Below are 123716 nucleotides of genomic sequence, written 5' to 3'. Positions count from 1 at the left end.
AACTTATTTCATTGGCTGTAGATGAATTTGCTCATGGGGTCTTGATTTACAGTGGGTTGTATTTTGAGAATTATGAAATATTTCTTTCATTTCCCACCATTGCTCACCTGCTGTCATATCTTTTAATCTTTTGTAATTGTTTTCTGTCACTTGGACTGTAACACATCGGCAGGCACTGAGTTTTAGTTTAAAGTAAAAATGGAGAAAAGTAGAGCCAGACAGGGAAGCAAAAACTAGCATTTCAAAAGTACAGGGGCTCCCCAGTTACAGGTGACCTGATGTACAGAAATCCCACTTTACACAAATTCTCGCATACATTTTTAAAGCATTTTTCAAGATAATAAAATATTTTGTGGTATTCATTAATGACAGGATACAGTATATATTCCATTATTTTAATTATGAGTAGTGTTAGGATGAATATTCAATGAAATGAAAGAATTATAGCAAGTATGTTTAGAGCAATACCATATGGATAGCAATAGAAAATGGACGTTGCTGACTTGCGGAGAAATTGGCGTACAGACAGCTTCCATAATCCAGGGCTGCCTGTGCCCATGTTTTCTGCCTCACTTTCCACCATCCAGGACCCAAACCACTCAAGTGAACAGCAACTTATATGTCTTCCAATGGTCTACTGTATTCCATTGTTGCAGCTGAGAGAACTAATGGGTGAATGTTTACTGAATATTTATATTCGGTCCACAAGCATGACCCCAAATTTCAGCTTGCTTATTGTGTTAATTCTTCTTCCACTGGTGTGGCCTGCATTGCTCTAGTGAAACTCAAGCAACAGCTTCTCGTGTTTCTAGAAAACACTTCAGTGTTCTTAATTTAACATTGTTTAATTATCTGATCCATATTCCCTCAAACATTCTGCAACCAGTTACACCTAGACTGAATTCGTTGTCTAGCCCCCCCCCCCCCCCCATGCCCTTCACTATTGTCCTTCCTGTATTTTTAATCTGTCCACTATTTCACATCTTTTGTACTTTCCTCCTTCTCTCCTCTTATTTGTATTGTACATTCAAGCTGTCAAATCTCCTAACATCTTCAAGTTCTAGTGAGATATCATCAACCTAAAACAGGACCATTTCTCTTCAGGTAACCTATTAGTTTTACCAATTTTTAAAAATTTATTACAGACTGCCTTTATTCAGTTTATATGTAAATTTATTTTTTCCCAGAAAAATGGAGTAGTTTCTGTGTCTTCCACAATATTTCAGTCTGTGTGCTTTCAAAATGATTTAAATGCAAATTGGACAATGAATCTGGCATTCAACCAAAAACTTGAATAATTGATATGTTTCTGTATATATTTTGAATGCCAAAGAGAAGAAACTGTCTCCTTAAAATCAATGCACCACTTGACTGATTAAGGAGTCCTAGTAATACTGAAGTGACTGAAGGTCGAGGGGGAAACTCTCAGCTGGCTGAGTCTACCTAGCACAAAGAAAGATAGTTATTGCCAGTGGTCAACCACCTTAGCCCAAGAATAATGCTGCAAAAATTCCACAGGACAGGGTCTCTAACTGCTTCATTCATGACCTTCCCTCCCTTATGTGGTTTGGAGAGAGTATATTTGCTTAGGATGCATGATGTTTAATTCCATTCACAACTCCATGACAAACAAGGCTGTCACCCCGTGTGCAGCACTTGGACAACATTCAGGCAGGACCTGACAAGTGGTAAGTAACATGGCACTTGCATCACATAAATTCAGGGCAATGACCATGTCCAGCAAGAGCAACCAGCTCTCCTTGACGTTCAATAGCTTTCGCATTGCCACGTTTCCCATCATCAGCATGGGGTCACCATAGATCAGGAACATAACAATCAGCTATATAAATACAGTGACTACAAGAGAAGGTCAGAAGCTGGGTATCCTACAGAGTCACAGCATGGAAACAGGCCCTTCAGCCCAACTCATCCATGCAGACCGAGATGCCTACCCGAGCTAGTCTCATTTGCCTGTGTTTGGCCCACATCCATCTAAACCTTTCTTATCCATGTAACCTGTCTCAATGTCCTTCAAACAATGAAATTGTACCTGCCTCTACCACTTCCTCTGGCAGCTTGTTCCATATACCCACCTTGTGAAAAAAAAACTTCCCCTCTCACCTTAAACCTATACACTCTTGTTTTAGACTCCCCTACCCCTGGGGAAAGACTGTGACCATCCATCTTATCTATGCCCCTCATGATTTTATAAACCTCTGCAATGGTCACCCCTCAGCCTCCTATGTTTCAGGTGAAACAGCTCCAGCCTATCCAGTCTCTCCTTGTAAATTAAGCCATCCAAACCCAGCAACATTCTTGTGAATCTTTTCTGCATCCTTTCCAGCTTAATTACATCCTTCCTATACCTAGGCAATCAGAACTGCATGCATTACTCCAAGTGCAGTCTTCCCAATATTTTGTACAGCTGGAACATGATTTCCCAACTCTTGTATACAATGCCCTGACCAATGAAGGCAAGCATGCCAAATGCCTACTTCATCACCCTGTCACCACTTTCAGGAAACTATGTACCTGTACCCCTAGGTCTCTCTGTTTTACAACACTTTTCAGGGTCTGTAGTAAGATGAAAAGCAATCAATGATTTCCCTGTTGCAACAGCTACCAATGGCTGGATGTAACCAAAGGATTAAAAGAGACATCTTTCTCTGTTAAGACTATCATTTTTTTTCCCCCAGGAGTTACTGAAACTGTGTGAACCAGCAAGACATCAATTTGAAGGTAGCCCCAAGCATTAATCGCGTACAGTTAAACGGGCAGCTTTGCAAAACAATCAGGGTATGTTTCAGCCAAGCGAGACAATGGGGCGTGTTAATTTGCCCCATCAGACATGATCCCAGGGCTTTGTTTGAGTTCCTCACAAACCTTTCTCGGCTGCACACTCATAGAGCCACCCGCCCTATAGAAGATCGGAATTTTTATCTGTTCATTAACAGTACAATTTTTCTGCACTAATGACTGATGAGACTCTTGAAAACAACGGGAAGGTTTAGCAAAGGTGTGGAATCCTTTGTTATGCTAGGACCAAACTGAACACAAAGCCCTCCTTGTCTATAAAGATTCACCCCACAAGAGGGTCCTTTAGTGCTTCTCCACAGGTTGGTTCACAGCCAGCACCTGGTGACTGTCAAGCCCCTTCACATCTTGCTGAAGTACCCTGGGCCTCCCCTTCGGCGATAGACGAACGCACCGCTGCTAAGTACTGGATGTCGATAAGCATCACTGAGAACTGCAATGCAAACATGAGCTTGATTTTACCATGGATATGTTAAAGTGAGAGTTTGGGTTTTTGGTCTTGTTTCTTTTAATTTGGGTTAGATTTGTGGTTAGAGCTGTAGTTTCCTTTGTGTTTAGTTGTGTTAAATAAGGGCGACACGGTAGCGTAGCGGTTAGCGCGACGCTATTACAGCGCCAGCGATAGGGGGTCGATTCCCGTCGCTGTCTGTAAGGAGTTTGTACATTCTCCCATGTCTGCGTGGGTTTCCTCCAGGTGCTCTGGTTTCCTCCCATATTTCAAAAAGACGTACGGGTAGGTTAATTTGGGTTTAAAATGGGCAGCACGGACTCGTTGGGCCGGAAGGGCCTGTTACCACGCTGTAAATAAAATTTTTAAAAAAAGTTACTCAAACTTTTCGTGAAATTGTGGTGTCTTTCATTACCGATTCTGTCGTTCAAAAGGAACCCAAAAGAACCCGAGTCCTGTTTTAATACAGGGCCCTGCCATTTACTGTATAAATCCTGACCTGGTTTAACTTCCCAAAATACAACACTTTGCACCTGTCCAAGTTAAATTCCATCTGCCATTCCTTGGCCCTCTTGCTCAGTTGATCTAGATAACCTTCTTCATTGTCCACTATACCACCAATTTTGGAGTCATCTGCAAACTTACTAACTATGCCAACTACATTTTCATTCAAATTGTTCATATAGATGACAAACGACAGGGGATCCAGCACCGATCCCTGCAGCACCACAATGGTCACAGGCCTCCAATCTGAAAAACGACCCTCCACTACCACCCTCCAACTCCTATCCCTAATTAATCCTTGCCTTTCCAAATGCAGGTAGATCCCATCTCTCAGAATCCCTACCTGTAACCTCCCCACCACTGATGTTAGGCTCACCGACTTGTAGTTCCCTGGCTTGTCCTTGAGACAACCACACTGATCCTTATTTATGGTGGAACATGTACACCCAAGTCCCTCTGTTCCTCTACAACTATTAGATCTCTGCCAGAAAGTCTATCCTGTGTCTCCTCACTTGGTGTGTTTTTATAGCCCTTTCTAGTAAATGCATCACATTTACCATTCTCCAGTCCTCTGGCAACTCCCCTATATCTAAGAAGGATTGGCAGATTATGTCAAACCTTTACCATCTCCACTTCCTTCAGCAGCCTTGGATACATCTCATCCAGATTCGATAACTTAAACTCAACCAATATTTTTCAAATACCAGTTATCACCTCATCCATTACCACTACTTCCATCATATGCTGAGGTCCACCAGCAATCTCTATCATCAAAGATGCTCACCATCTGGGCATGTCATCTTTTTACAGCTACCTGAAGTCCCACACCACCAGGATCCCTTCAATCATTTGGTTCTTGAACCAACTGGCAAAACGCTAATCACTACAGTTTAGCAACACTATGGTCATTTTGCACTCAAATGGATTTTGTTTTTTTTGTTCTAATTGTGTTCTCTCTCATAAAAATAGTGTATCATTTATGTTTAGATTTATGTTTTTCTTGTGAATGCTGCTTATATGATGTCATGTGCCTGTGATGCTGCTGCAAGTAAGTTTTTCATTGCACCTGTGAATACATGTACTTGAGCATGTGACAATAAACTCAACTTTGAACCTCTTTCATGGGAAAGACTAGCTACCAATTACTTCATCAGGTCCTCCACCTCGAGATTACCCCATTGGCCCCTAATTACCCGCACATCTCCTCTTACAACCCGCTCACTATTTAAATACCTAAAGAAAGCTCCTGGGTTTTCCTTTTATGTTGACTGTCATTTGATTTCTCATATCCTGTCTTTGTCCATCTTATTTTCCTTTTCAGCTCCTTTTCTCAGCAGGTTAGAACAGAGAAGCAGTGTTTTGTTCTCCTTGGACCAAGGAAAGTCAAGAGGATATTTGATTGAATGCACAAGATTGTGATTGGTTTGGATTGGGTAAATAGAGGGAAGCAGATCCCATTAGTTCAAGGACAATCAACAAGCGATCTGAGAAACACAAATTATTGAGAATAGTTATGATCTGAAATTCACTGTCCCTTCACTGCCTTTCTCAAGGCACTTGAGAGAGAATTATTTGCAGGGGGAAGGGCTGATAGGATTAGGCCACTAGAAGCTGTACAGATTCGAATGGCTTCCTCCGTGACCTGGCAGTTCTGGAATTCAGTACTGACAAAGCCTCCACTACCAATGTGTGGGGTACAGAACACTTCACAAGTTTGAACAGCAAAAGCATTTCTTCATCTTGGATTCCATAGTCAAGAGGCATTACAATTGGCAGATTGGATAACGACAGTCATTTCCATTTTGCACCGATGTGGAAATACAAAGAAGTTCTTAGTTCTTGATGGTAACAGTCTCACAGAGCTACCAGCATCCAAGCTAGCTCTACATGTTGTAGATGTAGCTTCAAGTTCAAATAATCTCTTAAGGATTCCTGGCAATCAATGCATCAGTTTTCCTCGTGCATCTCTTTCTTCCTCTTGCCAGTGCTTAAACTACGAGCACAATTCTCAGAAACTGCAAGAGGTGAAAAGAAAAGCTATAGACAAAGTCTAAGGTTCGTAGCAACCACCAGTTTTGAGGGGTATCTGTTTCCTGGCAGCACTGCCTCAGGCTGACTTCTGTTCTGACAAGTATAAAAGCTTCAAGCCACATGGCAGGAGAATCTCCCAAGTAATTCAAGCCTTTATTTTTAATAATAAAGTAAGCAACACAATATCTGCTATTATTATGGCATAATGTATTCCTGGGACTGATTCCAATGCATTAATCTAATGGCATTCGGAAACATCATCAATCATATGTATGAAGAGGCAGCAGGTCAACTCGCTCATAGCTGAAACATAAGATCATAGCCTTGAAAACACTTAGCTGTAAAGTTTTAATTAGGCTGGCCCTGTCAGTTGCTATCCCATATTCTTAATGTGAAACATTCACAAGTTTCCACATTACTCTAGTGTGGCCTCAAAGAGATAGCCAGGAAATTGTATGAATATTATGATGGATTAAAGAATCATCTCTGCTCTTAGATTTCTTCAAAATAATTGAGGCTCCAACTCTTGGGATTCAGTTAGTTCATAAAAATTTCTTAAAAGTAACCAATCTTTTTTGGTGAAACTCCTGAACGGGACAACCCTCAAGTGGACAACTGCAGCTCCTCCTGACAATAGTGAGTGGTTTCATGGATGCTACCTCACTAGTGTACTTTTTACATCATTGCGATTTTAGTTAAGATCACAAATTTTAATTGTCCAGTAAGTTACCCTCTATGTTTTGGGTAGCTGGGTGGCATAGCAAGTAGAGCTGTTGTCTGATAACTCCGAAGACCCAGGTCTAATCCTGACCTTAGGTGCTGTGGAGTTTGCATGTTCTCTGTGACCTCGTGGGTTTCACCTGGATGCTATGGTTTCCTCTCACATTCCAAAAGTCATGCAGGTTAGTAGGTTAATTGGCTGCTGTAAATTACCCCCAGTGTGTAGGTGAGTGGTAGAAACTGTCGGGAGTTGATGGGAACGAGGAGAGAATTAAAAAAATGTGATTAATGTAGGATTAGTGTAAGTGGGCAGTTGATGCTTGGCATGAACTTGGTGGGTCAAAGAGCCTGCTTCTGTGCTGTCTCTCTGACTATGGTATTCAGAAGGAAAAGCCATTCCTCAAGTACGAACCTGAATGGGAAATATTAGCAGGCTGAAAACGTTTAAAATTTTTGCAGGTTTGCCTGGGGTAGATGATGGATGATATTTTCCATGGCTGAGTTGTCTTGAACTAGGGTTAGGATCTCAAAATCAATCTTTCAGGACAGGAATAAAGAATTTCTGCATTCAGAGGGTAGTGAATCTCTAACTAAGAGGGCTGTGGAGGCTTAGTGGCTGAGTACATTCAAGACAGAGAATGAGAGGTTCTTAGATAAAGGGAATCAAAGGCTATGGGGTAAGTGCAGGAAAATTACATTGAGCTAAAAGACCAGCCATGGTCATATAGAAAGGCAGAGCGGCTCTAAGGGACCAGCCATGGTCATATCGAAAGGCAGAGCGGCTCTAAGGGACCAGCCACGGTCATATCGAAAGGCAGAGCAGCTCTGAGGGACCTAGTTGGCTACTCCTGCTTCTATTTCTTCTAAAGAAAATCAAATTGTAAACCATTCCACCATTTTGGCTCACAGTCTGCCTCTGAACTCCAGCTCCCCACCTTGAGTTGTATAACTTTCTCCCCTTACCTGCCAAGATTTTTCAATTTGAGTTTTGTTATTTTTAATTGTCCCACCCACTACAGTTTTAAAGATTGTTGCCACCCCCTGTGTGGCAAAGTGCTTCCTGATTTCATCCTTGAACACAAAGTTTTAATGTTATGGTTCTTCCTATCCATTGGGGGAGATTGTTTCTCTCCATCTTCCATAATAACTCCTTTGAATGTCTTTCGGACCTGGACTAGACCAACATTTAATATTCTACACTGAGGGAATCCAAGGTTAGTCTATACAATCTACACTCATATTCAGCATTATTCTAGTGAATCTGCACCACACCCCCTTTGGAGGTGTGGGGCCCAGAAATGGAATGACATAGGTTTGCAATAAAGAGTCACAATAGAAAGGGTAAAACAAAGAAAACTTAACTGAGGAGGTATGAAATGACAACATACAAAAAACACCAGGGATTTCCTCAGTGACACCAGAGATATATCAAACATATCTTACCTGGAGGAACAGTGGTCTTGAAGGAAAACTAGGGACAGAGTAGCCATGATTGAGTGCGAGGAGATGCTTGAGGGGCCAAGTGAACTACTCCTGTTTTCTTGTGTTAAAACCATTTGTCTTTTCACCGTTCATGCTATTAGATGTTCTTGCATTCAGCTTCAAAAAACAACCAAAAATCAATCTATTCCAACCACACAGGCAGTCAGAAACACTGTACTGCTCAATAAAGGATTGAGAACAGATGGTCTTTTGAAAAAAAATCTACATTTTAAAAAGAACCCAGTCCGATGAAAGAGTGATCTGTTGTTGGGACTGCAGGTCAAGAAGGGCTCTATTCGTTGAAATAAGGAATCCCTTGATAAGCAAAAGATTCACATTTCTCCACAAAATTAACCAGCGCTTCAGTTGATGTTAACCCAGCAGATTATAAAAATTCCAGAGTGCATGCCTCACAGAGAGGGGACCAGCCAGCGCAGGAGCTGTGAATGGGCAAAACCTCACAAATATACTTGAAAAAAAAATTCTGAATGCAGTTCTTGGAAAATATTTTCTTCAGATATAAACAAGTATCTTGAGGCCTAGAGCTGACTCTACCTCCCAGTGACCTGAATTCACAATTGATCAACACTTACTGATCAACTGAGAATAACGACGCAAGAGAACAGGAGGAGTAGGCCATTCAGCCCCTCATGCCTGCCCTACTATCCAATATGATCAGGGATGATCTGCCCCAAGCCTCATCTCCTTTTCTGTGCGAGTTCCCCATAGCCCTCAATTCCCTTAACTTTCCATAATTTATCTACCCCATCTTCAAATGCTCGTGCCTCCAAAACCCTCCAGGGTAGAGAAATCCAAAAATTCACCATCCTCTGCAAGTTCAGTACACACTTCAGTATTAAACAGCTGCCCCGTAATCTTGTAACCATGTTTCTGTTCAAGGTCTCCCACTGGTGGAAACATGTCGACATCTACCCTGTTGTGCCTCCCCAAGGATGTTGTGTATTCTTTTCCACTCTGAAGAACACAGATCTGATTTCTTTAGCCACTTTGTGATAGGGCAACCTTCTCACTCCAGGAATTAGCCTCATGAATCTCTTCTGCACTGTTAAATCACCACCTGCAGGATGAATTAAAACTTCATTCAACTCGATGGCTGCACGTCCAAGATATCTGGATTCCAGCCTCCTCTGTGGCCACAACCCTCTCAACAACTTAAATGAAGTAGTGCACGAAATTGGGAATCTCTCACTCCCAAGCTGAACTTTCAGTCTAGTTTGGTATTAAGATAATTTTTTCTTTCCACCAGAGACACCACCTATTTATGTCCTCTCCTAAATGTGTGCTGTCACATCATTTTCCTCACAGACCTCTGTCTTCATCCTTCACAAAATCCACAGCCCGTCTTATCAGCCACATTGGCTGCCTTTCTCAAACTCCCCAGCTCCTCACTGCAGTAAACACAGCTACACCCAGCCTGGAATAGTGCAACTCACCTCACCCAAAGGATGTCAGTCAACCTGCTCTTAAACAGTTAAAATCTGAAGAGTTATGACCCCATCATCAGTTTTAATAAAGTTGCACATCCTCCATGAACAATTAAACTTCAGGAACCACTTTGAGCAACTCAGGACCAACATGTGGAGATACTCCTTTGCTCATTGTATAATAACTCAGATGCACATCTATAACTTCCTTGGCTTCTAAAGCAATAACATTTAAAAAATTTGTTCTATTTCAGCTTTCATTTTAATAGTACACTTTTCAATTTGTGCACTCTGTAAAAGTGTTTAATCTATTGGTTAAAATCTGGACATTTTTCTTCCAGGTTTGCTTGTATGGATGTGATTGCTTGCCTAGTTTGTTGACATCACTTGATAGATGCTGCAAATCCCTTTGAATTGACATCTGACAGCAACAGATTTTGGAAATGTATTTCCATTGGCAACACTGCATCAGCCAATAATTTGGAGGTGAAGCAGGGCAAAGATTCAAGGTCACGGCAAACTGTCAATTGTGCAAAGTCAATTTATTCTAAAAAAAACAATTGATTTAAGGAGTGGAGAAAACTAAATTAGGAAACTATAGCAATTTCTCCCGATAAAGTCAGGGTACTTCTGCTAGAAACCTACAATTGTAGAGGATACTTATGCATAAATTAATTTCCTCAATCTAGTCAATTATAACAGTTTCTACATTTGATTGGCAGTGGAGTTATCCAATTACCTCCACGCAGTCTTGGAATAGCAAGGGCACAATGTGTGGTGCATCAGTAAAGGGGGAATCCACCCTCCAGAATCCAGACCGTTGTAGGCATCTTTCTTCAAGGCAAGTAGCAAGTGTTGTCATTTTGCTGCTGACTGCTGTGTGATCAATGGAAACTTTTTAAATTTTAAATTTTATTTACAGCGTGGTAACAGGCTCTTCCGGCCCAACGAGTCCACGCCGCCCATTTTAAACCCCAAATTCACCTACCTGTACGTCTTTAGCATGTGGGAGGAAACCCACGCAGACACAGGAGAATGTACAAACTCTTTACAGACAGCGACGGGAATCGAACCCCGATCGCTGGCACTGTAATAGCGTCGCGCTAACTACTACGCTACCATGCCGCCCTAACTCACGAAGACACCTTCCTGAAATAAGACAAAAAAAAACTTGGACTCCCAGAATCATCCCTAGTAAGGTCAAGCCCTTGAACAAGGGCCAATCTTCTAGTAAGGATCTGGGGTGAAGAGTAGAATTTTACCTGAGTACCAAAGGGATAGTGTTTGATGCAACTATTTATGTCTAGCTGTCTGTATGTGTCACAAGTATGGAAGTTCTGGAACAATTTCAGCCCATGCTTCAACCTCAATAGGGCCTCCAAACCCTGCTCTGGTGAAAAAGTAACATAGAAACCATGCTCTGGTCATTTCCAGAGGCAGCTACTCACAAATGTTCGGCTGGATTCACTCCTTGAATAGAGACACACCACTGACAACTGGTGAAAGGTACACTTTGCAATTAAGTGTCTGAATAAAGACAAGACAACATGCACACACTCACACCTTGCACACCATACTACCTGTCAAGTCAGGTGTGGCTTCCCCTTCTTTGAATCCCAGACTCAGGGTCTCCCTGCAATCCCGGCTTCTCATGCTGTTCCAGGATTTGGGAAGGACCTTCTCCCACCTGTTCTCCAATGAGACTGTACCACACTGATAGGCCAATCCAGGTTTGACCTATTTCATCCATCTTCCTCCTACGGCAGCTGGACTACTGGCTGCCACAGTATTACATCCCTTTTCCACTTTAGCTGTGTAGTATCCTTGCAATTGGTACTAAGCTGATCAGGTACAGAGGAGCCTGGGATTGCTTGCTCCTGAAAGTTCATAAAAGGACCAAGTGGGTCTCATGACCAAGTCTCATCACTTGGGTGTTTTACTGTCTTAACCTAGACCCCTAAATTATCTTTTATTACCACAGTAACAGGAATCTCTTCTGTCTGCTGTTGAGGCCTTGACTGCCATTGGAGACATCTTAAAATGGGCCCATTGTTTCTTATCTCACTACCATCAGATGGCTTGTTGCGTTGCTTCCAATTTAAGGGCTCCGAGACCTCGGGTCTCAGTAATGTGGGCTAACTTCCTTTTTTTATTGCTGCTTGAAGCTGAGAGATTGTTTCATTAGGCTAATACCTCATGCCAGACTAGTTTATCCTGTAATTAATCACTCCTTCAATTGTCATTATCAAATGCTTACATTTTCAGAAAAATTCACAGACCATTAACTATCCTTGTAACCTCCACGTTATGGTTCAAACTGAAAATGCTGTCCATTCTCCTGTGATGGAGGTTTTTAACCCTCTGACTACCACACAAAGTATAAAGGTATATCATCTTGGTTTACCTTCCTCTCCTGCACAGGTTAAGGCTATGGATTTAAGCCAGTACATTCTGTCTCTTGTTAACAACAGAGCAAAACTCTGTATCAGATGTGCAATCCTTAACAAGAGATTTTAATCTCAACCCATGTATTTCTGAACTTTAAAGATCCTATTGCACTAAATTTTAAAAAGTAGGAATAACTTGGCTCAGTCAAAAATCCTTCATTCAGAAGCAAAACCAAATGGATTGGTGCTTAATCAAACAGTATACAAACAACTCCCAGATCTGTCTCCAACACAGAAGCTCCATTTCAAAACAATTCATTATACATGAAGTATTTGAGAAGTTTGAGAGACCTATAAGTTGGCACAAAAGTACAGGTTTCCAGCACAAGATAGGCTTTGTTCAATGATTCTACTTTGAGGGTGGGAGCTCAACTCAAGCCATTCAGTGAGACACAGAACTGACAGATCTTGCATTTCTAATCTAGAAAAATGTCTCAACCCACTTCAAAGGCATAAAAAAAACTTGACACCAAGGAGTGGCAAACAAAATGTTTGGCAAGGTATAAGATTTGGTTAAGAGTCAAAGAAGAAATGAGAGGATGGAAGATCTGTGACTGGAGTTTACAAAACGCAAAGCACAGTTGCCAATAGTGAATTGAAGGATAGAGTATGCACAAGAATGCAAGGCAGATTGTAAGGGGAGCTTTGTGGTTCAAAGGTACAAGGTTTTGAATACATGTTTCTATGCCGTACAACTCTGTAAATGAATAACCAGGGCTCCACAAGTAGATCAGCAAGAAATGGGGTGAAATCAGCAAGAAATGTTACATATGGCTGAAGTTAAAAGGACACAAGATTGCAAGGTCAGTTGAGAGAATACTGGAGACAAGGCAGGGATGGGGCTGAACTGGGAGCAGAAATTCATGTTAGTCCAATGCAATTCATTTTACATATTAACTGCCATTATGTTTTGCTGGGAGTTAACGAACTAGTCAATGGCGCAGGTCCTGGAACCTATGTGATGCATTGGAGCATTTGGTGTATATCAAGCAGCAAGGCAGACAAGGTGGTGGGGAGGCAAGGCTGTGGGTTAATTTAATTTGTATCTTTAGAAGGCATTTGTTAATATGCCATACAAGGGGCTGTTTAAAATTGGAGCTCATGGGATTGAAGATAATTAGGGCTTGAATTTTTCCATTTTTATTTTGGGTTCTTTGTTCAGAAGTAGTTATTAATTAGTTGCAGAAGTCAATATTTGTTTTTTTCCCCCAAAAAGTCAACTTTCAGCCTCTATGGTGCAGCTAAACTGAATCTGGTAGTAAGAACATGTACACATGCAAAATATTAACTTATTAAAATCTACCAATGTCTCCCAGGTCAACATGGTCACATCACTGGCCAGTGCAACCCATATATGAATGAAATTGGTCAATGGTATGTTTGCTTTGTAAAGCTGAGGAACTCAAAGCAAAATGAATGAAAATGCAAATTCTGCCTGGTTGGTTTATTGTCTACACAGTTTTATCTGCTTAAAAATGATCTTCCCAATGTTTTGGCATGTTTTAAGACCCGTATCCAAGGAAAGATGTGCTGGCCCAAGAGAGGTCCAGAGGAGGTTCACAAGAATGATCCCAAGAACAAAAAGCTTAACACATGAGGAATGTTTGATGGCTCTGGGCCTGTACTCGATGGAATTCAGAAAGATGGAGGGGAAATCTTTTTTTAAATTTTATTTATAGCAAGGTAACAGGCCCTTCCGGCCCAACAAGTCCGCGCCGCCCATTTTAAACCCAAATTAACCTACCCGTACATCTTTGCAATGTGGGAGGAAACCGGAGCACCCGGAGGAAACCCACGCAGACATGGGACAACGTACAAACTCCTTACAGACAGCGATGGGAATCGAACCCCGATCACTGGTGCTGTAATAGCATCGTGCTAACCACTACGCTACCATGCCGCCCCTTTATTGAAACCTACCGGATACTGAAAGGCCTGGATAGGGTGGATGTTTCTGTTAGTGGGAGAGTCTAGGATCTGAGGGCACAGCCTCAGAATAAAAGGACATCCCTTTAGAAATGAAAGGAGGAAGAATTTCTTCAGCCAGAGGGTGGTGAATCTGTGGAATTTGTTGCCACAGAGGGCTGTGGAGGCCAAGTCATTGGGTACATTTAAGGCAGAAATTGATAGGTTCTTGATTGGTAAAGGGGTTAAGGGTTACCAGGAGAATGGGGTTGAGAGAGAAAAAAAAATCAGTCATGACTAAATGGCAGAGTAGACTCAATGGGCCAAATGGCTCAATTCTGCTCCTATATCTTATGGTCAAGCTTTTAAATTGGTTAAAACCAAGAAATTCAAATCCTAAATATATTTTCTCAAGGCAGCAATTAGTTAATAACATGGCAGAAAAGAGTGGATTATTTTCAGTGAGGCACCACGTAGATCACAATTTGAATGTCAAGTATGGTCAAACTGTGATCAATTCAAAATTCTGGAGAGTTAAGAACTAACAAGGCATGTGACATGTTCCCCATTTTGTCACAGTACAGCTTTGGAAAATAAACACACATGTAAGGAGATGCAAATTAACTCAGAGCTTGTTGTTTTCCAGTCAAGTTTGTGTAATTGGTATAAAAGCTTGCACTGTTTATTAATGGATTTTCAAGTGTGTATGTACAAGAAACTGCATCACAAACTACAAACATCTCACACAAGATCACCACACACAAGAAAAGCAGCCCAGGCTTAAATACCTTCTCGGTTACAGACACTGCTGGTCCAAACACCAAACACATAATATGTGGAAAGAAGTGATGGAGGAGCAAAAGAAAAATACTGCCATGTCTTACAGAGACTCTGACCAAGTATCGTGCGAGCTTCCTTTTAAATATAAAAAAACTAATTATTCCACTTTTTTTTTTAATAATTTCTGATAGAAAGATTATCACATGGTTAGAATCTTAACCAATATAGTAACCTGGAGTGGAAGGATACTACAACTGCACTGTAACAGGACCGTGCTTAGTCAATTCACTGTGGCCAGGAGCAGGCTTCCTCTGCAGAGAACAAGGCCATGCTGCAACAAATTTACAATTCTTTTACACTCCTTCTGGAAACTCATGATACAGAGAGGCCCACAAGTATGTGGTTTTGATTAGCATACACCCCATTTATTCCCAAGATGAAGAATTAAATTTTTTTTTAGGGATTTTCTTTTTCTCATTGAGAAAATATTCAAACAGCTCGAGTCACCCGTGTCAGCCACTGCAGGGACAAACCTTTAAGGTCATGAGTCATGTTTTGCAAGCACCAGAAATCACCTTCTCAAAAATGCATGCCTCATGTAATTGTAAAGGAAAACACATCCTTTAATACAAAATCAGATTGGCTGCTCTCACAGAGGAACTCCTTCCTCTGGCAGTAGACAGACAACTCTGGCTGCTGGACTTGGATTGTTCTTCTGTTCTAAACTACAGCCACCCCTCTAACAACTGCAGCCAGCTGGGGTTGCTAATCATGAACACCTAGATTTCTTGTACTGTCTCACCAGTGTAAACCAACAGAAGTGATGAGATGCTGCTAAATAGAAATAATGGATCATCACTACCCCAAATTCACTGCCCCAAAGATTAAAAGAAAATGAACGGGAGAAATGCCTGCCAATCTTTTGTTTCAGAACAGTGTGGAACACCAAAAGTGAAGGAGGTGGAAGCCATGCTTTTTAACTTGATGGGCAAGTTAAAATAACAGTTTGTAGTCAGGTCCAAGAGAAATCTAACTCGTTTTTTGCAGGTTGTCACCATTTTACTGGGATATTCTGACAATTCAACTGATCAACAATGGAAACGCTGTTGGGATGGTGGGTACTTCCATTCACTGCGATCCACACCGCAGCAGTGTTCACGTTCTGTGGAACCTATCCATCACCTGCAAACATTGGCTTTATTAAAATACCAAACTAAACATCTATACAGTGGCTTTAAAATACAGTTACTACCCAACTTTGAGACCTTAGGACTTTTCTTTTCTCTTTAATTTGGACACCTTCTTGACGGTGCCGTTTTTGTTGAGGAGTTTTAGAACTCGATCCTTATGATCCAGAACCTTCATCATGGTATCTTTGGCCTCAGTGATCTGGTCTATAACCAGTTTGCAGCGCTGCATGTTGCCCTGCGAACAGAACAACACAGAACAGTGTTACAATAAGTGAGAAATTAGTTGTTTCACCGACACCAAAAGGCTCACAGCTGACTCGGGACTCGCCAAACCAGCCTGCTCTCACTCATTGGCTGCTTTGTGCGCTGTGCTTCTGTAGGGTCCTAATGCTAGTCGGGTTAATGTTCCCACGTTGATTGGTCAGGGGGAAACAGTTTTATTTGAATAGTCCAATCGGGAAGAGGCTCCGGTACCGTGACACTGCGGCACACATGGTCTGCTCTGTGGGCTCCACAAAGGTCCTAGTGCCCCGCTCTCTCATTAATTTTAGATCATTCACTTGTTTGTTTCTTCTGACTCAAGTGCTTCAAAACAAAAAAAGAATAAGGGAGAGAGAGGTTGTCAGAAAGTTGGAAATGGTCGGTGGAGGAGGCAGCTGGGAGAGAAAGCAGCCGAGAAACAGTTGGAATTCTATTGCATAATTAAACTTCAATTTAATCTGTAAAGCTGTACATATTTAAAAATTAAGTTTCTCTTTTAACTAACCATGGTAATTGCCTCATGAATGGGCCTCTGAAGTATTTCAAATTGTCCTTCTGTCCCTCCCCACTAAAATGTTGTGCACTACCATAAATACAGCACTTAAAAACAAAATAACAATAGTAAACCATACTGCCTCAAGCTCCTTCCTCTATTTGATAAGGTCAGAACTGTTCTGATCTTTGACCTAGTCCCCTTAGCCCTCAATTCTCCTATACGTTTTGAGCTTCCATCTCAGCCATGGATATCTTTAACAACTGCATCCACATCCATCTAGGCATAGTGAACTTCAAAGATGTGTCCCACAGGAATCAGTTCTGGGACCTCTGCTTTTTATGATATTTATTAACGACTTAGATGAGGGGGTGCAAGGCTGGGTTAGCAAGTTTGCAGATGACACAAAGATCGGTGGTGTTGTGGATAGTGTGGAGGGCTGTAGAAGCTTGCAGAGGGATATTGATAGGATGCAGAGCTGGGCTGACAAGTGGCAGATGGACTTCAATCCAGAGAAGTGTGAGGTGGTACACTTTGGAAGGACAAACTCCAAGGCGGAGTACAGGGTAAATGGCAGGATTCTGGACAGTGTAAAGGAGCAGAGGGATCTGGGGGTTCATATCCACAGATCACTGAAAGTTGCCTCACAGGTGGATAGGGTAGTTAAGAAAGCTTATGGGATGTTAGCTTTCATAAGTCGGGGGATCAAGTTTAAGAGCCACGAAGTGATGATTCAGCTTTACAAAACTCTGGTTAGGTAGTTCTGGTCACCTCATTATAGGAAGGATGTGGAGGCTTTGGAAAGGGTGCAGAGGAGATTTACCAGGATGCTGCCTGGATTGGAGAGTATGGATTATGGGGAGAGATTAAAGGAGCTAGGGCTGTTCTCTTTGGAGAGAAGGAGGATGAGGGGAGACAGGAGAGGTATACAAGATACTAAGAGGAATAGGTAGAGTGGACAGCCAGCGCCTCTTTCCCAGGGCGCCAATGCTCAAAACAAGAGGACATGGCTTTAAGGTATTGGGTGGGAAGTTCAAGGGAGATATCAGAGGGAGGTTTTTCACCCAGAGAGTGGTTGGTGCATGGAATGCGCTGCCTGGAGTGGTGGTGGAGGCTGATACATTGGACAAGTTCAAGAGATTGTTAGGTACGCATATGGAGGAATTTAAGTTAGAGGGATATGTGGGAGGAAGGGGTTAGATAGTCATAGGTGTGGTCTGAAGGGCAGCACAACATGGTGGGCCGAAGGGCCTGTATTGTGCCGTATTGTTCTATGGTTCAAATGTAAGAAATTCGTCCTCAGCAATATTTTTATCCCAAGATACTGCTACCTAATTTTATAGTATCCTACTGTGAAACATCTTCACAGTATCCCCTCTGATGAGCCTTCTCAAAATTTTAAACCATCTCAATGGGACTCTCATTCTTCTAAATTCTCAACCTGTTCTTCATAAAACAATTCTCAGGAATCAAGTTCCCTGAATATGATATCTCAAGTTCTGCATGGCTGTAGTAAAGTTCATGCCCCATCACTTTGCATCAAAAGTCAACATTTTTCTTCTAGCATGTCTCTTTAATTACTTGCATCCCATCTTTGTGTGTTCCTTCACGCGTTTCTGAACACTATTATGTAATTTAAATAACATTGTTTTCTATTCTTCCCGAAGTACATACATTTCCCCACTACTCGATCTGCTGTATTTTTGCCCATGTCTATATTCAACCTTACTGTTTACTTTTCCACTTCTCTTTGAATCATTAGTATACTTGGACACACTACACTTGGTCCCGCAATTCAAATCATTAGAGTGTAAGTAGTGAGGCCCCAGCTATGATGCCTCAGGCACCAACCAGTACAGCTGGCTAAATCCTCTCTCCTTGCCAATGTGCTGCCCTCAATGACATCTTGTGCCACCTTTTATGTAGCACCTCACTGAATGCCTTTTGATTCGATCCTCAAACATTAACTGTTTCTCCTTCTGCAGATGCTGCCTGACCTGCTGAGCATTTCCATCATTTTTTTTAATTTCAGATTTCCCAATATTTGCTTTTTTAAAACAAAATTCAAAGGATAATCAATGTTTGGCACAATGGCCTGTGGCTCCCAAATTTTTCTCTCTGTAATCCAATGGAACCTTTCCAGAATACACACCATTTACACTATTAGTACACAGAAGATGCAAAAATGATTAATGCACACTTTGATTTTGCCTTTTCTTAAAGCAAAACATTGGAAGCATTATCTGTTGTCAAATTTGGGACCATGGGGCATCCAGTTCACAGTGCAAGACTATCTTATTAAAGTTACAGGCTTTTACCCCAACTGGAATGAATGCACATATACCCATCCACCGACCACAACGTCCTTGCTCCGGGATACATTCTATCCAACTACCTGACACAACCCCCTCAATATTTTTTCATCCTGGTGCCCAAAATGTAATGTTCATTTTGAAGTTGGAGATGGGTCTCCTTTAGTGGTCTGACATATCAGAGAGTCGCACGAGGCTATGGCTGAGGATAGGCGATAAACACCGATAGGCCGGATGGGGTAAAGGCAGCCACTTTCTTTCCCTAAAGGATATCAGTGAACTGGTTTAGTTTTGACAAAAAAATCTGATGTCAAGGTCTTTTTAAAAAAGCTAGCTGTAGCAATTTCCCCTTTCTCCCCCCAAATAATTTTAATTCAGATTCAATACTTGCCATCATGACATTGAAATAGTTGCCACACTCATCCACTACATTCTGTTTTACACATTTCTGGGATGTAAGCAACACCAGCAAGGACAGTAAATCATTGTCTTGGTTTGCTTGGCCACTTCAGAGGGTGGTTAAGAATCAATCACATTGTCACGGGCCAAAGACAGACCAGGCCAAGTAAGGACAGCAGATTTCCTTCCCTAAAGGATGTTAGTGAACCAGTTGGATTTTCAAACAACCATGCAATGCTTTTTTTGTGTGTTTACCACTAGCAATTCTAACTAATTAATTCTAGAATTAATTAACTGCATTTAAATTTTCCAGCTGCCACGACAGGATTTGAACATCTGCCCATGGACCATCAATTCAAACCAATGGATTGCAAGCCAAAGTATTTGATCATTGTGCTAACATAATCTGTTAGCAAGCTGGGATGGAGCCGTGGGCTGCGGCAGTATTATAGAATTCCCTATGTATTCGCTTGGACAGGAAGCAATCACAGTGAAATACAATTCTCATTCACTTCTAGGAGGTCCCAGATGTAGGGTTCCTTGCTGGGGTCCATTATCCTACTTTGGAGATGCTTTACCACAGGGAGATCAACCAATTCATCCCAGATCTGGAGACTTTGTTGTCTACAATTAGTCAGTTCCAATAAAATACATTTGGCTCTCCAGTCAGTTGCAATAACATATTAAAATCTTTCCTCGCCAGCAACTTGCAACATTCTAGTCCTAATTCTCGCTCACCAACTGGAGAGAAACTGGAAAGTGACGTGGCCTTGTACTTAGCTTGTTCCCAGCAATACATAGCTGAGATGCCACCTCCACTGTCTGCTTATACAAGACATTCACCTACCTGGATCAGCTCATTGATTCGATGCATGTCATCATCTGCAGCTGCTTTCTTCTTTGGAATCAGCCCTTCCTGTAATGAAGCCAATCTGTTGTACACGTCATGTTCCAAGCTAGTCTGTAGAGTTCAGTTAAGGTTTTAGGGAAAGAAACAGAAAAGTGTGAAGGACTGAGCTCAAATTTCAAAATTTTCCTAGTAATCTGCAATGAGTAAATACTTGAACATTAATATACCCAGTTAGCAAACAAATGAACAGAATGTGTTTTGGTTTCAATTTCCTGCCTCTCCCCACCCTACTTCCTAAGTGCTGTGGATTCTAGGAAACCTCTGGTATAACTAGAGGCATAATTTTAAGGAGGAAGGTATAAGGGGTTGTCAGAGGTAAGTTTTTATTTCTATTTATTTTTTTTTTTTACAGAGTGATGGGTGCATAGAACGCACTACTGGCAGAGGTTGTGGGGGCAGATATATTAGGGACATTTAAGAGACTCTTAGATAGACACATGAATGATAGAAAAATGGAGAGCTATGTAGGAGGCAAGGGTTAAATAGATCTTAGAGCAGGATAAAATGTTGGCACAACGTTGTGGGCCAAAGGTCCTGTACTGTGCTGTAGTGTTCTATGTTCTATAACTCTTAAATCCATTATTGAGACACAAGCCTTGAAAGTAAATCAACAGATAATTCTGTAGTGCCTTTAATGTGGAAAGAAACATCCCACTGATTTTTCTTCTGTTAAATGGGGACATACACTGACCAGATAACATTCAATTGCATTCACATCTCCTCAGGAAATGAAGGAGCCCATGCCTGCATGACCAAGACCTTGTCAAAATTCAATCAAAGGCTTGAAGTGGCAAGTAGCATTCAACCAACACACGCTAAGCACTTTCCCAAAAAGCCTTTGGTATTTAACAGCATAAAACTGCCATTTTATGAATCACCACCAAGCAGAAACTCAGCTGGACCAGTTATGCAAGGGTCTCCCTTCTCACCATCTAAGCAGGCATGTCAGGAGTGCGACGGAATATTTTTCACATGTCTGAATTAATGCAGCTTCAACATTGCAAAAGTCAAACAGTAATCAGGATGAAGTATCTTGCTCAATCCACCACTCTAAATGTTCACACCTTAACCACTGCGGATGCAGTGAGCACCATCTACAAACTGCACTGCAGTTATTTCAGAGACCACAGTACCTCCCAAAGCCACAGCCTCCATCACCAAGGACAAGCATAGCCAATACATGGGGACACCCCCATTAACAGTCTTCCCTCTCCTTTGCCAAAAATTATCATTTACTTCAGGATCATAGAAAGCAAAGGTACCAGCATCTGTGACCTTCCTCTGTCACCTTTGATCATGACACTAAGATTGAAACTGTCCATTCCATTGCTCTTGAATCACCCTCTGTTTCCAGCCCATGGGCTCGAGGTTACTCCTGCCATTGCTCTGAACCTTTGTCTTTCTCTAGTGTCTCTCTTATCCCATATTGATTGATTTAAGTAAACTTTGTTTGTGAGTATTACATAATGGTTCCTTTTGTGCTACTGCTCTCTTTGCTATCTGGAAATCAGTACAGTACACTTTCCTTTCCAAACTTCCATCATCACTATAAATGACTTGGATGAAGGCACCAAAGTTATGGTTGCTAGATTTCCCAATGAGAAAGGAAGTGGGAAAGTTAGTTGTGAAGAGGGCATGAGGCTGCAAAGGGATAATAGATAGGTTAAGTGAGTGGGCAATGATCTGGCCAGTGGAATATCATGTGAGAAAATGTGAAATTGTCTATTTTTTTTCCTATTAAGACACGAGGTGGACATTCAATCCATTGGTCCCATGACAACTCCCAGCATGGCAATCCCATCAGTTCCATTTCCCTTCTCATCGGTTCCCTGTGGTCCTGCAACTTATTTTTCCCTCCTCTACCCATCAACTCCCAATTGATTCTTGCCCTTAATGTAGGTAAGTGGCAAAATTTATAACAGCTGATTAACCTACCAGCCAACATTGTGATGTGGGTGGACACTGGAGCAAAGGAAGCTGGGGTAGTGGGGTCTAATAGAGAGAAGGGGCAGATAGGAAAGATAGTGGAAACTTTTCCTCATAGCAGTGCTGTCCAAAACTAGAGGGCAAAGGTTTAAGGAGTAGTAAGTTTAGAGGGGATCTGAGGAAGAATTTTCACCCCCCACCCAGAGGGTGGTTGGGATCTGGAACACACTGGCCAAAAAGGTGGTGGAAGCAGAGACTCTCACAACAAATGTCGATGAACATTTGAGTCACCAAGATATAGAAAGCTGGAAAGTGGGGTTAGGATACTTGGTCACAGACGGTGGGCTGAAAGGACTGCTTCTATGCAGTACGACTCTGTGACACTGTAATGTGCAAACTCCACACAGGCAGCATCCAAGGTTAGCATCAAACCCAAGTCGTTGTGAGGCAGCAGCACTAACCGCTGCACCACAGTTCCACCCCCAACAGGTGGCAGGGAAAATAAAGTACATCTAAAGGATGAGAAATTACAAAGCACCAAGATAGAGGGACCTTGGTGTGTTTGTAAAAGTAATCATATTGCAAAGGGGAAATTAATACAAATGTAGACAGGGTGTTATAAAGGGCACTGGTAAGAACACACCTGGAGTACTGTTAAATAACGATCCACACACACAAAATGCTGGACGAACTCAGCAGGCAGCATCTATGGAGGGAAATAAAGAGTCAACGTTTCGGGTCGGAACCCTTCATCAGGACCTTCTGCCCTCTTCCTTTCCAGTGCTGATGAAGGGCCTCGACCCGAAACGTTGACTGTCTATTTCCCTCCATAAATGCTGACTAACCCACTGAGTTCCTCCAGCATTTTATGTATGTTGCTCCAGATTCCAGCATCTGCAGAATCTCGTGTCTCTGTTCAATAATGATACTTTTCACAAAGGATGTTAATACATTGGAAGTCACTCAGAGAAGGTTTACTGGACTAATATCACAAACGGGCGGGTTGTCTTAAGCAGAAAGGTTGGACAGACCAGGCCAATATCTGCTGGAGCGCAAGAGTGAGAGACAACTTGATTGAAACTTACTACATCCTGAGGGGTTTTGACAGGATGAATTGGAGAGGTCATTTCATCTTGTGGGTCACTGTTTAAAAATAAGTATTAGCCAATTATCACAGAGATGAAGTGAAATTTATTTTCTTGGAGGGCAGCAAGTCTTTGGAACTCTCCCTCAAAGGGCAGTAGAATCTGTTTTTGCATATTTTGAAGGCAAAGTAGATAGATTCTTGATGAGCAAGGAGATGAAAGGTTACCAGGTACAGTCAGGAATGTGAGCTGAGGTTCAATGAGATCAGCCATGATCTAATTGAATGGCAATGCTGGTTTAAGGGGCTAAGTGGCCTAATCCTGCTCCCAATCATTTGTTAGTTTAAAATCAATTAAAAACACGTACATGTGACTCCTGCATTATGGGCTGAGGGCAGGAGTTTGGTCCATAGCTCAAAGCCATATAATCTGTGCATGCATCAAGAAATACTAGTTGAAAAAAAATTGCTGATTTACTTTTTTTTGTTCCACATAAGTACAGACAGAGCAAATTTTAGAGTAGTAGGCTACCCTCAACTTTTAGGGTAGTGATTTGTGAATTCTTTAAGAGAAAATTTCTGTTACCTGAGTGACCGTCACACGCCACCACAGATCGAGAACTTATACGCGAACTGCTGCCTCACATTTTATAGATTGGTTTGTGATCTCGACTATAAATGATTTCATGTAATCATCAGTCAGGCATCTAACATCATGAACCAAATAGAATCTGGCTTTTGCTGACACCACTCACTCAGAGATCAGCATGAACAATGCACCAGAGCTACCCAAAAATAATGATGTATAGGGTATCCAGTACCATTATAGCTATGTTCAACTAGCACTCAGTTTCGAATGTACTTCAGCATGACTTCTCCCTTTGGTATCAAGTACACTGGAATACTCAGAATGTGTTTCCAGCATGAAATCAAACTCAGCACCATCCCTACAGTCATAGTGACGTCAGTCTTATTCTGATCACAAGTCACGCCAAAACATCTCAGAGGAGTAAATACCAGGGTGTAGAAATTCATTGGTGCCAGGAAATGCTTGAAGTGTAGATGTGAGGGGGTTTGCAGCAATTGCATACAAGTCCTCCAAGCAGCGATATTCCATTGCATGTGTACACCAAGGCAAATGGGAGCAAATGAATAGGCCCTGCATATGACAGCGCACATAGAAAATGTGCCTCTAGCATGGAGAACATAGCACAGCTAATCAGGTAGGCTGTGTATCACAGGAGATGGGGGTTGTTAGGAAAGACTGGACAACAACAGGGGAAGGGACATAGGGATCAGGCATAGAGATGGTGGGTAGTGATGGGACTGGGGAGATTAACAAAATCTGAATCAAGCAGTTAGGGGTGGGGACAAGTGAACATAAAAAATACTTGGAGATCGACCTGACAGTAGATCGCCTCCAAATTATGCAAGTGAATTTCCAGCCTCTTATTTATTAAATCTTCAGTGCTAGTTAACAAAATCACTCAATTTTCTAAAATTTTTTTTAAACTTCCTGCAGAATCACATCACTATTTACTTAAAAGGTCAGTTTAATAGGATGTGCACATTGCTTTTTAGAAAAAAAAGACTTTTTCAGGAAACACAAAACAATCTCCAGATTTGTTTTGACATTCTTAAGGATAGGTACATCGAGCACAAGTGAGAAAGTTACCAGGGAATGGGACAGATGGGGTTGCTTTGACAGACAGCATAGGCTCGATGAGCCAAATGACCTTCCATGTTGTAAGAATAGGAAAGTACAAGAACTTCTTGTGATAGAAAACATCTTCATGGATGTTTCATAACCTGCTTCACAAGACACAGGGGTGGAGATTGCTACTGGTACTTTGGCAATAAATGACACCATTTGTTTTGAAAATTTCCGTGAAAGACAGACATCATCATACTTAACCCATGTCTGTAAAATCGGACCAAAGACACCTAGTGGCACATACATAACTCACAATGTGCACAAACATGCAGTCTTCATCCCACTTACCAACTGCATGAGTTGCGCAGCACAGAGATGTACTTTCCAACCCTGAGCCTTGCAGACAATTCCTTTCTGATTGGCTATCTCCTGTAGTGTGGGCTTTTTCTCCTCTACAATTAAAGAGAGAGAAGGCATCAGTGCAGGATTACCACGCAGTGAGGAACAAATCAACCAACCGAAAAGGTTACAAGAGATTTTACTTCCTTTTACAGACTAAGAAAATTACATTTGATCAGTTAAGGGTGGATTCAAATCCAAGAACCCTTGAGTTAAAAGGGAACAGTCTAGGCTCTGAGCATCATCCAAACTTCAATCAAAAGATCTTTCAAAACCTAGAATTAAAGCAATATTGCTTTCCAGGTTAGTAATGTAAAATTGAAAGAATGACATTCAAATGGCAACTTACATTTTTTCCAAAAGGTTACACAAACAACAAATTACTTTGGAAGTGCTCTGTCACATTTATTGAATTTGACTCAAGTGGCAATTTTAGTAGAAAGTTGAGTGTTTAAGTCACAATCCAAGATTTCTAGCCTAAACCAAAACTCCTGACCAATGATGGTGGAAAAGGGAGCACTTGCACTAAATATTAAACTAAGTTCCAATGTATGTTTCAGTGGTTCAAATGGATTTAAGCTGTACTTGTCTTGGTAAACATCTACCAGAGTCACCAAAAACACCCAGTCATACATCTTGACGTTTTGTGGATTTTCTGTGCAAATAGCTACACAAGTCTTCCTATTACAGTGTAAGCAAGATCTACGTGATAACACCCCTTGTTGCTCAATTGCCAACTGACAAAAATCTCATTACCAACAATATTAAATATCTTCACATTCTAACAGTAGAGGTAAAATGATAAGCATTTATCCAGCCTAGTTTGGAGATGGCACAGTGACAATACAGGTAATGTACTGCTAAATGCCAGTAGTCTCAAATTCTATTGGTAACAATTTTATTGGTACTAATGATATTGGTAAAGAGAGAAATGAGTTTGAGCAACATGAATTTAGAAAGCTAGGTACCAGAATGTAGAACTTCTAAGGTTGTAATCTTTATATTACTTCTGGTGCCTTGTGCTTTGAGTATAGACATTGTTAGCTGAAATGTGTGGCTGAAGAAATGGTGCAGGAGGGAGAGCTTTGGATTTCTGTGATCATGTCTGGGAAAGTAGGACCTGTACAAGCTAAACAAGTTGCAACTAAACCATAACAGGTCCAACATCCTTGCAGGGAGGTTCGCTAGTGCTGCTGGTGAGGGTTTAAGCTAGTTTGGTAGGGGAGTGGGACATAAAGTATACGTCCAATTGGTGGGGGAGTACATTCAAATCTATAAGGAAAACTAAGTCGAGTAGGCAGAGCAGACACAGGCATGATAAGGCACATGGAAGAAATGCAAGAGGTCTGACCAGCAAAGCAGATGAATTGAGAGCATTGATTATCACATCATTGTTTTCACAGACACTTGGTTAAAAGAAAGGCAGGCCTGGCAACTCAACGGTTCAGGGTATAGAATCTTCAGGTGTGATGTGAAACAAGAGGTGCATTGCAATATTGATTAAGGAGTCTGTTACCACAGTAACGAGGAAGGATATTCTAGAAGGGTATTCAAACAAAGTCATATGGGCAGAGCTTAGGAAGAAAAAAGGGGCATCACTTTACTGGCTGACCCAAGAGTCACTGGGTGACAGGCGAGCAGATATGTAGGCAAATCACAGAATTGCAAGAATTATAGGGTTAATTAAGAAGGGAATTTCAACTTCCCCAACATTAACAAGGCTTGCCTTAGTGTAGAAAGATTATAGGGGGCAGAATTTTTAAGGTGTGTCTAGGAGAACTTTCGGAGCCGGTACAGTCTTACTAGAGAAGGGGCACACTAGATCTAATGTTAGAGGCACAGGGTTGAAGTGTTGGTGGTAAAGCAATTTGGAGATAGTGACCATAACTAAGTTTCAAAGTAATTCTGCAAAGAGACAGGGATGGACCAGAACTTGGAGAAAGGCCATTTCTATCATCATAAGACAGGACCTAGCAAAAAAAGAATGGGAGCGTTACATGCAGTTAAGTCTACATGCACGTATTGGGAGAACGTGTTCCCATAAGGGTGAAAGGCAAGGACAGCAAGTCCAAGGCAGCCTAGAGGCCAAGAGATAGAAAGACAGATAATATGGATTTAGCGGGTATAGAGAACTGAAAGTGGGAGGCCCTCCAGGGTATAGAAAGTATAGGTGGTACTTATTTATAAAAAAAGAGGACAACAAAGAAAGGGGTACGAAATATCACTGGTGGACAAGATTAAGGAAAACCCCAAGCATTGTATTTGTATGTCAAAGGCAGGAGGGTAACCAGGGGAAGAGTAGGGCACATTATGGACTGAAGAGGCAATCTGTATGTGCAGCCAAAGAATGTAGGTGAGGTCTTAAATTACTTCTCATCTGTATTCAGAAAAAAAGGGACATTGTAGTTGGAGAATTCAGGGGGGAGAGAAGAGGAGAGTGACATTCTACAACATGTTATTCTTAAACTGTGAGTTTTAGATGTCTAAGCAGGACTAAAAGGTGAATTATTCCTTAGTGCCTGATGAGATGCATCCCAGGCTACAATGAGAGGAGATAGCTGGGACCCTGTCATATTTTTAAAACTTTGCTTGCCACAGATGAGGTGCCAGATGACTTGAGGACGTTAAAGTAGTACCTTTATTCAAGGAGGGCTGCAGGGACAAACCAGATAATTACATGGTGGCAAGTCCAATGTCAGAGCTAGGGAAGTTATGGAAAAAATTCTGAGAGAAAGCATTAATCCGCATTTGGAAAAGCTGTGATTAATCAAAGATAGCCAGCCTGGTTTTGATAGAGGGACATTCTGTTTGACCAACTGGGTTGGATTTTTTGGAGAGCTAACAAAATGTATTGTTGAGGACAGACTAGTTGATGTAGTCCACAAGGACTTCAGTAAGTTGTTTGACAAGGTCCCACATGGGTGACTGGTCCTGAAGGTTAGAACTCATGGGATCCAAGGCAAGTTGGCAAATTGATCCTAAAATTCACTTGATAGTATGAGGCAGAGGTGAAGGTTGAGGGTTGTTTTTGTGACTGGAAGCCTATGACTAGTGGTGTACCAGAAGTATCAGTGTTGGGATCTTTACTGTTTGTTATATTGTGAATAAAGGAGGTATGATTATCAAGTTCACAGATGACGTGAAAACTGGGTGACATTGACAGCAAGGTGGGTAGTTTTAGACCACAGGACAATATTAATCAGTTGGTAAAAATGGGCAGAGTAATAGGAGATGGAATCTAATCCCAGTAAGTGGGCTGATGCACTGTGGGAGCAGGACTAATAAAGGTAGGACAGAATCAATGCTAGGGCATTAGGGGGTATTAAGGAACAGATGGACCTTGATGTACAAGTCCAGGAATCCCCGAAGGTGGCAGCATTGATAGACAGGATGGTGAAATGGGCATACGGGATACTTGCCTTCATCAATTGGGGCACAGAATATAAGAGCAGGGAGATCACGATAAAACTTTACAAAACACTGGCTAGGCCACAGCTGGAATACTGTGTGCAGTTCTGGTCACTACAGTATAGGAATACATGAGAACACAGGAGAGCGTGCAGAGGAGATTCGCAAGGACATTGCCTCAAGTGGAATGGTTCAGTCACAAGGAGAGACTGGATAAGCTGCGTTTGTTTTTACTTGGAGTAGAGCAGACTGAGGGGACACCTAGAGCGAGAGGCCAGCGTACGGAAACAGCCAAAGAATTCCGAGGAGATAAGTGTTTTTTTCTTTCTTCTAACGGTTTCAGAGATAGCGGGGAGTAACTGCGCAGGTGTGTGATGTAAGTCATTAGCGCGCGCACAGTTTAAGAAGAAGACTGGCATATCCAGCGGGCAGCGTCAGAGCTGAGTGAGAGGAAGCAGAGTGATTTGGGCTTTGGCTCAAGGGGTTTTGGCGTAAAGGGGCGAGGCAGGTGAGTAGCCGGTAAATAAAGGTAAGGTTTACCTGTTATCTGTTAGAAATTTTTTTTTAAGTAGGAAAAAATTAGGCAGGGGGGGGAGAAAAAAGAATTAGTTCAGATGGAGGACATGGCGGTGTGCTGCAGCTGCTCGATGTGGGGATCGTGGCCCTTCCTGCGGTCCAAGATGGCCACATCTGCAGTAAGTGCTTGAGGCTGGAGGAACTTCGGCTCAAAATTGATGAGCTGGAGTTGCAGCTTCAAACACTGCGGAGCATCAGGGAGAGAGAGTTATATAGATACTGTACATCAGGAGACAGTCACCCCCCTTAAAGCAGGTACTTCTGGGTCCAGGAAGTAGATAGAAGGGTGACTATCAGGGGAGGGAAAAGGAAAAAGAAAAAGAAAACAAACAGGCAGATAGGGCACAGGATCCCGGAGGCTGTTCCTCTCAATAACAGGTTTTCCACTTTGGAAGCTGTTGGGGGGGGTGGGCGGTGGGAATGACCTGCAGGGGCCTAGCAGCAGTAGCCAGGTCTCTGGCACTGGGACCGGTCCTGCTGCTCAAAAGGGAAGGGAGGAGAAGAGGAAGGCAGTAGTGATAGGGGACTCAATAGTCAGGGTAACAGATAGGAGGTTCTGCGGCAGTGATCATAAATTTCAGATGGTCTGTTGCCTCCCAGGTGCCAGGGTCTGGAATGTCTCTGATCAAGTCCACAGGATTCTTGAGCAGGAGGGAGAACGGCCAGAAGTCGTGGTTCATGTTGATACCAACGATATAGGTAGGAAGAGGGATGAGGTCCTGAAAAGTGAGTTTAGGGAGCTAGGCAGAAGGCTGAAGAACAGGACCTCAAGGGTAGCAATCTCGGGATTGCTGCCAGTGCCATGTGATAGTGAAGGTAGGAATAGGAGGAGATGGCAAATAAATGCGTGGCTGAGAAGTTGGTGCAGGAGGGAAGGTTTTAGATTTTTGGATCATTGGGATCTCTTCAGGGCAAGGTGGGACCTGTACAGAGAGGACGGGTTACACCCGAACCTGAGGGGGGCCAATATCCTTGCAGCCAGGTTTGCTAGGGTGGTTCAGGAGGATTTAAACTAGTTTGCGAGGGGGATGGGAACCGGAGGAGTAGGTCAGAGGAAGAAGGGGATGGGGAAAAGTCAAATCTAACAGGTAGAGAGGCTTTGAGGAAGGAGAAGCAAAGTAGTAAGGTGGATGGGCTAAAGTGCATTTACTTAAATGTGAGAAGCATCAGGAATAAGGGCAATGAACTGAGAGCTTGGATAAGTACATGGGACTACGATATTGTGGCTATCACAGAGACATGGCTGACATCAGGGTAGGAATGGATATTGAATATTCCTGGTTTTCAGTGTTTTAAAAGGGATGGGGGGTGTGGGGGGGGGGGGGGAAGAAGAGGAGGAGGACGGGTGGCGATACTGGTCAGGGACACTATTACAGCGGTAGAAAGGGCGGATAATGTAAAAGGATCCTCTCTAGAGTCAATATGGGTGGAAGTTAGGAACAAGAAAGGAGCAGTTACTCTACTGGGAGTATTCTATAGGCCCCCTGGTAGAAGTAGGGATACTGAGGAGCAGACTGGGAGGCAGATTTTGGAAAGATGCAAAAATAACAGGGTTATTATAGTGGGAGACTTCAACTTCCCAAATATTGATTGGCACCTGCTAAGTGCCAAAGGTTTAGATGGGGCAGAGTTTGTGAAGTGTGTACAGGACGGATTCCTGTCACAGTATGTTGACCGGCCCGACTAGAGGGAATGCCATATTAGATCTAGTTTTAGGTGATGAACCGGGTCAGGTGACAGATCTATCGGTGGGTGAGCATTTGGGGAACAGTGACCACTGCTCCATAACCTTTAGAATTGTCATGGACAGGGATAGGAGCAAAGAGGACAGGAAGATATTTAATTGGGGAAAGGCGAATTAGGAGGCTATAAGATAAGAACTTGAGAGTGTAAATTGTGGTGACATTTTTGAAGGTAAAGGTACTATAGAGATGTGGTCGATGTTCAGGGATCTCTTGCAGGATGTTAGGGATAAATTTGTCCTGGTGAGGCAGAGAAGGAATGGTAGGGTGAAGGAACCATGGGTGACAAGAGAGGTGGAACAGCTAGTTAGGAAGAAGGTGGCAGCATACATAAGGTGTAAGCAGCAAGGATCAGACAGGGCTCATGAGCAATATAGAGTAGCAAGGAGGGAACTTAAGAAGGGGCTGAGGAGAGCGAGAAGGGGACAGGAAAAGGCTTTGGCGAGTAGGGTTAAGGAGAATTCCAAGGCTTTTTTCTCGTATGTGAAGAGCAGAAGAATGGCTAGAGTAAAGGTGGGTCCGATTAAAGACAAAGGTGGGAAGATGTGCCTGGAAGCTGTGGAAGTGGGTGAGGTTCTCAATGAATACTTCTCTTCAGTATTCACCAAGGACAGGGGTCTTGATGATGCTGAGGACAGTGTTGGTAAGGGTAATGTTCTAGAGTATGTAGATATCAAGAGAGAGGATGTGTTGGAGCTGTTAGAAAATATTAGGACAGATAAGTCCCTGGGGCCTGACTGAATATTCCCCACGCTGCTTCGTGAGGCGAGGGAGGAGATTGCTGAACCATTGGCTAGGATCTTTGAGTCCTCGTTGTCCACAGGGATGGTACCGGAGGATTGGAGGGTGGCAAATGTTGTCCCCTTATTCAAAAAAGGTAGTAGGGATAGTGCAGGGAATTACAGACCAGTGAGCCTTCTGTCTGTAGTGGGTAAGCTGCTAGAAAGGATTCTAAGAGATAGGATCTGTGATCATTTAGAGGATCATGGACTGATTAGGGACAGCTAGCATGGCTTTGTGAAGGGAAGATCTTACCTCACAAGCCTGATAGGGTTCTTTGAGGAGGTGACCAGGAAGATTGACGAGGGTAGTGCAGTAGATGTGGTCTACATGGATTTAGTAAGGTGTTTGACAAGGTTCCGCATGGTAGGCTTCTTCATAGGTCAGAGGGCAAGGGATCCAGGGAGGCTGGGCCCTGTGGACTCAGAATTGGCTTGCCTGTAGGAAGCAGAGGGTTGGTGGAAGGAGTGCATTCGGATTGGAGGGCTGCAACTAGTGGTGTCCCACAGAGATCGGTTCTGGGACCTCTACTGTTTGTGATATTTATTAATGGAATTAGATGAGGGGGTGGAAGAGTAGGTTAGCAAGTTTGCGGATGACACAAAGATCGGTGGTGTTGTGGATAGTGTGGAAGGCTGTTGAAGCTTACAGAGGGATATTGATAGAATGCAGAGCTGGGCTGACAAGTGGCAGATGGAGTTCAATCCGGAGAAGTGTGAGGTGGTACACTTTGGAAGGACAAACTCCAAGGCGGAGTACAAGGTTAATGGCAGGATTCTGTGCAGTGTAGAGGAGCAGAGGGATCTGGGGGTTCATATCCACAGATCACTGAAAGTTACCTCACAGGTGGATAGGGTAGTTAAGAAAGCTTATGGGATGTTAGCTTTCATAAGTCATGGGATCGAGTTTAAGAGCCTCGGAGTAATGATGCAGCTTTACAAAACTCTGGTTCGACCACACTTGGAGTACTGTGTCCAGTTCTGGTCGCCTCATTATAGGAAGGATGTGGAGGCATTGGAAAGGGTGCAGAGGAGATTTACCAGGATGCTGCCTGGATTAGAGAGTATGGATTATGAGGAGAGACTAAAGGAGCTAGGGCTTTACTCATTGGAGAGGAGGAGGATGAGGGGAGACATGATAGAGGTATACAAAATATTAAGAGGAATAGACGGAGTGGACAGCGAGCACCTCTTTCCCAGGGCACCAATGCTCAATATAAGAGGGCATAACTTTAAGGTAATGGATAGGAAGTTCAAGGGAGACGTCAGAGGGAAGTTTTCACCCAGAGAGTGGTTGGAGCATGGAATGTGCTGCCTGGGGTGGTGGTGGAGGCTGATACGTTGGGCAACTTCAAGAGATTGTTAGCTAAGCATATGGAGGAATTTAAGATAGAGGGATATATGGGAGGAAGGGGTTAGATAGTCTTAGGAGTGGTTTGAAGGTTGGCACAACATGGTGGGCCGCAGGGCCTGTATTGTTCTATGGTTCTAATCAAGGTATATGACATTACGAGGGGCAGAGATAGGGGTACATAGCAAGAAACATTTCCCCATAGCAGAGGTGCCTAAAACCATACAACACAGGTTTAGAGTTAGGGACAAGAGATTTAAAAAGGATACGAGGAAGAATGTTTTCTCCCAGAGGGAGGTTAATATCTGTATCGCACTGGCTGAGGGGGTGGTGGAGGCAGAGAATACCATAATATTTTAGTATATAGATGAACACTTGAATTGCACAGGATAGAAGGCTATGGATCAAGTGCTAGAAAGTGGGATTAGTGTAGATAGGTATTTGATGGTCTGCACAGTGTGCCCAAGAGCCTGCTTCTGTGTTATATGACTAATTTATCTGGAAGCTGCTTTTTGATACAGTTTCTAATATTCCTTGTTTTATGTAGAAATCATATCAAAAAGCCAATATTGACAACCTGGGCTGAAGCCATGGTGCACACTAAAGAGATGTCTCTAAACACAAGGAACGTTGCAGGTTGAAAAGGTTCATGACTTTGACTTGGAAGCAGTTAAAAATACTGGCCATCAGCTTCATCCTAATGTAGCAGGAATGGAAATAACATCTCACCTTTGACTTTCACATCGCTATATCTTTGGAAATGATGATAAGCTGCCTTCCAGGGGTTCCTGTAATGTCGGAGTAACGTAACCGGAGGCCTGGGGCGCACGGGCACATACCTGACACCCTCTTCATCTGCAACACAAGATTTTGGTTGGGTGGAGAGATTTTGGAAAGGTGAGGAGAGCAAGAATTTGCACTGCCAAAATATAGATGCTGCCTTGGGTTAGGATTGAGTGACAATTCTAATAGGCAGGCACGCCACATCCCTCCTCTCCTCTCTGGTGAGGTTACAACCACACTCCCATTCCCCCCTCCCACTAGGTTACAACCATTGCTCCACTCCCCTCAGGACTTACAACCCTCCTTCCCCCTCACGAGTACAAACACCAGTCTTCATTTTAGCTGCAAATCTGTTTTACCTATATATTCCTTTGGTGGCGATTTCCTCTTCTCTGCTTTGAGCAGCACCGGCTTGCTGCTGCTATTCTTTTCCTCGTCCGTACTATTTGTTTCCATGATTTCACTTTCTTCCGTGGAGATGATGTGCTGTTGTTTACGAGGTTTCTTTCGGGGAGATGCACCCGGCGGCAGCTCGTTCCCAGGAAGGCTGAGGTTATTCACCATTGGGGTCAGAGCAGATGACGTCACCGACATGTTTTGCGATGTTGATACTGCAACTGGGAGGTGGTGGTGGCAGAGCACGAGAGAGAGGGGGAGAGAGAAAAGGAAAAATAAAAAGAGAAAAGGGAAAAAGAGCAACAGTCAAAGAGAGAGAAATAGTGAAAAAAGAGGGAGAGAACATTAATGCAAGAGAGGGAGAAAAATTAGAGTTGAGAGGAAATGAGAGGCAGAAACAGAGGGAAAAACAGTGAGAGTATGTATGAGAGAACGAGAAAGGGAGAGTAATCAGAGAGAAAGAGGGAGATGAACAGGAAGAGAAGAAAGAGATTTAAAAAGAGACATTCACATAGAGGGACAGAAAAAGAGAAAATGAATGAAAAACCAAAAAAAACAAGGACATAGCATCTAAACAACCTTCATATTGTTGAAAATCCTAGCCAATTCTAACCCAAACCCTCTGCTAATTAATGGGTATGAGTAAGCTATCTGGGTGGACTGGCTCACCAATTGTCCCCTCTCCTGGGAGTGATACTAAAGACTCCCTGGGTTACAAACAGGTTCCATTTTTATAGACATCCTTAAGTCGATTTTGTCCGTAAGTCAAAAAAATTAAAAAAAACACTTGATAGGATAACCATACCACCACAGTATTGCAATGAATGGCATCAAAAGCACATAAAACTCATAAGAACAATTACTAAAAGGGGGGGGGAGAAACTATTTCGCTGCTCATGGGATCAACGCATATGTCAGATGTTTGAATTTAATCATATCCACTTGTATGCAGGGAGTGTCTAAAATCCAGGCATTTGTGTGGGGACAGTCTGTAAACTGTACTCAGTGATTTCACACATGGCTCAGAAGTACATTTACAGTTGGAATTCAAGTGGCAATATGCAGTCTTCTCTCTGACCAACAAACCATCTGCTGGAGGAACTCAGCGGGTTCAGCAGCATCTGTGGAAGGAAATAGTGCGCCCCCACCTCCCCAAGTTGCTGCTCAACCCGCTGAGTTCCTCCAGCAAATTATGTGTTGCTCCAGATTCCAGCACCTGCAATCTCGTCTCTCCTTCTCCCTGACCATTACTTTCCTCAAAAATTCCAGCCTACTCTTACAAAAAAATCTGCCCTGCCAGTAGACACAGAATATTGTATCCATAGGCACAAGCACTCTTCTGCAAGTATGAAAGACAAATTATTCAAGCTTAACCTTCACAAAAAAATTGCCTTCCTTGACAATAATTTGAATGATTACAGTGCTCCTGAATGCCTCCCACTAGGTCATGGGATGCTGGGCTCAGCAGTTAATTTCATTCACCTGCCTCCCGCATTCTCCAGAAAAAAATGTTAGCATTAGTTGCCTATTCCCCAGATGAAAACAGAATTCAATGCACCAAAGTCAATTTTTACATGTGCTCTGCAGAGAGAATACCTACTTGATACAGGCAGTGCATCTGCAGACTCGCTCTCCTGTTTGATTTTCACCTCTGGTAACGTTGAGCTCATGGAGACAGGTACAGAGATGGCAACTGGTTGCGATGGTGGAGCTACCACTGTAGCCATGGAGACTGAAATTGGAGGAGTGGTGGAGACTGCTGCTGTAACAGTTGACAAAGCTGTAGGCTGAGGATGGGGAGCAGCTGCTGCAATGAGTGTTGGGATTGGTGGCGGAGGCTGCTGAGAACTCGGCTGTCCTGATATGGGCATGGATTCCATACTCTGGTTGCTGACTGCTTCCATTGCAACAGCCACTGGCGTGGTCATGGAAACATGGATCTCTGGCTTAGATTTTGTTCTGAAAAAGTTAAAAGCAATCGAAATCAAATATCAAAATACCCCATCAGCTGCTCCAAAAGAATACCTTCAAGGATAGGCAGGTTTATTTACGGCTCAGTGACAGCATCGAGTCCGAGGTTGTTGAATATTTCACTCTCAAGGCACAAACACACAAAACTAGCCTACATAGCAGTGTCAGGCAATCATGCGATTCTGCTTCCATGGTATTAAAGGAATTCTGCATCGTGGAATTGCAGTCTTTGGTGAGGGTTCTGTGCGCCTGAGTGAATGCAATAGATCCTGAACAACATTTCCCAGCCGAACATCACAAAACAGATTACCTGGTCACCATCACACTCTGTACAAATCACCTGAGATAACTCCTACACTTCAAAATAATTAGTTCATTATAAACTACCTTCAGGACACTGAGACTGTGCAAAGCTCAAATTTAAGTTTGCTCAATTAAGAATGCAAGGCCACCATTAAAGGAAGATTCAAATTTCAGTATTTGATGACATGAATGAAAATTTTCTATCCTCTCCATCTTCAGTCAGAACTGCTTTTCATCCAAGTAAATCCCCATCCATTCATTAACTTCACTTAATCTCACTCAATGATCTCTACAGTAGGCAGTAGGAGCCACACAACCTTATGCAATAAGAACACTCTGTTCAGATGCTCAGCCTTAAACCAGTGAGCCTACTAAACAGTCCATATGATTATCAATCCAAGCGTAACTAAAAGCCTAAATTTTTTAAACAGACAGGCAGGTGCAGTGGGCACCTTGAGTACTGCAGTAAGGGGTGATTCCATTTCTCACAAGGTACAAGTTAAAAATGTTTAGGTGAAAGCTGAAACTTTAACACTTCAGCTTCAATTTATATGGAGTACGCCATATAAAAGGCAAGCATGTTGAAGCCTTGCTGAGGCAGGTTATTTTAAAACTCAGTCTTACAGAAAATGAAATAGTCCTTTAAGATTAAGATTCACCATTAAATTAAAAGTTGCATTTATAAAGCACCTGTCATGTCCTTTTACTACATTCCAAGGTACTTTTAAAGTGTAGTCACAAAAGGAAAAGTAATGGAGAAATAGTGGCCAATTTGTGCACGGCAAGCTCTCACAAACAACAATGATAGTTTCTAGAGATCATTACATCCATCCACCTGAGAAAAGCAGACAGCACCCCTGTTCAATATCTCATCCAAAAGGCAATTCCTTGAACTGTGAAGTACCCATGCAGTTCTTGTAGTAACGTGCCAGGAATTGTACTTGATTATCTCGGACTAAACCTGGAACCTTACGATAGCCATGCTATCAGTGAGCATAGGCTATAGGGGGCATATTCAAGTGTGGAATCAATTGATTAATCTGCTACCTTTCAACTGAAAGGCCCAAACTGAGCAGTCATGTTATTAGATGCAAATGAGCAAAAAAAAATTTCAAAAATCCAGTATTAACAGCTAAAGCAGCTTTAGTATACACTAGTTCGTTGTCATCTTTATCACTCGGGAAACTTGGCAAAACCACACAGCAGACAATAGAACAGGTCGTGCGTTCAGGAAGAATCCCCATCAGCAGTCAGGTGCAGCGTGATTTACAGCTGCCCTCAAGTTAACTGGCCTGTATATTCCAATCATCTTACATATCGCAGGCAAGTTTCACGTGTGAACAACATCTGTGATTAGGAACTTGCTTTGTTATTTTTCTGCTGCAGAATGAAAAGCCATCAGCAACTCAGAGACAAGCAATGATAAAGATGGACTGGAGCAATATCTCAAGTGCAATTAAATAATGCCTAGCTGTTCTCCTGGAGAGTAACACTTCAGTCTGTAGATCCAATGTACAAAGGACAGGGAATTTGAGACACAGAGGCCTAGAGAAGAGCAGCACAAGGATAATGAACAGATGTGCCTAGGGTAGATTCTACCCACTCACACTGGCAGACAGTACAGCCAAATGTTTAGTGACTTCACTGGGTCTGGTAAGCAAGGAGGATAAACCAACCATCTCTTCCAAAAATAAACACAGCATGCAGCAAACCTGTCACGTGAGTGACCTCCTTCCACAAGCCACTAAATACGTTCAAATACTTACCATAAAAGGTGTGACCTTCACAGCTGTGCTTTCACCCTAATACTGCCTCAAAGATCAGCAGAAAATTCTCTCTGTAGCAACACACAAAGCAGCTCAGGCTGTAGCTATGGAGGGAAGTGGGCGGTTGACGTTTCGATCTAGACCCTTCATCTGGACTTATGCTCGATGCCTAACATGAACCCCTGAAGGCACTGAACTCTCTGTTCACTAGGATACACTAATATGATAACAGTCACCCTTGATGGCATTCCTATATGGAGCCTATGGATCCAACCATCAGATTTTCACCTAAATCTGCACTTCCTGACAAGGGCAATGGATACCCATCAAGAGTCAGACCCACAATTGATTCCTACCCAACTCAGAGATTAACTTCCAAGGTTAACTCCAAATTACCTGCCTACAGTTAACAGAGCAGGGGTCAAACCTGGAGAATTTTTTGGTCTCGGGTACTTGATAGGTAACACCTCCTGAGCCCTCAGGGTATTAGCAGGTGATCTGCAATGGGGCAGGATTTATTTAGACCTCAGAGCAGGTCACTTTTCTTGCTTCAAGAGCTGAATAAAAAGGAGCGATTGCAAAATTCTAATCTCACCCAACTGGCCGTGGGGATCCAGATGCATTCCGCATTGTGCCATCTAACCGAGGGCTCGTAGCCTCTGTTGGCTGAGGAGGAATGAGACTCTTCCGAACAGCCATGCTGAAAACAAGGAACATGAAAATTTAAACTAGGCTGGTAAATAACATGCCATTTTTATTTCAGATAATAATCTGGAGAGTAGAAGCATAATTGCAACTCAGTGGCATCTTTAGTTAACTGAACAGTTCCAGGCAACAAGTTCAGAAGGACAATAACTTCAACCAAATTTCTGGCTCCAACATATATTGATTAAGCAGAAGAAAAAAGACTTCAGATATTGGAAATCCAAAATAAAAACAGAAAATGCTGGAAACACTCAGAACTGTCTTCCAGAACAGGATCTTGGACCTGAAACATTAACTGTTTTCTCTTTCCACAGATGCTGCCTGACCTGCTAAGTGTTTCTAGCATTTTCTCTTTTCATATGGTGGTCAAGTGTACATCTACCAAACCAAATATATTACCATTTCTAATCCTTTTAAAAACAATGACGACATCAACCACCTTGAACAAGACTCTAATAACAACACTGAGTTAGTTTGCCTTGGCAATCAAAAAGCATCTTTATTGGCTATGGCTATAGAAGCCAGAGTTAAGTGATTTCAGATGTGAATTGGAAATGCCAGTTCATTTGCTATATTAGCAAGCATAGGCCGTGTGCCAATGGTTTAGGTAGTAGAGCTGCTGCCTCACAGTGCCAGAGACCCAGGTTCAATCCTGACCTCTGGCGCTCCTCAACATGGAGTTTGCATGTTCTCCTTGTGACTGCATGGGTTCCTCTGTGTGCTCTGGTTTTCTCCCACACTACTAAGATGTGCAGGTTGGTAGGTTAACTGACCATAGCAAATGCTGTAGGTGTAGAATGGTAAGAATTGGTTTATTGGTTTATTATTGTCACTTGTACCGAGGTACAGTGAAAAGCTTGTCTTACAAACTGATCATACAGGTCAATTCATTACGCAATGCAGTTACATTGAATTAGTACAGAGTGCATTGATGTAGTACGGGTAAAAACAATAACAGTACAGAGTAAAGTGTCACAGCTACAGAGAAAGTGCAGTGCAATAAGGTGCAAGGTCACAACAGGTAGAGCGTGAGGTCATAGTCCATCTCACTGTATAAGAGAACCATTCAATAGTCTTATCACAGTGGGGGTAGAAGCTGTTCTTAAGTCTGGTGGTACGTGTCCTCAGGCTCCTGTATCTGGGAATGGGGTGGGGCAGAATCTGGGATTAGTATCAATGGCAGCTGATGATCAGCTTCAGTGGACTGAGGGGCATGTGCTCTATGTCTCTACAAAGATACTGGAATCGTGTAAAGATTAGACTGAGTGGTTTATGAGATTTATTTCCCATCATATCATTTCCCCTTCTTTCACAAAATACAGATCTGATGAATGCAAGACCCTGTTAACATGATTAGACAAATTTCACTGCACGTGCCAAGCAACTGAAAAGAATTTGCTGGTGTCTAAATTTGTCTTTTATCATTTATCAGCTTGACTGGGCAAAGTCCAGTTAAATGCTCTTACCCATCGGAGGCTGGTTTCTTCCGCAGAATACTGGGTCGTGGCGAAGATCCCTTGCTGGAGCGGTGGTACTGCTGCTCTGAGTGTGGGTCTGAATCCAGTTGTGACAGCAGGCGTTGCACTGAACGTGCTTAATGGGATTTGCTACAATGGTGGCTTCCAATCCGTCAACAACCACTGCTGAAAAACAGGCAAAAGTATGCACCTATATGATGCCTCTCATGGATTCACGTTTAAAACACATTCACCATCAAAGACAGAATGGAGACACGGCTCAAGTAAAAAGCATCAAGCAAATTTCAGAGATGTAACGCTAACAGGATGGTCTGGAGGCAAACTGCAAGGTGAAACTTCTCATTTAAGCACCAAAGTTTACCCACATCCCACCAGCAATTACTGAAAGTCTACTAAAAGCCTATTATTACCTAGCTCGATGCTTTTGTTACAGAAAGGAGCATTCGTTATTCCCAATCCCGACTACTTCCTAAACTGGTTGGGATGCTGAGTGATGTATAGAACCGTGAATGGTATAACTGATCAAGGAGATCAGGATCCACTCTCCACTCATCCACCTGCTGCCTCTTGGCATACGCTCCCAAGGCACAAAAGTACACTTTCATTTCTATTCAATTGATCATAGTGCCCTTAAGCAAGCTATAGCCAATGAAGCGCTTTAAAGTGTGGTTATTATTGTAGCCAATATACCCTACAGTGGTGAATAGATGGAGATAAATATTGGCCAAGTCACTGGAGAGAACTTCCCTGTTCTTCTCTGAACTACATCATTGGATCATAGAACAGATGGGACTTTGGTTTAGTACCTCGTCTGGAGATGGGACCTTGGTGCAGCACTTCCTTACCACAGAAATCAAGAGCAGATTACAATCTGTGCTCAAGATTTTTTTTTGGGGGGTGGGGGGAGAGGGAGGACTTGAATTCACATTTTTCTGATAGCGCTCTTTAGTAACATTACATTCTGCACATACGCTGATAATGCAGTGCTCTCCCTCAATGCCACGTCCTATCCCATCCACAACCTCATGCCAGGCAACTTGTCCAACATGCAAACCTGAATGAGCCAAAATTTCCTTCAAATAAACTTTGGGCAGACCAAGGCTCCATTATCTTCATAACCCATCACAAATATCACTGATTTTCTAATGAGTCCATTTCTCACCCTAAGGCCAAATCACTGGTGTCGTTTCTGACCAGAACTGAGCCTTCAGCTCCATATCCCTCCTTCACCAGTCCACCAACTTTACCTCCAGACTTGTCCCTCCCATTGCCTTAACTCAACTGATAAGTCCTTGATGCTTTACTTCACATTACTATGATGTCCCCCTAATTATCCTCTAGTTGTCCAGACTCTATAAATTTGTGGTCACCCAAAACTCTGCTGCCCCACATCGTACAATGCATCAAGTCCTATTCACCAGTGCAACAATGCCACTACTTTAAAATTCTTACCTGGGTTTACAAATCTGTGGTCTCACTCCTCATCAACTCTAATCACCTCTTGTGCCATAATCATTCTCCAGTTCCAGCTTGAGCACCCATCCAACTTCTTTCACCCCACCACTGACATTGGAACTTCAATTTTTTAGGCTCCAAGTTCAGGCATTCCCCCCCTAATTCCTCCCTTCAAATCTACCCCTTTAATGAGGCAATTGGTCACCTGAATTACTGGCTCAGTGTCATATTACCCTCCCATGAAGCAATGTAGGACAGTTTACAAAATTAAAGACATTATATAATTGCAAACTGATCTCCAAATTATTAGTCCAGTACCTTATCATGACAAACTACATCCAGCTTGTTACCAACCCTTGAGTACAATTACAACATTAGGATCACAGAAATGGAGCTACAATATGCCCTTACCAACAATAAAGTCAAATATCAGGGATGAATATATTACAAAAGTACATAAATTACAAGAATCAAAATCACAAAGCTCAGGAGGCCATTCAACTCATTTCCTTGAGTTCTTTGAGCCAAAGGACAATTTGCACTTAAAATCCCAATAGATTTCACAGATGCAGATTTCAAATAAGAAAACATTAGGAAAGGCTGGTCAGAGAGGCTTTGAGGTGCAGACAAAGCAATTATTCTCACATTTCTGCACATTCACCAAGAACCCAGGATGTCTTCTTTATCCAGCATACACCCTATTCTCCCTCAGAAGATCTACTCTCACAATCTTCCAGACAAGTAACTAAATACACAAAAAAAATCAACTCCCTAAGACTTTTATCAATTACCTTCAATTTATGTACTCTTGTTACCAATTCTCCTGCAAATGAAATAGCTTCTCCCTCTGTACAATCAAAATTCGCCACAAAATTTTTATATTACTGTGAAATCTATCGTTTGTTCCAAGGAGAACAATCCCAGTTTCCTTTCTTTCTTCATATAATCAAAGTCTCTCACCATTCTAGTAATGTTCCTCTGCACCCACTTCCTTCCAAAAGTTTGGTAACCAGAATAAGTGCTCTTGCAAAGGTCCAATCAGAGGTTCATAAAAATTTACAACCACCTTAATTCCACCTCCATTTACCAAGCTCAGAATCTTGAATTCAGCTTTAAAGCTTTGAAAATTTATTCTACCACCTTCAATAATCTTGGTATGAGAACCTACCTCTCCATTCTCATTACAATTGAGTGTAAAATATAATAACTTCAACCTCATTACAGTCTGAGAATAAAACATAATAAAATGGACTAAAATTTCAAGAATTCAGCCACAATTGCTTCACCAGACAGACACTCAAGATGTGTTCTTGCTAATAAGTACAAGGCTACTAGGAGATATGGCCAAGCCAATCAATTAACTCCCCCCTCCAGGTTTCAAACTGTATTTTCCCCTTTACCTGGTGGTTTGTTCTCTGTGGTCTGTTGGGGGCCAAGTGATGCAGGCTGCAGAGCCTGGGTGCCAATAGTTGTTGACTGAATTCCCTGAGCCCCAAGTGAAGCTGGCTGAATTCCTTGGGGGCCAATTGAAGTAGGCTGTAGCCCCTGGGCAGTGATCGATGCTGGCTGGAGCCCCTGAATGTGACGCGTGTGTGGGGTATCCACAGTCATCAGCTGCATGGGGTTCAGATGGACAGTGGAAGCCACGCCCACACCCGCCTGAGCCGCAATCGCTGCTGCAGACACAGAGCTCGGTGCTTGTGCTGAAACTGAGATGGAGAGTGGACATTAATTGTTTTCTTAAATAACAGCACACTTCCTTTTTTTTGGACCAGTTATAGAATTATAGACTTATTCCCCTTAAACCCCGCATATTAGCAATATTCATTAGATATGAAAAAATAAAGTAACTTGCCCCCCACAGCTACTAATATAAACACAATGATTCTTCTGAACTTATTAGCAGCAAAATGATTTGCCTTTTAAGTTTGAAGAAGAGCAGGTTATTATGCATGACTTGCAGACAAAATCCTCCTGTTAATGGCCCCACTCTCCACCACTCCAGTGAGTTAGAGGAAAACAGAATCATAGAAATTTACAGCATAGGTAAACTATTAACCTTATCACACTGTCCATTGAATTGCATTACAAATTTCTTTTAAAAGTGATGGATTTCTGCCTTTCTGGCAGACAATTCCAGGACCTCATCTAACTCTGGTTGGATAAAATCACTTCTCAACTCTAATTTTTAAGTTTGTTCAAGGTCAACATTTATTACCCATTAAATGAACAGCTTGCAACCCACTTCAGGAGGCAAAGTTTGAGTCAACCACATTGTTTGTAACGGGAGTCATATATAGACCAAACCAGATGAGAACAGTAGATTTTGTTCCCTGTAGTACAGTAATGAACCAGATTGTTTTGTTCTTAAGAAAACAATTCCATAGTTTAAATTCCAGTTTTAATTAATTACTTGAATTTAAATTTCCCACGTGCTTTATTGGGATTTGAACTCTTGCCTCCAGAACAATAGCCCAGGCCTTTGGATACTAGCCCAGTAACTTAACCGTTATGCTTTTGTACCCTTTGAACCAATTATTTTAAATTTATTCCTCTTTGTTATGGACCTATTGGCAATGGGAAATACAGTATCTACCCTGTTTTTCATAATATATAACATCTCAAGTTAATCTTCCCTCCGCTAACATTAGCTGTAGTAGACCATATAAGTGCTTCAATCTTGCTCCTCTGCCCAATAAAAGCATGGTTGATCAGGTATTTCAATTTCTCTCTTTTCTTCTGGTCCTCATTTTCTCCAATTCCCTTTGTGTCCAAAAATCTCAGCCTGGAAGTATATTCAATGACTGAACATCCACAGGGCTGAAGTTGAAAATTCAAAAGGTTTATAAAACTTCGAACAAATAAGTATCTTTTCATCAGTTTTAAATGGCCTCCTCCTTATCCTAGACCATGCCCATGGTTCTAGACTCTCCAGCCAGAGGAAACAGCCTCTTGATATCTACCTTGCTATTCCCTCTCAATATTTTGTGTATCTTAAAAGATAATCACCTCACATTCTATTTAACTACAGTGATTATGAGCCAACCTTCCTTAATCTCTCCTTGTAGTACAAACCTCTCATCTGCACCAACTGCTATGCAAGTATTTCTTTGGGTATAAAGCAAGCACAGGGTACTCAAAGCACTTAAGCAAATGCAGCAAGCATTCTTTACATTTGTACTCAAAGTCCCAATGCAATAAAGGCCAACATATCATTTGCCTGCTGTAAATGTCTGCTGTACTTGCCTGCTTACTTTCTCAGTATCTGCTGAATCAGCACACCAAGGCCCCTCTGTACACCATAATTTACTTCACTGCTATGCTCATTAATTGCATAAACTTGTATCTTCCCCACACCACCCCGTACCCTCATCTTTTGTACACCTCCTTAACATACGTTGACCTAGCATTGTATCACTAGCCAACTTTGGTGGGTTACTCTGGGCTAAAAGTTAATTTGCATAATTCCAAACAAAAACCATGTTGGCTTAACATTCATTGACAGTTGGCCAATTTTGCACATTTTTAGCTTTGAGGAAATTCATTTCTTCCTTTTCATGTGAGCACTCATCCAAGCACTTTTTTTGGTGCAAATTTATCCAAGTGACAACAACTGTAGTGCAACATGCAAAATGCATCTGCAGTGAGCTTTCAACATCACTGGCCAGAATGATCCAGTTTCCACCAAAACCATAAGACGTAAAGGACCAATGTTCAAACTGCAATTTTTTCCTCATTGACATCAACACCTCCTTTAATCTCAAATATAACCCTTCCTCTGGATGACTTTGCCCATGGAGCTCAGGGTCATGGTCACTCTCAGCTTCCTGGCCTCCAGATCATTCCCAGCTTCTGATAATGATCTCTCCTGAATCTCAGTTTTTCCCATTCACTGCTGCTTTGGGGAGGTCACCTAAACAGAAGAGGAGACTTCTACTTTCTCTTCAGCCTACAGGAGCAGCAGAGCAGATATGGTCTTTGCCTGCACGGCAGACTTCCTCAAATTTCAGGTATTTATACACTGTACCCTAATACTTCAGAGACCTGGAGGGTCTCCCCAGCTCCTTGCAGGCTGTCCAGGACCCTCTGACCAATGGATGCATTCTCCCACACCTTCCTCCAACACTGCAACATCTATTGATTCAAACAGCAACACTATGCAGCAGCTGGAAGAGCATTGCTTCTATTGTGGTACATCCACTTAAGAGCGCTCTACAAACATCACATTTGCTGAGCTACATGTTAACAAATACAAGAATTTGCAATACATCAATGGAGAATGTCACAACAAAACCAACAAGATCAGTTTCAGTGAAGCCCAACAACACTGATCTGTGACCAGCCAACCCTAGCCCACTGGGTGTATACTGTGATAGGCCATTCAATTTTGGGTTGGGCCAGGCTATGCCATGCCAGTTCAGTTCAGTACTTCATCCAGTTTAGAATGTTTTGTTTAATATTACCATATACATCCGCTGTTCTTGATTGGTATTTGATGCTTCTCTGTCAAACAGAACAATAACATGATTGAGATTATTATATTTATGGTGAGGGTTGGGTCAAGACGATACAAGCATTCGGGTCAGGGTTGGACTGGTGGTGGTTGGGCTGCTTTCATGTGTGGATTATAATTATATTAATCTGACCCTCCACTCCTCAGTATCCTGCAGTTTATCTTGTTTCCTTTGCTCAGCTGTCCTCTTCAAATGCATTGCCACCTTCCTACCCACCTGACCAGTCCTTCAAGGTGAATGATGTCCTTCCACCCCAGTTCTATGGGGCCCAAGCTGAGCGAAACACTGTGGGACCTGCAGGTGCTGCTTTTATTTGGAATGCTTTAGCTCCATCAGCTGTTTGGACATGGCCCCCATGTGCTCTTGTCATAGAGACCCAAGCCACCCAGTCTTCTTGGATGCTCATTCTCCATTTTAAGCAGTCATAGGCTAGGAATTCCCATAAATTGATGAGGCGGCTGCATTTCTTCCCCAAGGAGACCTTGAAAACATCCTTGGAATATTTACTGGGCACTTTGAAAAAAATCTATTGATGTGAAGGAGCTCAAAATAGTGTGTTCATTACAGGAATCTATCAGGCATCAGATGATGTGACCTGCTCATCTGGAGATCATGCCCTGGGTGAGACTGCTGACATTAGTTTGCCCACACAGCTAGTGCATTTGGTGTGTGTCGCAGAGGCAGCATTGAAGGTACTTCTCCAGTGGTTTGAGGTGCCCATTGTTGAAATGGATTGGTTCACATGTACCAAGATACAGTGAAAAGCTTTTGTTTTGTGTGCCATCCAGACAGATCTGCGAACTACACAGGAGGATGAGCATCATGCTACTCATTAGACTGTGAGCTTGATGCTCGGTCTGAAATCCTGGACTTCAACATACTTTTCCTCAGTCAACTGAAGGCTGCACAGGAGGTGGTTGCGAAGCTTATCACCTCTGCATTTGCTTAAAGGTGGCTCTCAACATACAAAACGTGTTCTCATGTTTGGTGGTGGGCAGGGCATTTGTAGCAAGGCCAGTCTGACAGACAGCTATTGTGTCCCAATGTTTATTATAAGGCTCATCTGCTCATATGCTACAGTTTAAGAGTCAACAATAACTTTGTGCACAGCTGCCAAACATACACAAGTGTCATCTGCATACTATAATTTAACGACCGAGGTTGGGGCGATCTTGGTTCTGGAGTGGAGATGATGAAGGTGGAACAATTTCCCATTTGCCTTGGAAATTAACTCCACTCCAGCAGGAAGATTAGAGGTGAGGTGAGCATTTCTGCAAGATACCTGAAGAAAGTTAAGGCAATGACTTAGGCTTGCTTGACCCAATTCTGCACTCGTATTGGGATCACAGCTTTCAAACCCTTGTGCAGCATCCTTAGAATGGTAATGATTTCTGAGAACTGTTAAATTTGAGGATTCTTCACAATCCCTCTTGGCTGTCAGCCATCTGATTTTGAGAGGTCAAAGGTTGGCCTTCCTCTACCCTTTTCTTGAATTTGTCATGCAGTGAAGATCATGCCCATTTGACATCTTGATGAAATCAGAGGACAACACCTCAACTACTGGAGGATTATGCCAAGGAGAATCTTTCCAATAAAATTTCCCTGCAGCAGACAGCAGGAACCAACTAATTACTGGAAATCTGACAACCCTATTCTTCAAGATGGTCATGACTGTAGCATATCAGAAATATTGGACCTCTTCTCTTCCTGAAGGTTGTGAATTCATGCCAGAAGTACATCTCCCCCCATGTTTCAGCAATAATTTAGTCTTCTCCAGAGGTCTTATTTTCCAGCTTTTGAATGATCTTTCTAACCTCTTTCAGGTTGGCGTGGTGCTGTGATCATGATGGACTGCACACTTTGGAACAGAGCGATGGACACCCATGTCAAAGGCAGAGTCTCAGCTGAGGAGATTTTTTAAGTGCTCTTCCCACAGACACAGAGTTTCCCGTCCTTGGTGATCTCTTGGTTTTCAGACAGTGAATCCATGTTCAGTTCTCAACACTAAGTTCCATTTGCCCACCTGACCAGTCCATTGACATCCTCCTGCAGTCTACAACTTCCTTCTTGCCAATTTTTGCACCATCTACAAACTTTAAATTTTAAATTTTATTTACAGCGTGGTAACAGGCCCTTCCAGCCCAACGAGTCCACGCCGCCCATTTTAAACACAAATTAACCTACCTGTACATCTTTTGGAATGTGGGAGGAAACCAGAGCACCCGGAGGAAACCCACGCAGACACGAGAGAATGTACAAACTCCTTACAGACAGCGACGGGAATTGAACTCCAATCGCTGGCGCTGTAATAGCGTCGCGCTAACCGCTACGCTACCGTGCATTTTATCTTGTCCCCGTACAGTTGTCTAAATCATTGATTTAGATACCACAAAGAGAAAGGAAAATAGTACAGAATTGTGCAAAATCCCAATGTAAAGTTTCCCAGTCATAAAAAACTTTGTTTCATGTTACTGAACCAAGTTTGGATTCATCAAATTTCCTTTGTTTGCTGCAGGATTTTACTTATTTAGCCAGCCTGCAGTGACAGACTTTGTCAAAAGCCATGCTAATATTTCACTTAGAGAGCAAGTGAATGCCCTTTCGTTATTCTTTCTTAGTCTGGCCTATTCCTGTTCCCAGACTCACAGGAATGCAGCTGACTCTCTGAAATGGCCTAACAAGCCACTCAATTTATCAAATTGCAACCTTAAGATGAGATGGGCTTCTACAACAGTACAACAAGATCTACGGACACATTAGTGACAACTTCTTTTAAACTCCAGATTATTTAATTAATTGAATTTAAATTTCCTAGCTGTCTTGTTCGGATACATTTTTCAAGTTTATTACAGCCTTGGTCCAAGCATGGAGATAAGAACCAAGATCTAGAGGCAAGGAGAGGGTGACAGTTCTTGATATTAAGGAAGCATTTGACAGAATGAAGCACCAAGAAATAGTAAAAACTAAAGTCAAAGGAATCAAGGAGGAAACTCCCCCATGGCTGGAGCCACAGCTTGGGACATCACTGCAGGAGTTCTACAAGACAATGTTACAGTGCCAAGCATGTTCAATTGCTTCAACAATGATCTGTCAAATCATCTTGTCAAAAATAGGAACTTTTGAACAACTGCAATTCTACTCGCAGCTTCCAAAAGCATGCCGCAAGACCTGGACAGCATTCATGCATGGGCTGAGAACTGGCAAGTAATATTTGCACCACATAAATGCCTGACAATCATTTCCAACAAGAGATATCCAACCAAGTCCCTTTGACATAGACTTGAATCATTGCCAATTCCTCAATCAACATCCTGCCAGGGGTAGCAGTTGGCGGGGGTGGGGGGGGGGGGGGGTCAATATTGACCAGAAACTTAACAAGATCAATAACATAAACATTGCCACTGCAGGGGAGGATTCTGGTAATAAAGACAACAGAGATGCTGGAATTGAGTACAAAAGAAAACAGAACGCTGAAAGAACTCAACAGGTCAATCAGCATCCGTGGAGGCAAAAGGTACAAATCGCCATTTTGGGCAGAGATCCTGCATCAGGGTTTGCTGGGTTCTTGCAGTGTTGAGTTTTGTTCTGAAGTTTGGTGCCCTGTGGCACATGACACCTGACTTCACAAAGCCTTTCCACCATCTACCAGGTGCAAGCCTCAGAGAGTTCACCAACTCACTAAGGCTTCATTGATAGCACCTCCAAAAAACACAATCTCTCCACCTAGAAGAGCAAAGGCATCTTACATTGGGAATGCCACCATCTTTATTTCCTCTCCAAATCACATGGCATCCAGACTGAGATACATCATTGTTGGTACATTGTGGACAACCCAGGCAATACCAATGTAGGAACATCTCTAACACAAGGTAGTTCAGGAAGCTGGTTCACCAACAACTTCAATTTGGGATCGTCAACAATTGTTGTCCTTGCCATTGATGCTCATTCCTATAAATAAACTTCAAAATAATCACATTACCCTCATTAAATTTGCCCTTCGGAGGCTAGGCTTGCTGGCCTGCAACTACAAAGTGGCTATGATCATATGGACTGTCACTTCTTCCTTTCTAATCAATATTAGGAGTCCTCTAGTATTCTGACACCAAGTTTATAGTCTGAGGATCGACCATCTCCAACAAGAGAGTCCAACCACCTACACCCTTAATATTAAATGAAATTGCTACTGCCAAGTCCCCTGCCATCAACATCCTGGGGCTGACCAGAAACATAAATATTGTGGTTACATGAGCAGGTCAGAGACCAGTAACCTGCAACGAGCAACTCACCTCTCGAGACCCTAAAGCCTTTCCACAAGGCGTAAATCAGGAATGGGATGGGTAAGTCTCCACTGGCCTAGATGAATGCAGCTCCAACAACAAAGAAGCTTGACACTATCCTGGTCAAAGCAACCTATTGGCATTTCATTAACCATCTTAAATCATTCCCTCCATCAGCTGCAGTGTGTAAAGTCGTCTGCAAAATGCTCGGTAGTGACTTACTGAGACTACTCCGATAGCACCTTCCAAACCTCACAACCTCTATTATCAACAACAGGATTGGTTTTATGAAAATCCAGTTGTTTCATGGTTGTCATTACAAATAACTTACTTTTACTTCCAGATGACTAACTGAATTTAAACTCCACAACTGCCATAGTGAGATTTCAACTCCACTACCTGGATTTTAGTCCAGGGCTCTGGATTACCATTCTGGTAACTCAACTGCCACGCCACCATGAACCCCCTCCCCACCATGGGAACTACTTGCAGGGTCCCCTCCAAGTCTCACATCATCCCAACTTGAGAAAGCCCTTCATTGTTTCTGAGTCTAAATCCTCAAACTCCCTCCCAGGTATCTTCAAAGGATTACAGTGGTTCAAGTAAGTGGCTACCACTTCTTTCTAAAGGCCAATTAACGGTGGCCATACCAGCAACAGTCAACACCTGCCCCAGCACCACCGCCATCCAGGGACCCAAACAGTCCTTTCAGGTGAGACATAGATTCACCAGCACCTCCCTTAATATCATCTACTGCATTCAGCGCTCCAAGTGTGGCCTCCTCTGCATTGGTGAGACTAAATGCAGACTAGGTGACCATTTTGCAGAAGTCCTGCACTCTGTCTGTAACCGCAATCTGCATCTCCCCGTTGCCAGTCACTACTCCCCCTCCCACTCCATCAGAAATATGTCAGTCCTTGGCCTCCTCCACTGCCAGGAGAATTCCAAGCACAAACTGGAGGAACAGCACCTCATTTTAAAGACTGAAGGGGAACCCTCCAAGTTGCTTAGTTTATCTAGTTAGTAGCCTATCCAGTCGACTCTCAACTGCCTTTCACTTGCATCTTCCATGACACATATTCCCATCCTGGCTAGTGCTACCATAACAGCAAGTGAATTAATTCAGTATATTCATACCTGGGTATTGCCGAATAGTGGAGACCGTGCTGGTTATTGGGGTAAAGGTATGTGCCAGTGTTGGGTAGCCAGGGATGGCAGCTGATGGCTGATAAGCTGGCAGGAAATACTGGAACTGCACAGGTACTTGCCTTGACAGAGAGGAAAAGAAATTGGGAACACTGAATTAATATCAGTCAGTAAAAATCCCACATAGATTTTGTAACTCAAAATTGTGCCTACACCTTTAGCTTTATATAGACAGGCGATTCCTGCATTATAGCCATTCAGGTTAAGAAATTCACCCTTTCAGAATTCACAAATCACTACCCAAAAATTTGAGATAAAGAATAAGATTCACTCTCATGAAATTTATGCAGAAAAAGTGAATAAACACAAAATATTTTTTTTAGCTAGTGTTCCTTGATGTATGCGCAGATGATGTGGCTTCACCTCAACTGAAAATTGTGACATGGACCATTTTCTAGGAACTGAACTCCCCCTACCCAACCCCCCCCCCCCAAATACTGCAGGGGGTTTCAGAACAACATCTAATTCAAATGAAATTTGTTGACAACCCAAATAGGCAACCTTAATTACAAGCTGAGATGATAACTATTATCTGATCTGGTAGGCAACATCTGCAAGGTGCATTATAGCCTCGATCAACTCGACTTGCGTTTACACAAGTGCATTTTCCAACAGGCCAATGGACATTGATCACAAGTGAAAAACCAGTCTATTTTCCCCTCTTATACTACAAAGAGGACTTGAATAAATATCATCCAACACATGTGGAGCCTTGCACTACAATAAATTGGTGGACATGGAAAGGCATGGAGCACAGGAGGAGGAAAAGGAGATGAAAATATTGACAGGAAAAGTCAATGAAAAAACTTGGATATGCAAAATCTAAATCTTCATTAGTGCTTCTAACATTTCCTCAAACACTGGAAGCCACCATACCTATTCTCAGTTCGTGTTTCCATCGCAACAGGGTTAGGTGACGCCCTATGACCAGGTATAGAGATCAGGTTCCCCCTTTCTGTTGTATAATCAGGCTGGATCCGTGGAGAAGTGTGAGTGATTTGTTGAGGAACAACTTTTGCTGTAACACAATACAACAGAGTATGCATTAATGATGGGGAAATACATTCTTGACTGCCAGCAAATTATTTTTTCAGGAGCTTCAGCTGGGTAATCAAAGTCAGCAGCTGCAGAGAGAATTCTGTTGGAAGGTCATGAACAGAAATGTTAACACTTTTGCTCTCTCCATAGATGCAACTTGACCTAATGAGTACTTTCAGCACCTTGTTTTTACTTCAACTTTTCTGCTACAATTAGTAGATACATAAAAGAGCTACTAAAGAAGATTAGTCCAATGTGCCTATTAAACCAATGCTTGGTTCAGAACAAGAAATAAAGATATGTTTATTAGTCACAGGCACATTGAAACACACAGTGAAATGCATCTTTTGCGCAGAGTGTTCTGGGGGCAGCCCGCAAGTGTCGCCACGCTCCTGGCACCAACAGAGCATGCCCACAACTTCGTAACCCGTACGTCTTTGGAATGTGGGAGGAAACCAGAGCACCCAAAGGAAACCCACACAGACAGGGAGAATGTACAAACTCCTTACAGACAGTGGCCGGAATTGAACCCAGGTCGCTGGCGCTGTAATAGCGTTATGCTAACCGCTACACTACCTTGCCTACCCTGGGTTCCTACTCAATATTTTGCAGCTAGCCCTTTGGGCTTTGAGGCAACCTGCACTCTTACTGATCAGCAGATCAGTTTCCTTTACTGTGCAGTTGTAAGTTGTCCCCCATAGGATCATAAATCCACCCATTTACAAAGACCATTGTAAGGAAACTTAATTTCCACACAGTAGCAAAAGGATTTTGACAACGTCATCCAGAACATTATTTCACCTTTCCCCAGAAATGGCTCAAAGCAGTCAATAGCCCAGTCAAGACTGTGAAGTTCCTAACTGAATGCACCAATGTCAGAACACTATATCCATACTTGAATTAGAACCCAGATACCTTTCAAAAGAAAGTCCAGGCTTCCTATTTCATTTGAGTTTGAAGCCATGGTAGTGGGTTTCACTCACCAACAGGAATAGTTGACGTGGTGACTACAGGAGCATGAGGTGTATGGGAAGCCATTGTCATGTTAACAATTGTACTGGTCGTTACCTGAGCATGGGAAACAGCGCCTGTAAAGGAAAAAGGGATTTGTGAATAGAAATATCAGAAAAACTGACAAATAATGAATCACATAAAAGGCAAAGGCTCACATGAAAGCAACAGAAATTAGAGTCTGAGAGGCAGAAACATGACATAAAATGAGAAATGAATTCAACTTTTCCCAATGCAAAGGTTAGTTTCTAAAACAAAAAAAAGCAATAGGATTTCGATTTCTTTGCATTCACTGCTTTCTTAATGTAATGTTTCACCCACTCTGCTGATCTTGTTGGAATATAGGAAATCTCAAATACTTCCCTCAAAGATAACTTATGAAAAACCAGTGCAGAATATTAAGTGTAATTCTAGTGACTGCATTTCACAAACATTCCCAGAGTTGTTCTCCAGTTCAACAACCCTATCAAAATGCATTTCTAAAAACAAGTTAATTGTGTCATCCAGAAAGACCTGCAGCAAAAGCACAATAAAAACAACAGAAGTGCTGCAAAATATGGTAATACCATACAAATTGGTCAGTTGGTACGCAAAATTGTTTGAAACATTACCATTTTAGGCAATATTTTTCATGTATTTCTGTATTTTCTATCTATGGACTCAGCCTAAGAATTATTAATTTACCACTTGCAAGAGGAGCACGAAGATTAATATCTCTGATACACAAATTAAACAACTGTTGCACCATTCAAACTATTAATCTGCTTTACAACATGCCCAGTTACATAGAAGTGACAAATACAGATAAGAACTGGATAAAATTATATTAAAACCATACAATATTGAACTTCGGAAGGGTAATATTAAGTAGATAATATTAAGATTTTAGTCCCTGCAAAACTGCATCCAACACTGATTTCATTTTTTTCCCTTCCCTAAATAGAGGAATTCAGCAAAACTGAAACCAAGGGATGTCTATCCAATGCATTCCAAGAATTAATTCACCCATGGTGTTTTGTTTTTAATAAAAGAATGAAATTAGAGATGTAGGCTTGTAAAGATTTCAAATGCTGAATCTTTAATTCCATTTGAAAGGTAATATTAACTGTTTCAATGTTTAATGTTCAAAAGACATGCATTGCTGGACAAAATGACTGCCTTTAAAGTTGAATATTTAACACTGCTGCATCAAGGGTGGTTCCACTTGAAAAGCAGTCAACAGCTTTCTGCCTTAAGAGTCTAAAATGAATACAGGTATTTTTCAGAAACCAGGTACTCACCCTGACCCGTGGTAGAAGGGATTGAGTTTGTTGAAAGTATAGGTGCCACAGTGGCAGCAGCGACTGGTGTGCCAGTACTGAACATGGCTTTCTGTTGAAAGAAAATTGTTTGTTGATTTTGGAAGCTGACAGAGTTACTGGTCTGATGCTACCTATTACTTTTAACCATCATTTGACCAACAACAGGAATAGAGTCACCTTGAGATAACCACTAGAGCCTAAAAATTGAATTTCTGATTTATCGTGTGCTAAATGTTTTGTATTCTTGGACTTCCTTACTCCAAGAAATCACAATTGTGTTTTCTTTTGTTCAAAAGCTAACTTGTATATGAGCTAATGCTTGGGCTTACAGCTGCCTTCTCACCTACTGGAAAGGTGGTCAGCACTGTTGAAGAGCTCTCTCAGTGGTCACTTAGGCCACTATGGAGATGAGAGAAAACAGGGAAGAGGGGAGAAAAGATTAAACAGCAAAGTGTTGGGTAATGTGGCCTCCCCACTTTGGAGCAGTGTGACTGACCCATTGCCACAACAATCATTGGAGTACAGATGCTGTGATCTCTCTTAGTACTACATACATGCAAAAGTGGAGCACATGTAAAACAATGTGGAATCAGTGAAAATAAAACCACTGGCCCAGTGGGAAACTTTTAATTTCTAGGGTTCCTGATTTTCTGCACGCTGTCCTCCTTATTTTAGTGAGGGTGACCAAATGTCACACATTGCAACCCTTTGATCCAATCTGTCAGTCAGTAAAAAAACATGCACTGTGCAAATTACAATGGGGAAATGACACCAGCACAAGGGTAAATTGCAACAGCAATCACTTGGCCCAATCTTTCAATGAATGGGATTTCTGCCAGAAATAGGTGTCAACACTCCAGAACATGCACAAAGGGCCTGCAATACACAATTTACACATTAAAAAAAACTTGTCTAATCTAATTTCTAGGCTACATACAAACAGACTTTAAAGCAAAATTTTCCAGACAATCTTAACCAGATCACACACTTGCAAGGATTCAGGTACATGAACACCTGATGGATGCCGACTTGCCAAGAGGTGCAACTTAGCCAACAATGGCAGCAAGATAGTGCAAATGTAATGGCATTGTTTATTACTCACTGTGAAACAGGTGCAATTGAAGTACACCATTCTAGCAGCAAAATTATTTTCCAGCATTGGAAACTGTTTGCACCATTCAGGAAGGTAGCAGTATTGGGCTCAAGAAGTTAAACATGATTATTGTGCTGCAAAAAATGTCCTGCAAATGAGCATGGGATGCAGTTCCTTTGTATGGAAGTTATAATTGACATTGATAGATTCATACAGCACACTCTTCCAAAGAGTTATTCAGATAGTGACTTTTGTCACAGCTACACAACTTTCTTCCCATTTGGAAGAGCAATGAAGAAATGCTTCAAGAACTGGTGAATGATGTAAACTTGGGACAAACAATTATATATACTCCAAATCAAATGCACACTGTCTGCAGTAATTCTTTGCTATAATGCCAAGGTCTTTAGTTCACAAGCAAAAGATAAAATGTTCACAATGTTCTCACCTGCCTACTAAGAAAATACATTTCAAGCATATTTAAGAGACCAAAACGGTTCAGAACAATACGTCACAGTCAAGCTGACTCTCTAGTTTCATATTATAATACACATGCTGATCTTGCAGAGGCAATTTCTGGAAGAATTTATCTGATACAGATCAGAGTACAACAACTTCACAGGGGAGTGGGGGCTTGGGACAAGATGATCAATAACAATGACAGCTACTTGTGGAGCAAAGTCACACTGTCGGGTAGTAGGTGGAACTCTTTACCTGTGTTATGGGATGGAGCTGTGGTTTCTGGGCAGCCACTGCAGGGTGAGAAGGCAATGTGATGCGAGCAGTTGTATCACGGGGCTGCTGAGTACGCTGAATACTAATTGTGGCAGCGGATGGATGAGGTTGGATGGTCAGTGCTGGTCTACTGTAGGGCAGAGGAGGAAAAGAGCAATTCAGACAGGAGACCTCTTGCATTCAGCACAATTCTGAATATTTGCTGACAAAGACTAATGTTTTAAATAGGGCACACAGCCCCTGAGCCTGTTTCACCATTAGATCAAGTCTGAACTGTATCTTAACATCACCTACCCACCTTGATTCCATATCCTCAACACTCTTGCATAAGAAAAATCTATCAGTTTTCAACTGAGCACTAGCCTCAGCTTTTTTGTGGAGTATGTTCCAGATTACTACTATTCCTATGAAGAAGTAATGTCATCCCCGAACAGCCTACCTCTAATTTTATTCCCCCCCCCTTGTTTCCTCTACAGCTGGGGAAATAAAATCTACTTACCTTGTTGATTCTATTCAATCATTGTTAAACAACTCAGTTGGATTGAACCTTGGTTTCCTATAATTGTTGCAAAACAAGCCTAGTCCATAATATAGAAATCTATTCTTATAATGAAATCCTTCAGTCCCAGTATTGTACAAATAAATTGTGCTGCAATTGGAGCCAACATGTGATGTAGTGCTCAGAATTGAAAGCAAAATCTAAATGAGGTCTAACCATTGATATAATATATTAAATTCAACAAGCTTGATACCAGTGTAGCAGAGCTCCTCAGATCAAGAGAGCTTTAGTCCATTCACAGCTATCAATTCAGAACCACTGAAGGGAAGAGATGATTGCTTATTTTTGTAACTCTCAAAGGACCTCAAGAACACTTCTCGATCAATTCCTAAAATAATGCCTACAGTCTGGGGCTTTAGCCTAACTTGTTAGGTTCTGAATTCTTCATAAGCTCAACACAATATTAAGCATTATAGATAAACAGAACTGGTTACAAATCAGATTGCTAATGTCCAAAAATTTAGGAACAGAATTGCTCAAGATAACACAAACAAAATTAAGCATTTATAGAAGGAGTAAATCTGTCAGTCCTATCCCAAGCCTATCAGTGTTCCAGACTAGTTTTTCTTGCACAGCTGTCAAAACTTTGGACAGCCTCCAGCAACAACAGTTGCAATTCTCTGCAAGCAAGATACAGCATCATGAACAAGCTGAAATATAGCATTCCAGCAGAATCATTGTAACACATCAATTCCTGCAGGGTAGAAAGGAAATTCATTGGCAATGAAACATCATACATCCCGAAAAAATTAAGGACTTGCAGGAGGTTCTTTCTTCACCTGATGGAACGTTTGCCATTTAAGTGTGTAAACATGTACACCATCAGTAACTTGTACATTAACGTCCATGGAATCCCACCTTGCTTTCCATCAAATTACCTGTGCGCGACATCTGTCCCATGAGCTGCTGCTGTTGTAATGACAGGAGACTGGGCTCGTGTTGCAGACACTGTTGCCACCACTGCTGAAGGGATTGCTGCAGAAGTGGTTGAAGGTGGGCGAGACTGCCAAAAAAAAAAGTGCAAATTTCCATCTTAATATTTAAACATAGGGGCAATGTCAAATATCCAAAACTGTACAACCTGCAGCCAAGGTGGGAAGTCAACTATTCATAGAAGTATATAGCACTGGAGGCTATTCACGCTACCACGTCTTGAAGTTTGGCACAGATCATGTGGAACTACATGCCAGAAACACAAGTGTAGTTGTGTTGAAAATAATTCGAAGTGACATATGGAAGCCAGCAAGGGTTGTACTACAGATATCTACCATCGAGGTGATGGTGTACATAATGTTTCAACAGTGGATAGGATCAAGTGGCCATAGAAGGCGGAAAAAGACATTGACCATGAACCCAAGGTACGATAGAAGACTCGAGATCGAGATTGATCAGCCTGGGAAGTTAAGAGTGTCCAGATCCATGTTAACTGATTGAAGTAGCTTCAGTCTCATAGATGTTGGGTTGCAGAGAGTCATGCAAGATTTCAGGCTTACCATTCAACAGAGGGAGAGTCATAGGAAAAGACAGTTGATAAATCCCATCAGTAGTGAAACATTTTTATACACCAAGTGATAAAACTTGATGTAACTTTGTACACATGTAACCATAACCAGGAACTTTAGCACAGCCTAATGATGTGTATGGATAAAGATCGCTGGGTGTGCATGGTAAATTCATGGTTCTCTAACGCAACATAATTCATAAACAGAAGATGCCCTGACTGCAGGAGCAGGCTTACCCAAGGATGAAGGCCTGCTCCAGGGTCAGTTAAAAAACAAAATTGCTACCTGGTTACTACTGGGAGAATGTCATTCATTCCTTCAGAATGGCCCAGGGACACTCAATGACCACTGTACATTCTTTGGGTGCTCACCTTCGAAGGCACAATGACCCACTGACTGTCAGCAGCACGAGGTGCCCAACCACATACGTCCTCCACCCTTTTCCACTCAAGATAAACCTTCAAGAAGAAGCTTCCATTGGGAACTGCTATTTGAGAGCTCTCACCTTGGTGGAGATCAGAGGCAAGGTCATGATATGCACACAACTTTGACCCTTTTACCCAGCTTGTTACACCTGGGACTTGTAATTCAAACCTACTCTGCACAATGCACCTGAAACACAACCAGCAGAGGTTGTCCATGCAGCAAGCATTTTTAATCATCAAAGAACTTCATACATTTAATTGCAAGATAAAATGCATCCATCATGGGTTGATGGAGATATTAACAGGGGCTCATAATTTAGAGTTAAGTGGTTTACCTGTATAGGCAAGTGCAGAGAATGTTGCACAGCAGTCTGAGGATTCCCTGCCGTCGGCAACGGTGCTGGAGCAGGGCGCAGAACTGTAGTTCCTTTGGAACTTGATATTGCTGCTGCTACTGCTGCACCTATGGAGGACATCAGTTTATTAAAAAAAAATTTCATCTCATCAACTCTCAAAAGCATTGAAAAGCACCTCCCTTGCAATTAATTCTTTGAAGTGCACTGATTCAGTATTGTAAGCATACCAAACTAAGGACTGATTAAAGAATACAGATGGAGATCACTGCTTCTGTGTGAATAATGCTTTAGAATCTTTGTTTATTTATATATTCTTTTCCAATTTAGCTGGGTGCACATCCAGGCTCACTGGATCTCTGCTTAAGTAGACATGGATGTCTGGCACCTCGACTTGTAGTGCTCCCTCAAAACTTTGACACAGTTGATGCACTAAAGCATGAAGTGAGGTTTCCACCTAGTCGCCAAATGCTAGAGACAGCAGCATCAAAACAGACAATGAAGATTGCTGGCCTGCTGAGTTCCTCCAGTACTTCGAGTGTGTTGCAATGAAGATTATACTAGATTTAAAGAAATAATAAAGATTACTTCATCAACCTGTTGAGTACAAGTTGTACAATGTGGACTTACATGAGTTAGGAGGTTTCTCAGTTTTACTAGTTTATGGGAAGAGTAAAATTACCTTATGTAAACTGTACCTACAGCCCAAAATAGAAAGAAACAGAGGGGGGAAAAGGGGGAATTGTGCTTCAAAGAAACCACGTTATGTTTTACATTTGGACAATGCTGTTGAAAATTACTTTACCTCTAGGCACATGAGATGAGAACATATGAGTCTGCGCTGTGGATGGTCCAATGTGGAGGGAAGCTGGAACAGGGTTTCGGATAATAGACATCTGCACATTGGGGCCCATCAGATGAGGGATGTTGGGATGTCCCTACAAAGAAGATCATCCAAATCAAGTCACAATGGTGATGCCACAACTGCAAGATTAAATGGTCTTCTTGTTTGAGTGCTGGAATGCACTTGTTTTAGGCTTGGAACAAATATAGGAGAATTGTGTTCTTACCTGCTGCCCACTGATTGTAGCCACGGGGATCGCAGAGGCCTGTGGAACACTGGTGTCCATGCTAACTGTTACATGTCCTGAAACCTTAGGAGGAACAGTTAAGTGTCCCAGGCCAGACGATGGAGCAGGAGCAATGGGCCGACTTGGCAAGGGCGACTTGAGTGTGGTCTGGAAAAACAAAACTTCAGTCTGACTTTACGGAGAAAAACATAAAAGGGTAACAGTGGAGCTGGGAGAAGTTGCCTAAACTTCAGTTTGTTTGGAGCTTTTCCACAAATATGCACATTTGGAGATGGGACAGATATTACCAAACAATATTACCTCAGAACACCTGGCAGTAGGATCTCAGGATTTATTGATAATAATTCTGTAGCTCTTCAAAAACAAATGTTAATCAGATCCCGATGGCATCATTGTGGAACTGACTTAAAAGTATCAGAGTTCAGCATTGGCAGGTCACAAGAGCATTCTCACTTCAACGGGTTCAGAAGCTCTCCTCACAGATTTCCCAAAGACAAGGTCAGCATTCACCATTTTAAAAAAGGTACAATTAAAAACACAAAGAGAAGCGCCTTCAGTGCATCACTTGAAATGTGGAAATGAGGAAGAAAGCACCCGGTTCCTGGTCTTGACCAACATGTGTTTACTTGTGTGGGCCGTCAGGCAGGATAAATGAAGCTGGTATCCCATTCATCACTTGTCACATGTACTGACAGAAAGTGTGTATTTCTGGTGCTCAAAGGCGGCAGAATTGGCTGCAATGCCCGACACGATCTATAGCCAGTCAAGTTACTTGCAAGGAGAAAGGCCACTGGATGAAACAGAGATAGTTCATGAGAAGCTGTTAACCCGCCAGACAAAAAAGGATGAATGAGAATGTAACCAAATGTTGTTATAGTTGATGAAGGTTTTATAGCCATTAACGTGAATGCCCCAAGGTCAGGATGTTGCCAGGATTGGAGGACTTTAGTTATGGGGAGAGATTGGATAGGCTGGGCTTGTTTTCCCTGGAACAGAGGGGGCCAAGGGGTGACTTCACAGAGGTAAAGGCAGTCTCCAGGTTAAGCAAGGGTTCTAGTTCTGGGAACTGTCAGTAAACTGATTTCTCTATAAGGCAGAAACATCCATTTCCTATAGTAACCCATATCATATCACTCTACCGGCTCTGATTCTTTCATTTTTTTCTATAATCACTTTAACACTTCCCATAATTAAACTAATGGAACATTTTTGTATCCAGTCGTCAATGAAAACCATGAGATGTATTATTATTAGTTGAAAAATGCTTTAAAAATATATGGGAGAGTTTGCATCAGCAGATTTCCTTCAGTCAGGTCATTTTTAACTTAGGGGAAGGGGGGGTGGGGGGGGGGGGGGGGGGGGGGGGAGTTCCTGTATTTAAAATTAGGTGAGGCATAGATAGGGTAGATAGTCAGAATCTTTTTCCCATGGGAGAAGTATCAAAACCAAGTGGGCATAGGTTAAGGTGAGAGGAAGGAGTTTGAACAGGGATCTGAGTGGAAGTTTTTTTTAAATACAGAGTGGTTGATATTTCGAACACCCTGCCAAAGGAGGTGGTAGAGTCAGATATAATCATAACATTTAAGCAGCATTTAGATCAGCACTTGAATAGGCACGGCATAGAAGGATATGGGCCTAATGCAGGCAAATGGGATTCGTGTAGATGGAAAAGGAGTCAGCATAGATGTGGTGGGCCAAAGGGTCTGTTTCTATGATGCAAGGTTTTCTAATGGAGGAGGACTTCTGACATGGTCATGAAGCTGAGCAGTTGGGAAAGGGAGTGATGAAACTGCTGCAACATGCTCCAAGGACTGGGAAGACAAAAAGAAAAAGGCAGCCACTGAGCTGCCTGCAAAATATTTTCTTCCTAATTAAGCTGGCACAACCTTCCTCCAAGAGCTAGAACAGGTCCCTCGAGCATTCTTCCTCAGATATACCCACAAAGATTGGTCTGAACTCTAAACAAAAGCTATAAATGAGTGAATCTTGCATCCAGAGGAAACAAACAAGGGGATGTACTTTAATCAAATAGATGTGCACAGCATTTCAAACCATGGCGTGTGCCCAAAAGACAGAGGAATGGTTTCGAAGAGGACAGTGGAGTAAGCTACCAACTGCAAAAACAAAATAATAACTTTGTCACATCTCCCTCTTGCAATTCAAGTATCAGAAGAAACATAACCAGCGTAACTCAAATTGCAGATCATTTGCTGGCAGCAACTCACGTGCCTTTGGACGCCTCTCACAACAAAGCATAATAATAAATGACATTTGAAGTTTTCTTAAGATATGTGGCAACCAGTCAGATTTTTTGGGAAGGGTTTCATTTACTTACCACTGGAAACAATATAGGGTTGGCATAGTTACGTTGGGTTCCGAGAACCTGGACAGCCCTAGCTGAGAACTAAAATAAAAGTGTGTTACTGGCTGGCATGGCTCAATACTCAAGTCCACTGTTTATGTTGTCAAGCAGTTAGCATGTCTATTTCACGGTGAAGAGGTCCCTTTAACAGGACCACATAACTCATTTCAAGTCAGCAAATTTCAACAGGGATAGTGCCCTAAAAAATCCTGCAATGTATTCAGTTGGTCCACTGGAAAACACATGTTAAATCTCCTTCATAAATTGCCCTAAAAGTGCCTCAACAATACTTTTTCTGACTGCTAATTAAAACAGTAGGTTCCTGTTTGGCCCATTCCCTTGAAAGGAGAGCATTACAAATAGCTTCCATGTTATTGGATATACTAAAAGCAACATCTGAGAAGATGAGTCATTCTGAAATAACTGAGTCAGTCTTTAGTGCCGACGAGCCAAAGAAATAGTGAGTTAACTTCACCAAGGATAATAAGCCCAGCCTATATCATTTCTGATATCACAGAACTAGAAAAGAACTGCATTCAGCATGCTAACTTTTATAACAAACAAACTCCAAAAGGATCTGCATTACTGAGCTTGGATGTACAGGCAGTACTGGAAGTTGGAACTGACATGCCTTTAAACTAACCTGAGCCACAGCATAGATACAGGGATATGAGGAGGCCATTCAGCTCAAGTCTGCTCTGTCATCTAATTAAATCACGGATGATTTGTACATTAGTTCCATTAAACACCCTAGTTCCATATCCTTTGACGTCCTTACTTCACAGAGTCTACTGATCCCAGTCACGAGAGCTCCAGTTGTCTCCAGTATCAACTGCTTTGTAGGAAGAGTTGAGTCACTATCCTTAGGTGAACAATTGCTTCCTGATTTCATTTCTAAATGGAACAGCACTAATTTTAGTCATGTCCCCTTGCTCTTGATGCTCTTGCCAGAAGAAACAGTTGCTCTACCTACCATATTGAATCCCTTCATTATTTTGAAGACCTTTATTAGATTGTCTCTTAATCACTCAAACCAAAGCACATGCAGACCAAGTTTGTGTGACTTATCCAGAATAGTTAAATCACAAAGAACAAAGAAACATGAACTAGTTGCAGAATTCTGGGGTTGCACCCCAGGATGGAATGTTACCGACATCAAAACAAGACCATGTGGGATGTTCACTAATGTTGTTGATTAATGGAGCACTGGCAATAAACAGGAGAATGCCCAACCTCAAATTCTACCTCAGCTGCACATTTTGCGTCCCAAGGCATTGCTTGCAGAATCTTAATCAAAAAACTCAATGGGCTCTGCAAACAAGTGTTTAAAAACAGAAGAACACATACCTTCATCAGACCTTCTGGGAAGGACAGCTGAGTGGCCTGAGCTAGGTGCGTGGGAGGTGCACCCATAGTCACAGGCACTCCAGGCTGCTGCATGTGATGCTGGGCTGTTGCTAATGGCTGTGTGTGAGTCTGCACCTGTGGGTAAGGCCGAACTACCACAGTCTCCTGCTTTTCATCACGGAATGGTAGTGAAGATATAGGATTAGAATGTTCTCGTGGCAAGTGCTCCAAATCTCGATTCATCTCCTCACTGGCAGCTAGGGGAAAAAATAACAGTAATTAATGGACACAATAAAGCCATACACAAGTACCTGATTTCACCTTAACACCCCATTTTGATCAGCTAACTGCCTACACTCCTCAAAGCCTGCTCACCATCCTTCTTGATTTTAATCTCCCTTGGCCTCAATGCACCCGCCTACCTCCCCCTTTCTCCATAACATCCTCCTGCCCTACAATCTCTTGAGATATCCAGGTTCCTCAAATTCTTGTGGCCCAAAATCTCCTCTCATAAAATTCCAGTCATGGCCCATTAAACATATTAAATAAAAACAAAAGTGTCTTTGAATGAGCAGCCTCATGTCGGCTTCGAGGGCATCCCTATTTAACTCATTTCAAAGCAATTCCATCTACGCAAGTCTCTTTGTGATACTCTAACAAGCAAAAGTCCAATCAAAACAGTGCAAGCCAAGCCAAGCACTGCAAAAATCACTTAATCTTCACAGAGGCTGCTGAGGAAAATGAAGATGCTGAACATTACCCGTAATGGTATTGCCTGATGCCACCGGACCACTGGTGTTCTGCATGCTGGTGATGGAAGACTGGCCAGCTCCCAAGTTTGATGAAGATACACCAGGTCGTGGAAACTGTTGGGTACTCATTGGGCCCTGGAATAAAACAACAAGGTAGATTATACAGCAAGAACAGTAGAGGAGAGAAAAGAAAGTACAAATGCACTTTAATCCTTTGGCTTAATTTCCCTTTTCTGAAATCACTCAAAAACTCCTTCTCTACTGACCGTTATAAAAAAAAGTCAGAAAATTTTCCATCCAAGGATGAAATGCACTGCTCAGTTCAGCGTGGAAATCACTGAGACTTCTACAGGCCAAGCAGCTTAAGGTGCCAGTAACTGCCACCATCAAACCATTTCTACTCAGCCTATCACACACATTTTCTTTCTTCTATCCACCCCTTCCCCCTTCTTGAAAACTAACTTGCATCTGTCTCTTTTCCAGTTCTGATGGAGGGTAGCAGACACAAGAGACCACAGATGCTGCCTGATTTACTGAGTTTTTTGCTTTTATTTCAGACTTCATTACACATTGCTCTCCCCATTTAATGAAAGGGCATCCAAAATTTTTGTTGTTGCAGGCAGCACATTACATTCCAGAACATCGAAGACAACATTATACAACACAGGTGGCACACAGCCCATTGTGTCTGTGCCAGCTCTTTGGAAGAGCTCTCCAATTTATCCCATTCCCCCGTTTTTTTCCACTGCCTGGTAAATCTCTCCTTTTCAAGTATATTTATCCTTTGCTAAAGTTACTTTTGAAACTGTTTCCACCATCCGATCAAGCAGTGTACTCCAAATGATAACTTACTCATTCTCTTCTTGGTTCTGTCTCCACTTAGCATTAGTGTTCAGTGGTTGCTTATACTCCTCAAAGATAGTTTCTCCCCAGCTAGTCCAGCAAAATCCCTTCAGTGCCTTTATAAAATTGCTCCATGATTTTCTCTGCTCTGAGAAGAACAATCTCACTTTTGTCACCACATAACTGAAGTTCCTCTCTGGTACAACTGAGATTTTTGTGACAAAAAAAAGGCCAGGACAAGGAAGTCCAGCTAAACCTCAATAAATCACTAGCTAGACTTCCACTAAAGTGTTCTGTTTAATACTGAATGTTAATGCCTTGGAGGAATAGGTTCAGTTACGTGGAGAGCTTGAAGAAACTGGGAAAATGGTAAATGTGAGAACTTAATTCTCTACTGTGTTTAATACTAGACAGCAAGCTTACTATAAATGGAAGCCGTAGCTGGCCAACCTTCCACCAGTCTGATCTGCCAGTTACCCAGAGATCATGGTTGATCTCTTAGCTCAACACCATTTTTCCTGCCCTATCATATCCACTGCTTCCTCAAATATCCAGAAATCTATGACTTTCAGTTGAGTACAATCAATGACTGAGTCACCGATGCCCTTTGATGTAGAGAATTCCAGACTGACCACGCACTGAGTGAAGAAATTACTCCTCATTTCCATCCTAAATAACTGATCCCTTGCCCTTAGCCAGGGGAAAACATCCTACCCTGTCAACCCTTCCACATATTTTGCTTTTTCAATGAGGTCACCTCTCATTCTTCTAAATTCTACAGATCAGAGGCCTAACCTACTCAAACTCTCCTCATATGACATATCTGTTGTCCCAGAAACCAGTCCAGTGAATCTTTGCTGCACTCTCTTTACAGTAATTACATTCTTCTATATGAATGACTTAAACTGTACATAATACTCCCCTTGTGGCCTCACCAAGACCTTGTATATTTTTAAGACATTTTAAAAGATGAATGGGACGTGAACAAATTGGTTAGCCTTTTCAGAGATCTGCCACAGGCACCATAGATAAATTACCTCCTACTATGCTAATATTCTCTGACTGATTCTGGTAGATCTCCAAATCACTCACAACTTGTCAGCCTTCCAAAAGCACAATCCCTAAAACTGGACACAATGCTCCAAATGACTCATCGCAAGGTCAAAGCATTGAAATACTGATGCAACAGGTACAAATTTTTGGAGGGTCAAAGAAGAAATTGTGAGCTACCAAGGGTAAAATGATAACCTAGAATCAGCGAATGGACTCCCCCACCCAACATTCCTTCTAGTTGATATTATGACAAATGAAAAGGTCCCCAAAATAAAATTGGGAAACGTGACAAGACTAATGATGCGGAAAAAAGGCAGGATGTGGTCATATTGTTCAGAAGCCATAGGGATGGACAAGAGTTCTACTGGCTAGAAGCGTTGATGGCAATAGATCGAGAAATGTGGAAATAGCTTTCTGGTGTAATGAGATACCAGGACATGGCATGCATCAACTCCAACCTCCTAGGCAATCTCGACCCACTGCAATTTGCCTATTGCCGAAACAGGTCTACAGCGGATGCCATCTCCCTGGCCCTACACTCAGCTCTGGAGCATCTGGACAGTAAAGACACGTACGTTAGACTTTTGTTTATTGACTACAGCTCTGCCTTTAATACAATAATCCCAAGCAAGCTTGTCACCAAACTCCGAGACCTAGGACTCAACACCTCCTTCTGTAACTGGATCCTTGACTTTCTAACCAATAGACTGCAATCAGTGAGGATAGGCAGCAATACCTCCAGCACGATTATTCTCAACACTGGTGCCCCACAAGGCTGCATCCTCAGCCCTCTACTCTACTCCCTATACACTCATGACTGTGTGGTCAGATTCTGCTCGAACTCCATCTACAAGTTTGCAGATGATACCACCGTTGTAGGCTGTATCTCAAACAGTGATGAGTCAGAGTACGGGAAGGAGATAGAGAGCTTAGTGGAATGGTGTCATGACAACAACCTTTCCCTCAATGTCAACAAAAGAGCTGGTCATTGACTTCAGGAAAGGGGGCAGTGTACATGCACCTGTTTACATCAATGGTGCTGAGGTTGAGAGAGTTGAGAGCTTCAAGTTCCTGGGAGTGAACATCACCAACAGCCTGTCCTGGTCAAATCACGTAGATGCCACGGCCAAGAAAGCTCTACTTCCTCAGGAGGCTAAAGAAATTCGGTTTGTCCCCTTTGACTCTCACCAACTTTTACCGATGCACCATAGAAAGCATCCTATCTGGATGTATCACGGCTTGGTACGGCAACTGCTCTGCCCAGGACTGCAAGAAACTGCAGAGAGTTGTGCACACAGCCCAGCGCATCACGGACACCAGCCTCCCCTCCTCGGACTCTGTCTTTATCTCTCGTTGCCTTGGTGAAGCAGCCAGCATAATCAAAGACCCCACCCACCCGGATCATTCTCTCCTCTTCCATCAGGTAGAAGATACAGGAGCCTGAGGGCACGTACCATCAGACTTAAGGACAGCTTCTACCCTCTGTGATAAGACTATTGAACTGTTCCTTTATACAACGAGATGGACTATGACCTCATGATCTACCTTGTTGTGACCTTGCACCTTATTGCACTGCACTTTCTCTGTAGTTGTGACACTTTACTGTGTACTGTTATTGTTTTTTTACCTGTACTACATCAATGGACTCTGTACTAGTTCAATGTAACTGCACTGTGTAATGAATTGACCTGTACGATCGGTATGCAAGACAAGTTTTTCACTGTACCTTGGTACAAGTGACAATAATAAACCAATAACAATTCAGCTATGCAAAGAGTAGAATATATAAATGGGATTGGCTGCCAACCCGAAAACTAGGAAAAAGATTTCCAATTTTATGCAGAGATTTAAACATTTAATTTATTGTGCTTTCCTATTCTCCTCAAGTATAATGGCTGGACGAAGTAATAGTGAGTGAGGAAAGGACACCGCTCCCTCTCTATCAAGTAAAACCAATCAAGAGCTCATTGTATCTATCTTCCTCACCACGTTCTCCCCTTTCTCGATCACTGCCCAAACCTTACATTGTTTGCTTTTTCTCTTACCTTTATGCAGAATGTACTAGACTTCATTTCTATAAAGATGAAAATGAAGAGCAGAGAAGTCTTGTTAACTTCTAGTAGAACACGTGGAAGATATAGTGACACTGAAGATATACAAAAAAATTAATAAGATTTATACAAGAACAGAGTGATTATACAGATTGGGAAAGAATGAACAGGCTGAACCACTTTTCCAGAAGACAGTCTGAGGGTGTGGCTAGATAAAGGTCATGAAATCATTTGATAGGATAGACACAGAAGATGTGCTTATTTTGCACAGAGTTGTGGTTACATGGAATGAGCTGCCAGAGGTGGTACAGGTCACTCCCAGCCTACAGCAGGGTTCCATAACCCGAACAGTTCACAAGTCGAAACTGCAGCCACAAACCAAGTTCCCAGGTGGCAGCAGATGTCTGCAGCCCCTCAGCAGCTGGTAAATCCATTCCAAATGGGCTTACATAAAGCAAGCGTGCATAAGCTGGGCAGAACATATAGTAGAGGCAAATACAATTATAACGTTTAACAGGCGTTTGGACAGGTACGTGGATATGAATGGAGTCGAGAGATAAGGTCCTAATGCAGGCAAGTGGGACTAGCATAGACAATCATGGTCATTATGGACGAGTTGGGCTTAAGTACATCTTGTATATCATCGTTCATGTGTTCCACTAGAAGCTAACATGGCTGCTCTGCACTGTACAGCTCTACGACTCTAAAATTTTGTGCCAATAATAACCCCAATAAAGAATCCAGGATTTGATTAGAATGGAGAACCCACCACCACATGGTCAAGACAAACATACAGCTGCATTCAAGGAGATAGGGTCACAAGGGAGAAGGGCAATGAAGAACATCTTGGGGTTAGATGAGAAGGAATTTGCCATGTTAAACAACAGATGGCCTGCCTCTGCAGCCATTTTTAAATTGTCTCTCTCTCTCTCTCTCCCCCCCCCCCCATCACTTCCAAGCCTCGCTGCGTTTCCATTTCCCTCAGACCGACACTACCTCTGATGACATTGCCCCTAGCTCTCTTTCATGACTCACAGGCTAAGTGGTATCTTTGCTCAACTAACAGTTTTCAGGGCCTCTCCCAAGCTCATAAGCAGTGTCAGGATTTAACATCTTTCTTTCATCCCCCATGATATATTTCATCCCCCTTTTCCATTACATTGCCTGGGGCTTGATTTGTCTCATAGCTGCAAGTAGTATCAAGATGTCTTCATTCCCTCAGTAATGCAGCCCCTGGTCTGACACACCCCATACTGATGCAACCCGAAGCCTGATACATCTCACTCTCTTAGTCATGCCAGGGTTCTTGCGTCTATCTCAGTAATATAGTCGAGGATCTGATGTCCCTTGCCTTCCCTCAGAAATACAATCCAACGTCTGAGGGTCTCTCCCTCTGTCGAAAACTGTGCTTGGAGCCTGATGTCTCATCTCTCAGCCGTGCAGTCTGTGGTCTATGGTCCCTCCTCCAAACCTTCTAACAAACCAGAGCTTGATGTGTCTCTGCACTCGCACAAAGCCCAGAGCTTATAAATCTCCCACTATCCCTCTAATAGTCATAATCTGACATCTGCTTTAGAGCACTTAGACAACAGCAAAACATACGTCAGGCTGCTGTTTATTGATTACAGCTCAGCATTCAACACCACCATCCTCTCAGTATTAATCACCAAGCTTCAAAACCTGGGCCTCTGTACCTCTCTCTGCAACTGGATCTTTGACTTCCCTATCGGCAGACCACAGTCAGTGCAGATCAGTAACAATATCTCCTCCCTGATGACAATCGAGACTAGCACACCTCAAGGATGTGTACTTAGCCCACTGCCCTACTTTCTCTACACTCATGACTGTGTGGCTAAGCACAGCTCAAATACCATCTACAAATTTGCAGATGACACCACTATTGTTGGTAAAATCTCAGATGGTGATGAGGAGGCATACAGGAGTGAGATAGATTGGCTGGTTGCACTCAATGTCAGCAAGACCAAGGAATCAGTTGGGGACACTTCAGGAAGGGGAAGTCAGGAGAACACACCAGTCCTCACTGAGGGGTTAGTGGCGGAAAGGGTGAGCAGCTTCAAGTTCCTGGGTATCAACATCTCGGAAGATCTATCCAGGGCCCAACACATTGATGCAATCACCAAGAAGGCACGCTAGCGGCTCTGCTTCGTTCGGAGTTTGAGGAGATTTGGTATGTCACCAAAGACTCTTGCAAATTTCTATAGATGTACGGTGGAGAACATTCTGACTGGTTGCGTTATTGCCTGGTATGGAGGCACCAATGCACAGGATTGCAAGAGGCTGCAGGGGATTGTAGATTCAACCAGCTCCATCATGAGCACAACCCTTCCCACCATCAAGGACATCTTCTAGAGGCAGTGCCTTAAAAAGCTAGCATCCATCACCAAGAACGCTCACCATCCAGGACACGCCCTCTTCTTGTTATGACTATCGGAGAGGAGACACAGGAACCTGAAGACCCACACTCAACAATTTAGACACAGCTTCTTACCCCCTGCCATCAGATTGCTGAACGGTCCATGAACACCACCTCATCCTTTTTAGCACTATTTATTGCGTAATTTATAGTCATTTTTATGTCTTTGCACTGTACTGCTACCGCCAAACAACACATTTCACATCATATAAGTCAGTGATAATAAACCTGATTCTGATCTCTCCTCCCTCAGCAATGCAGACTGGGACCTGATGTGCCTCTCTCTCATTGTCGAGTGTCTGACATTTCCCCCTTCCTTCGGTATTTCTGATTGGGCCCCAAAGTATCTATCCAACACTGCCCAAGGGGTGTTGCGTATTCCCTCTCACACTAACACAGTCCAGGTCTGATGTGTCTACCTGTACGCGACAAAAAATCTCAGGATCTAATGTTTCCCTCTTTACTCCGATCACGTTACCCAGGCATCAATGGCATCTCCCAACCTCCCTCACTAACGTTGCTCACCAACTGATCTCTCTCCCCTATCTCACTGGCAAAGCCATACATCTGATGCACCTTCCTCTCTGCCCCTCACACGGCCGGGGGCCCGGTGTGTCTGCCCCCCCCGCCCACGGCCCGGTATGTCCCCTCCCACCCCCCCCACGGCCCGGTGTGTCTCCCCCCCCCCACGGCCCGGGGCCCGGTGTGTCTCCCCCCCCCCACGGACCGGGGCCCGGTGTGTCTCCCCCCCCCACTGCCCGGGGCCCGGTGTGTCTCCCCCCCCCACTGCCCGGGGCCCGGTGTGTCTCCCCCCCCCCCACTGCCCGGGGCCCGGTGTGTCTCCCCCCCCCCCCACTGCCCGGGGCCCGGTGTGTCTCCCCCCCCCCACTGCCCGGGGCCCGGTGTGTCTCCCCCCCCCCCACTGCCCGGGGCCCGGTGTGTCTCCCCCCCCCCACTGCCCGGGGCCCGGTGTGTCTCCCCCCCCCCACTGCCCGGGGCCCGGTGTGTCTCCCCCCCCCCCACTGCCCGGGTCCCGGTGTGTCTCCCCCCCCCCACTGCCCGGGGCCCGGTGTGTCTCCCCCCCCCCCCACTGCCCGGGGCCCGGTGTGTCTCTCCCCCCCCCCACGGCCCGGGGCCCGGTGTGTCTCCCCCCCCCACGGCCCGGTGTGTCTCCCCCCCCCCCACGGCCCGGTGTGTCTCCCCCCCCCACGGCCCGGGGCCCGGTGTGTCTCCCCCCCCCACGGCCCGGGGCCCGGTGTGTCTCCCCCCCCCACGGCCCGGGGCCCGGTGTGTCTCCCCCCCCCACGGTCCGGGGCCCGGTGTGTCTCCCCCCCCCACGGTCCGGGGCCCGGTGTGTCTCCCCCCCCCACGGCCCGGGGCCCGGTGTGTCTCCCCCCCCCCACGGCCCGGTGTGTCTCCCCCCCCCACGGCCCAGGGCCCGGTGTGTCTCCCCCCCCCCACGGCCCGGGGCCCGGTGTGTCTCCCCCCCCCCCACTGCCCGGGGCCCGGTGTGTCTCCCCCCCCCCCCCGGCCCGGGGCCCGGTGTGTCTCCCCCCCCCCCCACGGCCCGGGGCCCGGTGTGTCTCCCCCCCCCCCACGGCCCGGGGCCCGGTGTGTCTCCCCCCCCCCCCACGGCCCGGGGCCCGGTGTGTCTCCCCCCCCCCCACGGCCCGGGGCCCGGTGTGTCTCCCCCCCCCCCCACGGCCCGGGGCCCGGTGTGTCTCCCCCCCCCCACGGCCCGGGGCCCGGTGTGTCTCCCCCCCCCCCACGGCCCGGGGCCCGGTGTGTCTCCCCCCCCCACGGCCCGGGGGGTCTCCCCCCCCCCCCGGCCCGGGGCCCGGTGTGTCTCCCCCCCCCCCCCCCACGGCCCGGGGCCCGGTGTGTCTCCCCCCCCCCCCCACGGCCCGGGGCCCGGTGTGTCTCCCCCCCCCCCACGGCCCGGGGCCCGGTGTGTCTCCCCCCCCCCCACGGCCCGGTGTGTCTCCCCCCCCCCCACGGCCCGGTGTGTCTCCCCCCCCCCCCACGGCCCGGTGTGTCTCCCGTCCCCCGTCCCAGCCCAGCCCGGGGCGCGGTGTGTCCCCCCCTCACACGGCCCAGGGCGCCCGCCGTGCCCTCACCTCCGGGACTGCGCTCGGCGGCCGCTGGGATCCGCGACCTTGCTGGGCAACCGCCGACTCTCGCACTTTTTTCCCCGTTGCGGGTAATCGCTTCCCGAGGCTTCTCTGGCCATCGACGACGTTCCAAGCATCTCCTTCTCTGATTGGCTGAGTTCTGGAATCCTTTCTGCTGCTATTGGACAATAATCCGACTGAGCGCGGCGATTCAACATGCAACACGGCTTCCGATTGGCCAGCGATCTCTCGCCCTGCTCCTTCGGCTTCCATTGGGCAGCACGGAGAAACGGTGAACCCTGTACCCTGGTTGCCTTGACAACCGGTGACAGATCTGTGCCCACCGCGCGGCCTTCTGGGAATCGTAGTTTTTTGCGTTTCCGGAGTGTGTTGGCGGGCAGCGGCTGGGGTGAGAGGTCAGGCGGGAACGGACTCGCTGTCGGGCCTCCGCCCCCGCCCCTGCCCCTGCGAGGAACAGCGCTGCAGAAAATATGTGTTATACCTGCGCCCCGGTGAAAGGTTGGATGTCGCGTCGCGAACCTTCCCTGATGTCTTCTGTAGTTAAAGGTTATGGTGGGACCCGATTTAACTTGTGATTCGGAAGGCGGGCATTAGGCCCCTCGAGTCTCCCTGTAACGTTGTCAACGACTTTCGGTCCATGCCCCTGGGTCTGACTCCACTGCAGGGAGGAGTCTGTCCTATTTATTAACTACGCCCTCATCATTTCATTCACCTCGATTGTCTTGCTTCAGCCTCCTCTGTTCCAAAGAAAACAGCCTCTTGCACAGTAAATGGTAGGGTCCTGCAGAGTGTTGTAGAACTGAGAGACCTAGGGGTACAGGGACATGGTTCCCTGAAAGTGGTGACACAGGTAGATAGGGTGGTGAAGAAGGCGTTGGGCTCATTTGCCTTCATCGCAGGGGGTATTGAATGCAGGAGTTGGGACGTCACGTTGCAGCTGTGCAAGACGTTGGTGAGACCAATATAGGATGGATGTCATTAAGCTGGAAAGGGTGCAGAAAACTTCATGAGGATGTCCGTGGGTTTGAGATACCAGAGGAGACTGGATAGACTGGGCTATTTTCCCAGGAATGAAGGAGGCTAAGGGGTGAGTTTATAGAAGTGTTATAAAATCATGAAGGACAGAGGAGGATAGTCATAGTCTTTTTCCCAGGCTATGGGAGTTTAAAACTAGGTTTAAGGTGAGAGGGGAAAGATTTAAAGGGGACATGAGAGGCAAGTTTTTCACACAGGGTGGTGAGTATATGGAATGACCTGCCAGAGAAAATGGTAGAGGCAGGTACAATTACAATGTTCAAAAATTGTTTGGGCAGGTTCATGGATAGGAAAGGTTTAGAGGAATATGGGCCAAATGCAGGCAAATAGGACTAGCTCAGGCAGGCACCTTAGTTGGCATGGATAAGTTGGCCCAAAAGGCCTGTTTCCATGCTGTATAACTCTGACTCTAATCCATGCTTATCCAATCTTTCCATCCAGATATTATTTAGCAGTACTGGCAACATCCTCAAATCTCCTCTGCACCCTCTCAACTGCAGTTACCTCTTTCCTGTAATGTGCTGATCAGAACTGTATGCTATACGCAAGTTGTGGTCTAACTGGTGTTTATATATAGTTCTAACACAATCTCATGGCTCTTGTTTTGAAAAATAAAAGAAAGTATCCCATGTACCTTTTTAAACACTGCATTGACCTGTCCTGTTATCTTTCAGGATCGATGGACATGTACTTCAAAGTCCCTCTGCTCCTCCACATCACTCATCTTCAGGAACTGCAGGTCAGGCAGCATCTGTGGGAACAGAACAGGGTTAACGTTTCAGGTTGAAGACCTTTCATCAGAACCGATGAAGAGTCTTTGAGATGAAACATTAACTCTTTTTCTCTTTCCACAGATGCTGCTTGACCTGCTGAGTTTTCCAGTATTTTCTGTTGTTATTCCAGATTTTCATCATGTGCAGTTCCACTCAATATCTTCCCATTTATTATACATTCCCTTGCCTTCCCCACAAGAAATAACCACATCTGGTTCTGATGAAGGATGATTTATCTGAAACATTAACTGCTTCCAGACATGCTACTTGACCTGTTGAGTGTTCCACTTTTATCTATTCTTGTTTCATGTATGAGGATTTGTCCATATTCAAAGATAGTAAACCCCTTAACACTTATTTTACACTTGTTAACCTGTCTAATATTTAGTATATTCACATTTAACAACATTGGCATCATCCACCTGTTTGTGAAAAAGGTCACGAAATTTTCATTAAGAACCTCTCTGATATACTCTGCATATCCCACACCTGGATGACCTTTTTTGGTTCCAACAAGCCCTACTCTTTCCTTTGTTATGCTTGCTTTTCATTTAGTTATTAAATATCTTTCAATTTTTTTGATTTTACTGGTCTATATTTTTCACCCCCCCCCCCCCCTTCCTAACTTCCATACTAAATTCACTCCTACACCTAAGTTCTCCCAGGTCCTCAGAATCTGCCCAAAGCTTCTCTTATTTTGCTGTATCCTACTCTCGACGCAACTTGTCATCCAGTAGTGCCGCCCGTTGTTGTAACATATTTACCCTAAACTACTTTGATCTCCTCAAGTGCCTCCTATTGCTTTGAGACTGATTTACTTCAAATTTTCACTTTTGTTGTATCACTCTAGTCTGGTCAATTCAGCTATTTCCCAATTTGGAACGTTTACTCCTATTTTGTCTTTGTCCTTTACTATAACTCCACTAAATCTAATTGAATTATGGTCACAGTCACAAAAATGGTCTCCTAGTGATAATCCTTCTCACCGATACTCCTTCCCACTGATCATTCCCTAAACCTAAATCCAGAATTGCCCCTTTCTTGTTGGGCTTGCAACATACTGGTTTAAAAAAAAATTTCCTGAATTTAGTTTAGGAACTCTGTGCCCTGTGTACACTGACTGTATCACAGTTACTAGTAATGTGAGTTAAATCTCTCACTATTGTTGGCCTGGTGCTTTTGCACTTGTCAGAAATTCAATTATACTCTCTCTCTCAGACAATTTGACAGTGTATAGTGGACTCTCAACAACCTTGATCAACCTGTTTTTGTTTATCTACATTTCTGTCCCCTTTCTTTTTTGTTACCCTCACTAAAAACTCCTGCCGGAAACGGTGGTGGAGGCGGATACGATAGGGTCTTTCAAGAGACTGTTAGATAGGTACATGGAGCTGAATAAAATAGAGGGCTATGGGTAAGCCTAGTAATTTCTAAGGTAGGGACATGTTCGGCACAGCTTTGTGGGCCGAAGGGCCTGAATTGTGCTGTAGGTTTTCTATGTTCTAACTCTGTAACCCAAGAACGTTAAGCTTCCTGTCCTGTTCCCTTTAAGCTTTATTGCTGTAATGCAATGCTTCTATGTGTTCACCTGTGCTCTCCTCATCTGCTTTATTCACTATACTTGTGTTTAGAATGTACCATTTGGTACTGTTGGATTCTTTCATTATCTATTTTCTAACCTTTTTTCTCTGCCTTTCAAGTTTTATCATTAAGTTTATGCTTTCCGTTTCCAGCTAAATTATGATGCTCAACTTCTTTACTAACTGTGGCTTCCCTCCTACAGTGGTTGAGAGAGCTCACACCCACATCTCTACCATCAGAAGTGCAGGAAGTGCTCTCACCATCCATCCACCCAGACCTAACAGGGATAGGGTCCCCCTTGTCCTCACATTTCATCCCACCAGCCTACGTATCCAACATATCATTCTTCTCCACTTCCGTAATCTGCAACAGGACCCCATCAGCAAGGGTATCTTCCCCTCCCCACCCCTTTCATCCTTTCGTAGGGACTGCTCTCTTCATGACTCCCTCGTTCACTCCTCTCTCTTCCTCCCCCCCCAATCCCGCTCCCACCCCGGGGACTTTCCATTGCCCCCGCCATAGGTGCAACACCTGCCCCTACATCACCTCCATCCAGAGACCCAAACAGTCCTTTCAAGTGAGGCAGAGATTTACCTGCACCTCCCCTCATCATCTACTGCATTCGGTACTCCAACTGTGACCTCCTCTACATTGGCGAGACCAAACATAGACTAGGTGACCGATTCATAGAACACCTACACTCCATCCGTAACCACGATCTGCATCTCCCCGTTGCCAGTTGCTTCAACTCCCCGTCCCACTCCATCACTGAAGCATCAGTCCTTTCCCTCCTCTATTGCCAGGAGAAGTCCAAACGCAAACTGGAGGAACAACACCTCATTTTCCACCTTACAGCCTAACGGCATGAACATCAAATTCTCCCACTTTAAGTAAACCAACCACCCCCTTCCCCCCCCCCAACTTGCCTCTTCTTCCCTTTCCTTGCCTATCTCTCTTTTTTCTCCTTGCCATTTTTTTCTCCTCCCTTTCCCCATCCCCACCACCACTTGCCTCCATACCTTTGACCCATCCCCTGGTGGATCTGCTCTCCCCTCCTCCCCCCCCCCCCCCCCCCACCTGCCTATCACTATCTCTTACCTGCATCTACCTATCACCACCTTGTGCCCACCCCACCTCCCCTCTTTTGTCCACCTATCACTCCTCAGTTTCCCCCCCAATATATTGGGCTTCCCCTTTTCCTATCCTGAAGGGTCCTGACCCAAAACGTTGACCGTCTGTTTTTCTCCACTGAAGCTGCCTGGTCTGCTGAGTCCCTCCAGCATCTTGTTGTTTTTTCATCTATATTCCAGCATCTGCAGTACTTTGTTTCTGTAAGTCATGTTGTATTCAGCTTTCCATCACCTGCTGCTAAACCCTCCCCAATGGCATTAGCAATGCTGCCTGTGAGTTATTGGTCACATTTCTGTTGTGGTGAAACCTATATTGTCTGTAGAGGTCCCACCTTCCCCAGAACTGGTCACACTGCCCTGGGAATTTACAGCCCTCCTGCACCATCCCTCAACCCACACATTCATCTGCACTATCCTTGTATGTCTGTAGAAACTGGTTTGTGGCACTAGGAGTAAACCAGAGATTGCTGAGGTCCTGCTTCTTAATCTCTTTCTTAACTCCTTCAAGATGTCATCCCTATTCCTACCTATGTTGTTGGTCCGATATAGACAACAACCTCTGGCTGTTCACCCTCCTCCTCCAAAATCTTCTGCAACTGTTCAAAGATATCCTTCACTCTGGAACCAAAGAGATAACATACCATCCTGGAAGCAGGTCTGCTCCCAAAATATCTCTGAACTTCAAAACCACCCATGATGCTATGGTCTTGGCTCCAGTTGTTTTCTGCAGTGGAACTTTCTCCCCATCAGCACTCAGAACTGAATACTGATAAAAGAGCATGATGCTCTCAGGGTACTTTCTAGCTGCTCCCTTTGTATTGTCAGGCGGTAACCCAGTCCCTCCGTGCCTGCACTCCCCTGAGCTACAGTGTAACCACCACCTGAAAATTGCCATCCATGAAGCTCTCAGTCTCATGGATGAACCACAGTGAAATCAGCTGTTGCTCAAGCTCCTCCAACTGATGATACTTTTATAAACAACCACGAAGCAAAGTCTCAATGCCATTCAAATTATTGGTATTCACTTATTTATTGTTCCAATACTAGAGGGCCTGCATTTAAGGTGAGAGGGGGAAAGTTCAAAGGAGATATGCGGGGCAAGTGTTTTTACACAAAGATTGATGGCTGCTTGAAATGCGCTGCCAGCGGTGGTGGTGGAGGCAGGTACGATAGAGGCGTTTAAGAGGCTCTTAGGCACATGAATATGGAGGGATGTGGACCATGTGCAGACAGAAGGGATTAGGTGTCAGTAGCTTAATTAGTTTGGCACAAAATTCTGGGCCGAAGGGCCTATTCCTGTGCTGTACTGTTCTATGTTTTTATAAAATGTTACAGAATATTTTTTTAAAAATCATTATTTGAATGGACCTGTCCCTGTAGCTATTGTGACATTATCTCTTGTTCCTATGGCGTGAGTCAGGAGATCATGTCAAGTAAACTACAGGAACATAGCGTAGCGGTTAGCGCGACGCTATTACAGCGTCAGCAATCGGGGTTCGATTCCCGTCGCTGTCTGTAAGGAGTTTGTACATTCTCCAGTGTCTGCGTGGGTTTCCTCCGGGTGCTCCGGTTTCCTCCCACATTGCAAAGACGTACAGATAGGTTAATTTGGGTTTAAAGTGGGTGGCACGGACTCGTTGGGCTGAAAGGGCCTTTTACCATGCTGTAAATAAAATTTTTAAAAAACATGTCCAAACAAAGTAGGCAATCTTATTCACTCACTGGTATTGAGGCTCCCTCATGCCTCAAAATACATACAGTTGGGACATGGCATTTTCTCCTCTCCCTGGCACAGTTCCAGCTCAAGCCCCCATCACCTTTCAACTTGGTGTTTGCCAATTCATATAAGACGTGGGCTTTTCCACACTTGGCTAAATTCAATTCTGTTTGCTCAAAGGCTTGGAGGGCTGGCTCAGAAGAAAAGTAGGTGATAAGTAATTAAGCCCAGGAAAGCAAACATGTCTGAGTGAGAGACTAACAGTAATCTGAAAGAAACATAACTTTTTTTTCTGTTCAGTTAAGGGGTGTGGGCGTAAAACTAACATTCATGGCCCATTTCTAATTGCCCTTGAGAAGTTGGTGTCTGTCTTCTTGGAACCACTGCATCTATTGTGAAAGTAAGCTCACAGTGCTATTGGATAGATTGGCAGGGTTTTGATTCAGCAATGATGGACTGGCAATGTCAGCATAGTGAGTGACGTGGATAAGAACTTGCAGCGGCTGGTGTTCTGTACCCTTGGTGAGTTGACATGTAGGTGATGCACATTACAGCCACGGTATGTTGAAGGTGGACAAAGTCTATGTTTAGGATGGTTGAAGAGATGGTAATTAAATGTGCTACTTTGTCATGTGATCTGCCAAGCAGCACTAACCAGACAAAATACTGCTTAGCTTTCATAGGTCAGAGGGGATCAGGCCTTTCAGGTTAATGCTAGGTTAGTTCTCTTAAAAATCAAAAAATTGCAAATGGTAGTAATCTAAATTAAAAATAGAAAATGCTGGAAATATTCAGCAGGTCGGGCAGCATCTGTGGAGAGAGACAAAAACAGAATTAAGATTTCAGGTTGAAGACATATTGAAGGTTGAACAAGCATTTTCAGTTGTTCTCTTAAAGTCTTCTTGCCCCATGTGGTTGGTAAGCTTTCTTCCTGTTTGTCCCACACCGTCTATTACACTTCCTTGTGAGCAATGTGTGAATGTGCCGAGCTGAGAGCAGGCTCTGGTGGGAAGAGGTTCCTACTGCAGAACTGACTAACTCTGAAACATTAACTCTGCTTCTCATAACAGATGCTGCATGGCCATTTTCTGTGTTTATGTTTGTTAAAGTCAAATTGTGGCTATTTATTCTGCAAAAAATCCCAACGAAAAGGTGTTCTGAATCTCCATTCTCTATATACCTCATAAAGATCTTGAGTATTGCAGCATTCTAATTAGACACTCTCATTGCCCTTCTCCAGCTGAATGTTTGACAAAGAGAAGACCCATTTGGACCTCACACTTTCCTCACACATGATACTTGTTTTATCCTCCATCTTCCAATCCATATCCCAGATAGGGTTCCCCACGAGTCCTTCTGGGATCCCACCAATAATGTATTTTCCAGGCAATTAATCCAACATTTATGAAATACATTAAATAATGCCTTCTCTTTGATATTTACACAGCTGCTTGAAAGTAAAGGTTGTTCAAAACAAAATCCTCAGCATCTTTGGATGTAAACTGCACATTTTTTAAGAATTTGGCTAAAATCTTGAAGTGGTCCTATAGAAATGTTAACAGATTTCAAAAACATTTTGCAGCATCTCTTCTAAGACATTCCACAATCAGGCACTCAGAATAATGAGGGCATAAGCACTTATAGTTGTTTTGTTGCCACTTCATAAAGGTTTGCAGTATCATTGCTCTTTTCCAGCTACCTTTATTTTTATTTTGTTCCTTCCCTATGTAGCTCTCTTCCTCTCTTTGTCTTTAGCTCCCACATAGATAAGCTGCAAGTCCTGTGCCTCATTGCCTTCCTTTTCCCTTAGGAAAAACTCCATTCACAGTGGCACAGCTGGTAGAGCCACTGCCTTACAGTGCCAGAGACCTGGGTTCAATTCTGACCTCCAATACTGTCTGTGTGGAGTTTGCATTTTCTCCAGGTGCTCCAGTTTACTCCCACATCCCAAAGATGTGCGGGTTGGCCATTGTATATGGACCATCGTGTGTACGTGAGTGGGTAGAATCTGGAAGGAGTTGTTGGGAAGGTGGGGAGAATAAAAAATGGGATCAGTGTAAATGGATGGTTGATGGTTTGCATAGACTTGGTGGGCCGAAGGGTCCGTTTCCGTTCTGTACCGCTCTATGATTCTATAACTCTAAAACCTCCATGCTCTTCACTATTCCTTACCTAATCATGCACCTATACGATGCCAACCTTCCACAATTGTCCTGGGCTTTCCAAAACTCCAGTAATTTTAAGGATTTCAGGAATTTTAATCTCCTGGTAGAGGTGTGCGGGATGATGAGAGGCATGGATCGAGTGGACAGTCAGAGACTTTTTCCCAGGGCAAAAATGGCTAACACGAGGGGACATAATTTTAAGGTGATTGGAGGAAGATATAAAGGGGATGTCAGGGGTAAGTTTTTTGCGCAGAGAGTGATAGAACGCACTGCCAGCAGAGGTTGTGGGGGCAGATACATTAGGGACATTTAAGACACTCTTAGATAGACACATGAATGACAGAAAAATAGGGGGCTATGTGGAAGGGAAGGGTTAGATAGATCTTAGAGCAGGATAAAGTGTCAGCACAACATTGTGGGACGAAGGGCCTGTACTGTGCTGTAGTGTTCTTTGTTCATACTTCCATGAGGGACTTAGGGTCCTTATATAAGCAGTGTATGTTTTTAAACATTTTTAAATGTGTTCATGCGACATGTACATAACTGTCAGTGCTGACATTTATTGTTGGTCCCTAATTGCCCCTGAACTGAGGAGGCAGTTAAGAGTTGAGGGCATTGGTGGGTCTGAAACTAGGCAAAACCTGGTAAGGATAGTGAGCTTCCTCCCCTGAAGGAGTTAGCAAACCAATAATCTTTTTTCTATGATAATTCAGTAGTTGCATGGTTATTGTTATTGTGATATGCTTTTTTCAAATTCCAGATTTATTTAATTTCTTTAACTTAAATTCCCCAGCTGCCAAAGTGGCATTCAAACTAGTGTGTCTGGTCCAATGGCTGGTGGTCCATTATTAACCACCATAGTACTCTGCTTATTAGATATTTAAAAAAAGGATAAAAACGAAGGGTGGTGGATTGGGTGGTGGAGTTTGAGGTGAAAGAGTATTTACTGAAGTATTCAGTGGTTGTGAGGCTGGGGAAGGATGGGTTTGTGGGAATTGTGCTCCCTTGGCCACACAGCACTGAAAGTGAGATTTCCTATCATTCTATCCACAACCCACGTGGCTGTCACGAGTAATAAATGTTAGTGTTTTACTGGTTATCACAAGCCATTAAGATGTTGGTAAGAGACTGAAGGTTATTAAGATTATATGATGTTTTATTTTCTTCAAAATCAGTTGAAGCAAAGATATGAATGCACAAAATTGTTTCATTGAGTACTCTCATCATTGCCTGGGTTTTGAAGATAAGCAGTAGGGTATTGATGGATTTGAGGATTTCTTATTCAAACAGACCTGCACTTAGGATTCCCTGTCCCAGTCTTCTACCATGATGTATATTACAGACTGCTGGTTTGTTGTATTTGAGTTATAATGGTGCATTATATTCTGTGTATGCATATACATTGAGCTGCTGTTTGTTGAAGGAGAATTGCCAAGGGTAGAATCCATTGTATTTCCCTATTACTGCTGCATTAACTCGTGCATGCTCAGGGCTGCAGCCCTCAACCTGGTGATCTCCTCAACTGAGAGTGGAAACTTTGTGAACTTGAGGATTAGGCTTTTCAAAAATATTGTTACAAATCTCTCAAGCACAGAGAGCACAATTGGATAATAACAACAGTTTGTATTTCACTTGCATCTTAAGCATAATAAAATGACCCAAGGCACTCCCCAATGTGCTACCAAATTGAAACTGAGCCACGTTAGGAAATAATAAGGAAGTTGAACTGAGCCTTGATTAAAAGGCGGTTTTTAAAGGAGATGAAGAAATTTAGGGAGGGAATTCCATAGCTGATTGACCAAGCAGATGGAGATTTAGGGTGGAATAATGAAGATCAGCATTATGCAAAGGCAAGAATTTGAGGAGATCTTGGATTGCCATAAGGATGGCAGAGGTTACCAAGATAAGTGGAGGCATGTCTGTGAGGGGATTTGAAGAACAGAATGAAAATTTTAAAATCAATGCAAACATTGGGAGCAAATGGCTGAATAGGATGGTGTGAAATAAGAGAAAAGAGCAGTGCTTGAGGGTAACTTGTGAGGGATGCAAGACAGGAAATCAACCAGGAGAGAATGGAAATAGTTTAGGCTGGAGAAGTAACTAAGGAATAAAAGAGCTGTTGATAAGAAATGTCACTTTAACCTTCCTTTGGATTTTCTTGTGTCATTTTGATGTAGCAATGACTTCCAATTTAGTGAATAACTAAAAAGGTCAGAATGTGCTGTTAAGCTTATCTTTTATATTGTGACTTATTTTTATACTTGTTTGATACATTTCTGACTAGTACATGACTGAAATTCCAGCCAAGATTCTGGCTTCTACCCTCTTCCTTTCCGGTCCTGATGAAGGGTCTCGACCGAAAGGTCGACTGCTTATTTCCCTCCATAGATGCTGCCTGACCTGCTGAGTTCCTCCAGATTTTGTGTGTTTTGTTCATAAGATTATGAGAGGCATAGATGGAAATATCAATACATTTACAGCGGAGGGGGTGGGTGCAGTTTAGAGGAGATGTGTGGGATAAGTTTTTTCTTACACAGAGAGTGGTAGGTGCCTGGAACGCCCTGCCAAGGGTAGTGGTGGAAGCAGATCCGGTGGCATCATGGTAGGCATGGACATCGTGGACCGAAGAGCCTATTGCTATACTGTACTGTTATATGTTCTCTCCCCAGTGTGAAGGCACTTTGGTAAGAATCCATCTATTTACCAATGAAACCAACCAACCAGCTCAACAGGCTACGTGCGAATTCCAGCTCAACTTAGGGGGAGTGTAGTTGCTGTCCGGGACTTTGCCAGCGGTGGACAGAGCTGTGCAACGTCCTCGCTTTCCGCCCTGCACTTCCGGCGCACATCCATCAACATGGCTGCCGCTCCCGAGCAGGAGCCTCTGGAGGAAGAATTAACCTGCACCATCTGCCTGGAGATTTTCACTGAGCCCGTCATCCTCAGCTGCAGACACAGCTTCTGCCGAGCCTGCGTGGAGGAGGTGTGGAGGGAGCCTGATTCTGGCACTTACGCCTGCCCCCAGTGTCGAACAGGCTCCACGGTCCGGCCTGTCCTGGAGAAGAACTTCCAACTGGCAAACATCGTGGAGAGGTACATGGCTCTGGAGATCTCCAAGGAGGCTGTCCCTTGCAGCTACTGCACCAAGAAGAAGCGCTCCGCCGTGAAAAGCTGCCTTCGGTGCCAAGTATCGATGTGCTCCACGCATCACGGGTTGCACAGCGAGAACGCGATGCTGAAGAACCACCCTCTCACGGATCCCACTTCAGACACGGCAATGGGGAAATGTACAGTACACCAGAAGCTGCTGGAGATCTACTGCAAGGACGACGCTATCTGTGTCTGCACCTTCTGCGCTCTATTGGGAAATCACAAGGGCCATGAAGTCATCAGCATCAGCGAGGCAGTGAGCGAGCTGAGAGTACGTGTGTGCGAGTGAAACTGTACTGCTCATTATTTCAGTATTGTGTTTAAAAACTTGCAATGACCCTGTTTCTGCTGCTCTCTGCTAGAATAATTTGAAGGAACAGCAAGAGAAGTTCAGGGTTAGTGCTGACACATCGCAGGTTGCTCTGAAAGGTCTTCAGAAAGAAAAGCAAGATGCTTTGGTGAGTAAATCGGTTGTTTTGCAGATTTAAAATTAAATTTTCAACCTCACATACTGTTGACATATCTCAGGAGTTTTACTGTCACCTTTGAGTCATAAAGTTCTCAGTTTGGGCCTTTATCTAGATACTCAAGACCATAATCTTAAGGTGAGGTGGTAAAGTGAGGCCCCTTTTGCTCTTCCAGATGGGTATAAATGATCCCACTACAATTGTAAAGAATACCAGGGCAAAGAAGCATGATGGAAATTGTCAGCTGGCCTCGTACACTAAAACTCCAATTATCCAGCATGTTCACAACTTTGGTGCCTGACTAGCAGATTTTCCAGACGGGTTGGATGCCATTTCTATTAATACCCCAACACACTATTAATACTTTTTTAATACCCAACACACTTTTTAAAGATATTACATTACACAATATTGTAATAAAGTTTCCAGTGAACCAGGTAAATTTAAAGGTAATACATAGACTAGGGCCCCAGTACATGGGAAGGGATTGCAGAAAATATCACTTGATACTCCAGATGCCGAATCATCAGGATTTCTAAATCAAAGGATAACGGATGATCAGTTTTATTGTAGCATCTGTAGAGAGAAAAGAAAATAGGTCATCGATTTGGAAAAACTAACTTTTACTTGAACTGGTGAAATGTTATCTTTTTTTTTCTCCACAGATGTTGTCTGGTCTACTGAGTATTTCCAGCATCTTCTGTTTTTATTTCAAATTTGCAGTATCTGCAGTTTTCTGCATTATGATGATGGAAGTTGTCTTCTCTATTTAATTCCACCATTTTGTTGGAAATAATAGAAAAGGCATTAATGTAGGGCTCTTGGTAATCTTGGGAAATTGCAAGGGCATTTGCTTCAGTGTATTACTCTTGACAAATAATTCCTGTTATAATGCAGTAAGCAAGTAAACCAATGTGTGTACAGCAACAGCCCACAAACAGCAATGAGCTAACTACTGGATAATCTGATTAGATATTGATTGAGAAAAATATTGGCCAGCTCATGAGAACGTTTGCTTTTATTTTCAAAATATTACTATAGGATGTTTTATCTCCATTTGAGAAAACATACCATGAGTCAAAGTAATGTCTCATCCAAAAGTTGATACTTTGGTAATGCAACATTCCCTCACCACTGTGGGTGTCAGTTTCCCCCACTGGGGCTAGTAAGCTACCAACTGAGCAATAGCTGATGCCAGTGATGTAATGAACTGTGTGTAAGGCATCTCTATTGTGCAATCACTGGTATTTCCTTTATGAAGGAAGCAATGAAGAAGAAGAAAATAAACATTGAGAAGAAATACAAGGTGCTCAGGCAACAGATTGAAGATGAGGAGAAAGAAGCTTATGAACAGCTGAATAAGGAGCAGATTCGTGTAACATCAGAGATTGATGGCAGGATCCTTGCTCTCCAGAATTTGATGAAAGAATTTGAAGAATCTATTGACCACCTCAATGACCTTTCGAAGAAGAATGAAGACATCCTGTTTATTGAGGTAGTGGGAAAATCCTTTAATACTTAATTCTAATGAAATATAAAGTATTTTTAGTAAAGATGACTAATTACACTTAATTACTTCATTCCTCATTATCATAATTTTTCATTGTGTAGAAAAGTGAATAGTTTGTTGCAATGTCGGCCTGATTCTCAGCCCTTGTGATAGTTAATCTGCATGTGTAAAATTTACCTTCCAATTTGTTAATGAGCTTCTCCTTGTTAATAGTGGTGATTGATGACCGGTTAAGTTGTCTCAGCTTGCAAATGGTAGCCAGTTATGTGAGCCTAGACAGGAGACAGGGTGAAGACAAAAGAGACTGCAGATGCCGGAATCTGGAATGAAAAACAGAATTTGGGAAGAACTCAGTGGGTCAACCCTCATCTGTGGAAGCATCAGAAGTGAGAGGGAACAGGAAAGATTACTAGTATACAGCAGTATTGGGTGGGGTGGGGGGGGCAGGGTTGTTGGGACAGAGCCTGGTAGGTGATAGGTGGAACCAAATGGGGAGATAATGGGCAGATAGAACCAGGGGGGATGGGAGAGGTGAACAAAACTAGGTGGGTGGGTCCATGTGTGGGAGGAGAATATCAGGTGTGTGCATTACCTGAAGGGAGACTGGATGTCTGGGTTGGATAGTAAAAACTTTCGGCAAGGGGAATATAACGCACTAGGTTTGAGGAGAAAGATATTTCATATATGAATGACTCACAACCTAGATGAATCTTCTTGCATATATCTTATTTTTAATTAAACTATTTGTTAAAGGAAAGTAGTGGTTTGGAGTGGAAACGTTCTTTCCTTCATTCTCTGTCTTAAATACTCTGGTTGATTGAAGTTTTTCAAAGGTGCCCAGGTGAGAACTGTGAATGCATCAGTGCTGTGGAGAAATAATTGAGTTACTCCACCTTGTGATACAAATCTATTTCAGCAGCTTCCTATTGACAGACCTCTAGATAGCTCCCTTTAATGCTTACCATGGCTGTTTTTCCTGCTCTCTAGACTATGATGTTAGAGTTAGATATCCTGCTGGTTAACATGAGATAATGGGGTGATTGGATGGTTGTGCAGAATTTTCCTTTCTGTTACCATTTGGTTCAGATTCCCTGTGCAGACTGGATGACAGCCAGTTTGTGCTGCTCAGCCACCTTCCCCAGCCCTCTGACTTTTGTGCTATCGAGTTGTCTATCTGTAGTTGGGACGTGGATAGTTACTTCCATTTAAGTACTGGGGAAGTTGAAACTCTAACCTACAGCTCCCACTAAAATCCTCAAATCATTTTAGATTGGGAAGACTGGTTTATTATTGTCACGTGAACTGAGGTACAGTGATAAACTTCGTTTTGCATGCCATCCATATAGATCAGTTCATCACATTAGTACATCAAGGTAGTACAAGGGAAAAGCAATAACAGAATGCAGAATATAGTGTTACAGTTTCTTTGATTCCTTCTCTCTTTTAAATAGTCTGAGGAGTAACAAGAATTTGAAACCACAGTGGCTCTTTAGAATTCAGGTTCAGAGCGCAGCCACAACTGTGGCTTACTTCCACTGCAACCAGCTGCTGCTTAGTCTCTGGCTTCATCACTGCTACAATAAATGATTAAGGGCTCTCGTTTTGTCTCCCTTTCCCTACCATTTCCTATACGGTACGGAGTCCTTCTCATCCTCTACCCCGTCCATCTCTCATTGCATTATGTTTAAAATCCTTGCCTTATCTTTAAATACTTACTGTGGTTGGGACCCCACCTGCTTCTCACTCCTGGCGGCACTCCTTCCAGCTCCCTGGCTGTTATAGTTTAAAATTCCTTTCTTTACAGATTTTCTTCCTTTTTAGTGTCTTCTCCAATCCACTGCCATTAATTCCTGACATTTCTTTGAAGCAGCCTGGCACATTCTTTATGCTGAGGTACATCATGGGTAAATGTGTGGTGATTGTGACACTGCTTATTGTTCTAACACTGATTGCCACCCTTCCAGTATGATTTGTCCTCTTCACGTTCTATACATTGTTTTACATCTGTTTTCTGTTTCTTGTTTCAGGGATTTAACTCTCTTGCTAAACGGTAAGTAAAAAGTAGTTTTATAACATTCAGTAACTCAATGATATTGGTCAATAATTAATCATGTAATTTTGCAGAGGAATGTAGCTTTTGATCCTGCGAAGTATATCTCAGATAGCGCTGCCTGTGGCACATCAATTTGTTTGGACTTAGTGACCCATAATGGTTGCTGCAATTAACTTAGAGTTGACCAATTATAAACATCACAGTTCAGATGCTGGAAATCTAAAATAAAAATAGAAAATGTTTGGAATACTCATCAGGTCAGGCAGCATCCTTGGACAGAGGAGCAGTTAGGGTTTCAGGTCTTGGACCCTTCATCAGACCTGTTCTGATGAAGGATCCCGGACCTGAAACATTAACTGTTTCCCACTCCACAGATGTTGCCTGACCTGCTGAGTGTTTGCAGCATTTTCTGTTTTTGGTTCTTCTGATATGCTCGCACATCTTGCTGATTACTGTTTGTTGGACATTGTTAGTGCAGAATGGCTGCTGAGAGTTATTTGATAGGACACTAGTTGTATGAAACAGTTTTGGACATAACGGTGTGAGAAATGGAATTTTTTCTTGACTGACAGTATCAATATTGGTCACTTAAGATCTGACAGACTCCTTTTGGATAACAGTAAAGTGAGCTGCCTCTCACTGATGAGATCCAAGAGTTGGTAAGACTAGTTGAGATGTATTTGAGTCTCAGATAAACTTTGAGAAGTTTAAGTATCCAATTTGCCAAAATATGTAACCTCTTCTAGGATTAATTCTGTACAGGAGCCTCCTCAATTTTTATGCAAATGCAAGAGACTGCAAATGCTGGAATCTGGATCGAAAAAACAAACTGCCAGAGGAAGTCAGCAGGTCAGGCAGCATCTGCGAGGGAAACGGGTAGTCAATGTTTTGGGTCGAGATCCTTCATCTGGACTGCTAAATTTACCAGTGCAGATGAAGGGTATCAGCCCAAAATTTCAATGTTCATTTCCCTCCACAGATGCTGCCTGACTTGCTGAGTTCCTCCAACAGTTTGTTTTTTTTCCCCTCAGTTTTTATACCCAATTTCAGATTTTATCAATAATATTGTTGCAGCTTTATGGAAATTTGTGTGTTTGCTCTGACATTGAGACAATTTTTCAATAAATCTTTGCATAGTAATCCTCCACCCACAATGTTTGATTTGTATTATCATTGTTACAGCCACATTTCGTTTCACTATTTTCAGGTTCAAGGATGTCTCACTGCCATTTATACCCACACCTTATACTTCAGGTGAGATGCAAGTAACAGACCCAATAAGATGTACAGATGAGGGAACTGAAGAGGAGAGGGACAGAGAAATGATGATCCAGCTGTGTAAGTACTCTACAAAAATCATTTATTTAAGCACCTTGCAGTTGGACATCCTCTAGTTCATAAACCTTGCTTCCAGTTGTCATGAGTATTGATTGCACTTCTCTGCTAATGTTGTCCATTTCTATTTCAACAATTTCCATTCAGTTTTGCTGCTTCAACAGCCATGATATGTTTTTGACCACAAACACATACAGCAGAGCACTTTGTAGATGGGACACAAGGCATCCACTGGAAACTTCTGCATTTTACTCCATTTCCATCATTTCTATATGATGATAACCCAGTCACACAGCATGGAAACAGACCCTTCGGCCCACCAAGATGTGGGAAGTCAGGGAGCCTCAAGGTCTCCCTGATGACTACCTTGTGGGAAGTGCGCCCAGCTGCAGCTCCTGACAGACCGGGTCAAGGAACTGGAGGTGCATTTGGATGTGCTCGGGATCATCCAGGAGGCTGAGCATATCATAGATGTGAGTTCTAGTGAGGACGGTGCAGGCTACAGATAGATGGATAACCACCAGGAGAAGTAAAGGGAGTAGACAGACAGTGCAAGGTCCCCCTCACTAACAGGTATACCCCTTTGGATACTGTCAGGGGATGATCTTTCAAAGGCCAGCAGCAGTAGCCGGGTCAATGGCACTGTCCCCGGCTGTGAAGCAAAGAAGAGAAGGATGAAGTCAGGCTGAGTGATAGTGATAGGGGACTTGATAGTAAGGGGTGCAGATAGGTGAGCAGCCAGAGGTCGTGGTCCATATAGATACCAGTGACAGGAGCAGGAATGAAATCCTGAAAAGTGATTTTAGGGAGTTAGGTAAAAAGTTAAAAAGCAGGACTTCCAGGGGTTGTAATCTCAGGATTACTACCCATGCCACATGCTAATGAGGTGAGAAATAGATACATAGTGCAGTTCAATACGTGGCTAAGGAGCTGGTACAGGAGGGAGGGCTTCAGATTTATGGATCATTAGGCTCTCTTCCAGGGCAGTTGGGACCTGTGCAAACAAGACAGTTTTGTTTGCATCTGAACTGGAGGGGAACCACAGTCCTCACTGGGAGGTTTGATAGTGCTACCCAGGAGGGTTTAAACTAGAGTGGCAGGGGGATGGGAACCATAGCAGCAGGGCAACAGGTGGTAGGGTTGAGGGAAAGAAAGATGGTGTGACAAGTAAGATTGAGGGGAAGGAAAGCAAGGGACAGGCTAATAAACATGGTGGGTCTGATGGGCTGAAGTATGTTTATTTCAGCGCTAGGAGTATTATGGGTAAAGAGGGTGAACTTAGAGCTCGGATCAGTATGTGAAATTATGATATTGTTGCCATTACAGAGACCTGGTTGTGTGAGGGACAGGACTGGCAGCTCAATGTTCCTGGGTTTCGTTGCTTTAGACATGATGGGGGGGGAGGGGGGTAAAAGAGGTGGCGTGGTTGCACAATTGATAAAGTAGAATGGCACAGCAGTGTTCAGAGAGGACATACTGGAGGGCTCATCCACAGAGGGTGGAGCTCAGAAACAGCAATTACGCTGATGGGATTATACTATAGGCCCCCCACTAGCCACTGAGAGGTGGTGGAACAGGTATGTAGACAGATTATGGGTAGGTGCAGAAACAACAGAGTTGTCATAATGGGGGACTTCCTTAATACAGGAGGCTTAGATGGGGCGGGATTTCTTCAATGCATCCCCATTGAAGGGATTTCTTGAAACAGTATGTGGAGAGTCCAACTCGAGTAGAAAACATACTGGGCCTAGTTTTGGGAAATGAGCCCGGCCAGCTGACAGACCTGATCGTGGGTGAACATTTTGGGAATAGTGACCACAACTCATCATGTTTTAAGATGGTTATGAGTAAGGATATAATTGGATCTTGTGGGAAGGTACTAGTTGGGAGAGGGCAAATTACAACAGGATAAGACAGGAGCTAAGGGGCGTTGATCGAGAGCAGCTGCTGTCAGACAAGTCCACGTCTGACATGTGGGAGTTGTTTAAAGACCAGCTGAGTAGAGTTCAGGATCGGCATGTTCCGGTAAGGAGTAAGGACAAGGATAGTAAGGTGAGGGAACCTTGGATGACCCGAAAGGTCCTAAATTTCAGGAAGAAAAAGGAAGCAAATGTAAGGTTTAGGAAGCTAAAATCAGACTGGGCCCTTGTGGAATATAAAGATAACAGGAAAGTGCTCAAGCAGGTGATTAGGAAGCCCAAAAGGGGCCATGAAATGTCCTTGGCGAACAAGATCAAGGAGAATCCCAAGGCATTTTATACTTGCATTAAGGAAAAAAAGGGATAACTAAGGAAAGGTTAGGGCCGCTCAAGGATAAAGGAGTCAAATTCCAAGCACAAATTTGAGCAGGTGGCTGAGATACTAAGTGAGTTCTTTGTCGGTATTTACTGAGAAGGATTTGGAGGATAGTGAAAACAGAGTGGGGCATGCTAATGTGCTGGGGCATTTTCAGATTAAGGAGGAGGTAGTGCTGGGTCTTCTGAAAGGCATTAAGGTGGATAAGTCCCCAGGGCTTGATGGCATATATCCCAGAATATTGTAAGAAGTAAGTGAGGAGATTGCTGGGGCTTTGACAAGGATCTTTGTGTCCTCACTAGCAACAGGTGAGGCCCTGGAGAATTAGAGAGTAGCAAATATGCTTTTGCTCAAGAAGGAAAATGGGGATAATACAGGTAATTATAGGCCAGTGAGCCTCACATCAGTGGTAGGGAAGCTATTGGAGACGATACTTAGGGATAGGATTTACGCACATTTGGAAAGACATGGCCTGCTTAGGGACAGTCAGCATAGCTTTGTGTGGGACAGGTCATGCCTTACCATCTCAATTGAGTTTTTGAGGAAGTGACAGAGGTGCTTGATGAGGGTAAGGCAGTGGGTGCTATCTACATGGACTTTAATAAGGTATTTGACAAGGTCCCTCATGGTAGATTGATTCAGAAGATAAAAATGTATGGGATCCAGGATGAATTGCAAGTTTGGATTTGGAACTGGCTTGCCCATAGAAGACAGAGTAGGGGTGGAAAGTTGTTATTCTGGCTGGAGGTCTGTGATCAGTGGTGTTCTGCAAGGATTGGTGTTGCAACCTCTGTTGTTTGTGATTATATATCAATGATTTGGATGAAAATGTAGACGGGTGGATTAACAAGTTTATGGATGACACCAAGATTGGTGGAGTTGTGGACAGTGTAAAGGACTATCAAAGTGTACAGTAGGATATAGATCAGTTACAAATATGGGCAGAGAAATGGCAGATGGAGTTTAATTGGGGCAGGTTTGAGGTGTTGCTCTTTGGGAGGGCAAGTGAAAGAAGAAAGTATACAGTTAATGGTAGGCCCCTTAATAGCATTGAGGTACAGAGAGATCTTGGGGTCCAGGTCCATAGTTCACTGAAAGTGGCTGCGCAAGTGGATAAGGTGGTAAAGAAGGCGTATGGAACGCTTGCCTTCATTGGTAGGAGTGTTAAGTATAAAAGTAAGGCAATCATGGTGCAGCTATATAAAACTTCAGTCAGACCACACGGAGTATTGCGTGCGGTTCTGGTCACCCCATTAGAGGAAGGATATGGAGACTGGAGAGGGTGCAGAAGGGGTTTACCAGGATGCTGCTTGGATTAGAGGATATGAGCTATATGGAAAGGTTGAACAAACTTGGGATGTTCTCCCTAGAGCGTCAGAGGCTGAGGGAAGACCTGATGGAGGTTTTTAAAATTATGAGAGGCATAGATAGGGCAGAGAGTCAGAATCTTTTCCCCAGGGTAGAAATGTGAAACACCAGAGGACATGCTTTTAAGGTTAGAGGGGGGAAGTTTAAAGGTGACGTGAGGGGCAAGTTTTTTTTACACGGAGTGATAGGTGCCTGGAATAGGTTACCAGGGGTAGCAGGTAGTTTGGTGGAGTTTAAGAGGCTTTAAGCTAGACACATGAATATGGAGGGATATGGATGATGTACAGGAGAAGGACATTTAGTATAAATTGGCATCGAGATCGGCACAACATCATGGTCTGATGGCCTGTCCAGTGCTGTACTGTTCTATGTTCTTGTTCTAAGTCCATGCTGACCATCAACCACCCATTTACACTAATTGCATTTTCCTCTCCCATGTTCCCATCAATTCCCTCCAGATTCAACCACTCACTTGCACACTCAGAGCAATTTACATTGGTCAATTAACCTACCAACCTGCATGTCTTCGGGTGTGGGAGGAAACTGGAGCATCTGTAGGAAACCTGTGTGGTCACAGAGAACACACAAACTCCACATGGACAGCACCAGAAGTCAGGATTGAGCCCTGATCACTGGAGCTGTAAAGCAGCAGTTCCACTAGCTGTGCCACTGTGCTGCCCTAAACATATTGCTTCATCTAACACTCTATAGGTACCATGATGGCACAGTGGTTAAGTTACTACACTAGTAATCCAGAGACCCAAATTCAAATCGCACCATAGCAGCTGTGGAATTTAAATTTTGAAGTTTAAAAACAAACTCGTCAGGACCAATGATGGCCATAAAACTATTTGTCCATGATGTGCTTCTGGGGAGGATCTCTCATTCTTACATGGTCTGGCCTATCTGTGATTCCAGACCCACCAATGTGGTTTACTGTTACCTGCCCTCTGAAATAGCCTTGCAAGCCCTTCACTTTGGGAGAAATAAGGGATGGGTAATAAATGTCCTGATCTCAAAAACATGAATTTAAAGCCACCACAGGGTTTAGTAATGAACACTTAACACTTCAACTAAATTAGTTTGTAACATCACTGGATACCCCTAAGATAAGCATGCCTTTGTGGAGAAGGGAAATTTTCAAATCTTCACATTATTATACAATAAAGGTTTAGACATTTTTGTGGTTAGACCAGGCGAAATATTTTAATGGAATGAACTGGATCTGTAGACTGACTAAGAGGTGATGATTATTGGTGACTGTCACGAACCAGCAACAAAAGAAACACACTGAGCATGATTCAGTGTTAAAAACTATTTTATTAATCACTAATAAAAGTAAAATAAAAGTAAAAATGTTAGTATGTTAGAATTCAAAAATGTTAAACCTCGAACGTTAACCCCAAAAACTAAACTCTTCGTGTGTGTGTGTGTGTGTGTGTGTGTGTGTGTGTGTGTGTGTGTGTGTGTGTGTGTGTGTGTGGCAAAGTCCCAAATTCCAAGTTCCGAAATGGTTCTTAAAGTTCAGTTCCGCAAGCCATAAAGTGAAACATGAGCAAGGGCTTCTTCAACAACCACCGTTGTCTGAAGATAAGACGTAGACATAGAGAAACATAGGGAGAGTAAATACAAAATCCAAATGTTCCATGATGGAACCCAAACGACACTCCAGCGTTTACTCGGTAGTGACTTCCTCACCCCGAAAAGCATCCGAATCGTGGTCGTCCACACACAAATACCTGTTTCCTTCTACAGGTCAGCAACAAAGTGAACTCCACCGGATTACTTCCAACTTCCATACATGGATTTCAGTAGCAAACACAGTTATTGTTTTTCATCCATCGATAGAGAAAACAAGCAGGCTGGTGTCTCTCTCCCTTCTCTCTCTCTCTTCTTCTCCTTGTGACTTCTTCAACAACGTCATTACGTCCTTTATCTTCTATTGACGTAAGCACGCCCCACACACACATACACACACACTCTCTAAAAGGGACTTTCACTGAGTCCGTAACACCTCCCACCTAAAAAAAAATTTTTCCCAAGAAAAATTTAACCGCGCATACAGTTAGTAATGTTAATAATTATCATGCTACACAACTACAGACTATCAGATTAGTACAGATACATGTTTCCCATTTAACATCGGGAAAGACAATCAGCAATCACATTATCTTTGCCTTTAATGTGAGTTATCATGAGATCAAACTCTTGCAAAATTAAACTCCAGTTTAACAGCCTTCTGTTCTTGTTTTTGACTCGGCTCAGAAACGCCAATGGGTTATGATCTGTGTATACAGTCAATGGTTTCTGAGCGGTGCAAACATATACACTGAAATGTTGCAAGGCTAAAATAAGCGACAGTAATTCTTTCTCTATGGTGGAATAATTCTTTTGATGCTCATTAAATTTCTTTGAAAAGTAAGCTACCGGATGGTCAATATCATCAAGGTCACCCTTCTGCAACAACACAGCTCCTGCAGCTTCATCACTGGCATCTACTGCTACTGAAAATGGCTTTTCAAAGTCAGGTATTTTGAGCACAGGATGGTAGCATAAAATGGCTTTCAGCTTCTCAAATGCTTCTTGACAAGAATCTGTCCAAACAAACTTTACTCCCTTCTTCAGAAGATTAGTTAGGGGAAGAGCAATATCAGCAAAATTTTTACAAAATTTTCGATAATATCCAACCATTCCCAAAAATCTTCTAACAGTCCTCGTACCTGTGGGAATAGGGAACTCAGATATTGCTTGAACTTTTGCCTGAACAGGAGCTTGCTTGCCTTGACCTACAACATAACCAAGATACGTCACAGTGGCATGGCCAAATTCACTTTTAGCCAAGTTAACTGTAAGGTTAGCCTTGGAAAGTCCTTCAAACAACCTTTCTAACGCAGAGATGTGATCTTCCCAAGTATCATTCCCAGTCACTAAGTCGTCAATGTAGGCATCTGTATGTTTTAACCCATGAATCACTGAATTAATCATTCTTTGAAATGTTGCTGGAGCGTTTTTCATTCCAAATGGCAAAACATTGTATTCATACAATCCAGAAGGGGTTACAAAGGCTGAAATCTCCCTTCCTCTATCTGTTAATGGAACACACCAGTACCCTTTTAATAGGTCAATCTTTGTAAGAAATTTTGCCTTTCCCACTCTATCTATGCAATCATCCACCCTAGGAATAGGGTAAGCATCTAACTTTGTTACAGCATTCACTTTCCTGTAATCTGTGCAAAATCTAACAGTTCCATCAGGTTTAGGTACAATAACACAGGGCGAACATAATATCATTTTCCAACATGTACTTTAGTTCCTGATCAACAAGTTTACTTTTTTCCACATTCATTCGATATGGGTGTTGTTTGATTGGTTTTGCATCCCCAACATCAACATCATGGGTAATTATCGATGTTCTGTTTGGAACATCTGGGAACAGATTTTTAAATTTTAAAATTAATTCTCTCATCTGTTGTTTTTGTGAAACTTGTAAATGGTCCAACTTTGTTTCAAGGTTCTCCATGATATTTTGGTTTTTTAGTTTCGATGGAACAATATTTGGTCTAAATTGGCCTTCCTCAACATCAACATCAGGCATTCTAGAGACAACCTTTACATCATCCACCAAGGCCACAACTGAATCCCTCTCATAATAAGGTTTTAGCATGTTTACATGACAGAGTTGTGTTTTCTTGCGTCTATCTGGTGTTTTGATTATATATGTTAGATCAGTCACTCGAGATTCAATAACATAGGGTCCAGAAAAACAAGATTGCAAGGGATTATTTTGGCTAGGGAAAAATACCAACAGCTTTTGCCCCACTGCAAATGTCCTAGGCCGAGCACATCTATCAAAATATGTCTTCATTCTTATCTGGCTAGTTTTCAAATTCTCTCTCGCTAGCTGGCAGACTCTCTCCAACCGAGTTTTAAATTTTTGGACATAGTCCAACAGACTCAAGTGCACTTCCTCATTAACCCATTGCTCTCTCAACAACTCCAAAGGTCCTCTCACCCTATGTCCAAATACAAGCTCAAACGGACTAAATCCTATTGACTCCTGGATTGATTCTCTAACGGCAAACAAAAGTAAATGGATACCTTCGTCCCAATCCTTTGTGTTTTCAAAGCAATACGTCTTCAGCATATTTTTGAGAGTAGAATGAAATCTCTCCAGAGCTCCTTGAGATTCTGGGTGATATACAGATGATACAATCTGCTTTGCTCCCAGCTCATAGACTAGTTGTTGAAAAATTTTTGACATAAAATTACTACCTTGATCAGATTGGATTTCTTTTGGCAAACCAAACAAGGTAAAAAATTTTAAAAGAGCCTTTGACACCGTCTTGGCCTTAATATTTCTAAGGGGTATTGCCTCTGGAAATCTAGAAGTGGCACACATAATGGTTAACAAATACTGATTTCCAGTCTTAGACTTTGGTAAGGGGCCAACACAGTCCACAATCACCTTCGAAAAGGGTTCACCAAAAGCAGGAATTGGCTTCAAAGGAGCCACAGGGGGTTTTTGATTTGGTTTACCTACCATCTGACATGTGTGGCAGGTTCGACAAAACATCACCACATCTTTTCTCAAACCAGGCCAATAGAATTGTTTCAAGATCTTCCCTACAGTTTTATTCACACCAAAATGACCACCCAAAGGCATACTATGGGCCAGGTTTAAAATCTCATCCCTATAAACTTTTGGAACAACAACCTGATGAATAACTTCCCATTCCTCAGTAACAGGAACATGAGGAGATCTCCATTTCCTCATTAACACTCCATTTTTGACATAATATCCCATTGGCACTTTTTCAATCTCCTCACATGAGAGTGCTTTTTCTTTCAATTCTGTCAACTCAGGGTCTTTTGTCTGTTCCACCATAAAATCCTTCCTCGACAAAGACAAATCTTTAAATTCAGGCTCACTATAAGGATGTTGATCCTCCAGTGAAGACAGAAAAGTCTCAGATAAGGCATCATAATTTTCTTCCTGTTTAGGACTGCCACAAGGAACCACATCAGACTGCATCGGACTGTCTGTCTTGGCTAATTCTTTAGCTCTAGCTCGAGTCACCGCACATGATGGGTAAACATCTGGATCATTCTCAGACTCATCAATCCTTGGTTTGGTCGTTAACCGTACCACAGGAACAATTTCTCCATCTGCAAGGTCATTTCCCAATAACAAAGAAACTCCTTCCACTGGCAACCTAGGTCTTATCCCTATCTCGACTGGTCATTCTACGAACTTTGACTTTAAAATCACCCTGTGTAAAGGGACAGACATGGTGTCATCTGTAACGCCTCGCACTAGATTTACCTCACCAGTGTCACTTTCTTCACCAAAATTTAAAACACTGTCCAGCAAGAGAGATTGACTAGCCCCAGTATCTCTAAGAATTTTCACTGGCACCTGGGGTGACTCATCATTCAGTGAAACAAAACCCTCTGATACATAAGAACAGAATTCCTTTCTCACCTCCTCCAACTTTTCCGCTTTTCCCTCTTGCAAGGACTGATCTTTAACAGCATCTCCTAAACCTTTTTGATTTTTAATTGCCTGAAAGCAAGCATTGGGCACAGCTTCCTTCCTTTTCTTCAAAAGGGCACAATTAGATATCACATGGCCAGGTTTCCTACAGTAATAACAAGTACGCTCAACAGGTTTCTCCAGCCCTGGCTTCTTTTCATGTTTCCCTTTTTGATTACCTCCCAATTTAATCTCCAGTTTACCTGGATTGTCCTTGTAACTCTTTTGAAAGGTTTTAGGTTGTCCCCATTTGGATTTATGGGTTAAAGCATAATCATCTGCCAACCTAGCAGTTTCTTGTAAAGTTTCCACTGCCTTTTCATTTAAATATGTTGTTAATTCAGCTGGAACACATCTTTTAAAGTCTTCCACTAGTATCAATTCTTTCAATTTATCAAAATCCCCATCTACATTTTTAGCCATGTACCATCGTTCAAAACATATTCTCTTTCCATTGGCAAATTCCATATAAGTCTGATCTGCAGATTTCCTCAAGTCTCTAAATTTTTGTCTATAAGCTTCAGGTACCAATTCATAGGCCTTCAATATAGCTTGTTTTACCTTGGTATAATCAGCTGCATCCTCAGCAGACAAAGCAGAATAAGCTCTTTGAGCTTTACCTTTAATCACACTCTGTACCATAAGAGCCCCTCCTTTCCTTGGCCAGTTTGAACTCTCAGCAACCTTTTCAAAATGTTGGAAATACTGATCACCCTGATCTTCCTCAAAAGGAGGGACTAATCGAACCTCCCTGCTGGCTGAAAAACCATCATCAGAATCAGATTCCAAACTCCTACGCTTCATTTGTAACTCATGCTGCCTCTTTTTCTTCTCATTATCCAGCTCCATCCTCCTCAATTCCATCTGCTTCATTGCTAGATCAGCCTCTATCTTCATCCAAGTTAGCTCTCGTTCCCGTTCAGCCTCTAACTTCATCTGAGTTATCTTTTGTTCGGCCTCTAATTTCTCTCGTTCGGCCTCTATCTTTAACTGGGTTTGCTCTCGTTCAGCCTCTAATCTCTTTTGCCCCAACTCCACCTTCAGTCGTGTTTGTTCTAACTCCATCTTTGCTATCTGCACCTGTCTAACAGGTCTCTCTGACTCACCCCCAGAAAACTCTTCTAACTGTTTTAATTCTTCCTCCTCCAGATCCTCCAACTCCACTGGTTGAAAAGTCACATCAGAAATTACTGGTTTACTCTCAGGAAACTCAACTACTTAACTCAACTCAAACACTTCCTTCTCCAAATAATAGTCAACTATCATTCTATGAATAACTGCTTTTCTCATAGACTGCTTTACTTCTGTAAGGTTTAGCTTTGTAGCAATCTTTATCAAATCATCCTTTTTCGCCATCTCCAATCCCTGTAGGGTTGGTGACTCCAAAAATGCCTTAATATCCATTGCTGCTGGTTTCCACACACACAAGCCAATTAAAAAGAATTTATCAGACCTCCCTCAAAAATCTTTGGATTGAATCCCGAACAAATCTCGTCAATCTGGGGAACGATCCCAGATGACACTCGTTAATCTTTGGATTGGATCCCGGACGAATCTCGTTAACTTTGGGAACTATCCCAGACGAGCCCCCAATTTTGTCACGAACCAGCAACAAAAGAAACACACTGAGCATGATTCAGTGTTAAAAACTATTTTATTAATCACTACTTATGACAATACGTAAAATAAAAGTAAAAATGTTAGTATGTTAGAATTCAAAAATGTTAAACCTCGAACGTTAACCCCAAAAACTAAACTCTTCGTGTGTGTGTGTGTGGCAAAGTCCCAAATTCCAAGTTCCGAAATGGTTCTTAAAGTTCAGTTCCGCAAGCCGTAAGGTGAAACATGAGCAAGGGCTTCTTCAACAACCACCGTTGTCTGAAGATAAGACGTAGACGTAGAGAAACATAGGGAGAGTAAATACGAAATCCAAATGTTCCATGATGGAACCCAAACGACACTCCAGCGTTTACTCGGTAGTGACTTCCTCACCCCGAAAAGCATCCGAATCGTGGTCGTCCACACACAAATACCTGTTTCCTTCTACAGGTCAGCAACAAAGTGAACTCCACCGGATTACTTCCAACTTCCATACATGGATTTCAGTAGCAAACACAGTTATTGCTTCTCATCCATCGATAGAGAAAACAAGCAGGCTGGTGTCTCTCTCCCTTCTCTCTCTCTTCTTCTTCTTCTCCTTGTGACTTCTTCAACAACGTCATTACGTCCTTTATCTTCTATTGACGTAAGCACGCCCCACACACACATACACACACACTCTCTATCTTAAAGGGACTTTCACTGAGTCCGTAACATGACAAACGAGAAACTGAACTGATGCTGTTGTTTTACTGCACAAAATGAACATCAATATAAGCAACAACTAGTATGTATATAGCACCTTTCAGCATGCAGGATTTATAGATGAGATGGGGGAGATTTTAAAAAGTTGTAGTACTGACCATGTTGTTTAAAGGAACATCACAACTGTGAGAAGGGATGGTGTTTTGGCAGGATCATCGAATGAGGGTGAAGTAAACATCAAACGGGGTAATTTTACTGCTGGAATTACGATAGCCCTTATCACAGTCTGAGTGAGAGGGAAGAGCAAATTTCTGACAAGTGCAAAAACACTAGGGTAATAATGTTGGAAGATTTCAACCACCCAGTATTAACTGGGATCCAGTCAGTGTAGAGGTACAGAGGACACAGAATTCCTAAATTGCATTCAATTTTTTACTCTGTATGTAGCACACCCAACAAAAGGTAGAGAAAATTTCTGGATTTGGTTTTAGGGAATCAAGTGAGTTTGATAGAGAGTTGGTGAGACAGCACTTTTGCGATAGTGCTGATAATTCAGTTAGATTCAGTGTGATAATGGAAAAGATTAGGAGCAAAGGTTGTAAATAGGGTAAGTCCCATTTTATTATTTTCAGAAGTGACTTAGCAAAAGTGGACTGGGAACAGCAACTTGTAGGTAAATCAGTCTCTGGATAACAGGAGGCATTAAAGGAGGAGCTTGAAGGTGTTCAGAGTAAGCATGTTCCCACAAAAGAGGAGGGTCAGAAAGGTATATCAGAGCTTTGATGATTAGAGGATAAGGCAACAAAAAAAGTGTATGTCAGACACAGCTTAATACACTAGAAAGCCAGGACGAATGTGGAAAGTATAAGGGTGGAGTTAAGAGGAGAATTAAGAAAGCAAAGAAAGGGTATAAAAACATATTGGTGAGTAAAATATTTTAAAAAATGAAAAATGTTTTATAAGTACATTCAAGAGCAAAAGGATAACTAAGGAAGAAAGGGGCCAAAAGGTAACCTGAGTGTGGAGGCAGGGTATGTGGGTAAGATTCTTGATGAATATTTTAGGCCTGTTTTTGACAAAAGAGTGGGATGTTGCCACTGTTGTATTAAGATGAATGGCTGACATATTAGGTGGGATAGCCAGAGTAAAAAGGGAACACTTAAGGAGTTCATCCTCTTTGAAAATGGATAAATCACTAGACCTAGCTCAGGTTAATTGAAGCAAAGGAGGAAATTGTAGAGGCTCTGACTACAATTTTTCAGTCGTTCCCACCTACAGGAGTGGTGTCAGAAGATTGAATGACTGCAAAAGTTATCGCATTGTTGAAAAACGGAGGTGGGGATAAACTGAGTGATTACAGGCCAATTAGTTTAACTTCAGTGACCAAATTATTGGAATCCATGGTAACGCAATGACACCTGTTGGCACCAAATCAACTAGGATTGTGAGGACAATACAAAGAGACTTCGAGGCGATTTAGAAAAGTCAAACAAGTATGTAGATGTTTGTCAGTTCCAATATTAGATAAACAGAAAGGCAGAGTATAATTTAAATGGTGATAAATTGGAAAATGTTGATGTTCAAAGGGATCTGGCTGTCCTGTACACCTGTCACTGAAAGCAAACATGCAGGCACAGCAAGAGGTTAAGAGAAATGGTGTGTGGCCCATCATTGAGTACAGGAACAAGGATATCTTGGTACAATTATACAAAGTCTTAGTGAGATGACACTTGGGGTATTGTGTGCAATTTTGGTCAAAGGATGTAATTGCCATAGAGGAAGTGCAGTAAGCTCCACCAGACTAGTTCCTGGGAAGGCAGGATTTTTTGAGGAGAGATTGGGTCAACTAGATCTGTATTCACCAGATTTTAGAAAAATGAAAGGGGATCTGCTTGAAAGATGCACAATTCTGACAGGGCAGAAACTAGGAGGCACGGGTTTAAGATGAGAAGGGAAAGATTTAAAGGGCACCTGAGGGGCAGCATTTTCACACAGGGTGGTGGGTATGGGGAACAAGTTGCCAGAGGAAGAGGTGGGTACAATTACAACATTTAAAAGATATTTGGACAGGCACATGGATAGGAAAGAGTTAGAGGGATCTGGGCCAAATGCAGGCAAAGAGAACTAGCTCAGGTAGGCAACTTGGTCAGCATGGACAAGTAGGGCTGAAGGGCCTGTTTTTGTGCTGTATAACTCTGTAGAGGATGAGCAATGGTCAATGATGCTAACTTCTTTCGTTCACAGATGGGCAGACACCGATTCTGGATCCAGACACGGCCAATCCCTACCTTATCCTAACAGACAATAACAGAACAGTGTCTGCGTCGAGCCAGATACAGCTGTTTCAGAGAAGTGCACAGAGGTTTGATCGATGGCCTCAGATCCTTGGTACCGAGTGCGTGAGCTGCGGCCGATCCTACTGGGAGGTAGAGGTTAGGGAGGGGGGTGGGGCCTGGAGCATTGGAGTTTGCTACGCAAGCATCAACAGAAAGGGGGAGGGAGATGATTGTCTGTTGGGATTTAACAACAAGTCCTGGTGCATCCATTCTGGGCCATATGTACTTTCAAGCCTACACAATGGGAAAAAGATTGCGGAGTTTGCGGGAAAACCCTCCACAGTGGGAGTTTTTGTGGATTTTGAAGGCGGAGTTATCTCCTTTTACAGTGTGTTGGGCAGAAAAATAACCTTGTTGTACACCTTCCATGGAACATTCACTGAACCTCTCTGCCCAGCACTGCGGCTTCGAACTGGTGTCACTCTGTCCCTGTCTGCCCTGAAGTAACTTGTATCAGGGCCACTGTGCAACTTATCTCCCATCATTTCATTCCTTTTTCCAAAAGAATCTGCAAGGCACCACCTTTCATCTCAAAGCACCCACCCCTCCTGATCTCGTAGCTTTGTCTGTCTGGGGGACAGACCACTGCAGCCACCTGCAACTAGAAGAATTAGTCAACACAAGAGCTTCAGCCTTTTGGAATTCAACTGTACCCTTGAGCTGCATTCAGTGTTCTGCTGTAACAAATCTTACAACCAGTGCTTTTGGAAGTAAACTTCTTGTGGAAGGATCTTCATTCTCATCACCATGGTTTCACTGAGCAACACTTTTCTCGTTAACCAAAACATTCACACGACACAATTGGTCCCATTCTTGATGGCTGTCTCAGTGCTTGTTAATCCTTCCAAGGACCACTGAAGATGAACTGTGTGTGACTGAATAAGTTTTACCTCCAGTCTTAACACTTCTCTATGATACCCTTGTCAACACGTTATGAATTTAAAATGGAATCTGTTGGCTGAGCAGGTTAAAATATAATTGGATCTTTGAAGGGGAGGCCTGGGTGTGGTGGTTAGCTCCAAGGGAATGTGGCCTGTCTTTGTTGAAACAGATCAGAATCTAAGCAGAATTATCTTCATTTGGTTTATATCACAGGTTTTTACTTTGCGTAAAAACTTGGAAACCTATTTCATATTTTATACGTCAAGCAAATCAAATGATTCACTTACTAATGTGCATAGATTCCAGACAGGCAGAGGAATGAGGCAGGGTCCTGTGCAGCATCTGAAACAGTCGCATTTATTCTCTCTAGCCCATTTATCAGTCATCTTAAATGGAAGGTAATTAATCTATCATAGATATGTTTGATACCTTTTATGGTACTGCCAGTTACTTGCTGTGTACTTTTGCTTCTGTATGTTTTTTTTAATTTGTTACTAGTTTCACCCCAAGCCAAATGGCTAGATTTAATTTCATACCTGTGTGTTACTTCAAATGCAAAATTATCACAGGAAAGGGCTATTCTTTTGGTGGGATACTCCCAAATGCTTCATCTATAAAAGAGTATTTCAGATCGTAATACATTTGTTTCTTGAAACTGTCTTTACTAGAATAAAAAAAGATTTTGCATTCATCTATGAATAGTGACGTGGGATCTTCTGGTTCTGCTGATGGCCCCTGGCCTTTCTATAACTGCAGATGTAAGCACACCAACAGCCACACTATTAAGACATTTTTATGGGCGTCCCATTACTGTGATGGAACTTCTCAAAAGGAATCCGACTTCACATTTAGATTGATTGCGATTTATTTCTTGAATGTGTCTTGACTGAGTTGATTGTGAGGATGGATAAGAAAGTAAAACCTTGTGCTCTCGGCACGCAACCGGAAAATCTTAATTCAAACCGTGTTAGAGCTCCCTACAAAGGTTTAAGAGAAAGAAACCTTTAAACTGAGTTATATTAAGTCTACAGCACAGAAAGATGCCGTACTATCTAACTGGTTGATATCAACACTAATATGTTTACATGAGACTCCTCTCTGTCTAACTACTGTTCATTTCTTACATATACCTGCTCTTAAATTTCCTCTTAAATGTATCTCTGCTATTTGTTTCAGATGTGACTTGAGGGTGAGCTACACATTTCAACCATTCTACCTGAGGAATTTTCTCCTGGATTCTGCATTTAGTTTGTACAATTTCTTCATTTTCACATTGAGACCTTTCCAATAGCTTCAAGACCTTGATTAGGTCAGCCCTTAGACTTTTCTCCCCAGCCTCTTTACATCTTCGCAACCCTGGGATTATCTCCGAATCTAATGCTTATTCATGCTTTTAATAATACGGTGCTCAGAAATGTGCACAGTACACCAAATATACTCTAAACAAGCTTTGAAGCCATTTTACCTCTAGAAAGCAATACTTGGTTTGGTTTGCTTTTTTTTTAAACCTTGTAACTACATTTAGTGATTTGTGAATGTTTATTCTATCGGTTCTTGTAACGCGCTCATATTATCTCACCAACATACCGCCTTATTTTTTTCTATCAGATTACCCCACCTGACACTTACCAATATTGTTGCCCCCAATAAAAGCAAAAGTAAGTGGTCATGCTGTGCACTACTGGTTCAAGCTCAGACACATGATAGTTGCTCTCTTTAATGTCAGACCTTGTCAAGTGAGATTGGTAATACTTTGTGTATATCGGTAAAGTTATCATTTTCTTCTTCCCCATTTTCATTCCTTCCCATTGCTTCCAGACTGCTGATCTAAGTATTGGGACAGTATAAGAAGCGGAAATAAGTTTAAACACTTATTAATTCTGTAAAATTGTACCTTTCCTTCTATGTATCCTGTTTTTGGGTCTGGACAAGATCTTTCGATCAATCATTAGCTTAATAAAACCCCTGCAAATTAAAAGAAGGTAAGTTGGATTTCTTCTGGACAACTCTGCACCAAGGTAGCCACCCATGAAATTGTTCCTTGGCTTTTCCAAGAACATTTTGTAAGATTCTTCTGGCCAGAATCACTAGATAAGTGATCTCATGGCTCCCCCTCCAGTTCTTATCATGCTGTTCTGCCTACATATAGGCCTATTTCCTGAAACATGTACCAAATCTTGCCTGCTTTCTGGGGCTGAGCTGACCTTGTCCATTTGTTCTGTATTTTCAAACAACCAAAATGCAGGAATTAGAATTTATTATTTCAATTAGCAGAACCAAAGAGAAGAAAGATATGACTTGGTAAAATTAGCCTTTGTTATCTCTTATAGGCTATTCTCCAATTAAAGCATCACAGTCAGACTGGTCCTCCTGTCACTTAACACCAGCAACACAGTACAGAAATAGGTAGCCAACAGCTTGGCCCATTTGTTTGCCTTTTGTAGCTGGAAGCTCAAACCCAAAGTCTGACTCTGTTGATTCTAATGCAGCTGACACCAGCAAATCTGCAGAGACAGAATTGATCCTGGGACCCTCTCTATCTTATAATGAGGAAACTATATCCCAATAGTTTACTCTGTCACGAACCAGCAACAAAAGAACCACACTGAGCATGATTCAGTGTTAAAAACTATTTTATTAATCACTACTCATGATAATACGTAAAATAAAAGTAAAAATGTTAGTATGTTAGAATTCAAAAATGTTAAACCTTGAACGTTAACCCCAAAAACTAAATTCTTCGTGTGTGTGTGTGTGTGTGTGTGTGTGTGGCAAAGTCCAGAACTCCCAGTTCAGGAATGGTTCTTAAAGTTCAGTTCCGCAAGCCATAAGGTGAAACATGAGCAAGGGCTTCTTCAACAACCACCGTTGTCTGAAGATAAGACGTAGACGTAGAGAAACATAGAGAGAGTAAATACGAAATCCAAATGTTCCACGATGGAACCCAAGTGACACTTCAGTGTTTACTCGGTAGTGACTTCCTCACCCCGAAAAGCATCCGAATCGTGGTCGTCCACACACAAATACCTGTTTCCTTCTACAGGTCAGCAACAAAGTGAACTCCACCGGATTACTTCCAACTTCCATACATGGATTTCAGTGGCAGACACAGTTATTGTTTCTCATCCATCGATAGAGAAAACTAGCAGGCTGGTGTCTCTCTCCCTTCTCTCTCTCTTCTCCTTGTGACTTCTTCAACAACGTCATTACGTCCTTTATCTTCTATTGACGTAAGCACGCCCCACACACGCATACACACACACTCTCTATCTTAAAGGGACTTTCACTGAGTCCGTAACAACTCTTACTGTTGTTTGATTGGAATGCAATTGACTTCAGACAGAAATACTTGCATTTAAATAAAGGCTTTCACAACATCTTGAGTACTTTGCACACAGTGAAGTACTTATGGTGCTGAAGTATGTTGCAATATGTGTCATACAGTAGGCAATTGAGCAAGGTTATGACCCATAGCCAAAAGTGAGAAGACTATTTAAACTATTTTAGTGATCTCACTTGGAGATGAAATATTGGCTACAAGACTGGATGGAATTGCACTACACTTCAAATGATGTATTTGGCTAGACAATGCTCTACACATCTGTTGTCACGTGAAGGTGTCCCTAAACTGAAATTAGCAAAACAGCTGGGGAGAAGGGAGGAGGTGCCAGTATCAATTTTAAGCTCGAGTTATGGACTTGAACCTGCAGCCCCTGACTCAAAGGCAAGTACTGCCCATGAGCATGTCTGATATCCAAATACACACTGGGCAGCTGCAGAATTGCAGAAAATACATAACACAGCAGCACAGAAGACCCATCACTTCTGTGAAAGTTGAAAAAGAACTCCCCATCCTAACACCACCTTCCAGCATTAGATCTGCAGCCCTGTGGGTACAACTCTCCAAGTGCACGTCCAAGTACTGTTTAAATGTAATGAAGTTTCCTACCTCCATCACCCTTTAAGGAAGTGAGTTCCAGACCCCTACCATACTTTCCTCAGTCTCCTTTCTAATCCTTCTACCAGTTACTTTATATTCTGTGTCCCATGATTTTTGACCCCACCTATTTATTCCATTGAGGTTCAGCTCAATTTGTCTCTCCTCTGCCTTCCCTGTTCCAGAGAAAACAACCCTGGAGTACTGTGTGCAGTTCTAGTTACCACATTATAGCAAGGGCATGATTGCACTCAAGGGTGCAGAGAAGATTCACCAGAATATTGCCAAGGATGGAAGGTTTCAGCTACAAGTGAAAACTGGATGGGTGTGGTTTGTTTTCTTGGAGCAGAGATCGAGAGTGGACCTGACAGAGGTATATAAATTATCAGAACTAGGATATGATGAATCATAAAAATATCTAAAACCAGAGGGCACAGGTTTAAGGGAAGGGGTTCACTATTTAGTGGGATCTGAGGGGTCATTTTTTCACCCAGATGATGGTTGGAATCTGAAATGGACTGCCTGAGCAGGTGGTGAAGGCAGAGACTCTCACAACGTTTAAAAACTATCTAGATGAGCATTTGAATATCCAAGGCAGAGAAGGCTACAGAGTGGGATAGATGGGTATTCAATGGTTGGCATGGATATGAAGGGCCTGTTTCTGTGCTGTATGACTCTATAACCCCAAGTTATCCAGCCTTTTCTCAATGTGACAATGTTCCAGACTCAGCAACAACCTTGCAAATTACCTATGCATCCTCTCCACTGCAGTCACAGCTCTCCTGCAATGTAGTGATCAGAACTACAGGCAGAACTCAAGCTATGTCCTAACTGTAGTTGTACACTGCTCTATGATAATCTACCCGCTCTTACATCTCAGTTAAAATGGAACACATCATATATGCCCTTTTAATCACCTTATTGATATGTGCTCCTACCTTCAAGGATCAATGGTGTGCACTCTATGAGCCCTCTGTCCATCCACATCATTGCCTATTGCATTTCTGCAACTGTATTATCTTGAACTTCTCTGATTTAAATTTACCATTTTTCTGACCATCTAGAGGTCAAGGAAATCAGTCCAGAGCTTTCCTTCTCAACCCCCCAATTAATGTATCATTGCCAAATCTCTTTATTGCACCCCATACATTTCTATATGCTAATAAGTAATTTGTATATTACCAAAAGCCAAGGACCAGGTATTCGATGGTTGGCAAGGACCCCTGTGGAACTCCACGAGCAACAACCCTCCAGTCACAATAACAACAGTCAACCCTTCACTTTCTAGGACTAAGCCAATGTTGGATTCCATTGGCTGTTTTCCTGGTCAACCTACCATGCGGGTCCTTGTCAAATATATTTTAAAAATCAAAGTAGGCAACATCAAACACACTGATTTGTAATAAAGGTCTGGCTGAGCAAGGGGATGTGCGTATGTCTGAGAATAAATTGGGTTCTTTAAATTATTGGTAGGAAGTGATTTTCAGAAGCAGTCACACAAACTTGCCAAAGAGCAATTTGAAGCGCAAACTCCAGCTATTTTTTCTGTTCCTTATCCTTTCCAAAGCTTCTAAATCTGATTCTAGTGCCCAAACTGCAGCAATGTGATTACAAATTCTGGACAGTTATTAATGAGAATTCTTGGGTGAAAAGGCAGTGACATCCATCCATGCATGATAGAATCCCTCTACGTAAATCTTCACTGCACTCCCTTTATTAGCAATTACAGTGTAAGGGGATCAAAACTTTACATGCACCATGTGATGTGAAATCACCTTGGCGTTGCAGTCTTCCCAAGGTTACTTTCATATTGAGGGTGGGTGGAACTAGTGAAGAAATAAGATGAGAACAAGGGTGAAGGCAATGAAGGTGAGCTGCAACTGCCCGGGCTCCGGCTGAGGGCAAGTCCCACCTCCGGGGGCCGCTCCGGCGGGCGGAACGCTCACCCGGGGAGACGGCTGCCGGGGAGCTCAAATTGGAGGCGCAGGCGGATGCAGCGATGAGCCGGAGATTGAAGGTGGTACAGCAGGTGAGGCCGTTCAGCCCGTCGCACCGCCCCCGGGCAGTCGGTTGGTGGGGGCATAGCTCGGGGGGGGGGGGAAGAACTTCAGGTCCCGGGCCTGAGGATTCAACCCCTACCGGTGTGGAGGTCTCCTCACTCCGGTCACCGCCGGCAGGGAGACATTCCCGGTGCACCGGCCCCTTTACTGATGCCGCTCCCCTCTCCCCCTCTCCTCCCCCTCCCTCTCTCCTCCCCCTCCCTCTCTCCTCCCCCTCCCTCTCTCCTCCCCCTCCCTCTCTCCTCCCCCTCCCTCTCTCCTCCCCCTCCCTCTCTCCTCCCCCTCGCTCTCCTCCCCCTCCCCTCCCTCTCTTCTCCCCCTCCCTCCCCTCCCTCTCCTCCCCCTCCCCCTCCTCCCCCTCCCCCTCCCTCTCCTCCCCCTCCCTCTCCCTCTCCTCCCCCTCCCTCTCCTCCCCCTCCCTCTCCTCCTCTCCTCCCCCTCCTCTCCTCCCCCTCCTCTCCTCCCCCTCCTCTCCTCTCCTCCTCCTCCCCCTCCCTCTCCCCCTCTCCTCCCCCTCCCTCTCCCCCTCTCCTCCCCCTCCCTCTCCCCCTCTCCTCCCCCTCCCTCTCCCCCTCTCCTCCCCTCCCTCTCCCCCTCTCCTCCCCCTCCCTCTCCCCCTCTCCTCCCCCTCCCTCTCCTCCCCCTCCCCCTCCTCCCCTCCCCCTCCTCCCCTCCCCCTCCTCCCCTCCCCCTCCTCCCCTCCCCCCCGACAATCTAGCACCCTCAGTGCTTTGATGACGCCAGACTTGCAGATTTTCTTGTCTATTGGACGTTACTCGAAGTAATGCTTTTTTATTTCATTTTTTTTAAAAATGAGTTAAAAGGGAAACCGAGGGCACTTTAAAGGGAGTGGGAACTAGAACCCAACAAGTTTCAGCTTAAAGCACTTTGAAACACACGGGCACTTCAGACCCTTGATTTGTGTTCCCACACTCAGATGTTCCGACCTTGACCCTGTTCCCAGCCGCACGCCTGGTTTGCACTCCGAACTAATGAGTGAGAATGGAGGGGGACTCCCTTGTGCACAGTGTCAGTAAAAGTCCCAACGTAGAGCTTTTTAAGATTCATTGAGAGCTGATACAATGACCTTAATTCCTGAACCAGTCTTGTCCTTTTTCAGGCTGTGTGCTTACGTGGCCTTCTCCGCAGGATCTGGCCAGCTGTTGGGTACTGGCAGCTCTCCACACAAGAGAAACACAATGCTGCATGTACAGAGTCTTGCAAATGTATCCACTCTGGGTTCTCATCAGCCCGGATTCTCAGTCATTCTGGGAAAATTTCACCGGACTCCTATTTGATCCCAAAGACAAAACTCCACTTCTCTTTTTCCAGGGATGTGGAGGGCAATTTAAATCCTGCAGGAAAGCATTTCAGAAAATTGGACACAGATGCCTCTGAAGTAGAGAATATGGTTGAATCCCTTTTGAATCTGGGATTCACCCAGGTTCAAGTGAAGCAACTGCTCGACTTGAATCGCAGAAATGCCGCACAGGTTCCACTGAAGGGTCTCCCGGTGCTCTGCATCCTTGAGAGCCTTGGTCTAAACCCAAGCAGCACCTTAAAGGTCTTTGAGAGGTGCCCCGAACTGCTTGGATTGAAGGACCACCAGCTGCAGTCACGCATTGACAACCTGCGGAAGCATGGACTGGGCGAAGGTAATATCCAGTAATGGTTGGTGCTTGTTGCCCTTTCAGATCTTACTGTTCAAGTTAACTTTATTGTCATTCACCCATATGCTATAAAAACACATGGAAGAACAAAATGTCATTTCCCCCAGACTCTCACAACAGAGGACATACATAAAACAGAAGACATACAATAAACACAGACAGAAGAATTGTGCAAGTGCAGATAGTGCACAAAACAGTTTATACAGAATACAATTTAGTGCAAAACCGAGTTAGACGAAGAAAATACAGAACTCAGTGTGTTACACTAATTGTATAAACATGTTCAGCAGCAGCCAAAGTTCTTATACGCTGTTGTGCAAACCAGGGCTTTTGACACGGCATTTGTCTGAAACTGTCTCCAGGGTATTCAGGAGCCTGACAGCCTGGGGAGAAAAACTGTTGTACAGTCTAGTAGTTCTGGCCCGGATGCTCCAGTACTGCTTGCCAGACGGCAGTGGGACAAATAGGTCATGGGAGGGATGAGAAGGGTCATCTATGATTCTGCAGACCTTGCGTGTGCATCGTGTGTTGTAGATATCCAGGATGGAGGGAAGAGGTACTCCAGTGATCTTTCCAGCTGTACTCACAATTCTCTGCAAAGACTTAGAGTCAGAGATGTTAGTCACCATACCAGGCAGAGATGCAGCTGGTCAGGACACTCTCAATGGTACCCCTATAGAATGTGGCGAGGGCGGGGGAGGGCAGGTTTGCTCTCTTCAGCCGCCGTAAAAAGTGGAGACTCTGCTGTGCCTTCTTAGTAAGAGAGGAGATGTTGGTTGACCAGGGCAGGTCGTCTGCTATATGTATTCCCAAGAACTTACTGCTGATTCTCTGTACAATGGTGCCATTGATGCATAGGGGTGAGTGGTCAGCCTGGGCCTTTCTAAAATCCACAGTCATCTCCCTTGTTTGTCCACGTTCAAGGGGAGATTGTTGACTGAGCACCAATCCACCAGCCTCGCCACCTCCTCTCTGTAAGCTGTTTCATGGATCTGGATTTGCTGTTAATGGTACTCATACTGACCTTCTAGAAATTGGTGAGATCTGTGGTGTGGATTTCTTCTCTCCAGCAGAAGATGCTCTTTGCATCTTTCCTTAAGGCATCTATAATGCCCAGCAACATGGAGGCAGTCAGTTTTCCAATAACTTTCATCTTTTAAGTAAAAACATTAAACTGAAGTAATTTTAAATATAGCTCACCTCCCCCTTTGCCTGGATCTCCATTAAAATCAATGGTGTCTCCGATCTGTTACCTGAGAAGCCGATCCCCTGTGAATCCCAGCAAGGCCCTGTGTGGAGTTAGTGATGGAGCGTAGTGACCAATGTGCCGTCTGTCCGTCTAAGTCCTGGGCTCTCGGCTTGTGTCAGGAATTGAATTCTATTCAAATGACTGAACTCTGGCTATTCACCACTCATAGTCACCAAGGTGCAGCCCAATATAATAACAATAATATGTGGCTTAGTGTTAGTTTTATTTTATTTGGAAAAGGTTCTGCACTGTGCCTGGGGCTTATTTGCAACATAAAAGGTGCTATATAAATGGAAGTTGTTGTTGCTGTAGTATTTACAGCACAGAAAGAAACTATCCAGCTGTGTTTAATCTCCACAGTCTTCTCACACCTGTTCCATGAACTCGTCCTTCTGTTTTCCCTCATTATTTCAACTGCCCTTTATCAATTCAAAGTACTGTCTGGCTAAAGCTTCTTCTGAATTTCCTATTGGATTTATTAGTTACTGATGTATTATGGAGCATTGATAACATTAAGATAGGTGGGATGTGAACAGTTCTAGTGTTCTTGTCAAAAGGATCTATAGGTACTGGAGAATGTGCAAAATATATTTACAAGAATAATAATCAAGTTCTTATATCTTTTCAAGATGAAAAGTTGAAAAAAATTTTTAACAATTTTTAACATCTCTAACAGATTATCCCTCTTTCCAAAAGAATAGAGCACCAGTCTGTTCCTGATGTACCTTTAGATCTTTTACATATTGAAGACTAGAACTGTTCACATCACACCCAGCCAGGTCTTACCAGCATTCTGTGCAAGTTTAACAAACTTTATCCATTCTGTTTCTTTACAAATTATCTATTGTTTTGTTTGCTTTTTTAAATAGTTTTATTAACCTGTATCTCTAGATTTAGCTATTTATGTATCTGTACCAGATTCCTCTCGTCCTCTATTCAATTCAGGTTTTTATTTTCCAAGAAGTAACTTATTCTTCATACCAAACTGTGATAACATTTATTTTGGGATTCTTAGAAACCTCCATAATCCAGTTTTCCTTTTGTTAATTAATTCTATGCAGCAAAATGCTCAATTAAAAATAATTGAAAGAGAGTTGTTTCTTCTACGTTACACGTTCAGTGCTTACACATTAGAAATGGTTGGACCATATAGGCTGCTATAATGTGGTGCAGAGAATGGAAGGTAGAAAGAAAATATAAGTAAAATCCTAGCAAGTTAAAAGCTAACTGTTATCTGAATTAAAGGGAGCAGTTGCTGCTGGGAATCAGTAGAGCCCCAATGGAGTCTGTGAACAGGAGCAGGCAGACTTTGTAAGATATTGGCTGTCTCAGATGAATCATTAGAGGATGTCGGGGAAGTGCTTCTTTGTGGTGGCGTCCAATAACAAATAACCAAGGTAAAGGCTTACAAGAGTGGAGCTCAAATTAACATGAGACTTGGACCTGGAATGTTATTTCAGTTTCTGTCTCCACAGCAGCTGCCTGACCGGCTGAATATTGCCAGCATTTTCTGTTTTTATTTCATTTTTTTTCAACATCTGCAGTGTCTTGATGTTCACTTAGCATGAGATATGTCTTTATATAGGGTGGAGCTCTCCTGAACCACTTAACTTACGCAGCCCTCCCAGTGTCCAATTACTGAGGGTATGTCTTTATATAATCTCTGTAATTGGACACGGGGGGGGGGGGGGGGCGGTTTGTGTAAGTTGACCAGTTCAGGAGGGCTGCACTGCTGTGAGGGTGTGAGAATGTGATCCCAAGAGTGTAGAGGTCCTCACAGAAAATCTATCAAGTATACCACACAGAAGAGCCAGAAGAAAGAACTGGTATTTATGACTTCTACACAAGGTACAATGAAAACTACTTATGTGATAGCAGAATGTCTCAAGATTTGCTTGCACCCAGTTAAAACCTAATAACACTCACCAATTGTGAATCATTTCAGGGTGAGTAAAACCATCACGATATTGAAGTTTATTTGCAATTCTGCAAGCTTATCTTTCTGCATTTTGTTGCAATCCTCTATTAATGATATATTTAATTTGGTATTCAGTGCAAATTTTGAAATTGTCACCCCAGTTCCTGAATCACTTTATCACCTGCATACCTCCGTTATCAAAGAGCAAAAAGAAAACTGCACTAGCTGAAAATCTGAAATAAACAGAAATGCTGGAAATACTCAGCTGGTCAAGCAGCATCTTAAAACTTTAGCTTCATTTATACAGCACGGTAACAGGCTGTTCCGGCCCAATGAGTCCGTGCTGCCCATTTTAAACCCATGTTAACCTACCCACTTTAGAATGTGGGAGGAAACCAGAGCACCCGGAGAAAACCCACTGTGGAGAGGGAAACTGAGTTAATGTTTCAGGTTGATAACCTTTCATCAAAATGGCAAAGTTGGAAAACAGACATGTTTTAGGTTGTAGAGAAGGAGCTGGGGGAGGGAGAACAAAGGGACTGTCTGCAGTGGGTCGGTGACTCAGAGAAACTGTGATGTCGGTGCTAGATGAAAGAATGTGCTGAAGGCTTAATTACAAATGATTGTCTGGTGGTGAGCAGGTGAAAGAGAGGAACAGAAAACAGTGTTGGAACTGTGAGATACAGAATGCAGAAATAAAAGAGAATGGTGCAATTACCCAGCGGATCAGGTAGTGTTATAGAGAAAGAAAAACTGACTTAATGTTACACGTTCATGGCCTTTCATCAGAACTGGCCAGTTCTAACACAAACTGCAAAGGCTGGTTATCTGAACTGTTGAATTTATTGTTGAGTCCTGAAGCCTGTAATGTGCCTTGATGGAAATGAAATGTCATTCAGCAAGCTTATATTGGAATAGTTTAGGAAGCAAAAGACAGAACAGGGTGGGAAGGAGAATTAAAGTGACCGGCATCTGGAGGCTCAAGATCACCCTTTCAGACTGAAGGCTGTCACCCAATCTGTGTGTAATTTCTCCATTGTAGAGACCACACTGTGAACACTGAATGCAGTGTACTAGATAGAAGGAGATGCAAGTGAATGACTGTTTAACCCTTGGAAGGAGTGTTTTGGTCCCTGGACAATGGGAAGGAAAGGAGTAAGTGTCACATCTGCAATCGTATGGGAAGGCGCTGGGAGATGAGTGAGTGGGTGAACCAGGGAGTTGTGGGGGGAATGGCCCTTTGGAATACTGAAAGTGGAGAGGTGAAGCCTGTGCCTGGTGGTTGCATTCTTGTGGAAGGTTATGGGAAATTACAGAGGATGATCCATTGACCATGAAGGGTAGTAGGATGGAGGTTTGAGAAAAGGTGAATGCAGAATTTCGGGAAATGATACAGATTTGAGCACCCTATCAACTATGGTGGAGGGAAACCCATGGTCAAGGGGAAAGGAAGACATCTAAGAAGCAATGGTGTGGAACATGTCATCAGAACACGATGGGGGGAGGGGGGGGTGGTCACAGCCAGCAGGAAATTCCAGGTTAATGTATATCTGAATCCCGCCTGCAGTTCCTGAGCTGGATTTTCATTGTGTATTCTTTTTGCAGGGAGACTACAACGTGTCTCGGTGCATTGCCCAGAGATTCTGAATCTCTCTGCAAAGCAGGTGAACAGCACTGTGCGCTTTCTCAAAGACAAGTGTATTTTCACAGGACAGCAGGTCACAGAAATCCTCCAAACTTCGCCCAATGTTCTCTTTGAAAACTTTGAAGAACTGGAATACAAATTCCAGGTACAGTATGTTGGAGTGCCTTTTTTTAATTTATATCCCTGGCCTTCCTTACTATAAATATTTTGAAGATTATTCTTGTGGATTCTTTTAAAAAGTTATAGATTTCACATTTGGTGTTTATAGAAACTTGAACCTTCCCAGGGGAATATTTAATTGTTGTATTAAAAAAAATCATCTCCCTAAAAGTCTAGAAGCTGCAACATCAATATTTCAAGTGGCAATTAATGTCTTTAAAGAACCATTCTTGATTACTGCTCCCATTGATGCATTTGAAATTTCAATTTTTAATTCTTGATACGTTATACATTGATACGAACAGACGCTCATTTAAAAAAAAATTATGTCCTAACTATTGTTGCTTAAAAAATAGTCCACTAAACGTGTCATTAATTCATCTCATTGCTGTCTTTTGGCTTTTACTGAGCAAATGGCTGCTTTATTTTCCATCACAGTAAGTAGGCAAAGTGATTCCTGCTGAGACTTTGAAGTTTTTTTGAAAAAAAACAAGAATGTACTAAAAATGTTAACAATAACCTGCAATATTAAAGATAGATTTACTTACTGATACAGACAAAATCTGCATCAATTTTACCATTGTGGGGAAATATTCCTCAGCTAAGACCTTGGCTAGCTTTTTGGTTGGTGAGTAATCTGTCATTTCTGTAGGGTCCAGGACAAATTTCTATCTTCAGTTCAATGTCTTGGCTGAAGTTGGCACCCAGCCTATTTAGCAGTGCATGTTAACTGTGAAGAAATGTCAGTCATGACACAATACAGATCAGTGCATTGATGTGATATGTAATATTGGTACCTGAATTCATATCCAGTCCAGTCTGATGAAACAAAAATCTTTTTTTTGTGTGGATTCCAACAATCCTAATCTAGTTACCAGATGACGCGAATATACATCGAATTGTACAATTAGCATTCTTAAAGCAATGAATAAATCATTACAAAGGCAAATACCATATCAACCTGTGAAACATTATTTACAAGGATTAGACTCTTCAGTAGAACGGGGAAAGTTAAGAAATCTGATGGGGGAGCTTAAAACTTTTTATAACTTCCATAAAAGAAAAAAGACGATTTCCTCTGATTATTTAATCAGTTACCAATGGGCATAAATTCACAGATACAAATACTGAAGCAAAGATACAAAGAATGAGGGTATTTTTAAACAGAAGTTTGCAAGGACATGAAGGGTCCATTGTCATCCTCCAATAATCGGCATCCGATTGCTCAGAAACCCTGATGGTCCATCATCTGACTCATTCACAGGGAATGTGAGCTGGGGTCCAGAGCATGGCCGGGACAGGGGTTGGTGTCCAGAGCACTAGTTCAGGAATGTGGCTGGAGCGATTGTATCTTTCCTGCTCCTCTTAAACTCTCCAGGTTCACTGGAAAATGTATTACTCTACTGTGTAACATGTAAAAACAAGTGAAATAAAAGTGTGTTAGGGTATTATTAGGAGTAGCATCCAATAGTACAGAAAATCCATTAGTCTGGCACCACTAAAGTCTTGAGGATGCTGGATTATCAGAGTTTTATTGTATATGCATTAAGTTATTTGCAAGCAACTGGATAATAAATGGGAGGCCTGCTACAGGATTAGATCCAGGCAATAACATGGAAGAAAATGAGGTTATGGGAGTGAGACATAAAAATATGAGAAATCAGAGTGGACCACAAAGCCCCTGTAGCCTTCTCTGTTGTTTTTTTCATGGCTGGTCAGATTGTTGGCCTTATCTCCAATTTCTTGCTCATCTCCCTGTACACCAGATTGTTCAAAATCTACTTCAGCCTTGGGGTAGAGAATTTAAAAGATGCACAACGTTCGGAAGCAATGGGCAAATTTTTATATCATGCCCTCCTAGTTTTTGATTTGCCACCGAGGGAAACATCCTCATAGCTTTTTATTTACTTGTTCACAGGATGTGGATGTCACCACCAGTGCTGATACTTATTCTCCGTCCTCAATCCCCAAATTGTGGAAGCAATTAAAAGTCAACCACATTGGTGGGTCTGGAATCACACAAGGCCAGACTGGGTAAGGAGGGTAGTTTCCTTCCTTGAACCAGATTGGTTTTTTACAAGAATCAACTAATTTCATTGTTACCTTTACGGAAAATAACTTCTTGTAAAATTTCAGATATATCTTAATTACTTGAATTTAAATTCCCCTACTGGTGTGGTGGGATTGAGCTGGTGTCTCTAGGTCAGTGGTCCAGAACTTTGGCTGCTAACTTATGTGCAGCAGTTTCTCTGTCATCCATGTAGTGAGATCCTGTCAGAATCTCACATTTCAATAAGATCACCATTCTATGCAAATCCAGATTATAGGCCCAAATTAATTCAATTTTTCCTCACAAGACAACCTCTTTATCCCAGGAATCAATCTAACGAAACTTCTCTGTACTGCCTCCAAGTGTAGACATCCTTAAATGAGTCAAACTCTGTACAGCATTCCAAATGTGGAATCAAAGCCTTTGTACCATTGTGGCAAGATCTCTTTTACATCTCTCTTACATTAGACACCATCATTCCAGTCACCTTGTTGTTTGTTGTGTGAGAATGCCCATATGTCACTGAACATCCATGGTCATTAGTCTCACACTGTCTGAATATTATGCTTTTCCCACCAAACTAGATAACCTTATGTTCCCCCCATATTATCTTCCATCTGCCATCTTTTTGCCCAATCACTTGGCCTGCTTGTGTCCCATTGTACACCTTTATGTCCTCTTCACCCCACACATTCCCATTTAACTTTGCATCATTAGCAAACTGATTGCTCTGGCACCCCTCTAATTATAGCTTAATGACCTGAAACAGATGCAGTTATCTTGACTGATTTCTGTCAACCAATCCTGTCTGTGCTTATATCTTACCCTCAAAAGCCACAAGTCCTTACCTTGGCATTTTGGCTGTTTTCTGGAAATCTGAGTTGAACGTATCTACAGGATCCCTTTTATCGAACCTTGCTAGTTACTTCTTCAAAGAACAATTTCCCTTTCATTACAGAATGTTCACTCCTAATTATATAACAAATGTCTGGGTATCTTATAAATTATTGTTTCCTTCTGATAATCTAACTATCCTATAGTCTGTTCTCTCTCTTTCTTATTAAGTGGAGGTTTAGGGTGCTAGCAAATTGGCAGTTTTCTATGAATAGTCAGCAGGAATACCTAGCATTGCTCTTCTAATTTTAAAAATGTCAAATGTCCATAATCGCTGGTTGCTTATTAACCTTCTGTGTATCATTAACTTTGTTTTTCATCTTATTTCGCAGTTCGCATATTTCCGAATGGGACTAAAACAAGCAGCGATACTGAAATCTGGAATACTCCGGGTGTCAGTGGAAGAACTGAAACAACGCCTTATCTTCTTAGAACGGCTCGGGCGTTACCAGACTCCAGATAAGAAGGGTCAGACTCAGATCATAAACCCCAAACCAAAGGACATAATTGCCACCACTGAAGATTATTTCTTAGCTAAAGTGGCTATGTCATCTTGGGAAGAGTTTGATACCTTTAAGAAGCTTCTGAAGCGCGAGGAGGTAGAAAAAAGAGAACTTTGGGATCAAGAAGGTAGTATATCTGAAGAACTGTCTGACAGTGAGGAGGACGAGGAACTGCTTCCAGAAAATTAGTGAAGGTTCCATCAAAATAAAATTCAGTGTTGGGGTTTAAAAGATTCATTAATGAAAACACTTTTGTATAATCCCATGCTTGATTTTGTATCCAAAAGCCTGCTTCACTCACGATTTGAAGACGGTGAAAGATGGCTACTAACAGTGGAAATCGTGATGTTACAATAAAAATAGGTCAGTTGAATAATATAGGATGTATCAGAGAGGGCTGAGCTCTTTGCTCCAAAGACTTATCTTTGATTTTCTACCACTTTATTTGGAAAGAAATCCTTCCACACTGTACCAAAAAAAATTAAACGAGACTGAATTACTGAATCTTACAAATTGTCTATGTTCTGTTGATAATTCAGAATAAATATAATTCCCTTTTTGAAATTAGAAAGAACAAGGTCTTTGCTGCAATTGAACTCCACCATTCTACAATCCAACAGTAACAGCACGAACTGTAGTTCTGTAATGAGTGAGCAACAAGGCTGCTTATGGGATAAGTGATATCTGAGTGAATGTATTGCTTACATAATTAAAATTCAGGATTGGAGACCCTTGCAGAAACATTCATTTCAAATGAGAAGGGAGGATCTGAATTCAGATCACAAGGCTGAGTAGTAGTGTAATATTGCAGAGTGGTCCTTTTTTTCCCCTGACTAAACGCACTGAGGTTAATATCTTGTGTAAACAGTAGTACAGTGGAGGTCCCCTGCTCAGCTTTCTTTTTCCAGACATAAGCAGAGGTAGTCCCTGCCATTCAATATGATGCTGATTGTCCCTATCCTTAACTATATTTTCCTGTCAGATCCTATAACCCTTGATCACAAGATCAAAAAAAAACTCTCTTGTCCTTGAATATATTGAATGACTCCCAACTGTCCAGGATAGAGGACTCCAAACGTTAATACCTCAGATGAAATTCCCCATTTTCAGCTCGATTAGGCAATCCCAGTACAGATTCCTATGGCACCCACCAGTTAGAGCTGGTTAGGCTGAAAATGACCCAGTTAGGCCAGTGCTCTGGTTTCTGTTAGTTTGATAACCCTCTGCCTGTGCTAATAGAACTCATGGAGTTGGGGTGATATGTCCCAAATAGCTGCAGAATTCAGAGCACAGAGAGCTGCCCATTTTCTTGCCCATATTTATCCAAGCGCAACTGCAATTCTAGTAGTTGTGAACTATCTAAAAGTGTTACATCAGTGCAAACTCTTCTTTCAATTACTGTGGCACAAACTCATTAACTTGGCCAAAATAGGATTCACCTCCAATCACATGGTGTAACTAAGTCTGAAAGGTGGTTGAAGCAGATTGGTGCTTCCACAGATGACCACAACTGATGAAATTGCATATTATTTTGAATTTTTTTTTTAAATCACTAAATACAAAAATATGCAATTTAGGGACAAAGAGACACAGTTTAAATAATACATCCTGGTACCTGGACCCTTCAAAGAAATATAGAGCATTACAGTTGATGTAATTCTGATGCCACATTAGTCCCAGCAGAGTGTTTGGCAAGGTTAGGACAATGGTGAAAACAGTTATTGCCAAATTAGTCAAGAAGATGGAATTTGGTGTAGCTCAACTATGCACAGCATTTAAGTAACATGGTGTAACACGTGACCAGTGGTGACAAGTGTGTGGCATCCTCACACGATGGTAGCTTCGGCAAAAGCTGGATTCATTATTTTGGACTATTTTGATACACAATTGACATTTTCTTCTTTCCTCCCTTCACAACTAGTTGCATTTAAGAGCTTTTCCAAAGTGGCTGTTGCAAACCATGATCGACCAGCTCCAAACGGGGAAAGACAAAGTGCATAG

General features: G+C 42.9%; 3 protein-coding genes across 9 annotated transcripts; 2 read left to right on the top strand and 1 right to left on the bottom strand.

Annotated features, from left to right (window-relative positions):
• Nucleotides 1–14456: 14456 nt before the first annotated feature.
• LOC127571344 (histone deacetylase complex subunit SAP130-like) lies at nucleotides 14457–74119 on the bottom strand. Its single transcript, XM_052017633.1, is given in 22 exon segments — nucleotides 14457–16001; nucleotides 20079–20192; nucleotides 25154–25257; nucleotides 33790–33915; nucleotides 34203–34460; nucleotides 35840–36198; nucleotides 38875–38979; nucleotides 40451–40502; nucleotides 40505–40627; nucleotides 43318–43626; nucleotides 51846–51976; nucleotides 52791–52932; nucleotides 53936–54040; nucleotides 55244–55334; nucleotides 57072–57222; nucleotides 58530–58654; nucleotides 59914–60041; nucleotides 60737–60869; nucleotides 61002–61169; nucleotides 64732–64988; nucleotides 65492–65618; nucleotides 73982–74119. Coding segments are annotated over 21 exon segments (3261 nt in total). The 5' UTR covers nucleotides 65613–65618; nucleotides 73982–74119; the 3' UTR covers nucleotides 14457–15842.
• Nucleotides 74120–74337: 218 nt separating this feature from the next.
• Nucleotides 74338–107587, top strand: LOC127572036 (E3 ubiquitin-protein ligase TRIM8-like). 6 transcript variants are annotated; one of them, XM_052018860.1, is made up of 8 exons: nucleotides 74338–74494; nucleotides 85067–85818; nucleotides 85910–86005; nucleotides 87276–87509; nucleotides 89552–89574; nucleotides 90785–90915; nucleotides 104657–104807; nucleotides 106807–107587. In XM_052018860.1, exons 2-8 carry the CDS (start codon nucleotides 85255–85257, stop codon nucleotides 106919–106921), a joined length of 1314 nt encoding a protein of 437 aa, XP_051874820.1. In that variant the 5' UTR covers nucleotides 74338–74494; nucleotides 85067–85254; the 3' UTR covers nucleotides 106922–107587. The 6 variants fall into 6 exon arrangements, with proteins under 6 accessions (XP_051874820.1, XP_051874823.1, XP_051874822.1 ...); XM_052018863.1 differs by having other exon boundaries at nucleotides 104657–104838; XM_052018862.1 differs by having other exon boundaries at nucleotides 104657–104844.
• A 3528-nt stretch (nucleotides 107588–111115) lies between these two features.
• On the top strand, nucleotides 111116–122442 carry mterf4 (mitochondrial transcription termination factor 4). 2 transcript variants are annotated; one of them, XM_052018802.1, is made up of 5 exons: nucleotides 111116–111596; nucleotides 112748–113282; nucleotides 118070–118254; nucleotides 120187–120302; nucleotides 121545–122442. In XM_052018802.1, exons 1-5 carry the CDS (start codon nucleotides 111567–111569, stop codon nucleotides 121567–121569), a joined length of 891 nt encoding a protein of 296 aa, XP_051874762.1. In that variant the 5' UTR covers nucleotides 111116–111566; the 3' UTR covers nucleotides 121570–122442. The 2 variants fall into 2 exon arrangements, with proteins under 2 accessions (XP_051874762.1, XP_051874761.1); XM_052018801.1 differs by lacking the exon at nucleotides 120187–120302 and having other exon boundaries at nucleotides 111122–111596.
• The last annotated feature ends 1274 nt before the right edge of the window (nucleotides 122443–123716 follow it).

This window comes from Pristis pectinata, chromosome 6, assembly GCF_009764475.1.
Source record: "Pristis pectinata isolate sPriPec2 chromosome 6, sPriPec2.1.pri, whole genome shotgun sequence".
Lineage (NCBI taxonomy): Eukaryota > Metazoa > Chordata > Chondrichthyes > Rhinopristiformes > Pristidae > Pristis > Pristis pectinata.
This window is presented reverse-complemented; position numbering and strand designations above follow the sequence as displayed.

What these genes read in the sequence shown, in the direction of transcription:
- LOC127572036 (XM_052018857.1), top strand. Translation starts at nt 85,255, where the DNA reads ATGGCTGCCGCTCCCGAGCAGGAGCCTCTGGAGGAAGAATTAACCTGC. An exon ending in AAGAAAAGCAAGATGCTTTG is followed by an intron (nt 86,006 to 87,275) that starts GTGAGTAAATCG and finishes TCCTTTATGAAG; the next exon opens with GAAGCAATGAAGAAGAAGAA. An exon ending in AAGACATCCTGTTTATTGAG is followed by an intron (nt 87,510 to 89,551) that starts GTAGTGGGAAAA and finishes TTCTTGTTTCAG; the next exon opens with GGATTTAACTCTCTTGCTAA.
- mterf4 (XM_052018801.1), top strand. Translation starts at nt 111,567, where the DNA reads ATGAGCCGGAGATTGAAGGTGGTACAGCAG. An exon ending in GATTGAAGGTGGTACAGCAG is followed by an intron (nt 111,597 to 112,747) that starts GTGAGGCCGTTC and finishes GTCCTTTTTCAG; the next exon opens with GCTGTGTGCTTACGTGGCCT. An exon ending in GAAGCATGGACTGGGCGAAG is followed by an intron (nt 113,283 to 118,069) that starts GTAATATCCAGT and finishes TTCTTTTTGCAG; the next exon opens with GGAGACTACAACGTGTCTCG.